The following is a 144,179-nucleotide window of genomic DNA, read 5'->3' on the forward strand; positions in this document are numbered from 1 at the left end:
TTTCATGTGCTGTATTGACAACACACATTCCCTCCATTATTGTAGAAAGACAATATTTTTGCTACACAAAATCAGATGCTGTTGTGGCGGTGTGTACATTGTGAAGATCTTGTTTTACGTGAGTGATTTTGTTTGTAGGTGCTCTCCTGATCGTATCATTCCAGTTCTATGATTCCACGGTAATCACACATAGTCGCAATGCCTCATCTATTTCTTTGACACTTTGATGTCAGCTCAGTTTAGTGATTTTGGCATTGCATTTAGAGTTATGCAGTTAAGACATTTCTCGGTAATGTTTTCCTCCCATCAAGAAGGGCTGGTGGCAAAGTTTGTTATCAAAGGTGGTCGACATTATTGAGCTTGTCTGGCTGGCACTCACCATGAAACTCGTACTCTTGTGGTTTACTCCAGTCGATGATGCGCTGTGGATTCTTAAACAAGGTTACCAGTGGCCTGTGATTGATTATTACTTCATTTGCATACAAGTAGAGATTAAAGTGTAGGATACACAATGTGATCGCGAATGGGATGCTGGCCTTCATAGCGAGGGGGATTGAATATAAAAGTAGGAGGGTCTTGCTGCAGCTGTATAGGGCATTGGTGAGGCCGCAGCTGGAGTACTGTGTGCAGTTTTGGTCGCCGCACTTACGCAAGGATATTTTGGCCTTGGAGGGAGTGCAGAGAAGGTTTACTAGGCTGATGCCGGAGTTGAGGGAGTTGAGCTATGAGGAGAGGCTGAATAAACTAGGCGTGTACTCGTTAGAGTTTAGAAGAATGAGGGGAGATCTCATTGAGACGTATAAGATGATGAATGGGATGGATAGGATAGAGGTGGAGAGACTCTTCCCGCTCAGAAAGGACAGTAGGACTAGGGGGCACAGCCTCAAGATAAAGGGGGGGCGGTTTAGAACGGAGTTGAGGAAGAACTTCTTCACTCAAAGGGTGGTGAATCTCTGGAATTCTCTGCCCGTTGAAGTGGTGGAGGCTGCCTCGCTAAATATTTTTAAGACGCGGGTTGATGGGTTTTTGATAAGAGAGGGGATTAAGGGTTATGGGGAGAGGGCGGGAATGTGGAACTGAGCCACGACAGATCAGCCATGATCTTATTGAATGGCGGGGCAGGCTCGAAGGGCCAGATGGCCTACTCCTGCTCCTATTTCTTATGTTCTGATGAGAGTATTTCTCCTGCTGTTTGCAGCTAATGTTGTTCTGTGGGTGATCTGCTTGCCATCACAATGAATGACGGGTTATCTGCTTCCTCTTTCTGTAAGAGGAACACACTTTAGACAAACGGCCTCCAGCTGGCTGAGTAATTTTCCGTAGGTTGAAATGGGCATTTGTGCAATTTGCTGACAGACATTGTTTGTTCCGGTGTACAGTTTGTTTGTGTATTTTAGTCCACTCCCACTTTTTTTATTCATTCATGGGACATGGGCGTCATTGGCTGGCCAGCATTTAGTCCCCACCCCTAATTGCCCGAGAGCTGTGGAGAGCCATCCACATTGCTGTGGCTCTGAAGCCATATGTAGGCCAGACCAGATAAGGATGGCAGATTTCCTTCTCCAAAGAACATTAGTAAACCAGGTAGGTTTTTCCAACAATCGACAATGGTTTCATGGTCATCAGTAGTTTCTTAATTCCAGATATTTTTTATTGAATTCAAATTCCACCACCTGCCATGGTGGGATTTGAGCCCAAGTCCCCAGAACATTCGCTGAGTTTCTGGATTAATAGTCTGGCAATAATATCACTGACCATCGCCTCATCTAGTCTCTTTTAGAACATAGAACATAGAACATAGAACATAGAACACTACAGCACAAACAGGCCCTTCGGCCCACAAGTTGCGCCGACCACATCACCTACCAACCTACAGACCTATCTATAACCCTCAATCTCATTAAACCCCATATACTCATCCGAATGATAAAAGCTTATAGGGGAATAGGTAACGTAGGAAAGCCAGTAATGAACCAATAGACAAATTGGGCCAAAGGATCTATTTCCATGCTAAAAACACCTGTGATTCTGTGGCTTTAACCAAGTCACATTTGTCAGATCCCCAGTATTTGTACGGGCGTCAACTTTCTATGGATCAGGTGATAGTCCTTCATTAATAAATGAAGAACAAAGAAAATTACACCATAGGAACAGGTCCTTCGGCCTCCAAACTGCCTTCTTGAACCGCTGCAGTCTGTGAGGTGTAGATACACCCATAGTGCGGTTGGGAAGGGAGCATCTGGATTTTGACCCAGTGATAGTGAAGGAACAGCGATGTATTTCCAATTCAGGATGGTGAGTAGCTTGGAGGGGAACTTGAGGGTGATGGTGTTTGCGTGCAGCTGCAACTCTTGTCCTTGGCAGTAGAAGTCATGGGTTTGGAAAATGCTATTGAAGGAACCTTGATGAGATGCTCCCTCCCTTCTGAAAGTTAAATGTAAGGCATCCCTGCTCCCCTTTCTAATCTGTAAACTGCCTGTGCTGTTATATGCTTTGTCTGAGGCCAGAACTCTCCATTCACTCGACGAAGGGGCAAACCCCAAAAGCTTGTGAGTTTACTATCAAATAAATTGGTTGGACTTAAACCTGGTGTTGTCAGACTTCTTACTGTGTTTACCCTCTTTTCCCCCCCCCCCACAGACTGACATCAGGACCTCCCCTCGGACATTGGGACTCCACCCATGGACACCAGGACCCCTCAGTGGATATGGGGAACATACCCCCAACACCCTCACGCAGAAAGGGAACCCTCCACAATGGAGGAGTGCAACCCCTGCCAATATTCTCAGTCATTGCCCCCTGACAGGGCACCATAAGAGTGTTAATTCATTGCTGCCAGATCTCATGAGTTTTTCATGCACTTTCTGTTTTTATTTCAGAGCTGCAACATCTGCAGTATTTTGCTTTCATGAACCCGTTGACATAAAAAACATGTGAATGGAAAGAGTTGACAGATAGGTCTTTCCAATGACTGGGGCGGTGACTCTTTCCACTGGCAGCTTGTTCAATTGTGAGATTGTCCTTGGGAAGAAAAATTGTTGATACTCTGGGCGGGAGTTTCCGTATGTACTCGCCCTAAAACCCCAAAACCGTAAATTCCCACTCGAGGCCAACAGAGATTTGCACAGTCCATGTCCGGCTTGCTACAATTCCCGTGGTGGGCAGGACATAAGAACATAAGAACATAAGAAATAGGAGCAGGAGTAGGCCATCTGGCCCTTTGAGCCTGCCCTGCCATTCAATAAGATCATGGCTGATCTGAAGTGGATCAGCTCCACTTTCCCACTTTCTCCCCATAACCCTTAATTCCCTTGTCTATCAGAAACCTATCTACCTGTGACTTAAATATATTTAGTGAGGTAGCCTCCACCACTTCAACGGGCAGAGAATTCCAGAGATTTACCACCCTTTGAGTGAAGAAGTTCCTCCTCAACTCTGATCTAAACTGCCCCCCCCCCCCTTATCTTGAGGCTGTGTCCTCTAGTCCTGCTGTCCTTTCTAAGCGGGAAGAATCTCTCTACCTCTACCCTATCCATCCCCTTTATTATCTTATACGTCTCTATAAGATCCCCCCTCATCCTTCTCAACTCTAATGAGTACAGACCCAGTCTACTCACTCACTCTTCATAGGCCAACCCCGTCATCTCCGGGACAGGAAAATTCTGTCTGCGGAAACAAGTAGTCTTTGTAGTTTAAACGGATGGCTGTCTGATTTGACTGGTCAGCCATGATCTGATTCAATGGTGCAGCAGGCTTGAGGGCCTGAATGGCCTCTAATCCTGTTCTTAGAATCATAGAATCTACAGTGCAGAAGGTGGCCATTTGGCCCATCGAGCCTGCACCAACAACAATCCCACCCAGGTCCTGTCCAATTCATATTTACCCTCCTAACCCCGTTGTCATTAAGGGGCAATTTATCCCAACCAATCAACCTAACCCGCACATTTTTGGACAGTGGGAGGAAACCGGAGAACCTGGACGAAATCCACGCAGACACGGGGAGGATGTGCAGGCTCCACCCGAGGCCGGTATTGAATTTGGGTCCCTGGCACTGTGAGGTATCAGTGCCGCTGAGCTGCCCTAAAACTCTCAGCTTCTCCAAATGCCTCACCCTATTTATTCAACAAGTCAAGGGAGTGGATTTTCTCTTTAATGAAGGCCGCTGCAAGTCATAAGAACATAAGAACATAAGAAATAGGAGCAGGAGTAGGCCATCTAGCCCTTCGAGCCTGCCCCGCCATTCAATAAGATCATGGCTGATCTGTTGTGGCTCAGTTCCACTTTCCCGCCCTCTCCCCATAACCCTTAATCCCCTCTCTTATCAAGAACCCATCAACCCGCTTCTTAAAAATATTTAGCGAGGCAGCCTCCACCACTTCAACGGGCAGAGAATTCCAGAGATTCACCACCCTTTGAGTGAAGAAGTTCCTCCTCAACTCCGTTCTAAACCGCCTCCCCTTTATCTTGAGGCTGTGCCCCCTAGTCCTACTGTCTTTTTTGAGCGGGAAGAGTCTCTCCACCTCTATCCTATCCATCCCATTCATCATCTTATACGTCTCAATGAGATCTCCCCTCATTCTTCTAAACTCTAACGAGTACAAGCCTAGTTTATTCAGCCTCTCCTCATAGCTCAATCCCCTCAACTCCGGTATCAGCCTAGTAAACCTCCTCTGCACTCCCTCCAGGGCCAAAATATCCTTGCGCAGGTGCGGCGCCCAAAACTGCACACAGTACTCCAGCTGCGGCCTCACCAATGCCCTATACAGCTGCAGCAAGACCTCCCTACTTTTATATTCAATCCCCCTCGCTATGAAGGCCAGCATCCCATTCGCCTTCCTGACCACCTGCTGCACCTGCAAGCTGTCATCAGTGTCTGAAGCTAAGTGGCACACACGCAGGAGCATCTTACACCCTCAGTATAAAATCTGCAGTGTAGCTTACAGGGCAATTGATTTAAACATCTCTTGCTGTATATTAATTTCAAGTAACAGTATATTTGTCCAATTCCAGCACCTAAATTATTCAGAAGAAGCAGCCTGCCGGAATAAAATTGGTGAGACTGGTTGTCTGAGGAGAGTCACAAGGCGAGGAATTCAATCAGAGGTTGGACAAAGGCTCAGGTTTAATTTCCCAACTGCCCCCTCAGTGGTGTCACTTCATTTGCTGCAACGTGTAATTTATAAAGATGTCGCATTTTAAAAGCGAACACCATCTTTGACTTTTTTTTATAAGATCACAAAGACTTAGGAGCTGATTTAGGCCACGCGGCCCATCGAGTCTGCCCTGCCATTCAATCGTGGCTGATACTTTTCTCATCCCCGTTCTCCTGCCTTTTTCCCCATAACCCCTGATACCCTTATTAATCATGAACCTACCTATCTCTGTCTTAAAGACACTCTATGACCTGGCCTCCACAGCCTTCTGCAGCAAAGAGTTCCACAGATTCACCACTCTCTGGCTGAAGAAATTCCTCTTCATCTTTGATTTAAAGGATTGTCCCTTCAGCCTGAAATTGTGCCCTCTGGTTCTAGTTTTTCCTACTAATGGAAACATCCTCTCTACATCCACTTTATCCAGGCCTTGCAGTATCCTGTAAGTTTCAATAAGATCCTCCCTCATCCTTCTAAGCTCCAACGAGTACAGACCCAGAGTCCTCAACTGTTCCTCATACGACAAGCTCTTCATTTCAGGGATCATTCTTGTGAATCTCCTCTGGACCCTTTCCAAGGCCATCTTATTCTTCTTTAGATATGCGGCCAAAAACTGCTCATAATACTCCAAATGGGTGGTACAGCCTCAGAAGTACATCCTTGCTCTTATATTCTAGCCCTCTCGACATGAATGCTAACATTGCATTCGTCTTTCTAACTATCGACTGAACCTGCACATTAAACTTAAGGGAATCTTAAACAATGACTCCCAAGTCCCTTTGTGTCTCTGATTTCCTAAGCATTTTTGTCTCTTACTGAATCAAATGTAGCCAGATTGTGAGGAGTGGCAGAGGGGCAATGAGGGATGGACAATAAATGCTGGACAGCCAGAGACCCCCATGTCCCACAAATTAATAAGAAAAAAAAGTTCAGGAGCAGTTGTTTTTAAAGGGATCACTGGAGCCCTCTTCCAGAAAGACACAGAGAGTGATCTTATCACCTGTTCATGCCAGGCTTCTGCTGCAGTGAGGTCGGAGAATCTGGAGCCCAGCCAAATCTCCATACAGTGCAACAAAAATTGGGATGGGGAGATCCCACCAGCATGAATGGTGGTAACATTCTGACCACTTTTTAACAATTTAAACTTTACAACAAATTAAATTCAGTGGAGCTGTCAGCTTGGTCAAAATATTGGCAGGAATTCTCCGGCTGTTCACACCCCGCTGCCATTGCCAACCAGAATGGAAAATTTGGCACTCAGCCAAATTTCCATTCACTGCAGTAGGACTGGAGAATCCCAGCCGGGGGCAAGGTTGGAGAATCCGGCCCATCACCTTTTACATCCACCAGTGAGGGCAGACGAGGCTTCGGCCTAGAGTTGTCAGCCTCTGGGGTGGTACAGTGATTTCACATCCTTTTCATTCAGAGGCACGGTGCGGGATTTTCCAGCTACACTCGGCACAAACCCGGAAAATCCTGCCCGAGGTCAACAGACCTTTACATGGTCTGCCCCTCACCCACTACGATTCCCATGGCAGGTGGGACAGGAAATCCACCCCCCCCCCCCCCCCCCGCCGGTGTGCTACTAATGGCATGGGCAACATGGTGGACAGCATGGTGGCACAGCAGTTAGCATTGCTGCCTCACAGCGCCAGGGACCTGCGTTCGATTCCTGGTTTGGGTCACTGCCTGAGTGGAGTTTTCCCTATGTCTGCACTGGGTTTCCTCCCACAGTCTGGCATTGTCCCGAAAAAGCGCCGGAGTGTGGCGACTAGGGGAATTTCACAGTAACTTCATTGCAGTGTTAATGTAAGCCTTATAAATAATAACTAATAAATAAACTTTAACTGAGCCACAGTTGACAATTAGAGTCCTGGGGTTTTAGCCATCCGATACACATTTCTGCTCACCCCTGGGCTGAGATTGCCCAACCTACATTCATATTGGTTGGAGCCAGTGTCTGAGTCCCAGGCCGAGAGGCCTCATAGCCCAGCGTCCCTGCTTATGTTGAAATATCTTTCCTTGTAGCTTTTCAGCAGCTAAAGGAATGAAGACAAAATTGCTTAAAACGAACTCATCACACACTAAACTCGGCAATAATTGAATCAGGCCTGAGTATATATATCACAAAACGCTCTTAACATGAAGTAGTGGTCCTTTTCTATTATTCACTTAAATATATAATGTGATATCGTAAGAAATTACTTTGTGACCCTGAAGTTTTATTTCATACAGGAGGCTGGTTGAAGCTGTTAAATATAACCCTTCTGACACATGTGCGATTGCAATTTCAGTCTGGCCGGTGTAATTAACCAGAATAATATATTGCAATTTGCCTGATCGTTTGTATCAAATGCAAAAGGTATATATTCCCTTCTCGTGCCCCAGTCAGGCTCCTGCGGAGGTATGTTGGCTTTGCCAGCCCCAGAGGCTGATTACATTGACCTGTCCTTGATTGTCTCAGGGCATCAATCGATCAAACGTGAAGGACGCCCCCACATGAAAATGATTGGACCTTGTCAGCCATCATAAAGGCTGTCTATCTGAGGACAAAAATGCAGCAGACAAACTACAGGACTGGAAGCTCCGGCTCTTCCTGTTTCAATGGCAATTGACACCTTTTTTACACAGAATCCCTTCAGTGCAGAAAGAGACCATTTGGCCCATCGAGTCTGCACCGGCCACAATCCCATTGAGGTCCTACTCCCGCAACCCCATGTATTTACCCTACTTGTCCCCCTGGCATTAAGTGACAATTTAGCATGGCCAATCAACCTAACCCACACATCTTTGGACTGTGGGGGGAAACCGGAACACCCAAAGGAAACCCACGCAGACATGGGGAGAGTGAGCAAACTCCACACAGACAGTCACCCAAGCCGGGAATCAAACCTGGATCCTTGGCGCTGTGAGGCAGCAGTGCTAACCATTGTGCCACTGTGCTGCCCCACAGAGACACTGGCATCGACTGAAAGGTGCTGTAGCCACCCCTCAACAGGAAAGCTGGGCTATGAAGCCTCTCGGCCTGGGATTCAGACACTGGCTCCAACCAGTATGAGTGTACATTGGGCAATCTCAGTCGGGAGATAGGGTTTTTTTTTCCCTTTGGGCTTTCAGTTTTGTTTTGTGTGCTGGATGCAGTTTAGCAGCAAGCTCAGAAGCAACCTCATTCTCTCCCTGTTCTTCTCTTTGTTTGATTCTGAAACTATGATTGCTCAGCTGAAGGGGGAGGGGGCTTATTGCCATCTCGTCTTAAAGAAGCTGTATTTTGGGAAACAGATTCGATTACAACCTCTTCTGAATTTCTTCACAAGGGATTTTCAGCATTCAACCCAGGAGGATGGATTTTTGTAACAAGTGGGCATTAACTTATGCTGTATTGTGCCTTTTTGGAGAATTTTGAGTATTGGATGTTAGCTTTGGCTGGAACACATTAGAGGTATCTCCTTAAGAGTTATACATTATCGTGGCTGTTGTGGTTCTTGTTTGCAATTGTTAAAAGTTCTTGCTAAGTGTCTTACTCTTCATGTCAACAATATTCTTAATTAGACTTTGTTTTTGATAAAAGCTCCTCGTGGGCCGATTGAATCACACCTGGAATGAAACGTCTCATGTTCACTATAGCCAGATTCAACGTAAACATTACAGGTCAAGCGAGCTTCATAGAACACTTGAAGTATCCAACCAAACTTGTAAAAACCTGCATGTTTTGTTCTCTTTGTATGAATATACCAGTTCCTAACGTCAACATCTACAGGTTTTATTCACCCTTTCAAAAAATATTTTGCTTTCCTGTACTTATGACCAAAGTGAATAAACACTCGCTTTCCTACATTATATTCCATCTACTATCTTGTTGTCCACTCACTTAATGTATCTCTCTACAGCCTCTGTGTCCTCCTCACAGTTTATATTTCCACCTAGCTTTGTGTCATCAGCAAACTTAGACACATGTTGCAGCTGGATAAAACCTTAGTTCGGCCACATTTGGAGTATCGTATGCAGTTCTGGTCGCCACACTACCAGAGGACTTGAAGGCTTTGGAGAGAGTGCAAAGAAGGTTCACCAGGATGTCGTCCTGAGGGCGTTGGCTATGAGGAGACGTTGAATAAACTAGGATTGCTTTCATTAGAAAGACGGAGGCTGAGCGGAGACCTGATCAATGTCTACAAAATTATGAGTGGCATAAACAGGGTGAACGGTCAAAGGCTTTTTCCCCAGGGTGAAAGTGTCAATTACAAGGGGGAAGTCTCACAAAAAGCCCAACAGGTTCATTTGATAGCAAACACTATTAGCTGTCGGGGCACTGCCTCTTCATCAGGTGAGTGGGGAGCTCTGATCACAAACAGGGCACATAAGATACAAATTCAGTTTACAGAATACTGATTAGAATGCAAGTCTTTACAGCTAATCAAGTCTCAAAGGTACAGACAATGTGAGTGGAGATAGAATTAAGCACAGGTTAAAGAGGTGTGCATTGTCTCCAGACAGGACAGTAAGTGAGATGTTGGAAGCCCAGGCAAGTCATGGGGGTTACAGATAGTGTGACATGAACCCAAGATCCCAGATGAGGCTTCCTCATGTGTGCGGAACTTAGCTATCAGTCTCTGCTCAGCAATTCTGTGCTGTCGCATGTCATGGAGGCTGCCTTGGAGAACGCTTACCCCAAGGTGGCCTTCATGACACACAACAGCGCAGAGTCGTTGAGCAGATATTGTTAGCCAAGTTCCACACATATGGAACGGCTTCAGCCGGGATCATGGGTTCATGTTGCACTATTTGTAACCCCCATGACTTGCCTGGGCTTGCAAAATCTCACTTACTGCCCTGTCTGGAGACAATACACATCTCTTTAACCTATGCTTAATGACATCTCCACTCACATTGTCTGTATCTTTAAGACTTGATTAGCTGTAAAGACTCACATTCTAATCAGTATTCTGTAAACTGAGTGTGTGTCTTTATATGCCCTGTTTGTGGTCAGAACTCCCCACTCACCTGGCAAAGGAGCAGAGCCCCAAAAGCCAGTGGCATTTGCTACCAAATAAACCTGTAGGACTTTAACCTGGCATTGTGAGACTCCTTACTGTGTTTACCCCAGTCCAACGCCGGCATCTCCACATCATAAATTCAAGGGGTCAGGAGTTCAAAGTGAGAGGGGAAAAGTTTAAGGGAGATGTGCGGGGGAACATTTTCATGCAGGGAGTGGTGGTGACCTGGAATGTGCTACCAGAGGAGGTGGTGGTGGAAGCTGGCACATTAGTAACATTTAAGAGGCAGTGTCCTGAAATCACTAATGCTGAAAGCAAAAAAAAACCAAATGCTCGCTGATTTAGTGATCTCTAAACAGCGTCCGTTAATTATTAACAGAGATGTAACCTGGTCGACATAAAAGATAGCCTGCTGCTAATTCAATGACTTTTGTAATTCAGCCACTGGGAATTGGCATCAAAGATTGGTTGAACATTGATGGATGAATACTGTGATGGGACTGTACATTTTTCATGGACTTTCCAGAACGCTTCATAATCGCTTTGGTTCATGACAGTCACTGGCGGTTTGCAAGCATTTTTAATTGAACGTTTGGGAATTTGCATTTGTTGGAATCCTGCCACTTGCACTGCTAATGGTCATGAATGTCAATAAAGCAAGAGGTGCTGCTTTTACATTCAAGGGTATTGCAGTGCACATGCTTCTTAACGTTGATGGATGTTTGTTGAGAAGGAGTACAGAGGCTTGCAAATTCCACAAGAACAGTTCATAATTATTTCAGCAAGGTCAGTTCCTTAACAGAGCAGTGCATTAATATCTATTAGGGATATTTGTAATAATTTTATTTTTCTTCCTCGGATGTGAGGAGTCCCGGATTTCAGATGCTAAAGGGTTGCTTTACTTGTGACGGAGTTTGTGCCATGCAATTTTATCACGTTCTTCCTTACCCTCCCTGACATCCCCTGTTCTCATGCTGTGTTAATTCATTTGCCACATGGACTGCGGCAGTTCAAAAAAGCAGCTCATCCATGCCTTCTCAAGGGCAATTAGGGATGTACAACAAACGCTGACCTGGCCAGCCAAGCCCACACTCTATGAATTAATAATAAGAGATCTGAAGTCAGACAACCAGGTCGGATAACAGATGCCAATCTTTTGCTTAATCTGAGGCTTATTTACAGAATGCAGAATTATGTATCTCTGCCTAGTTTCTCATCAAAAATCCAGTATCCCAGGAGTTTCTTATGTTCTCAAGCTACTTAATCAATAACTGCTCTTCATCTGCATTCTGGAGAATCAAATTTAGGTGTGAATTACACTGTAAATGGCAGAACTCTTGGGAACATTAAAGTACAGCGGGATCTGGGCATGCAGGTCTACAGTTCCCTAGAATTGGCAACACAAGTAGAAAAGCTGATTAAGAAAACCTATGGCATCTTGCCTTCATCAGCTGGGCCATTGTGTACGAGAGTTGGGAAATCATGTTGCAGCTATGTAAAACCTTGGTTAGATCGCATCTGGAGTATTACGTGCAGTTCTGGTCACTGCACTACCAGAAGGACATGGAACCTTTGGAGAGAGTGCAAATAAGATTGATCAGGATGTTGCCTGGTCTCAAGAATGTTCACTATGAGGAGAAGTTGAAAAAACTAAGATTGGTTTCAATGGAGGCTGAGGGGAGACCTGATAGTTATCGAGAAAAGTATGAGAGGCATAATCAGGGTGGATCGTCAGAGGCTTTTTCCAAGGGTGGAAATGTCAAGTACAAGGGGGCATAGGTTCAAGGTGAGAGGGGAAATGTTAAGGGAGATGTGTGGAGGAAATTTTTCTCACAAAGTAGTGGGTGCCTAGAACATGCTGTCAGTGGAGGTGGTGGAAGCAGGCACATTAGCAACATTTAAGAGGCATCTGGATGGGTACATGAATAGAGAGGGAATCAAGGGATACAGACCGAATAAGGGCAGAAAGTCTTTTTTAGTTTAGATAGGACATCATGATCAGCACAGGCTTGGAGAGCCAAAGGGCCTGTTCCTTTGATGTACTTTACTTTGTCCTTTGTTCTATATCTCTGTATCTAGTGGCATCCCCAGAGATCATTTCATTATGTTTATCAATGATCGGATGAAGGAATAGAAAACACATTAATAAATTCTGATGACACTAACCCTGAGAACACAATGCAGAGGGTAAATGGGAACAGAAAATTGTCGAAGGAACACTGCTGGATCAAGTGTGTTGGTAAAATGAGAACAGATGGAGTTTGTAGTGGGGAAGTGGAGGGCCGTTCACTTTGGACTGAAGAAAGAAAGGTCTTAGTATTTATGTTGAGTTGTGGAAAGTTCTTAAGTGAGGAAGTGCAGAAAGACTGGCTGCCAACACAAAGGCTGGAAAGTTAGCTACAGTCACATAATACTCCTGTTAAAGTACAACTGCAGCATTGCATTCAGTTCTGGGCACCACATCTCTGGAAAGCCCAGGAGAAGATATAGGTTCGCAAGAATGAAACAGGGGTTGAATGGATTAAGTTGTGAGGACAGGTGGCAGAATCTGGGGGTGGGATTTTCTGGCCACACTCTCTCCAAGGCTGGGAATTCCTGCCCGAGGTCAGCGGACCTCTGCATGGTCTGTGTTCTGCCCACTATGATTCCTGAGGCAGATGGGGTGGGAAAATCTTTCCTCAGGTCTGTGCGCATGTTAGCATGGAAGGTATAGGTATGATCGAATAAAGATCTTTGAGATGTGAGCCCTTTTCATTTGGCCAGGGAATCCAAAATCTGAGGAGGGGGGAGGGGGGCAACATAGCCTTAAAGTTAGAGTAGAACCATTCAAGGGTGATATCAGAGAACATTTCATCGCACAAATAGTGGTGGAAATCTGAAACTCTCTCCCTCCACAAAGATGTTGACTTGGTAACATCGTCAGTCTTACACCTCACTCAACATGTCGCTTTCAACCATTACCAGGAAAAATAGGTTTGATGACTCAATCATTGGTCAGTTGCGTTGCCTGTAAAATGGCTGTCATTTTTGTCATGCTAAGGTGTGATAACGATAAACCAGCAACCAGGGACCTCCTCCAAACCAGATCCCCCCATCCCACCCTTCCCCCTTGTGTCTCCCGCCCACTGGAACTCTAGGCACGGTTCTGCACAGTTTTCAGGCAATTTGAAACTGTACCAAGTTTTTCAAGACGTACACTTACATTTCATGAGAAACTAACACTGATTTTTTTTTTGCATGTTCATTCATTCGTTCCATTTTGTTTCATGGTACATATTATATTAAAAAAATCTGATTTCAGTAAGAAATTAGACATCGCTCTTGGGGTTAAAGGGATCAAGAGATATGCGGGGAAGGGTGGGATCAGGATATTGAATTCAGTGGTCAGCCATGATCAAGATGAATGGCGGAGCAGGCTCGAAGGGCCAAATGGCCTACTCCTGCTTTTAATTTCTATATACAGTAGGAGGGAGGATAGAGAGACGCGGAGGCTTTCACAGAATTTCGTAATGTACGAGGGTCCTTTAACCAAAGAAAAACGTTGAAAGGCACTGAGTTGGGCAAAAGTGTTCTTGACCATCAAACTCTGTGCAAATTTCATTTCAGAGAGAATGGAACAAACAAGCCTGCGTGTAGAATTTGTATATGGCATGACTAGCCTGTTCTATACACGATGCTAATGGGAGGAAAAAATCTGCCAACGCAGAGCTGTCACGTCACCGGGACACAAATAAATATCAGCACATATACAAACTACCAGGACAAAGACATAATCACAGTTCTTTGCAGGAAGGTGGAGTGATTGATTAAATAAAGGGCACCTTCAGAACAGAACAAATGTTAAATACGGCATCTCCTGCCTCGGTGGGGCAGTAAGCAAATCCTAAATAAGTGTGGGACAGGAATGACAGCCATAAACTTGCAAAATGATTTTTCGGAGTAACCAACCAGCAAATCTCAAAATACAGCAGCTAAATGTCAGGGGAATTGAGCTCAGGAGCAGAGGACTTCAGAATGTCAGCTCTCATTTTGACGCAGGAACTCTGACTGGGATAACTGTTTTCCTCTTAATATGCCTTGAAATTTTATGAGCAGATTACAGGCAGGAATGCCACACCTGTCACTTACAGAGGAACACAGTTTGATCTGTCAATGACACGGAGAGTTTCCAGTACAGAGCTGGCTTATTTAATTCCTGTTTTACATGGCATTTGCAGTGAAGAACCAGGCCCGTGGGCCCACCTCCTCCACGTCGGTGTTTACGCTCCGCGCGCAAGTCCGTTCGAGCAAACGGTAGAATTCAAGGGCTGAGTTTTACAGAAGGGCAGGCTGCTCTGAAGGAAAGTTCGCTAGCAGCTGACACATCGGAAAGAAATGGATTGAGGGGTGGGAATGGGATGGAGTTGGCGGGAATGGAGGCAAATGGAGGACCAGCTCTGGAGGGCATGTGACAAAAAACGAAAGGGGGTGACATCTTATGCAGATGGTTGGGGGGGGGGTCTTGCCCCTTGGTGCACTCCCCCCTTGAACGAGGAACCTCACTTACGTCCTTCAATCTCTCAATAACAATACAAATAACAGCCTGCCCATCCCAGCCCACCAGCTCGTGCCAACCATATTGTGGCTGTGGATTATATCAGTCAAAAGGCTTGCCAACTGTAATAAGTCTTTGGCGGCAGAAGTCCCTTCACCAAAACCCCTTTATTTACAATTCCAACAGCACTACACAGAGTGCTAACAGTCAGCAGTCTACCTTTAGGAGTGCCAGAGGAACTGACTGTCCTGATTAATTACAAGGAAAAAGCTCCCTCATTTGCACATCAATTGACTCCTTAATCAGAGTATTCATACTCCAGTAGGCCAATCTCAATGGCCTGATTGAAGTCATTATTCCAACAGACCTAATTGATCTTCACTTATTCATTTAAACATGGTGGGGGCATTGTGCCAATTATGGCACTGGCCCATGAGAATATCATGGGGGGTTGGCTCAGGGATGGGTGGCAAGGTGGGAGGCTAGATTTTACTTGCCCACAAACCTTTATCCCCAACTGAAAACATGGCGGTGGCAGAGGACTGTAAAATCCAGTCCACAGAATCTTGCAACACAGACAGTGACCATTTGGCCCATTATCTCTGCTAGCTCTTTGAAATAGCTATTGAATTAGTCCCATCCCTCTGCTTTCTCTCCACATCCTTGCAATTTTCTGTTGGCGATTCTTATCGAATCTGCTCCCAGCACCCAGTCAGATGGTATGTTCCAAAATACTCAGATTCCATCATGATAAATTTTGATTTCTTCCTATCTCATTGGCTGATCTAGCTTTGCCTTTTAAATGGATTTTCTTTCATTGTAACCTCATACCCAGAGGAAATCCACATAGACAGGAGGAGAACTTGCAGACTTCACGCAGCCACCCAAGGTGGGAATCGAACCCAGGTCCCTGGCTTGTGAGGCAGCAATGCTAACCATTGTTCCACCATACCGCCCACGGCCATTCTCTGGCCATTCACATTCCGCCGCCGCTGCTAGAAAGGACAGAGAATTTGACACTCAGCCAAACCTTCATTCACTGTGGTGAGACTAGAGAATCCCACTGATGTGAATAGCTGGAGAATCCCACCCATAGTTACAAGGTGACAATGGTTGGTAATTAAATATCCCAGGGGATGTAATATTTCAGCAAGATATTTCCAATGGCAAATGAGGAGGGGGGATCCTGATATTGAAAGGAAACAAGGACATTAGTGAGAAAGGATCTGGACTCAGAGGATGATGAAATGGAATCAGTATGGGTGGAGATTACGAATACCAAGAATCAAAAAATGCTGCTGAAAGTAGTTTATAGGTCCCCGAACAATGTTTATGATATTGGACATTTAACAGGAAATTATTGTAACTCAATCATTTGTGAAGAAAGCAACATGCTGTGGAAGCTTTGGCCAAAATTTTATAGGCACGTCCACTCGAGGTTCGTACGATCCCACGCTAGGTCAACAGAGAATGCTGTTCTCCGAGCCTCGCCCACCCCCGGATTCTGGGTGGGCATGCCAGTAAAATTCTGACCTTTTTGACTGCAGTCTCTGGGATAGATAGAAAAGTACCAAGTTTCAATGGGAGCAAATGTTCATACTGTCTGAGGAAAAGGTGCTAATTGGTTGACAGCCAATTCTGATTCCTCAAGGCATTGTCATTGAGAATTCACTTGGGAATTATTATCCTCTAATACTTTTGTTTAATTCAGGAAAGGCGCAATGCCTGGACATGTACCTTTTTCCAACAGTGGATAAAATCCTGCAACTGAATATATGTGGCTTCTAACAAATTTAAGGGAGCCGCATTGTGAGCCCAATAGACAATCTTAAATTGGTTGTTTTGCGGAATTTTTAGCACACTCGGGATTGTTCACCAAATGTTGCCCAGTCGTGGTATCACAGATAATGTTAAACATTGTGTTTTGAGTTCTTGCAAGCGCAGGCTTGTTGAGCACAGTTAATACTCTGCCTATCGTGAACACTCAAAGGGGAGTGCTGATTGATACTGGGATGCATGGCCAGCAGACCAGGCATTCCACTGATAATGAATTTCATTTACCAGATGAATCATTTGTGAGACCAGCAGAACTTTTTGGTTTGAAGGCAGCATCCAGTTAGTGGAGAATAGCTGTCCTTTTGCTTCTGCACTGTGGCAGTGTGAAACAACTAGCTCCACTTGTCTTTGTACTACCTCAACACTTCCAGGGTCCACCTCAAGCTTACCCTGGGTGATTAGAGGGGAACTAGGAGATGATCAAGTCCAGCTCCCATTTCTTGTGCTCTTGGATCTTTCTGTATTATTGGTGCCATGGTGAAGAGTATATTAATCAATTGCATCTACAACCAGGAGATGGAGCTTAATCATGGAGGTAATGCAAATAGTTCACTCAGTCCTGACTGACAGTTTGGCCAACGTGACATTTCAATGTTTGCTGTTCGGATAACTTCTGAATTACGTAGATAAAAATGACTTTGTAAGAGGTTTATTTTTAACATTATTTCAAACCTCATCCCAAACTTTGAGCTTTTGCTTTTCATTTCCAGTTTTACTTCAAGTCTCATTTCCTACTTCAACATGAGATCTTCGAACTCTCTCAGCCTCTTGTCATTTCTCCAAATATTTAAAACTCTCAATTTACCAGTTGTTGTTAGCTGTTAATTTTGTTAATTTACCCAATCTTTCCAATCTAATCTTTTCAACTCTATCGGAATTGGCCAATTTGCTTGGTACATTGCAGATCTCTCCCCAGCCCCCCAACACAGTAAGTCTTCCTATTTCATATGTTTAGCACTGGTTGGGTGACAACTACCATGGAGACCTTGATCCAGGATATCAATCCTGCACTGTTGCAGGTACTCCATCGCTGTCACCCTTGGTGGCATCCATCAGTGGCCATGTAAGAGCGGGGTGGGGCTCCTTGATCTCGATCTAGCTGCATTTTCTCCTCAAGGAGTCTACCAGGGACTCCGGGCACACATGGAGAAGGGAACCAGCAGCTGGACACCCCAGGGCCAACCAAGCAGGTGACTGTGGGACTCTCCAGCCAATCAAACTCTGTCTTCCTGAGACCAACGCTGCCCTCCTCCACCCCCCAGACATTGGCACTGCACTATCCTCCTCTCATGGTCAAATAGCTCACCTATGCTCACCAACTGGCCTGACACATGACAAAGACAGAATGATGTCCTGTGACCCACGCAGCTATGGTTCGGGAAGAAAAGCAGACTGGAACTTGGTGAAGAAATAATGGTGTATTAACAACAGACAAGGGCTAGAGTGGGGTCTAGCTTCAGTGGCAAGCGAGCAAGTGGGAGTGATTTACGTTTGGGGATGGAATTCGGACAGCTGACATTATGCGCTATCCCAGTGTTCAGCTTATTAAATATGTTCACTGATTCTCATGGAGGTGACAGGCATGAAATCACATTCCCTATCATTAGTTCATTGGGTCAAATGTCCGGGTGCAATATTTAAATGGTCAGCCTGCACTATCCCTTCCACCTGCTCCTGGCCACTGCACCACCCTTGCCCTTCCTTCCTCCCCCATTTCCTTCGCCATCCTCCACACACCTTGCACTGCCACCACCCAATCTGCAGCGTAGGCTGGCATTTACTGACACCACCCAAAGGGGACAATGTAGCAGCAACTCCCTGTAGAAGAAGTCATTCTTGACAGCTGTATGCCACTCGTGCCATTGTAGAACTGGCGGGCAATTAATTCTGGTGAGGCTTGCTTTTAATAAGCATGTATGATTTTGCTGACGCATGTAGAAGGACTTCCTAACCTTTCCATTGGGGAAATCAACCCACCTTTAAAGCCTCGATGAAGCTCATCCAACCGTGAGGGAACTGAGCTTCAGCCTCATGCCAAGTTAAGTTCTTGCCAAGCTTCCTGCTGCTGGCGGAACTGGAAGGTTCCACAACTAAAAGTTTAGCATATTAAAGGAAACTTGTGTGAGTCGTGAATCACCAGAGCTTTTTGGTCAATTTATGACCACCCACTACTGCTGCCTCACAGCGCCAGGGACCCAGGTTCGGTTCCTGACTTGGGTCAATGTCTGTGCGGAGTCTGCACGTTCTCCTCGTGTCTGCGTAGGTTTCCTCCCACAGTCTGAAAGACGTGCTGGTTAGGTACATTAGCCACTCTAAATTCTCCCTCAGTACCTGAACAAGCATCGGAGTGTGGTGACTAGGGGAATTTAGAACCATAGAACCCTACAGTGCAGAAAGAAGCCCTCCGGCCCATCGAGTCTGCACCGAACACAATCCCACCCAGGCCCTACCCCCTTATCCTTACATATTATACTCACTAATCCCTCTAACCTACACATCCCTAGACACTAAGGGGCAATTTCTTAGTGTGGCCAATCAACCTAACAAATTTCACAGTAACTTCATTGCAGTGTTAATGTGAGCCTACTTGTGACAGTAATAAATAAACCTTAACTTTTAACTTTAGAACTGCAGCTAAGTCACACCATAATTTTTTAAGGACTTTCTAGATTTGCACATTAATTGTCCATTAAACGTCCCATGGAAAGTTAAGTCTGATAATTAACAACATAATTACCCTTTTAGCTACATGATAATTGTTAATGCAATGCTAATCAAACTCTCTGGCTCAGTAAAAGAACAAGTCTTGCAAGCAGTCAGTTATTAGAGGTTTCTAAAAATTGATTTTTTTCTTATTTCGTTTTGTGTCCAATTTGCTTCTCCTCTCTTAATTTCTCTTTTGACTTGACTTTAATGTGCCCTATTTCCAATTCCTCTTGCTCTTCCTAAATCCTTAAATCCTCACACCTGTATAAACAGAGGTTCCCAATATCCATGTTCCCTCACTGCAGTTATAATTAATTTATTGGTGTCACAAGTTGGCTTACATTAACACTGCAATGAGGTTACTGTGAAAATCCCCTACTCGCCTGTTCAAGTACACTGGGAGAGAATTTAGCATGACTAATGCATCGAATCAGCACATTTTCAGACTGTGGGAGGAGCACCCAGAGGAAAGCCACACAGATATGGGGAGAACATGCAAACTCCACACAGACAGTGACCCGAGCCGGGACTCGAACCCGGGTCCCTGTTGCTGTGAGGCACTGTGCTAACCACTATGCCATCCTATGCCTTTCTCAGTCCACCCTTCCAGAAGGGTTAGACCGCAAGTTATATTCGAGCTGAAGTGTGCACACAAAATGCTTAGCAAAATGTATATTGCGAGATTCTCCACTCCATCAAGAACAGCCCCCAAAGTCTTGAGGAGAGGCTAAAAATAAGTTTAAGTGAAACAGTCCAACATTGGGATCCTTAGTGGTAATGACACTCATAAGGTTAGGACTGTGAACAGAGCTTTATAGCCAGATTGGAGGAAAGGTCAGGATAGTATTTGTTACAGTTTTGTGACAGTGGGACCATTAACAATTGAACTGAAAATATCCCCTCCAAGCAGGCTTTCCTACTATCAGCCCATTTAGTTTAAAGAGAATTCTATTACAATTGCAGTACAATAAATTCCCTTGTATAGTTTCTATTGATTCCAGTCCGAGAACAAAACCGCAACAAATAAAAATGTCGCCCCACTGTAGGGTTGGTAACTCAACACAGCCCTGCCTCTTTGCACCCCACCTTCCCCCAAAAGCCCCCACCCCCCCACTTCTTATAGACAAAACCAAAAATACTTGCTTTGGATGTTATCGAGTATACTAAGGCAATGCAAATCAATTCATCTGAGTGAAGAAAAACAAATTGATGAGATTAAAAGGGATTTCTTTGGCAAAGTATTTTTTGTGCTATTATACAGGCAGACTAAATAGGATAGTCACGGAGAAATAATGACTTTGTATTATTCTTCAGGAGATTTTACTTAAGAGCACAACTCGTTCTGACACAAACAAGCACAGTAATCCTCTCAGCCTGCATTAATCATTGGTAGGATAAGTGCATCTTAAGCAGGAGAGGGAACTGAAATGACTGTCTGCATTTCCATACAAAATGGAATAAATTTCTCCAAAAAGTCTCATGGATAATGAAATTACCACGAGGCGGATGAGAGGAGATACTTGCTTGATTATATTTTCTGAAGGAAGATAGGCTTGCTCTGCTCAATCTCTCCTTTTATCCAGGAATCAGTCAAGTGAACTTTATTGCAGTCTCCCTACAGAGAGTGCCATAACTATCCTTCCTTGGGGAAGGAGACCGAAACTGTACACAGTGCATCAGCAACACAAACTGAAAATGCTGGAAAGTCTCAGCAGGTCTGTGGAGAGAGGACAGGGCCAATGTTTCAGGTCAGGATGGGTCACTCACTGCCTTCCAAACCAGAAGAACGACTGCTCTTTTCAACTCTGACGAAGGACCATCCTGACTGGAATCATCTTCTCTCCCCACAGATACTGCCAGACCTGCTGAGGTTTTCCAGCATTTTCTCTCTTTGGGTTCTCCGCGTGGGCTCCCTGCGGGAGTTTCAGTTTCCTCCCACAGTCTGAAAGACGTGCTGGTTAGGTGCATCGGCCATGCTAAATTCTCCTCAGTGTACCCAAACAGGTGCCGCAGTGTGGCGACTCAGGGATTTTCACAGTCACTTCATTGCAGTGTTAATGTTAGCCTACTTGTGACAATAATAAATAAACTTTAATCTTCTAAGGGCGTGGATTCAAATCCCACCATAGTAGCTGGTAAAATTTAAATTCAATTCACAAAATAAGAACATAAGAAATAGGAGCAGGAGTAGGTCATCTAGCCCTTCGAGCCTGCCCCGCCATTCAATAAGATCATGGCTGATCTGTCGTGGCTCAGTTCCACTTTCCTGCCCTCTCCCCATAACCCTTAATCCCCTCTCTTATCAAAAACCCATCAACCCGCGTCTTAAAAATATTTAGCGAGGCAGCCTCCACCACTTCAACGGGCAGAGAATTCCAGAGATTCACCACCCTTTGAGTGAAGAAGTTCCTCCTCAACTCTGTTCTAAACCACCCCCCTTTATCTTGAGGCTGTGCCCCCTAGTCCTACTGTCCTTTCTGAGCGGGAAGAGCCTCTCCACCTCTATCCTATCCATCCCATTCATCATTTTATACATCTCAATGAGATCTCCCCTCATTCTTTTAAACTCTAACGAGTACAAGCCTAGTTTATTCAGCCTCTCCTCATAGCTCAAACCCCTCAACTCTGGTATCAGCCTAGTAAACCTCTTCTGCACTCCTTCCAAGGCCAAAATATCCTTACGTAAGTACGGCGACCAAAACTGCACACAGTACTCCAGCTGCGGCCTCACCAGTGCCCTATACAGCCGCAGCAAGACCTCCCTACTTTTATATTCAATCCCCCTCGCTATGAAGGCCAGCATTCCATTTGCCTTCCTGACCACCTGCTGCACCTGCAGGCTGGGTTTTTGTGACTCATGCACAAGGACCCCGAGGTCCCTCTGCACCGTCGCCTGCTGCAGTTTTTCGCCACATAAGTAATAGTCCTTCCTACCATTATTCCTACCAAAGTGGACCACCTCGCACTTGCCAACATTAAATTCCATTTGCCAGTTCCTGGCCCATTCGCCCAGCCTATCTAGATCCTTCTGCAGACTCTCCACACCCTCCGCGCAATTTGCCGTTCCACCAATCTTGGTGTCATCAGCAAATTTCGACACCATACACTCGGTTCCCTCCTCCAGATCATCTATATAAATGGTAAATAGCTGAGGCCCCAGCACCGACCCCTGGGGCACTCCACTAGTCACCAACCGCCAATCCAAATAGCACCCATTAACCCCCACTCTCTGCCTCCTATTTGACAACCAATCCTCTATCCACACTAACACCCTACCCCCAACTCCATGCCCCCTTACCTTCTGCAATAACCTCTTGTAAGGTACCTTGTCAAACGCCTTCTGAAAATCAAGAAAGACCACATCCACCGGCTCTCCTCTATCCACCGCCCTAGACACACCCTCATAGAACTCTAATAAATTTGTCAGGCACGACTTCCCCTTAACGAAACCGTGCTGCGTCTGCTCTATCAAGCAATTCCCCTCAAGATGCCTCGTTATTTCCTCCTTGATCACGGATTCTAACATTTTACTTACAACAGACGTTAAACTAACCGGCCTATAATTCCCTGCCTTTTGCCTGGCACCCTTCTTAAACAATGGCGCAACATTAGCCACTTTCCAATCTTCTGGCACTTCCCCGGAATCCAGCGACGTCTGGAAAATAACCACCAAGGCATCCACTATCACCTCCGCCATTTCTTTCAAATCCGGAGTTGAAACCTAGTCTTTGTGATGGTGATTGTGAAACGATCGTCATTATGAGCCTTTTGGTTCACTAGCATCTTTTAAGGAAGAAAATGTGCTGGCCTACATGTGACTCCAGATCCACAATAACGTGGTTGACTATTTAGTGAGCTCTGAAATGGCTTAGCAAGCCACTCAGTTCAAGGAAGATTACGGATTGGCAATGTGATGTATCTATATGTTAAGGTTTGGGATGTGGATGGCCCCTTTAAGAGTATAGGCTATTAGTTCCGCCTGGTGTGAGATTCTGTTGGGCCGTCCTAGACCTGACTGAGTGCACACCTGCAGTAAACAGCTCCCAGTAGTGAAGTTTTCAACCCTGATTCTTTATGCCCTTAGTCCACAGGGGCATACATAAGAACATAAGAACATAAGAAATAGGAGCAGGAGTAGGCCATCTAGCCCTTCGAGCCTGCCCCGCCATTCAATAAGATCATGGCTGATCTGTCGCTGCTCAGTTCCACTTTCCTGCTTTCTCCCCATAACCCTTAATCCCCTCTCTTATCAAAAACCCATCAACCCACGTCTTAAAAATATTTAGCGAGGCAGCCTCCACCACTTCAACGGGCAGAGAATTCCAGAGATTCACCACCCTTTGAGTGAAGAAGTTCCTCCTCAACTCCGTTCTAAACCACCCCCCTTTTATCTTGAGGCTGTGCCCCCTAGTCCTACTGTCTTTTTTGAGCGGGAAGAGTCTCTCCACCTCTATCCTATCCATCCCATTCATCATCTTAAACGTCTCAATGAGATCAACAAAGGCTGACCTTGTCAGCAAGGTGCACATCTCATGAAATAGTTAATAAATAAAGCTTTTTTATTTTTATGCTTGATGGGGTGGCACAGTGCTGAACAGTGCTGCCCCACAGTGCCAAGGACTTAGGCTGACTTGCGTCAATGTCTGTGTGGAGACTGCACATTCTCCCCGTATCTGCATGGGTTTCCTCTGGGTGCTCCTATTTCCTTCCACGATCTGAAAAATGCGGGTCAGGTGCTTTGGCCATGCTAAATTTCCCCTTGCTGTCCTGGGGTGCGTAGGTTGGAAAGATTAGCAGGGTAAATATGTGGGGTTAAATGGGTAAGACCTAGGTGGGATTGTTGTCAGTGCAGGCTCAATGGGTCAAGCCTCCTTCTTCTGTACTATAGGGATCCAATGGTTTTCTATGAATATTTCCGCAGGGAGAAACTCGGGTCAATGGGGATGATATTTCAACATCACTCCCTTTCAGAAAGCCTTCACTGACACTGTTTTATTTAATTCCTCACTTTCACTAAACCATTGGTTTCCCACTATTGTTGAAACATTTCTCAGCTTCTGCCTTGTAGGCACCCACACTCACTTTCATTAATCTTTTACTGTTTACACACTTGGAGAAGATTTTACCATACCTGTTTTCATGTCTGGAGCTAATTTAAAAAAATCTTGCTTTTCTCTTGCAGTTTTCCTGACCACCAAACATCACAAAGTGCTTTTCAGCCAATGGAGAAATTTTTGAAGTGTGGCCACTGTTGTATTGTAGGCAATGTAGCCACCAATAGGCACACAGCAAACTCCCACAAATAGCAACACAATAATGACTAGAGAATCTGTTTCATATGATTTTGATTGAGGGATAAATGTTGGTCAGAACATCGTAACACCATAAGTTGCAGGAGCAAAATCAGGCCATTCGGCCCATCAGGTCTGCTCCGCCATTCAATCATGGCTGATAATTTGTTCAACCCCATTCTTCTGCCTTTTTCCCATAACCTTTGATCCCCTTACCAATCTATCTCTTTCTTAAATGCACTAATAACCTGGTCTCCATAGCCTTCCGTGGCAGTGAATTCCACAGACTCACCACCCTCTGGCTGGAGAAATGTTTCCTTGTCGCAGTTCAAAAGGATTGTCCCCTTACTCTGAGGCTGTGCCCTTGGATCCTAGTCTCTCCTACTTCTGGAAACATTTTCCCCGCACCCACTCTATCCAGTCCTTTCAGTTTTCTATAAGCTTCAATGAGGTCCCCCCTCACCCTTCTAAATTTCATCCAGTACAGACGCAGAGTCCTCAAACACTCCTCATACATCAAGCTTTCCATTCCTAGGATCATTCTCATGAACCTCTCCAAGGCCAGCACATGCTTCTTCAGAGTTGGGCCCAGAATTGCTCACGCTACTCCACATGTGGTTTCACCAGAGCCTTATAAAGACTCAACAGTACATCCCTGATCTTGTATTTGTGAGATAGTTTTGATGCTCTTCCTCAAAATATTGAGATTTTTTACATCCATCTGAGCAGGCAGATGAGGCCTCAGTTTCATAACTTATCTGAAAGGCAGCTCCTCTGACAGTGCAGCATTCCCTCAGTACTGTAATGCCAGCCTTGATCTTTACGATGAATCCCTGGAATGATACTCGAAACTCATAACTGTGTTTCTGAGGTAAAAGTGCTACCACATGAACCATAATGGGTACTTTCATATTCTATTTTCTTGAATAGTTTTTTCTTGGTCATCATTTTCTGAATTTTAAAATCCTCCTAATGCTCAGGTTTTATTCCCTTTTTGGCAATGTTATAAAACTTTTACTTTAATCTTACTTTCTGACTCTTTAATTCATTCATGGGATGTGGGTGTCGCTGGCAGGGGCAGCACTTATTGCCCATCCCTGAGGGCATTTAAAAGTCAACATCATTGCTGTGGCTCTGGGGTCACCTGTAGGCCAGACCGGGTAAGGATGGCAGATTTCCTTCCCTAAAGGACATTAGTGAACCAGATGAGTTTTTCCAGACAACTGACAATGGTTCCATGATCATCTTAATTTCAGGCAAAAATTAAATACAAATTTTACCTTCTGTGGGATTTAAACGCAGGTCATCAGAGTATTACCCTGAGTCTCTGGATTACTAGTCTAGCAACAATACACTGCATCTCTGCCAGAGAAATGTCGACAAAATGTTGTGAAAATTGGAGATCTGAAATGAAAACAGAAAGTGCTGGAAATCTCAGCAGTTCTGGCAGTATCTGTGGAAAGAGAAATAGAATTAATGTTTTGAGTCCAAAATTATTCCTCGGAGTACTGCTTCTCGCTCCACAGTTGCTGCCAGACCCATTAAATTCTTCTAGCACCTTCTGTCTTCATACCATCAATTTTTCTTGTTAATTATATTTGGACCATTTTCTGCTTTTTTTTAAATTCTTTAAGGGAATGGATATTTGTTGCAAACCATGCATTGTTATTCAGAGGTCTTGTGGCACAACGGGTAGCACTCTAGCCTCTGAGTCAGAAGCTCTGGGTTTGATTCCTGCTTTGGGTCACTGTCTGTGTCAAATTTGCACATTCTTCCTGTGTCTGTGTGGGTTTCTTTTGGGTACTCAGGTTTTCTGCAATAGTCCCAAGATGAGCAAGTAGGTGGATTGGATAAGCTAAATTGTCCCTTAGTGGCAGGCGGGCTAGCTGCAGTAAATGCATGGGGTTATGAGGATAGGGCCTGGGTGGAATTGTGGTCAGTGCAGACTTGATGGGCCGAATGGCATCATTCTGCCCTGTTGGATTCTATGAATCCCACCCCATGATTTGATGGCCAAGGAAGGTGCATTCATAACGCGATCAAACAGATTTAGTGTATCAAACTGCAAAATCTTCCAAACATGCCAATGGCTGGCAGTAGGAGTGGAAGACACTCTGGTCAGCCATACTTGTTATGCAGTGGCGCCCGTCAAACTATATGCTCCTGGCAACAGACCCGCGACCTGTTTTACAGATTATTAGTTATGGAAACGGATAGAAGCCTGCCTTAGCTCACCACTAGGTGCGGGAAGAGGACTGTAATTGGAATGCAATTTTCTTGACCGTTTGACAGTAATGGTTGTATGAGCACAAGCCACACACTCAGGAATTCCTGACATGCGTTTCCGGCAGTTAAGACTTCCGAGAAATGTCTGGCTGGAAAATCACCTGCCACATCTCTTGGTGCAGCACTCTCACCTGGAGTAAAGTCAATAGGGTTAACCTAAACTTATCATTAGAATTGGGCCTCTCGGCCCATCGAGCCTGCTCCCCATTTAATCATGGCTGATATTTTTCTTATCCCCATTCTCCTGCTTTTTCCCCATAACCCCTGATCCCCTTATTAATCAAGAACCTATCTATCTCTGTCTTAAAGACACTCAATGACCGGGTCTCCACAGTCTTCTGCAGCAAGGAGTTCCACTGATCCTTCACTCTCTGGCTGAAGAAATTCCTCCTCATCTCTGTTTTAAAGGATCGCCCCTTTAGCCTGATGTTGTGCCCTCTGGTTCTAGTTTTTCCTACTGGTGGGAACATGCTCTCCACGTCCACTCTATCCAGGCCTCGTAGTATCCTGTAAGTTTCAATGAGATCCTCCCTCATCTCCTAAACTCCAACGAATACAGGCTCAGAGTCCTCAACCATTCCTCATATGACCTCTTCATTCCAGGGATCATTCTTGTGAACTTCCTCTCTAAAGCCAGCCCACCCTTTCTTGGATATGGGGCCCAAAACTGTTCAGAATACTCCAAATAGTGTCTGACCAGAGCCTTATACAGCCTCAGAAGTACATCGCTGCTCTTGTATCTGAGCCCTCTCGATGGTATTGGGGCAGGTAAGGCAAAGTATGAGTCTAGAGCTTGGACCAATGTCAACAGCAGCACATTTATCAGTGTCTAGGAAACACATTAGAACAGTTTGCCAAGTTAAAGGTACTACAGAAGTACAAGTTGTTGTTGCTCAGCTTAATTGCAAGAGAGGCCGTACCTATGCTACATCCTCAACTGTGGCAATCTTGCTCTATCTCTAGTCAACAATAGGATGAAGCTTTCACTAATCACGTGCATCCAATCATCATGTTACGGTTGGTAAGAGTAATCATGTGCAATTGTGATGTTAGTGTACCTTTAAGAAAGGCTTCTTTTTAATCATTATTTCTGCAGCTCTCATAGCTTCAGTGTTTTATTAGCTCACAGCCCTCGCCGATCTCAGCGATGCCGGGCAGGCAACCAGGTGCCTTTTTATTTCTCCTTAAGTGGCTTGGATGGGAGTTGTTCGTTTATAATTTGGGATTTTTTTATAACTCTGCATTGTTAGGAGGAAAAAAATTTGATTGGCAGGTCAGGTGACACAAGTTTTTTTTCATTTTCAAATCTGAGCGATTTTTTTTTAGAAGGGACAACAAACTAAAAAGAAGTGTTTTCCCTCTCTCCCTATTGTTTTGGAAATTCTGCTGGTTATCTGAAAGCTAGGTCTTGCCTTCCTGCAGTAAAGGTTCTGCTGGTGAGGGTGGCTTGACCAAAGAGTCTCTCTGTGGGATCCTGAGAAGCTGTTTTGACTTCAACTTGTTCTGAGTGAATCCAGAGGACTGTAGATTACAAGCAAAGGACTCCATTTCCAGTATCAGGTGAGCATTAGTCTTTGCAGTATTGGACTTGTTTAGAGGGATTTGTCAATGGAAGGTTTTAGTTTTGATTGGAACACATTAGGTATATTTGGTAAGGGTTATACATTATAGTAGTCATTTTGGCTTCTTGTTTGTAATTGATGAAAGTTCTTGCTAATTTTCTTACTATACATGTTAACTATATTCTTAAATAAACATTGTTTGACAAATGCTCCCTCGTGAGTCTTTTGAATCATACATGAATTGAAACATCTCATGCTTATCCTGACAAAACTCAAGATGCAAAACTTGTGATTCAGGTGGGCTCCCTAAAACACTTTGGAGTTTCTGACCTGAACCATAACAAAATAAATTCCCAGTTTAGAATCTAACCATCCAGGGGCCCGTGTTGGTAAAATGCAGGGAGAATTGTGTTACAATATTGCCACCCCTATGCAGGTGACATTCAAAGGGTTAAATGAGCCCCATCATCGATATAAGTGCAATAAGAGGCTTGAAAAAAAATCCCACTGATTGTTATGAAACACATCTGTTCCCTTGAAGTTTCTAATCACACGTTTAGAAAAAAAAAATGATACCCATTGACACGCTGAGCCTGGATCAATCAGATTTAAAGGATTACCCATCATAATTTCAGGTATTGGACATCAGCCACTCATTCTTTCTCCCGGCAAATCTAATTTACAGCCAAACCAGTCTGACAGGACAGCATGTCACCCTGGCCTTCAAGCTAACTACTTTTAGCAATCTCATCCTTTATAAATATCTTTGAAAGGATTCTACCCCTCCCCCATCTCACACCCGCTCCCCACACCAGTTCCGATGAAAGGCTCGATCTGAAACATTAACCTTTCCTTCAATGGTGACTGACACCTTCCGTCGTTCTGACCTTTGCTGCTTTATTTCGACATGTTCTGACCAGCTGAAGCTGGCCAGAGAAATGCACCGAGATAATAAACCACTGTTAAAGGAATGGAGTGTGTCGGGAAGGGGGGAGCTCCAAGAGGTTTTATGAAATTTCTCTAATGTGACAGAACCACTGGCACGGTGGCACAATAGTTAGCGTTGCTGCCTCACAGTGCCAGGGACCCAGGTGTGATTCCTGGCTTGGGTCACTGTCCGTGTGGAGCCTCCACATTCTCCTCGTGTCTGTATAGGTTTCCCCCCACTGTCCAAAAGAGCTGCTGGTTAGGTGTGTTGGCCATGCTAAATTCCCCCTCAGTCTACCTGAACAGGCATGGAGTGAAGTTAAAGTTTATTTATTAGTCACAAGTAAGGCTCACATTAACACTGCAATGAAGATACTGTGAAATTCCTCTTGTCACCACAATCTGACGCCTGTTTGGGTCAATGCAATTAATCAGCATGTCTTTCAGATTGCGGGAGTAAACCGGAGAATCTGGATGAAAGCCATGCAGAAACGGGGAGAACGTGCAGAGTCCAGCCGGACAGTGACCCAAGCTGGGAATGCGAACCCGGATCCTTGGCGCTGTGAAGCAGCAGCGCTAACCACTGTGCCACTGTACCTCCCCAGTGTGGCGTGGGATGTGGTGACTAGGGGGTTTTCACAGTAATTTCATTGCAGTGTGAATGTAAGCCTACTTGCGACAAATAAATAAACTTTCTTTCTTTGCTTTCTTAGCAAGTTTCCATTGGGAGTAATGATCAGACCCCAGGTCTACATCCATTCTATTTTGCAATTTGTACGCATCTAGGGTGCAGTGGAACCCGCAGCACTGATGCATTGGGGATTAACACTGAATTTGTCGAGTGTTAGTTTTTGAGGCTCTCTCTGGTGTATCACAGCTTGATCCTTAATCCTCCCAGCTTTCGTGACAAGGTACTTCTAACAGTTTATTACTGGAGTTAAGCTCAACATTGAAATAACAACTCGAGAGAAAACAAACAGTTGCATTGCTGGGACGATGAAGAAAATCTCATCTAGTTTAAAACTGTATTTTATTCATTTATTATTTAGGATGATGGCTGCCTGTTTTCCTCTGGCTATTACAGATGAGTCTAGAGTTGAAATCCATGTGGTATCCTATGTTAAAACAGAAAGAATTGATTTTATGCAGAACTGCATCGCATTTCAAAGCCCTTCCCTTAATGATTTACTTGAGGAGCGCTGCTGTTGTTATCTAGTCTGGCGGTCATTTTGCGCACAAAACTGCTGGTCTTGCAAATAGCGATAAAATATTATTTTCGATAGGCTGCATCGAGGGTAAGGTTTTGGTGAGGCGACCTAGTGGAATCCCTGCTTTTCCATAGCTTGCCCCATGGGTCCTTTTGTACTCATCTGACCAGGCAGGGGACCTTGGGTTGCTATCTGAAAAACAGCACCTTATTTAATACCGTACTTCCTTAGCACAGCACAAGTAATATCAGCCTGGATAATGAGTTCAAACCCTGAAAGTTGGGAGTTGTTTTTTGATTTGATTTGATTTTTATTGTTGTCACGTGGAGCAGCAAAGAACAAAGAACAGTACAGAACAGGAACAGGCCCTTCGGCCCTCCAAGCCTGCGTCAATCATGTTGTCCTGTCTAGACCAACTGCCTGTGTCCTTCTATTCCCCGTCTGATCATATGTCTGTCCAGATAAGTCTTAAATGTTGCTAACATGTCTGCCTCAACCACCTCACTTGGCAATGCATCCCAGTCCCCACCACTCTTCCCTCGCATATCTCCACTGAACCTTTCCCCCCTTACCTTGAACTTGTGTCTCCTTATAATTGACTTTTCTGCCTGAAGAAAAAAGCTTCCAATTGTTCACCCCATACCCATGAATTGGTTTACAGTGAAAAGATTTATTTTTTGCACGCTACACAGGCAAAGCATTCCATTCAGAGATTATAGAAGGGAGAAGAAAAGGAGAAGGTGCAGAATATAATGTTACAGTCATAGCTAGGGTGCAGAGAAAGATCAACTTAATATAAGGTAGGTCCATTCATAAGTTTGATGGCAGCAGGGAAGATGCTGCTCTTGAGTCGGTTGGTACGTGACCTCAGACTTTTGTATCTTTTCCCCGATGGAAGAAGGTAGAAGAGAGTGTGTCCGGGGTGTGTGGGGTCCTTGATTATGCTGATTGCTTTTCCGAGGCAGCGGTAACTGTAGACAGAGTTAGTGGATGGGAGGCTGGTTTACATGATGGGCTGGTTTATGTTCACATCTCTTTGTAGTTTCTTGCAGTCTTGGTCAGAGAAGGAGTGATACATCGAGAAAGGTTGCTTTCTATGGTGCACCTGTAGAAATTGGTGAAAGTCTAAGAGTATGACTAACTGAAATTGGGTGACATCTGTAAACTCCATGCATTGAGATGGTGTCAAACTGGTAATGTTTTTGGATTAGTGACCTGTGATATGTATGTATATACACGATATATATAGTATGTTGGGGTTTTGGGGTGCGAACTGCCTCTTTAAGAGTACAGGTCAAGTGACATCTGGGTTATTACCTCCAGATGTGGAGATGTCGGTGTTGGACTGGGGTAAACACAGTAAGAGGTCTCACACCACCTGGTTAAAGTCCAACAGGTTTATTTGGTAGCAAAAGCTACTAGCTTTCGGGCCTCTGACTCTTTGTCAGGTGAGTGGAGGGTTCTGATCACAAACAGGGGATGTAAAGACACACGCTCAGTTTACAGAATACTGATTAGAATGCAAGTTTTTACAGCTAATCAAGTCTGAAAGGTGCAGACAATGTGAATGGAGAGACCATTAAGCAAAGGTTAAAGAGATGTGTATTGTGTCCATCCAGGACAGTAAGTAAAATTTTGCAAGCCCGGGCAAGTAATGGGGATTACAGATAGTGTGGCATGAACCCAAGATCTTGGTTGAGGCCGTCCTCATGTGTGTGGAACTCGGCTATCAGTTTCTGCTTAGCGACTCTACGCTGTTGTGTGTCGTGAGGGCCGCCCCACTTACCCGAAGATCAAAGGCCAAATGTCCATGACCACTGAAGTGTTCGCCAACAGGTGGAGAACAGTCTCGCCTGGCGATTGTTGAGCAGTGTTCATTCATTCTGAATCTTCAGGTAAGCGTTCTCCAAGGCGGCCTTCACGACACACAACAGCGCAGAGTCCCTGAGCAGAAACTGATAGCCAAGTTCCGTACACATGAGGACAGCCTCAACCAGGACCTTGGATTCATGTCATACTACCTGTAACCCCCATGACTTGCCTGAAGAATCCAGGAGACTTGGCTAATACTCTGGGGATGTGGGTTTAAATTAGCCATAAAACCCTACAGTGCAGAAAGAGGCCCTTTGGCCCATCGAATGTGCACCAACCACAATCCCACGCAAACCCTACTCCCGTATCCCTACATATTAGGGATATAATTCAGTCATTTAATCTGAAATTGAGGCTAGTCTCGGTAATAGTGACAATGTATCGATTATTGGTTGTTGTAAAAACTCACATGGTTCACCACTGTCTTTCACCAAAGGAACCCTGCCATCCCATATGTGACTCCAGATCCACAGTAATGGCTTGACTCTTAACTGCTATCTGAAATGGCCAATCGAGCCACTCAGTTCAGGGGCAATTAGGGATCAGAAACAAACATTAACTTTGCCTGTGATACCTACATGGTTGTTGCAGGTTCCAGGGTTCAGATGTTTCCGTCAGAGCAGAGAAGAGGAGGAGGTGTGGCATTGTTAGTCAAGGACTGTATTACGGTGGCAGAAAGGACGTTTGATGTGGACCAGTCTTATTGAGGTAGTATGGGCTGAGATTAGAAACAAGAAAGGAGAGGTCACCCTGCTGGGAGTTTTTTATAGGCCTCCAAAAAGTTCCAGAGATGTAGAGGAAAGGATTGCAAAGATGATCCTGGATAGGTGTGAGAATAACAGCATAGTTGTTATGGGGGACTTTAACTTTCCAAATATCGATTGGAAAAGCTGTAGCTCAAGCACATTAGAGGGGTCAGTTTTTGTCCAATGTGTGCAGGAAGGTTTCCTGACACAGTATGTAGATAGGCCAACAAGAGGTGAAGCTACATTGGATTTGGTACTGGGTAATGAACTAGACCAGGTGTTAGACTTGGAAGTAGATGAGCACTTTGGTGATAGTGACCACAATTCGGTTACATTTACCTTAGTGATGGAAAGGGATAGATATATATCGAAGGGCAGAAGTTATAGCTGGGGAAATGAAATTCTGAGGCTATTAGGCGAGATTTAGGATGCGTAGGTTGGAGTAGGAAACTGCAGGGGCTGGGAACAACTGAAATGTGGAGCTTATTCAAGGAGCAGCTACTGCGAGTCCTTGATAAATATGTACCTGTCAGGCAGGGAAGAAGTGTTCAAGCGAAGGAACAGTGGTGTAATAAAGAAGTTGAATCTCCAGTGAAGAGGAAGAAAGAGGCCTATGTAAAAATGAGACATGAAGGCTTAGTTAGGGTACTGGAGAGTTACACATTAGCCAGGAAGGAGCAAAAGAGAGTGTTAAGAAGAGCTAGAAGAGGACATGAGAAGACTTTGGTGGATAGGATCAAGGAGAACCCTAAAGCTTTCTATAGGTGTGTCAAGAATAAAAGATTGGTTAGGGCAAGATTAGGGCCAGTCAGAGACAGTAGTAGGAAGTTGTGCGTGGAGCCTGAAGAGATAGGAGAGGCACTAAATGAATATTTTTCACGTAGTATTCACGCAGGAAAATGCCAATGTAGTCGGAGAGAAAACTGAGAAACAATCTTTTAGACTAGACAGGATTGAGGTACTTAAGGAGGAGGTCTTAGCAATTCTTGAGAGTATGAAAATAGATAAGTAACCTGGGCCAGATGGGATTTACCCTCCCTCTGGGAAGGCTAGGGAGGAGATTGCAGATCTTTGGCTTTGATCTTCATGTCGTCATTGGCTATAGGCATAGTGCCGGAAGACTGGAGGATAGCAAATGTTGTCCCCTTGTTCAAGAAGGGGAGTAGAGACCATCCTGGGAATTACAGACCAGTGAGCCTTACTTCTGTTGTCGGCAAAGTTTTGGAAAGAATGATAAGGGGTAGGATTTATAGTCACCTAGAAAGAAATAAATTGATTAGGGATAGTCAGCATGGTTTTGTGAAGGGTAGATCGTGCCTCACAAACCTTATCAAGTTTTTTGAAAAGATGACCAAAGAGATAAGGGTAAGGCAGTTGATGTGGTGTATATGGACTTCAGCAAAGCGTTTGATAAGGTTCCCCATGGTAGGCTACTACAGAAAATACAGATGCATGGGATTGAGGGTGATTTAGCAGTTTGGATCAGGAATTGGCCAGCTGATAGAAGACAGAGGGTGGTGGTTGATGGGAAATATTCAACATGGAGTTCAGTTACAAATGGTGTACCTCAGGGATCTGTTTTGGGGCCACTGCTGTTTGTCATTTTTGTAAATGACCGAGATGAGGGTGTAGAAGGATGGGTTAGTAAATTTGCTGACGACACCAAAGTCGGAGGAGTTGTAGACAGTGAGGATGGATGTTACAGTTTGCAGAGGGACATAGATAAGCTGCAGAGCTGGGCTGAGAGGTGACAAGTGGAGTTTAATGCGGAAAAGTGTGAGGTGATTGACTTTGCTAAGAGCAACAGGAGTACAGAATATAGGGCTAATAGAAGGACTCTTGGTAGCGTCGACGAGCAGAGAAATCTCGGGGTACATATGCTTAGGTCCCTGAAAGTTGGTACCCAGGTTAATAAGGTTGTTAAGAAGGCGTACTGTGTGTTTGCTTTTATTGGTAGAGGGATTGAATTTCAGAGCCGTGAGGTCATGTTGCAACTGTACAAAACTCTGGTGTGGCTGCACTTGGAGTATTGCATACAGTTCTGGTCGCCGCATTATAAGAAGGATGTGGAGGCATTGGAAAGGTTGCAGAAGAAGTTTACCAGGATGTTGCCTGGTATGGTGGGAAGGTCTTATGAGGAAAGGCTGAGGGACTTGAGGTTATTTTCATTAGAGAGAAGAAGGTTAAGAGGTGACCTAATTGAGGCATACAAGATGATCAGAGGGTTAGATAGGGTGGATAGTGAGAGCCTTTTTCCTCGGATGGTGATGGCTAACACGAGGGGACATAGCTGTAAATTAAGGGGTGGTAATTATACGACGGATGTCAGAGGTAGGTTCTTTACTCAGAGGGTAGTAAGGGCATGGAATGCCCTGCCTGCAGCAGTTGTGGACTCGCCAGCTTTAAGGGCGTACAAATGGTCAGTGGATAGGCATATGGATAACATTGGAATAGTTTAGGTTAGAGGGTCATTAGATTGGTTCCACTGGTCGGCGCAACACCGAGGGCCGAAGGGCCTGTACTGCGCTGTAATGTTCTATGTTCTATGTTCTACATCCTGCGAAAGCCCATGGGGGAAAGGGGGATCAGGATATTGAATTTGATGATCAACCATGATTGTAATGAATGGCAGGGCAAGCTCAAAGGGCTGAATGATCTGCTCCTGGTTTCTAATTTCGATGTTTCTATTTTATTTCTCTTGAGATCTAGTGGTAATATTGCTAGACTATTAATCCAGAAACTCAACGAATGTTCTGGGGACCTGGATTCAAATCCCACCACAGCAGATAGTTCAAACTTCAAGGGTTCTCTTGCTCCCAGCCCTGATTGTTATAATTTCCATTCCCCTTTGGCTCCAATATGACAGGGAAATATAACAAAGGCAACAAAAAGTGGGACATGTTTATTAAAGGTGGGGCATCAGGAGGAGGAGAGGGATTTTTGGATTTCATTTCATTTATTATTTTCAAATGTATTCGTATAAGTGAAAAGTATTGTTTTTTATGTGGTATTCAGACCAAGCATACCATTCATAGAGAGGGAAAGGAGAGAGTGCAGAATGTGATGTTGCTGTTATAGCTCAGTATTGAGAAAGATCAAGTTAATATGAACCAACAAAAAATATTGGAATTAAGAATTGACTGATGAACATGAAACCATTGTTGATTGTCGGAAAAACCCGTCTGATTTAATAAGGTCCTTTAGGGAAGGAAATCTGCCATCCTTACCTGGTTTGGCCCACATGCGTCTCCAGAGCCATCACAATGTGGTTGACTCTCAATTGCCACCCAAGGGCAACTGGGGATGGGCAATAAATGCTGGCCAGCCAGCGATGCCCAGGTCCCACAAATGAATTAAAACAAACACTAAGGTCAAAGGGTAAGGGAAAGGTTGCCAGGGTTTGTCATCCAGGGAGAATGGAAAAGTGAGTTAATGTCCCCCTTTAAATGATGGCATCTTAAGCAGCGCCAGCTGAACCATAAGTATGTTACCTTCATAACAATGGGTATAGCTGTCATTGGCATTTTACTGCATTCATTTCCGCTCCTGTCAAACTGGCATAATGAACAGAGACACTGAGTGTCAGACAATCAGTATAATTCCACCGACAAGAATTCTCCTTTATTAAATTATAAGCATATTACAGGTACTATAGTGCAGCATAGCGATCCACAACCGAGTCATGAATAATGGAATATATGTCACTTTAATGAAATTTATTTGGAACAAAATTAACCTGATACAATTATATGCATTCCATTTTAATTTGTGGAATTATTTGCCTTTGTCAATATAAAATGACCCCATCACAAGCAGAACAGGAGCATTATTCCGAGTCCATCAAAGCGTTTTTTTTTAATATATAGAGGGTAATATGAGACACAATGTTCAGTCAAGAAGGCAGAGCATTTTGGATTTTCCTCACTGAATCATGAAATCAAACAGGGAAAGTGTGGATAAGGCCTTTCTATGAAGGCTCAGGTTTGATACAAATGCTGTATTAAAACAATAAGTCTGAATATTCAGTTGTGAAGATGGGAATTCTCCCCCTCCTCCACCTCCCCACTGCCCTCATCCCACCTCCGTCCATCCCCACCGTATGCTGCCCTCTTTTTAAATCTCTAAGTTAATCCTAATTGCCCACATTTGGCCCATATCCCTCTATACCCATCTTATCCATGTAACTGTTCAAACGCATTTTAAAAGACAAAATTGTACCCACCTCTACTACGACCTCTGGCACCTTGTTCCAGATACTCACCGTCATCGGCGTTAAAAAATTGAACACTTTTGTATCTCTCCCCTCTCAATTTAGAACTATGCCCTCTAGTTTTAGCCTCCCCTAACTTTGGGAAAAGATATTGACTATCTAGCTGAACTATGTCCCTCATTTTATAGACCCCTATAAGATCACCCCTCAGCCTTTTGCACTCCAGAGAAAAAAATCCCAGTCTATCCAGCCTCTCCTTATAACTCAAACCACCGAGTCCCGGTAGCATCCTAGTAAATCTTTTCTGCACTCTTCCTAGTTTAATATTATCTTTTCTATTATATGACCAGAATTGTACACAATATTCCAATCCTTGCCTGCATGAGGCTTGTAAGATCCCACCCCCGATCAATGGAGAATGCCAACCTGTGATCCTCGCCCACCCCAATCCCAGGGCGGGCGTAACTTCTGTCAGAAAATTCTGGCAAAAGTGCCTGCCTTCTGTCAGTCAGAGGACTTGAAAGGGATCTTCTCACACTTGCAGCTTCCCAAAGTGAGAAAGGTGATACTGGAGTTGAGAGGGTTGAACTATGAGGAGAGGCTGAATAAACTAGGCTTGTACTCGTTAGAGTTTAGAAGAATGAGGGGCGATCTCATTGAGACATATAAGGTGATGAATGGGATGGATAGGATAGAGGTGGAGAGGCTCTTCCCGCTCAGAAAGGACAGTAGGACTAGAGGGCACAGCCTCAAGATAAGGGGGGGGAGAAGTTTAGAACGGAGTTGAGGAGGAACTTCTTCACTCAAAGGGTAGTGAATCTTTGGAATTCTCTGCCCGTTGAAGTGGTGGAGGCTGCCTCGTTAAATATATTTAAGATGCGGGTTGATGGGTTTTTGATAAGAGAGGGGATTAAGGGTTATGGGGAGAGGGCGGGAAAGTGGAACTGAGCCACGACAGATCAGCCATGATCTTATTGAATGGCGGGGCAGGCTTGAAGGGCTAGATGGCCTACTCCTGCTCCTATTTCTTATGTTCTTATGTTCTCCACCTCCAATAAACTTGTTCTGCCCTGTCTTGCCTTTGCAATATCTCCCCGTAATATTGAAGGCCAAGGAGAATTGAAATTATACCAACCAGAGCTGGGAGTAAGTGATCCAGGGAGAGCCCTTGAAATCTGAACCAATTCCTTTACAACATGCACCAGTTCCCCTTATAGATTTCACCATCTTTACCTTTGGGGATAAAGGCACAGCACTTTTACAAATTTGAATGGAGCCAGTAAAAAATCAACCCATCCAAAAATAATTGATGGTCCCTTTAAATAACAGTGACATGAGGTACCAGTATTTGACTGGCATCCCTACATCCTCATGACTCACCTGATGAAGGAGCAGCACTCTGAAAGCTCGTGATTCCAAATAAATCTGTTGGACTTTAACCTGAGGTTGTGAGACTTCTTACTGTACCTTTTAAATAGTGCTGTGGGATTCCTTTAATGTATGTTTATCCATAGTTGTTTAGGGGAGGACATTGGCTAGAGTGTTGAGGTCGAAAATGACACCACGGGGAATCAAATTGGCGTTACGCACTATCCACTGAAATGTGCCCGCTATTCATGCATTGAACACGTGTTTCTATCATGCGCTCCAACAGTATCACTGAAATGGCATCTGGCACAGGCCATATCCACAACAGATGGCACAGGCACTGTTTCCGACTGGAAAGATCAGCCATAAGGATGAAGAATGCATGTGCTCCAGAAACATTGATAATAGAAGCAAGAGTAGGCCATTCGGCCTTTCAAGCCTGTTTCATCATTCATTTTGATCATGGCTGATCATCAAATTCAATATCCTGATCCTGCTTTCCTTGCATATCCCTTGATCCCTCTAACCCTAAGACCAGTGGAGCCAAATCTTGAACCTTTGAAATCTTACAGCACACAAAGAATCATATTAGCCCATTCGGGTTGTCCCAACTCTTTGAGAAAGTTATCCAATTAATCCCACTCTCCTGCTCTTTCTCGAGAGTCCTGCAGTCTTTTCCTTTCCAAATATATTTCCAATTCTGTTATGAAAATTATTGTTGAATCTTGCTGTACCATTTCAGACAATACATTCCAGGTCACAAAAAAAATCACTACAAGAATACTTTTTCGTCTTCTCGCTGATCCATTTGCCAATTGATTTAAATCTGTGAGCCCTAGTTACCAGTGAAAAACTTTCTCCTTACTTACTCTATCAATAGTCCGCGTAGTTCCCTGTTCTAAAATAATCCCAGCTTCTCTATTCTCTCCATATAAATGAAATCTTATATCCCTGGCGCAATGCTAATAAATCTCCTTTGCAACCCCTCCATGGTTTTAACCTTCTTCTGAAAGTGGAACATGATAATCAAGTTAAGGCCTTGTTTGCTGTGTTTTATGCCTTGGAGATATGCAGAGATGACACACCAGTTTCCATGTCTAAACAAGAGCCAATTGCTTACAGTGCTTCTAAAATGTCTGCTCTCGTGCTTATAGTTTCTAGTTCAGTTTAGTTTCTCTTTCATTTCCTTCTCTGTGAACGGTATGCTTTGCCTATTTCGTGCACAACAAGCAATACTTCTCACTGTGTGCGAATACATGTGACAATAATAAATCAAATCAAATCAAATCAAATCAAATCAAATCAAATCCCTCACTGTAACCATGCCCAAGTTTGACTAACAGAACAAAGAACAGGCTAAATTCACACTTAGACACACTCAAATGCAAAACAATTGACCTGGGTTTGAATCTTGTCACAGCAGACGGTGGAAATTGAATTTAATAAAAGGTATCTGGAATTAAGAATCTACTGATGACCATGAAACCACTGCCAATTGTTGTAAAAACTCACCTGCTTCTCTAAGGTCCTTTAGGGAAGGAAATCTGTTGAACTTACCTGTTCTGGCCTACCTGTGACTCCAGAACCACAGCAATGTGGTTGACTCATAACTGCCCTCCAAATGCGACAAGGGATGGGTAATAAATGCTGGCCAGTCAGCGATGCCCATTACCCACAAATGAATAAAAAAAAGCCAGAAGCTTCAAAATGATTCAACATAGCCTCCTTACTTCTGGACTTTATTACTATATTAATGAAGCCAAGGATTTGATTTGTCTTTTTGACAATATTCCCAACTTGTTCTGCCATGTTCAATGATTTGTTTCCAATCTGTCCCTGGCTCTCTTTGTTCCGATGTCTCCTTTACCATTTAGATTATATTGTTGCTCCTCATGCTTCTTACCAAATATTTCTGTGCACATTTTTTTGCATTAAGTTTCATCCGTTGTGATCTGCACATTTCACCATTCTATCCATGTCATCTTGAAATCTGTTACTATCTTCCTCAATACTGTTGTGAGTTTTTTATTAATTTGTGGGACATGGGCGTCGCCAGTTAGGCCAGCATTTATTGCCCATCCCTAGTTGCCCTTGAGAAGGTGGTGGTGAGCTGAGTCCTTGAATCGCTGCAGTCCATGTTCTGTGAGTTGACCCACTGTGGCATTAGTGGGGAATTCCAGGATCTTGACCCAGCGACTGTGAAGGAATGATGATCTATTTCCAAGTCAGGATGGTGAGTAGCTTGGAGGGGAGCTTGCAGGGGATGGTGTTCCCATGCATCTCCTGTCCTTGTCCTTCTAGATGGAAGTGGGTGTGGATTTGGAAGGTGCTGTCTAAGGATCTTTGGTGAATTTATGCCAAACTTTGAAATTATGGTCTATATATATCCTTAAGTCTGGGTCCTTAAAGGATAACAAAATGAGCAGTGGCCCTAACACTAACCTTTGGAAGAAAACACTGTATACTTTCTTTGATCTGATACCTAATCAATGACTTCTCTATGCTTTATCCCGGCCAAAATCTTTGGAACTTAGGAATAAAGAGATTGAGGAACACTGGAACATGAGAACTCTGGAGTTTGAAAACATAGGAATGCAAGAATATAGCATCTTTGTAACATAGGATTATTGGGACATAGAACATAGGGGCATGGAAACATATTGACATGGAAACATAAAACACTGGGACATAGGAACATCGGAACATAGAAGACCAAAACATGGGGACATAGGGTCAGGAGAATATCGAGGCCCTTGAGTTTGTTACTTCATGGTTATTTCATATACTAACTCCACATTGTCTTTGAGAAGAGGGAAAGAAGGCGAAGTGTAGTCACTAGATACCATTTAGGAACAGTGACCCTGTTTGTTCCTCCCTTCTTTACAACAACAGCCAGTTCATTCGTTTGGATCGGCCTTCCTGCTGTCCCACAGGGTAATCGAGAAAGTGAACCTTTAACTTTATTGACCTGCAGAGCTAGGTTCCACAATGAGCAGACTATTTCATTAAGGAGCCGTTACAGTAATATCACAAAGTGTGCTTTGCAGGACCAGAGAAATCACAGCGCAAGAAGAGGGCTATTTGGCCCACCTCGGGGGCAATTCTCCCAGCCCACTGCATTGCTCGAGCAGCATACCAGACCAGGAGACATTGGCGGAAGCCGTTTCATGAGCTTCTCGTTGGACGCTACGGCCTCTGAGCATCTTGCAGCCAAAGACTTCCAGCGTCATCAGTTCTGTGCCGGAAATTTGCACAGAGCTATTAGAATATGGACATCTTCATTTCCATTTCATTAGCGGGCCAGGACTGAAATCTCTGGGCCCGCTAGTGCCTCCACACCCCCGTTGAGAATGGTTCACTCCAGCAGGGTTTACGACTGCTCCTTAAGAATGGGAAACAGGGGGCCAACCCAGCTGGAGAGAAGAGAGTCTATTGAGGTCCCCAAAGGAGTTTGGGATAAGGGGGGGTGTTGTCCCTTAGGCAATGCCAGCTTGGCATTCGCAGTCTGGCACCCTGGCGCTGCCCAAAGGTCTGCCCAAGGGGCAGCTTGGCAATGACAAGCAGATGGAGTCATAGGGGTGGGGTCTATTTGGTGGGCGATGGGAGGGGGAGTCCCATAGCCATGCTGCAATCAGGGAGGGAGGACGGCAATCGGGGTTAGCTACCTGGGTGGCATGCAGCAGGGGTGGGTGGTTGGGGCTTCGAGACTGCTGGGAGGAGGGTCAGGGAGATTAGGGTTGGACAGGGTGAAGGGGACATCGTGACTTGCCCACGAAAGTCCAGGAGGCCAGAGATCAGGGAGTGGGGGGTTGGAGGAGGGCCAGCAATGGGGGTTACAGGCTGGCCAACAATCGGCCTGGCCAGTGATCAGGAAACCAGCAATGCAGGGCCAGTGCACATGTAGCGACCTCATCTCTGAAAGGTTGGCAAATGCGCAATGGCCCACTCAGTGCTGTCTCCATGCCTCTCCAGCAAGATTAGACCTCGCCATCGGATTTTTATCTTTGATTTGATTTGATTTATTATTGTCACATGTATTAACATTCACTGAAAAGTATTGTTTCTTGCGTGCTATACAGGCAAAGCATACAGTTCATAGAGAAGGAAATGAAAAAGTGCAGAATGTAGTGTTACAGTCATAGCTAGGGTGCAGAGAAAGATCAACTTAATGTGAGGTATGTCCATTCAAAAGTCTGATGGCAGCAGGGAAGAAGCTGATCCTGAGTTGGGCGGTACGTGATCTCAGATTTTTGTATCTTTTTCCTGACAGAAGAAGGTGAAAGTGAGAATGTCCAGGGTGTGTGTGGTGCTTAATTATGCTAGATGCTTTGTCAAATCAGTGGGAAGTGTAGACAGAGTCAATGGATGGGAGACTGGTTTGTGTGATGAATTGGCCTACATTTACAACCTTCTGTAGTTTCTTGCAGTCTTGGGCAGAGCAGGAGCCATACCAAGCTGTGATACAACCAGAAAGAATGTTTTCTATGGTGCATCTGTAGAAGTTGATGAGAGTCATAGCAGACATGCCAAATTTCTTTAGATTCTTCACTTTCTCTCTGATCAGCTCAGGTCCATCTGTGTTAGTGACAGAATTTTAAAACATTCATTTAAATTTGTCTTTCACCACTAAACGTGGGATTCAAAGCACCTCCTTACCATTCAATGGTTTTATCTTTTGAGGAAGTAGTGAATTAAAATTGATCCGTTTAGCTTTAGATTCTTTGCTGTGACTGAGTGGGGAAAAAAAGAGTTCCTCAAATATATCATTTGCTTCTTCCCTAATGTGAGATGGAAACTGGTTTTCATTAAAATTCAGAAACTAGCCTTTGCTCGATGAAAATTAGATGCAAAGTGCATTCATTTTTGGTTGCAAAATAGCTCGCCAATTCAAATGCAAAATGTGAAACATTCCAATGGGGAGCTCGGTTGACACATGAGCCCAGACATCAGAACAAAATAAATTGGGAGACTTGGAAGGCACACTACAATGTCAGGGGTGTGTGGGGTCCTTAATCATGCTGGCTGCTTTACCGAGGCATTGGGAAATGTAGACACAGTCAATGGATGACTCAAGGATCAAGTAGTATCTTTGATACACTCGAGCTTCTCAATCTCAAGCTTGAAAAGGGTAGTACCAAACAAAATTTGAAACAGAGCTGTGACAGACAGCATTTGGACAACTTAGTAAGAAACTTTGGTCAAAAGGTTGGGTTTGAGGATTAAAAAAAGTGGCAGGTTAGCTTCAAAGGGAATTCCAGAGCTTTTCGCTCAGGCAGCCGTTAATGGTGCAGCAATGAAAATCAGGGTTATGCATAAAATGGAGGTATGCAAAGGTCTTGGAGTGTGATAAGAGCTGGAGGAGGCACCAGAGATGGGGTCACGGAGGACAAAGAACAAGAAAATTACAGCACAGGAGCAGGCCCTTTGACCCAAAACCTGCATCGGCCATTCTGCCCATCTGAACTAACATCCCCTACACTTCTGCAAACCATATCTCTCTATTCCCATCCTATTCATATATTTGTCAAGATGCCCCCTAAAACTCACTATTGTATCCACTTCCAGTACCTCCCCTGGCAACAAGTACCAGGCACCCAACACCCTCTGAGTAAAAAACTTGCCTCATACATCTCCTTTAAACCTTGCCCTTCGCACCTTAAACCTGTGCCCCCTAGTTATTGACTCTTCCACCCTGGGAAAAAGCTTCTGACTATCCACTCTGTCCGTGCCCCTCATAATCTTGTAGACTTCTATCAGGTCTCCCCTCAACCTCCATCATTCCAGTGAGAACTAACCAAGTTTCTCTAACCTCCCCTCATAGCTAATGCCCTCCATACCAGGCAACATCCTGGTAAATCTTTTCTGTACATTCTTCAAAGCTGAAAATGGGAAGGTAAATTTTAAAATTAATATAAATTTTATTTACTACTGTCACAAGTCAGCTTACTTTGACACTGCAATGAAGTTACTGTGAAAATCCCCTTCTCGCCACACTCTGGCACCTGTTCAGGTACACAGAGGGAGAATTTAGCACGGCCAATGCACCTAACCAGCACATAGAACCATAGAAACCATAGAAACTCCACAGTGCAGGAGAAGGCCATTTGGCCCATTGAGTCTGCACCGACAACAATCCCACCCAGGCCCTACCACTGAAACCCCCACATTTACCTTGCTAATCCCTCAAACCTATACATCCCGAGACACTAAGAGCCAATCAACCTGACCTGCACATCTTCAGACTGTGGGAGGAAATCGGAACACCCAGAGGAGGCCCACGCAGACATGGGGAGAATGTGCAGACTCCAAACAGAAAGTGACCCGGGTCCCTGGCATTGTGAGGCAGCACCACTAACCAATCTGCCACTGTGCTGTGACGCTCCGTTTAACCAGGAGCCAATGTAAAACAGGGGTGATGTGTGAATAGGACCTGGTGCAAGTTCAGATGTCAGCAGCAGAATTTTGGATGACCTCAAGTTTAAAAAGGGTGCAACGGATGAATAAAAATCTCAGCCACAGACGGACTGAGCTGGGCGTGGAGATTGGCAATGTTTGGGAGGTGGAGGTGGAATAGGTAATAATCTTAATTTTGGATCAAGTGGATTATCGGTATATGTTCACCATTTTACACAGAATTACATACAGCGTACAGCACATTTGACCCAATCGGTTCTTGTCAGCATTGATGCTGTCCTTGAACCTAATGTACAAACAGTTTGACACCATGTTCTTTATATTGAGCAGTTGTTGCAAAGGAACACATTTTTTCCTTGCTAATTTACATGTGAAGATACTTTGAATAATTTATTGCTGTTGTCTGGGTGACATGAATATTGGGTTATCAATTAAGCACTCAGCATCTTAAATCTTTCATTGGGCGTGCAGTAATTGTTATTTTGGTGATAAAATGAAGCCATTTGTTACAATAAACTGAAAATGTTTCTCTTTAATTAGTATTAAGTGAATCACCAAGATCATTCTTTTAGTCTTTGTACCATTCACAGTTTGACCAAATAATCTTTTTTGATTGATTTGATTTGATTTATTATTGTCACGTGTATTAACATAGAGTGAAAAGTATTGTTTCTTGCATGCTATACAAAGAAAGCATACTGTTTATGAAGAAGGGAACGAGAGAGTACAGAATGTAGTGTTACAGTCATAGCTAGAGTGTAGAGAAAAATCAACTTAATGCAAGGTAGGTCCATTCAAAAGCCACAGAGAAAAAGCTGTTCTTGAGTCAATTGGTACGTGACCTCAGGCCAAATGTTATACTTGGGCCTTGAAAGAAAAGTAATTTTTTAAAACCATATTTCAGCTTTCATCACCTTAGGACATACCGAGATGGTTTACAACCAATTGATTCGCGTTGTAAAATGCAGCAACCAATTATGTGCACAGCAAGCTCCCAGCAAGCGATAGTAACCCAACAATCCTTTCGGTGATGCTTTATAAGAACATAAGAAATAGGAGCAGGAGTAGGCCATCCAGCCCTTCGAGCCTGCCCCGCCATTCAATAAGATCATGGCTGATCTGTCGCTGCTCAGTTCCACTTTCCCGCCCTCTCCCCATAACCCTTAATCCCCTCTCCTATCAAAAACCCATCAACCCATGTCTTAAAAATATTTAGCGAGGCAGCCTCCACCACTTCAACGGGCAGATAATTCCAGAGATTCACCACCCTTTGAGTGAAGAAGTTCCTCCTCAACTCCGTTCTAAACTCCGTTTATGGGGGGCTAAGGATGGCCAGGAAATCAGGGAGAATATCCCGCTCTCAAAATAGTGGTCATGGGACTTCCTACATCCCCAAAAGGACAATCGCGGTCCTTGTTTTAATGTCACATCTCCTGACAGTGCAGCACTCTAACAGTTTGGTTCTCTTCCCACACCTCGTGGCGCATGAGGCAAACTTTCATCTGTTCCCACAGTGAGGTTGTATTTTCCTGCAGCAGGTTACCAGTCTGTTGACAGGGGCTGCACTTTGCATCAAGCATGACTGACCAGGAGTCTCTCCCACTTTTACTGCCAGCCATTGGAAGCATGTTTGGAAGGATTTTACAAGTTGACACCCAACCTCTTTAGCCACCTTATGAAGGCACTTTCCTTATACATCAAGTCTGAGGGGGTGGAATTCGAACACAGAGTGTCTTGCTCAAAGACAGGGATGCTATCAACTGTGCCACAAGGCCCCCTGCACTCCAACGGCGCTGCCTTGAAACCATGGAATCATGGAATCAAGCAGTGGAGAAGGAGGCCATTCCGCCCATCAAGTCTGCACTGACCATAATCCCACCTGGCCCTATCCCCATAGCCCCAAGCATTTACCTAGCTAGTCCCTCTGACAGTAAGGGAAGGGTCAACTTAGCATGGCAAATCAACCTGACCTGCACACCCTTGGAGCGTGGGAGGAAACTGGAGCGCCAGAGGAAACCCACTCAGACATGGGGAGAATGCGCAGACACCACACAGACAGTTACCCCAGGCCGGAATCGAACCTGGGTCCCTGGCGCTGATGAGGCAGCATTGCTAACCACTGTGCCACCGTGCCAACCCCAAAAAGTGAAATGTCAGCTTTGATATTTTGGCGTTCAAATCCCTGGAATGGGAGCATGAACGCGTAAAGCCTCTAACTTAGAAGCCAGATTGTTGTCCATGAGTTATGGCTTTACAGCAACAAAAACAAGAGCTTATGTTTATAGATTGCTTCTAGCATCGTGAGACATTTCAGGACATTTCGCAGGGAAGTTACCAAAATAAGTTGACAAGAGGTATTTGTGAGATAAAATTTAAAGTCGATGCGACTGTAATTATCTTGTGAGGCCCTGGTATAAAATGTGTGAATGCTTCCTGATTTGTCTTGATTTATCATGGAATTGTATTGCTTAGAAGGAAGCCATTTGACCCATCACCCCACATTATCTCTCTGAAAGAGCTATCCACTTCAAAATTTTCTCCTTCAAATATTTATGTGTTTCTGTTTTAAAAGCTGGTATTGATTTTGCTACCAGCGTTACTTCTGCTCTGTTATTCCATGCTCTAAAACCAGACTTGATTTGAAATCAGAATTTCCCAACTTCTCCCTCAGCGATCATATTAAATGTGTGGCTCGAGTTACGGATTCACGAAAAATGGGATTAGTTTCTTTAAATTTATTGACCTCATCAAAATCCTTTAAGATTTCAACGCCCCCGTCAGGTCTCCTCTTGATGTTTTCAGGGACAGCTGAAAACGCACGGCAGTTTATTTTTTCGAGTCTTACTGTGCCCGTTAACCAACAGTGCAACAGCGCATTTTCACACCTCGCTGTCCTCATTCTCAGGATGGATTTTATTACCCAGCCATTTCAGCTGCTTATCGTCAATGACCTTTTCTCCATCGTGAGATCAATTCACTGATGGTTGCGCAGTGCCCCTGTTCCATTTACTGCTCCACAGGAAATAAAGCCGTGTGTGCCTGCTGTAAGACCAACACTTAGGCTTGGACTGAAAAGTCCAAGCATTCTCACCACTCAAAGCACGCCAAGCAATGGCCACCTCCATCAAGAATGTCACCATCTCCTCTTGTTATTCAACGGCATTACAGTTGTGGGATATTCTGACAGGAAGAACAGGCCGGAGAGCCAGGGAATTTTATGACCTCCTAACTCCTCAAAGCCTTTCTGCCATCTTCAAGGCAGGTCAGGAGTTGGGGAGGGGGGCGGCTGATGGAATATTCTTCATTTGGCTGGATGAATGCAGCTCAAACAACAAGTGTGAGGTAATGCATTTTGGTAGGCCGAATAGAGATGAGACACATACACTAAATGGCAGTGCATGAGTATTGATAGGCAGAGGAATGTGGGTATAAAGGTACACAGGTCACTGAAAGTGGCAACACAGGTGGAGAAGGTAGTCAAGAAGGCACACGGCGTGCTTGCCTTCATCGGCCAGGGCATTGCGTTTTAAAATTGGCACGTCATGTTGCAGTTGTATAGAAGTTTTAGGCCGCACTTGGAATATAGTGTTCAATTCTGGTCACCACACTACCAGACGGATGTGGAGGCTTTGGAGAGGGTACAGAAAAGATTTACCAGGGTGTTGCCTGTATGGAGGCCATTATAAGGAGAGATTGGAGAAACTTGGTTTGTTCTCACTGGAATGATGGAGATTGAGAGGCGAACTGATAGAAGTCCACATGATTATGAGGGACATGGGCAGAGTGGATAGTCAGAAAATTTTCCCTAGGATAGAAGGGTCAATTACTAGGGGGTACAGCTTTAAGGTACGAGGGGGAAAGTTTAAAGGAGATGTACGAAGCAAGCTTTTTACACAGAGGGTGTTGGGTGCCTGGAACTCGTTGCCAGGGAGGTAGTAGAAGTAGGTACAAGAGTAACTTTTAAGGGGCGTCTTGACAATTATATGAATAGGATGGGAATAGAGGGATATGATCCCCAGAAGGGTAGGGGTTTTAGTTCAGATGGGCAGCATGGTCGGTGCAGACTTTGGATCAAAGAGCCTGTTCATGTGCTGTCATCTTCTTTGTTCTTTGAGGCACTGCATGGCCTCATGCAGCCCCATCTCTGGGACCTCCTCCAGCTCTTACAACACTTCCAAAATCTTTGTGTACCTCCATTTTGTGCACAACTCTGATTTACATTGCTGCACATTTGACAGCTGCCTGGGCCATAAGTTCTGGATAAGAGGTTTTAGTTCAGTTGGCTGGCATGGTTGGTGCAGGCTTGCAGGGCGAAGGGCCTGTTCCTGATTTTATTCCTTCTTTGTTCTAACACTCAAGAAGCTTGACAACATTCAGGATGAATAAGCCCTATTGATTGAATCATAGAATTGTTACAAGTGCAGAAGGAGGCCATTCAGTCCATTGTTTCTGCACCAGTCCTCCAAATGACCATTATGACTTGGCGCCATTCCCCTGCCTTTTCATGAGAATGTGCAGACTGCACACAGACAGTGACCCAAACCGGCAATCGAACCCGGGTCCCTGGCGCTGTGGGGCAGCAATGCTAACCACTGTGCTACCATGCTGCCCAAAACTTTTCAGATGAGACGTTAACCCACAGTCGAGGAAGCTCTCCCAGGTGTCCGTTCACGATTGCCTGAGACTATTGTGAAGAAGAGCAGTAGTAGTTCTCCCTGGTGTTCTGACAAATGTTTATCCTTGAATCAATATGACTGAAACCAGGTTATCCAGTCATCATCACACTGTTGTTTGTGGGAGTTTGTTGAGCATAAATTGGCTGCTATGTTCCCTGCATTACAACAATCACCACTGTTCAAATGGTATTTCATTGCCTGTAAAGTATTTTGGGGTAGAGTGATACTGTTAAAGAAGCTGTATAAATGCAAACCTCTTTCCTTTTCTCACAAATAGCAATACAATCATTAACAGTGCATGAGAAGTTTAATTACCATTTTAAAATATTTTATACTTCTATAAGCTGCAGGATTTTGGAATAAAATTGTTTATTGTTGGCAGAAATATTGTTCATAAATGTGATAATAGAATAGAATCACAGAATCCCTACATTGCAGAGAGAGGCCATTTGGCCCATCAAGTCTACACCGACAACAATTCCACCCTGCCCAATCCCCATAATCCCACATATTTACCCTGATAATTCTCCTGAGACTAAAGGTCAATTTAACAAAAAAGAACAAAGAACAAAGAACAACCCAGCACGGGAAACAGGCCGTTCGGCCCAACGAGCCCGTGCCGCCGCATCACCCTACACCTATTTTACCCTGCATGTCTACGAATGGGACCCTACTCAGTCAGATTCAGGGAAGAAATAGTGTCAATTTGGTGGAAACCGATTAGCCTAAGAGCACATCTTTGGGGTGTGGGAGGAAACCGGAGCGCCCGGAGGAAACCCACGCAACCACAGGGAGAATGCGCAAACCCCCACAGACACAGGCCCAAATCCATGTATCTGCACAGCTAGCAGTGCTAGTCACTGAGCTGTTGCGGCGCCCGTCTATCGGTCCAGGATCAAGCACACACACCGACATGAAGTACTAGGCCACTCCTGGACTTCCAAGAGCAGCCCACGCACGACCCGCCGTGTGCATGCCCCTCGCTTGACACGAGGTGGACCTCCACCTGTGGAATAAAGACAAAAAATATTAATCATACAGCCTGCCCTTCCGGTGTCTCCCGAGGTTTAAACCTATTTAATAGCCCCTACCATATCCCTCCATTCTTGTTTCACTCATGTGCCTATCTAACTGCATCTTAAACGAGTCCAACGTTCCTGCCTCCACCACCCTACTCGGTAGCGCATTCCAGACCCCCACAACTCTCTGCGTAAAGAACCTTCCTCTTACCTCCAAATTATACCTCCCCCCCCTCACCCTTAAGTGATGACCTCTCGTGTTCGTACCCAGTCTAGGGAGCAGTCTCTCACTATTAACTCTATCTATTCCCTTCAGTATCTTATATACCTCTATCATGTCCCCTCTCAATCTCCGTCTTTCCAAGGAGAATAGCCCCAGTCTCTTCAATCTCTCCTCGTAACCCAGTCCCCCCATGCCAGGCAACATCCTGGTAAACCTCCTCTGCACCCTTTCCAGAGACTCCACGTTCTTCCGGTAATAAGGTGACCAGAACTGGACGCAGTACTCCAAATGCGGTCTAACCAACGTTCTGTATAACTGAAGCATTAGACGGCAGCTTTTATACTCTAAGCCCCTTCCTATAAAGGCTAACATCCCATAAGCCTTCCTAACAACGTTCTCCACTTGTGACGCAACCTTCATGGATTTGTGAACCTGCACTCCCAGGTCCCTCTGTACGTCTATACTCCTAATCGGCCTACCTTTTATCACATAGCTCCTCTCTGCATTATTCCGTCCAAAATGCATCACCTCGCATTTGTCAGGATTAAATGCCATCTGCCACCTATCTGCCCACTGCACCAACCTATCTATATCCTGTTGTATCACCTGACAATCCAGTTCCGTACCCGCCAACCCTGCCATCTTGGTGTCATCAGCAAACTTGCTGATCACACCACCTACGCCCTCTTCTAAGTCATTTATGTAGACTACAAAGAGGAGAGGTCCCAGTACCGAGCCCTGCGGCACACCACTGGTCACTGGCCTCCAGCCCGACAAGGTACCCTCCACAACTACCCTCTGTCTCCTATTTCCCAGCCAGTTCTCAATCCACCTAGCTACCTGGCCTCGTATCCCATGCGCCTTAACCTTTTCTACCAGCCTACCGTGAGGGACTTTGTCAAACGCCTTACTGAAATCCATATAGATGACATCAACGGCTCTCCCATCGTCAACCGTTTTTGTCACCTCCTCAAAGAATTCCACCAGATTCGTAAGGCAAGACCTCCCTCTAACAAAGCCATGTTGCGTATCCCTAATCAGATCGCAACGCTCCAAATGCTCATACATCCTACCCCTAAGTATTTTTTCCATTAATTTCCCTACCACCGACGTCAAACTCACCGGCCTATAATTCCCAGGGTTATCCCTACTACCTTTTTTGAACAATGGGACCACATTTGCTACCCTCCAGTCTTCTGGGACCTCACCTGTGTCCAAAGAAGAGACAAAGATGTGCGCCAGAGGCCCAGCAATTTCATCTTTTGCCTCCCTAAGCAGCCTGGGATAAATACCATCAGGCCCCGGAGCTTTATCCGTCCTTACGCTACCTAAAAGCCCTAGCACTTCCTCTCTCGTAATAACTATATCCTGCAACTGAACCTCCGCTCCCTCCAAGAGACCGCACGATTCCGAACCCCTCTCCTTCGTGAATACCGACGCAAAGTATTCATTCAGGAGCTCCCCCATTCCCTCCGACTCAATACACAACTCTCCACTCTTGTCCCTAAGAGGACCAATTTTCCCTCTAACTACTCTCTTGCCTCTAATATAGGAATAAAATGCCTTAGGATTATCCTTAATCCTACCAGCCAAAGCCATCTCATGCCCTCTCTTCGCCCTTCTAATTCCCCTTTTTAGCTCCCTCCTACTCTCTCTATATTCCTCCAGCGCACACTCTGTACCCATTTGTTTTGACCTAACATACCGAACATAATTTAGCATCCACCTAACCCGCACATCTTCGGAGTGTGGGAGGAAACAAAAGCCAACACAAGGAGAACGTGCAAACTCCACACAAATAGACACCTGAGGACAGAATTGAACCCGAATCCCTCCCGCTCTCAGGCAGCAGGGCGAACCACTGTGCAACCGTGCCACCCTAAAACAATGTAGCCACAGGGTGGTACAGTGGTTAGCCCTGCTGCCTCACAGCACCAGGGGCAGGTTCGAATCCCAGCTTGGGGCCACTGTCTGTGTGGAATCTGTACGTTCTCCTCGTGTCTGCGTGGGTTTTTTCCAGGTGCTCCAGTTTCCTCCCACAGTCTGAAAGACGTGCTGGTTAGGTGCATTGGCCATGCTAAATTCTCCCTCAGTGTACCCAAACAGGTGCCGGAGTGTGGCGACTAGGGGATTTTCACAGTAACTTCATTGCATTGTTAATGCAAGCCTACTTGTGACTAATTCTTTAACTTTTGGATTTTCATTCGGAACTACAACTGGTTAAATAAGTTGTGATTTATGAGAATTTATTCATTTTACAGGGATAAAATCAACGGTCAACTGATCCTATAAGTAATGATTTGATCTATCGATGCCCAGTTATGTCTTTCCCCCAACGCTTTTTCTCAATGGTTCAGCAATCTTAGGAATTATATTTATCTGCTTAACAGTCTGCTGATAGTTTGAAAGAATTTGTCAGCGTCAGCAAGTAACTTTACTTTAAATTAATGAGTTCCTGAAGAGTAATAAGCACAAAGAAATTAAGCTTATCTTCGCCAGATGTTTTACATCAAATGTGCTGATAGGTCTAACTAGTTCCTTGTGTTGCTGATCGTGTTCATCCAGGTATATGACACATGCAGTATGCCATCCCTACTGACAGGTCCAACCACAGAGAGGATGGCAACAGTCTCCTGCAGCTGATTTTGAAGTGAAGTGTTCATGCATTGGTGAGTCGGACTTCAGGGGTACCCTGTATTGCAACTGCTTTTGATTTGATTTGATTTATTATTGTCACATGTATTAACATGCAGGTACTCACAGACACCTTCAACCTCTCGTTACAACAATCTGAGGTCCCTACCTAGTTCAAGAAGACGACCATCATCCCGGTACCTAAGAAAAACCAAGCAGCGTGCCTTAATGACTCTCAGTCGATAACTCTGACATCCACCATTAAGAAGTGCTGAGAAAGGTTAACCATGGCATGAATCAATTCCAGACTCCCAAACTACCTGGATCCACTACAGTTAGCCTCCTGCTGCAATAGGCCCACAGCAGACTCCATTTCCCTGGCCCTACACTCAATTCTGGAACACCAAAATAACAAGGACACCTATGTCAGACTCCTACTTATTGACTACAGCTCAGCCTTCAACACTATTTTTTCCTAGTAACTCATCTCCAAACTCCGTGGCCTGGGCCTTGGCACCTTCCTCTGTGGCTCGAGCCTGAACTTCCTAACTCACAGGCCATAATCAGTCAGGATAGGGATTAACACCTCCTCCATGATCATTCTCAACACCACTGCCCCAAAAGCCTGTGTCCTCAGCCCCCTACTATACTACTTATACACCTATGATTGTGTGGCCAAATTCCCTTCCAATTCGATTTTCAAGTTTGCTGACGACACCACTGTAGTGGGTCAGATCTCAAACAATGATGAGATAGAGAACAGGAGTGAGATAGGGAAGCTGGTGAATTGGTGTGGCTACCTCTCCCTCAATGTCAACAAAATGAAGGAGGTTGTCATCAACTTCAGGAAGCATAGGGAGAACATGCCCCTGTCTACATCAATGGGGGTGAAGTAGAAAGGGTCGAGAGCTTCAAGTTTTTCAGTGTCCAGATCACCAGCAACCTGTCTTGATCCCCCCATGCTGACACTATGGTTAAGAAAGCCCACCAGTGCCTCTACTTTCTCAGACAGTCAGCTATGACTCTCAACAACTTTTATACTTGTACCATAGAAAGCATTTTTTCTGGTTGTATCACAGCTTGGTATGGCTCCTGTTCTGCCCAAGACCACAAGGAACTACAGAAGGTTGTGAATGTAGCCCAATCCATCATGTAAACCAGCCTCCCATCCATTGACTCTGTCTACACTCCCCACTGCTTCGGCAAATCAGCCAGCATAATTAAGGATCCCATGCACCTCGGACATTCTCTCTTCCACCTTCTTCCAGCAGGAAAAAGATACAAAAGTCTGAGATCACGTACCAATTGGCTCAAGAACAGCTTCTTCACTGCTGCTGTCAGGCTTTCTAATGGATTTACCTTGCATTAAGTTGATCTTTCTCTGCACCCTAGCTATGACTGTAACACTACGTTCTGCACTCTCTCATTTCCTTCCCTATGGATGCTATGCTTTATCTGTGTAATATGCAAAAAACAATACTTTTCACTGAATACAAATACATGTGCCAATAATAAATCAAATCAAATCTAATTTAATGACATATCTTTGCACACAAAGGGACAACTTAGCATGGTCAATCCACCTAACACGCTCGTCTTTGGACTGTGGTAGGAAATTGGAGCATCCAAACGAAACCCATGCAGACATGGGGAGAATGTGCAAACTCCGTACAAACAGTGACCCAAGGCCGGAATTGAACCTGTGTCCCTGGCACCGTGATGCAGCAGTGCTAATCACTGTGCTGCTATGCTGCCCCACACTTAATTATTAATCCTTATTCTTTTTAATACCTTACATTAAGTTGATCTTTCTCTACACCATAGTTATTACTATAACACTACATTCCGCACTTTCTCCTTTTTTCTCTCTGAACTGTATGCTTTGCGTGCAAGAAACAATTCTTTTCACGGTATGTTGAAACATGTGACAATAATAAATCAAATCAAATCAAATAATGCTTTACAAAACCTTTCTTTATGACCAAGCATTTGGTCATCTACCCTGTTACCTCCTTCTGTGGCTGGGTGTCACGGTCGTATTTGATAACTCTCCAGTGAGAAGCCTTGGCAAGTTAAACTGCATTCAAGGCGCAATATAAATGAAAGTTACTGCTGCTAACACCATTGATGTGATGAATGGGCAATTGAATTGGGAGGAGTTGAAACAAATCTTTCCAATGAAAGAATTGGAAAGGCTCCATCGCTGCTCAAGGTTAAACAGCCTGCTGACCTTTTATTGTCTGGACTCACTCATTACGACTACCCACTGAGTAAAGGTCATTGCTATCCAATGAACAGTTCTCCAGCAGGAAAAAGTATGCAGAGAGATATGAAAAAAAAGCCCTTTGGATAAATTACCAATCAAGAATAGATGGTAAACAGGTGGATGAGCATTCTAAACACAAGATTGCTCCAAATTATAATTATATAATTCAAATGATACCAATTACATTAATCAGAGGATCCATATTACATCAACACTGTGGTATAATTATGTTGCTTACTGAAGCCAGGCATTTATAAATAAACTAGTCAATCTCTTGCTGTGTTGCACACAAAGGAATCAAGATATAGCCTTCAAGAGAGGTTTGGTCAGAGGCTTAGCAATAAATGAGCCATTTTGAAGTTGTACATTCCATCCTTATTTTTGTATTTACTTTATACGCTCCTGGTCCGCATTTAAAATTAATTTATGCAACAAAATTGTGCTGTAATCGCAGCCTCCGCAAATGGTGGCATTGCATCATCACAGTGTGACCAAGTTTACATCGGCTGGTACCATTATAAATGTGGGTGTAGGAAATTTGGACAGAAAAAGTTCACAGGGAGTGATGCACCTTTTTTTTCTGCTTAATTTATAGCCACATATTGAAAAAGCCAATATCCACAGCATACACATTTTACTGCATCTGTCATGTCTCAGTGGGTAGTAAGAACACTTGTGAACCAAAATGATTTGATTTGATTTATTATTGCCACAAGTATTAGTATACAGTGAAAAGCATTGTTTCTTGCGTGTTATACAGACAAACGGTCATGGGTTTGAGCTGCACTTCAGCATAAAATATCAGTTGTCATTCCCAACGCAACAGCCCGGTGGTATTATAAACTATTCATCCAGAAACTCAGCTAATGTTCTGGGGATCCGGATTCGAATCCTCATCACGGCAGTTGGTGGAATCTGAATTCAATAAAAAAATGTCTGGAATTAAGAATCTACTGATGACCATGAAACCATTGCCGATTATTGGAAAAATCCACCTTTTCCGGTGGGTGAAATGTCCTTTGGGGAAGGAAATCTGCCATTCTTACCTGGTCTAGCCTACATGTGATTCCAGAGCCACAGCAATATGGTTGATTGACAACTGCCCTCTGAACAAGGGCATCCAGAGGTGGGCAATAAATTCTGGCCAGCCAGCAATGTAAGAAGTCCCACAACACCAGGTTAAAGTCCAACAGGTTTATTTGGTAGTGTTTACTACCAAATAAACCGGTTGGACTTTAACCTGGTGTTGTGAGACTTCTTACTGTGTTTACCCCAGTCCAACACCGGCATCTCCACATCATGTCAGCCAGCAATGCCCATGTCCCATGAATGAATAACCAGAAAAACATTGTTCATATGTTCTATCATTCTGATGTGTTGCTAATCCAAGGCCTCAGTGCCCTTACCTTAAGGTGAAGACCCCATATCACCTTTCAAAGAAGATAAAGGGAGTACCACCCAATCTCTTGGTTAATATACATACGTAGGCAACACAACTGAAGGAAACTGATCCGTTACTTATTTAGCTACTGCTTGAGGGAGATTGCAAATTGGATTCTGCATTTCCTACATCATAGCAGTGACTATACTTCAAGGGCACCCATTGACTGAAAAGTACTTTAGGACATACTGAGTTTGGGAAAGAGATTATACAAATATATTCTTTCTTTCTATCTTCCTTTCATGATGTCAAAGAAGGGGAAGGTCCCTCTCAACATAAGCCAAGGGCGGTATCTTTGAAGATCAAAAGCTTGTAACAAGGAAAGACTGATATTCAATTTAGATCATGTTGCAGTAACATTAATGATTGGCACACAAGGAGAGCAGAGGATATTCTCAGGAGGTCCAGCTGCTTTATCACAGGCAGAAGGGCCATTTGACACTTCCTATCACTATTTTTTTATTATTAGCCATGGGTCTGTTAAGCACACGGACTTCCCATAATGGTTTACAATTTACCTGGATTGAACATTCTGACCTCATTCAGCTCAAGTGATCTGGCAACCAGAACATCTAACACATATAATCAATGTTACCAGCTATTCATCTTCTTAGGCCAAGAAACTATTTCACAGCTGGGTATTGTAGCCATATAGTTCAGCAGATGCAAGCAAAGCAGTGGGGTTCATTTACAGAGGAACAGAATTGATAAACAGAGGAGTGATGTTAAACTTGTATAAAACCATGGTTAGACCACACTTGGAGTAGTCTATAGAACTCCGGGGTGGGAATTTCCAGCTGCACTTGTCCCAAGGTTGGAAAATTGCACCTGAGGTCAATGGACCTTTTTATGGTCCATATCTCACCCGCTACGATTCTTGTGGTGGGCGGGATGAGAAGATTCCACCCTTGGTCTCCAGGCAGGATAGAGGTACCAGAGACTGCTGAAACCAGATTTATAACGAAGACACCAGGATTGAGAGAAAACTCTGAGAAAAGATTGAACATACCGGACTTTCTTCTCCATAAAAGAAAAGGTTGAGAGGTGACTTAATGGAATCCATGAAATGATGAGGGTTTGATAGGTTAATCATCAAGAAGATATTTCAAAAGCTCAGGATAGTCACTAATAAAAGGAAAGCTAAATAAAGGTAAAGTCGCTATTGTCTCAGTTGACCATAGGCTGCTCTCCCCTTTGACAGACAGAGCTGACTGATGGTGGTCTAACCTGAGGATCACTGCACTTCAGGCAAGGAGCAAGGTTGAGCCTCCATGAATAACCTCAGCCGGTATGGGACTTGAACCCACGCTCTTTTTATCATTGTGCATCACCAACCAGCTGTCCAGCCAAATGAGCTAAGCCAGCTAAACAAGAACATGAAGGCGAAAGGAATAAGATGATATGTTGATTGGGTTAAAAGAAGTAGATTGGGAGAAGGTTCACGTGGGGATATAAGCAATGGTATTTGGACTGTTTGGGCCACACGTAGAATCCTACAGTGCAGGAAGAGGTCATTCGGCTCACCGAGTCTGCACTGACCACAATCGCACCCAGGCCCTCTCCCCATAACCTCACACATTTACCCTAGCTAGTCCCCCCAACACGAAGGGCAATTTAGCTTGGCCAATCCACCTAACCTGCACATCTTTGGACTGTGGGAGGAAACTGGGACACCTGGAGGAAACCCATGAAGATACGGGAAGAAGTGCAGACTCGACACAGACAGTAACCCAAGCCGGGAATCGAACCCAGGTCCCTGGAACTGTGGGATGCTAACCACTGTGCCGTACAACGATCTTCTGTGCTGTAATTCCTGAGTAGCCCCATGCAATACACATGTATATATGGTAGTCACTTGTGCACCTGTCTCCCTTCATAACACACGGAATTCTTTGCTAATTTGGCAAGTTTGTGGGGAGGGGAACAAATTGCATCTGTCAGTGGCTTCAGACCGTAAGAATTATTTGTTCCTTTGGCCTGTCATCCCTCACAGATAGTTTTGGTAAATGAAACATGATACAGAATTGAACTCACTTTCTCTCCCTCCTAATTAGCTGCTGAACATTAATTCACTTTGTGACTGTGATATCGTTAACCATCCTGTAAAAATTGTCCTGTTTAGTAGTTGAAGGGTTTAAGCACAGACTATAATTAGATTCTAATGGAAACTTGTGTGCTCTAGCGTAAGGCAGCATTAATTACAAAAAGTAATGTTAACCTCACGAGGATTCCTTTGCACTTCTCCTGCTCATTAGTTATCTGTTTCTCGGAGAGTGACTGATTACAAAGGGAATAAGTAATTGCTTAGAACCTGTGAATGCAGCTGTTTTTCCTTGTCATATTGTTTAACTGAATGAGCAGCGGAATGTTTTACATCCTCCCTGTAAATGAGATTAAGTAGGTGTTCTTGTTCGAGAAATGACACTTCAAATGAGTCGGGTGCCTGGCAGTCAGAGAGGGGTTGGGGGAAGGGATGTGTTGGTAGATGAACGGCAAGCAGTTCTGTCACCGAAGTCTTGAGTCTAATGGGGGAACCCATTCCTCTTGTGCTGTACGGTTTCAGCTGCCCACATCCCGAGGCTCTGAAAGGCGCCATAGATCGGAGAAACAAAATACTACGATGCTCAAAATCTAGAAATAGCAACAGGGAGTGTTGAAACTACTCAAAAGGACTGGCAGCACAGTGGAGGGAGAAAAGGGTCAGGCCCATGATCTCCCAACAGACTGGAAAAGGTTAGAGAGATGGAACAACATGGTGGCACAATGGTTCGCACTGCTGCCTCCCAGCGCCAGGGACACAGGTTCAACTCTGGCCTCGGGTCACTGTCTGTGTGGAGTTTGCATGTTCTCCCCGTGTCATGTGTGGGATTCCTCTGGCTGCTCCGGTTTCCTCCCACAATCCAAAGATGTACAAGCTAGGTTGATTGGCCATGCTAAATTGACCCCAGCGTCAGGGGGATCAGCAGGGTATATATGTGGGGTTTTGGAATTCGGGCCTGGGTGGGATTGTGGTTGGTGCAGCCTCAATGGGCCGAATGGCCTCCTTCTGCACTGTAGGGATTCTATGAGATGTAACCAGTTTTAAGCACAGACAAAAGCATAAAAAGGAGAGAGCAAGAAAATGAAACCGGAGGGAAGGCCAACACAAGCACTAGTACGTGATAAAAGATCCGATGATACATGGTAAGAGAAGATGGCAATGGAAAGCAATGAAACAAGAAATAGATTTGGAAGTGTAATAAATGGTAATAGTTGAATCCTTTCAAATATGTTTTCATGATTAATCATCAAATGCAAAAGTAAGATTCTGGCCCAGATCATTCAGTCACCAGGTTGTTGGAAACCAGACATGTTCCCCAGTGTATGAGATGTTACCCTTCCCAACTCCCAACTCACCGTCCCTGTTCCCTGGAACACTTGGAGAAAGTCTCCAGCTCTGAATTGGAGACTTCAAATGGTTCAATGTCATTCCGTGACCAGATGACAAATGTTAGACAGAAAAATCCCAGTCTTATTCGTGGGCAATTCCACAACAGACCCTCAATCGCTCATACTGACCAACCAGACTCCCCTCCCCACCCCCTGATGTCCAACCCCCTAACATCACCGTAACACCTAATTTCCTACCCCCACCCAGGACACCCTGATTACCCTCTGACCTCCCTCTGACCAAACCTTCCCCAATCTCACCCATTCTTACTATCTCGCTGACCACTCACCCCCTTCCCCGACCCACCGATTTCCCCCACAAGGTGCCCAGGTCCGATCTCACTCCATGAACCCTCCGACCTGACCTGACCTCACCGCTTGACTCCCCTCGACTCGCCCCAGTCCATCCTAATCTGACCTCACCCCTCCCTACCCATCTGCCATCCTGGCACCCTGCCAACCAGCCACCAACAACCTCACCCACCTGCCTCCCATCCACTCTTACCCACCTCCCTCACCCACCAGACCGACTTACCCACCTACACATTCACCCACTCACTCACCCATTCACTCACACTAACGCACTGAAAATCTGTTTTGATATCCTACTTTCCAGTGTGTTAAAAGTTTATTTTTTAGTCACAAGTCGGCTTACATTAACATTACAAAGAAGCTACTGTGAAAATCCCCAAGTCACACACTCTGGCTCCTGTTCGGGTACACTGATGGAAACTTTAGCATAGCCAATGATCCTAACCAGTATGCCATTCAGGAAGAAACCAGAGCACCCGGAGGAAACCCACACAGAGACGGGGAGAATGTGCAAACTCCACACAGCCTGAGGCCAGAATTGAACCCGGGTCAGTGGTGCTGTGAGGCAGCAGTGCTAACCACTGTGCTATCGTGCTGCCCCTGATTGACACAGCTAGTTCCATAAAAGGCAAAGTAGAAAGTTTCGAGAGCTTCAAGTTTTTAGGTGTCCAGATCACCAACAACCTGCCCTGATCCTCCCCATCTCAGCACTATAGTTAAGGGAGCCCACCAATGCCTCTAATTCTCCAGAAGGCTAAGGAAATTTGGCATGTCAGCTACGACTCTCAACAATTTTTACAGATGCACCATAGGAAGCATTCTTTCTGGTTGTATCACAGCTTGGTATGGGCTCCGCAAGAAATTACAAAGGGTCGTGAATATAGCCCAGTCCATCACGCAAACCAGCCTCCCATCCATTGACTCTGTCTACACTTCCCACTGCCTTGGCAAAGCAGACAGTATAATTGGACATTCTCTCTTCCACCTTCTTCCTTCGGGAAAAAGATACAAAAGTCTGAGGTCGTGTACCAACCGACTCAAGAACAGCTTCTTCCCTGCTGCTGTCAGACTTTTGAATGGACTTACCTCGCATTAAGTTGATCTTTCTCTACACCCTAGCTATGACTGTAACACTACATTCTGCACTCTTTTGTTTCCTTCTCCATGGACAGTATGCTTTGTCTGTATAGCGCGTAAGAAACAATACTTTTCACTGTATACTAATACATGTGACAATAATAAATCAAATCAATCAATAAAAGGGAAGCTGATCTTTGATCAAAACTGGTAAAAGTTAGAGATGGACCAGGTTTTCAACACATACAGAGGCAGGGAAAAGGAGTGGGCTGGGGGAGTTGAAATTACAAAAGAAAGGGAAAACAAAAGGAAGACAAACGATAAATTGTAGAAGGCAAAAAGGGGACTGGTGATGAAACAAGTAAATGAACTCCCAGGAGAGGTTTAACTGACAATAGTAGAGATATCACCAGCAGTTCCCAACTGCAAAATGAGGGCAGAGATTAGGATCTCCGGCGACACGGTGGCACAGTGGTTAGCACTGCTGCCTCACACTCCAGAGATCTGAGTTCAATTCCAGCCTCAGGAGACTGTCTTTGTGGAGTTTTCACATGCTCCCCATGTCTGCATGGGTTTGCTCCCACAGTCCAAAGATATGTGGGTTAGCTGTATTGGTCATGCTAAGTTGTCCTTTAGTGTCCCAAGATGTGTAGATTTTGAGATTAATGGGTTAAATATTTTGGGTTATGGGGAACAGGACTGGGTGGAATTGTTGTCAGTGCAGACTGGATAGATGAATGGTTCCTTCTGCACTGTAGAGAATCTCTGATTCTACCTGAAATTGGTGAGCCCAATGTTGGGTCCAGAAGGTTAGGTGGATTGGCCATGCTAAATTGTCCCTTAGTGTCCCAAGATGTGTAGGTTAGAAGCGTAGTGGGGTAAATACTTTGGATTACATGGAACAGGCCTGGGTGGGGTTGCCCCTTAGTGTCAGGGGCATTATGTGGAGTTACAAGAATAGGGCCTGGGTGGGATTTGTTAGAAGGCAACCGGTGACAACTTTGTATTGATTGTGATGTGACGAATGGGAACAAGATGAAAAAGTCAGTTGACCCAGTAAACCATGGGACCAATTGCAGAGTGATGTGATAGTCAGCTGACCAGCTGATTCACCATAAATCAGAAACCATGTAGAGAGTTTAGAGTGGCCCGAGGAGAGGCCTCAAGTTTGGAGTGATGATGTTTCTTTATTCAACCCTTTCTTTGATTCATAAGTTGGAGTAAGTTTTGTTGTATTTTTGTATTGGCATTTTGAACAGTTTGTTCTGAGGAAGGAGGATTGTTGTCTGTGCAAACTCGATGGGCCAAATGGCACCCTTTGCACTGTAGGGATTCTACAATTCGAATTGAAGGGTCATCGTAAGAGAATCGTGTGTAACAGATGGTAATCATAATCGTAATCGTAAGAGAAGCTGCTGTTTCTTAAACATCCCTTGAGTTTCATTGGAACAGCATCGGAGGCTGAGGATGGTGAGAGAGTGGGAGGGTTGTGGAGAATTAAGATGCCAGGTGAGTGCAAAGTCAGGTCACACTTGTAGACCGAATGGAGCATCCTGCATTGTGATCATCCAATTTGCAGCTGGTATCTCCAGCATAGAGGAGACAGTGGGCACAGCGCAGTCACTCTAATCAAACTCCCCTTGTGCATACAACACTCGGTTTTCTCATTTAATTTCCAGCAAGGATTGTAAGCCTATCCAGGGTTCTGAGATGATCCTTTTATCTTGAACCCATGGCACTTGGTTCTTAGACAGACATAATTTGGTACCTGTTTAACACTCGCTTATTTGTCGTACATCTAAACAAGTCACACGACAGACATAAGCAAATCACTGCATTTACGGGAATCTGAAACTAAAACAGAAAATGCTGGAAATCTCAGCAGGTCTGACAGCATCTGTGGAGAGAGAATGGAGCCAGCATTCTGAGTCTGGATGACCTTTTGTCAGAGTAGACAAGTTGCTCCTCAGGATGGTATGCTAACCTTTCTCCCGCTATAGAGAGAGGCTAACACATGACAGATTGCTAAGAGTGATATATCACCATTTGAGGCATACATGAGCAGATCCCATCTGTTATCCCTATATGCTGTGGCCAGTGTTTTGTGTACACAAGCCTGGACTGTCTTGGTTCCTCATTTCTTTCTTGGCTTCTAAAATGGGGCAGCATAGTGGTTACTATGTGGTTAGCACTGCTGCTTCACCAGTACCAGGGACCCGGGTTCGATTCCTGACCTGGGTCACTGCCTGTGCAGACTTTGCACGTTCTCCCCGTGTCTGCATGTGTTTCCTCCAGATGCTCCAGTTTCCTCCCACATTTTGAAAAACTTGCTGGTACGGTGCATTGGCCATGCTAAATTCTCCCTCAGTGTACCCGAACAAGCACCGGAGTGTGGCGACTGGGGGATTTTTCACAGTATCTTCATTGCAGTGTTAATAGAGGCACACTTATGACACTAATAAAGGAACTCTAAAATAAAATAAACAATTAAAGATTAGAGAAGATAAAGGAAGACTGCTCAGTCGTTCTCGAACTGTGGGGCAGCCAGTTGTACCTCATGATGTTTTTTTTGCTCCTGTCCATTTCTCCGATTCCCAACGTTCTGCCATGACATCATTGAAAGCATGTGATGTGTTTAAATGTTTATTAATGTGTAACTGGAGCTGTTTAACTTCTGTTGAAACACTCAAAGCAACCACTTCCATCTAAAGAATGAAACCTTTGAAGTTTGATTTATGCCTATTAATGATGTTTTTCCCCGCAATTTGCAAGGACATTAATTCTTAAAACTGTCTTTAATTATGAAGACTTTGAACGATCGATATTAGAATTCCGTTTTAGCCCAGATCTGATTTTACTAAAAAAAACATCAGCTCTGCTTAAACAGTCCTTTTTCCTTTCCTCTCTACAATGCACTCACAGATTAGAATCATCCTTTCATTTTCTTTTCCCCTCTCCACTCAGAAATGTTAATTGGTTTCTATAGTAATCAACTGGCAACGTGTGATCTCTCTCTGGTCTGTGCATTTTTTGATCTAAACACGAGAGGGCCTCCTGATGAGTGTTAAGCAAGTTGTCGAAATGTCCCTTCTCCTTTATCTCTTAGTTGATGGAAATCCGAGAGAGGCCGAAAACAAAACCAGCTTGTTATTGTGAGTAGTTGCTTAGACATGGCAGGGAGCAGCTTATTATTTGTGTTGGGTAGGATAAGTTTCTTGAGTTTGTTCACGGCTTCTCACGCAATAAAAAGACTTACATTTACATCGCACTTTTCATAGCAACCGGATATCTCTAAGCGCTTCAGGACCAATGAGGAGGCGCTTTTGAACTATTAACATTGATGTAGAAAATGCAGCAGCTAACTTGCAAAGTCAGCAATGTGATAATGGCCACTCACCTTCCTGTTTCTTTGTAATCATTCATGGGACATGGACATCACTGGCTGGGCTAGCATTTATTGCCCATCCCATAGTTGCCCTTGGAAGGCAATTGAGGGTCAACCACATTGCTGGCTCTGGAATCACACGTAGGCCAGATCAGGTAAGGACAGCAGATCTCTTTCACAAAAGGTGAGTTGAGAGACTTGGAAATACATCGGCCGTTCCTTCACTGTGGCTGGACCAAAATCCTGGAGCTCCCTCCCTAACAGCATTGTTGATGAACCTACACCTCAGGGACTGCAGCAGTTCAAGTAGGCAGCTCACCACCATCTTCTGAAAGGCACAAAGAGGGATGGTCAACAAACACTGGTCTGGCTGGCTATGACCACATTCTGCAAATTAATTTTAAAAACTGGGATCTTTTACAATCAAAAGCAGCAGGGTCTTAGTTTTAATATCTCCGGTGCTCCCGGAATAGTGCGCTGGGAGTGTCGGGTTTGATGTTTTTTTGCTGAAGTAATTTTGATGGCAACTTGCAGTGAGCTTGCCTCTTCCATCTGGTGGCACAGTGGTTAGCACTGCTGCCTCACAGTGCCAGGGACCAGGGTTCAAATCCGGCCTTGGATCACTGTCTGTGTGGAGTTTGCACATTCTCCCCGCGACTGCGTGGGTTTCCTCCAGGTGCTCCGGTTTCCAAAGATGTGCGGGATAAGGGGATTGGCCATACTAATCTGCCCCTAAGTGTCAGGGGGTTAGCAGGGTATATACGTGGAGATAGGGGGATAGGGCTTGGCTGAGATTGTGGGTTGGTGCGAGTTCAATGGGCCAAATGGCCTCCTTGTGCACCGTAGGTATTCTATGATTCTTTGACCCCACTGTCACGTTGATAGGAACTGTTGGCCTTGCAGTATCGCCCACAGTTCACAATCAGATTCATAAAAAGCCAGCATCATCCTCCACTTCCTCTGTAAGGGTATATCTTTGATGGGTATCAACTTGTGTGTTTGAGTTGGCAATTCTTGACACTGTCAGTTCTTGCTGGTTTCTCAGGCTAGCAGATACCGGGACTGAAGGAGGGTAAGTATTGCTCATGTTAAAGAAAGGGGCAATAAGAATCTTCCCAAAGATAAAATCAGAATTCAGATGTGAGGAACAAGGATAAAGGCTAAATAATCATTTCTGCAGAAACGGAGAAAAGATCCGTTATTAGTCAAATAAAGATCTTAAAATTCACCCGTTGTCCCTCAGAAATCTCAATAATTTTGCTTTTCATGCCTGAATGTACATTCACAGATGATATCAGCTGACTGTTGTTGCTGTAGGGAGAACAGGTGAAGGGCAATGGGCAGTATGTAGATGAGCAATAAAATGGAGCCAAGGATACATATATTTGGGAGCCTCTAAAGGTAATTCAGTGTTTAATTTATTCATTTGGTGTCACATGTAAGCTTCCATTAACACTGCAATGAAGTTACTGTGAAAATCCCCTAGTTGCCACTCTTTGGCGCCTGTTTGGGAGAATTTGGCATGGCCAATATGCCTAACCAGCACATCCTTCAGACTGTGGGAGGAAGGCGGAGCACCTGGAGGAAACCCATGCAGACACGGGAAGCGCACACAGGCTCCGCACAGACAGAGACCCCCGCTGTGAGGCATCAGCGCAAACCACAGTGCCACCGTGCCACAGTGGGAATGAGAAGAGAAACAAGTCCAGAGAGGTTAAGTTGATTGGTCATGCTAAGTTGACCCTTTGGGTAGAATTTCATGGCATGTTCGCCTGAGGTTCCTACAATCCTTCCCAAGGCCAATGGAAAATGCTGTTCTCTGAGCCTTGCCTGCCCCGGAATTGGGACGGGTGTGCTGGTAAAATTCCGGCCTTAGTGTCAGGGATATTAGCAAAGTAAATATGTGGAGTTAGTGGGATAGGGTTTAGGTGGGATTGTAATCGCTGCAGGCCCAATGGACTGAATGGCCTCCTTCCGCACTGTAGGTATTATACTTTCCAACCTCCCAAACATAACTGGGGAAATAAAAAGAAACTTGCATATCGATATCCACCTTCAGTAGGTTCAGAATATGATTGCTACAACATGTACTAACCTGTCCAATGCTCAGTAACAGTCACAGAGAGCCAAGTGTCATCTGCAAATTATCATGGTGGAAAATATCTGCATTCCACACAACATTGCTACTAGTACAGGCATAATGATATATAGGAACATGAGTTTTATATGAATTCTGTAAAATGAACCAGGATCCAAACAAAATGGAAGCCTTCGACTGAGTTGGTTCTTGCAATGACACTCTTCCTGCTGCAGGTACGTCCATGCAAGCGGCCCATACCAGTGGCAAGAGAGACAGCGCTAATACTTCATGAGTGACCCTCTGCAATGCTAGCAGCAGCAGGATGAGCAGTAGCCTCTTCACGCCCCTTTCAAGGTCAGCATGAGTCAACAAGATCATCCTTACCGGCCTCTGGCCCTGTCTGACTGTCCATGGGAAGAAAGGGGGGGAAGGGCACACACAGCTGGCAACGTGAGAAATTCTATCTACTCAAACTCACTTTCAGAGCTATTGAAAGAAAATGAAGCATTGCTTTGTGGAGATTCAACAGCTTTCTCAATAACAAAGAGTAAAATGGTACAACTGTAATATAAGGTCTGTTCTCAGTATATAATTAACCGTAGTATCATCTGCACAAGTTTCTCTGGAAAAAGGTTAACAATTGCATCGAAGGGGCATTATCTTCGCTGTTGATGTTTTAAACTGTGCAAAATGTAACTCATTTTCTGACTGCTTGGAGATGATTCAATGATAGCATTCCAATACAATATTATAATACGTGAACTTTGAATTTGTTTCTCTTCTTGGTGCCAAACTGGACAGGTTGTGCAAAATTGGAAGCAGTCTCTGCTATTTTGGTACTGCTGTATGGTTACTCTCAGCCCTCTGTTTCATCACCATCATCAATAACGATGATCCATAGAGTGGAATCCCTACCATGCAGAAGGAGGCCATTTGGCCCATCGAGTCTGCACTGACCACAATCTCACCCCAGCCCTATCCCCATGACCGCACTCTTTTTCCCTGGCTAGCTCCCCTGAAACTAAGGGGCAACTTATCATTAGCAATCCACCTAACCCACACATCTTTGGACAGTGGGAGAATACCGGAGCATCTGTAAGAAACCCATAAAGACATAAGGAGAATGTGCAAATTTCACACAGGCAGTGGGCCCAAGCCAAGAATTGAACCTGTGTCTCTGGCGCTGTGAAGCAGCAGTGCTAACCACTGTGCCCCCATGCCACCCCATGATGACTTTTGTACCTCTAGAATGCTTAGAAAATATTCCAAACACTCAACAGTTGCATTCTGTGCCGGTTAGAGCAAGGTAATGTTCATAAAATGCAAAAATAGTCAAAACATTGCCATTAATATTGTGTCTAAGATTAACACATATCTATTGTAACATGGAGCTGAATTTAACTAATGCTGCTTAACAATAGCAGCAGAAATAATGTCCTCAAAATGGGATTAGTGGCATTTATTTTTGATTCATTCAGGGATAAGACCATCACTGGGAAGACCAGCATTTATTGCCCACCCCTAATTGCCCTTGAGAAGATGGGCCGCCTTCTTGAACCGTTGCAGTCCATGTGCTTGGTACATTCACAGTGCTGTTAGGATGGGGTTCCGGAATTTCACCCTAATATCAGTGAAGGAAGAGAGTTATTGTTCTAATTCAAGGTGGTATCTGTCTTGGAGGAAAGTTGGTCGTCTTCCAGTTTTTCTTCTAAGTGCGAGAGGTCGCAGGTTAAAAGGTGCTGTTGAAGTGAGGCTTGGTAGGTTGTGACAGTGCATCTTGTAGATGGTATCACACTGCTACTGCTGTGTGCCAGTGGTGGAAGGAATAAATGGTTAAGATGGTTGGTTGGTGCCAGTCAAGGGGGCTGCTTTGACCTTGATGGTGCTGAGTTTCTTGAGTGTGGCTGAAGTTGCACTCGTCCAGGCAAGTGGAGAGTATCCCATCACACTCCTGACTTAGATGGTGGACAGGCTTTGGGGAGTCAAGAGGTAAGTTCCTTGCTGCAGAATTCCCTGCCTCTGACCTGCTCTCGTATGCATATGTGTGTGCAGTTTGCACATTCCCCCACTGTCTGCGTGGGTTTCCTCTGGGTGCTAATGGTTCCTCCCACAGTCCAAAGATGTGTGGGTTAGTTTGATTGGCCATGCTAAATTGCCCCTTGGTATCCAAAGATGTGTAGGTTCGATGAATTTGACATGGTAAAGGTGTGGGGTTATGGGGATAGAGGTGGAAGACGGCCGAGGTAAGATACTGGTCACTATATCAGTCAGGTTCAATGCAGATGGGAGAGGCTATGGCCTCCTTCTACACTGTGGGGATTCTATGAAACTTCTATTTTATGCTATCCTTGGGACCTGATGCAGAACCCATCATCCATTATCTGCCACTCCTGCTGCTGCCAGTCGAGAGTGGGCAGACATTGGCCAGCCAGTAGGCAATGATATAGCCTATTTAATAGGCACAGCTCATCGAGACAGGCATGAATGAAGCTGGAGACTCCAGAACCATCCTTTTTCCTTCAACACGAATGTGGGCTATTCTCCCGCACACTCCATCTGACAGTCAGTGGTCAAGAATCAAAATCGACAGCGATACTGGTTAATATGAAGTATTTTTCACGTTTCTTTGATAGATGAAGCGAATTAAATGTTGTTGGCCTCTCACGGCTCTGTCAAAGACTGCAAGAAACTTGTTCAATTCTAGCAACATCAATTTATGCCTGAACACTATTTGATTAAAGCTGTGACAGGCAGTTAGCTGTGGAATGACAGCTCTAAATAGAGAGTAAAAGAGTTTTCAATGTCACGATTCTTGGAGTGGTTTAGAAGAATGCTAAACAAGGAAAGAATGGTTATTCATTATTTCCAGTATCTGCAATTTATAGAGCACCTGTAAAGTGGTAGATTTCCCAAAGCAGATAAGCATCCTTTCCGGATGTGTCACAGATTGGTACAGCTCCTGCTCTGACCAAGACCGCAAAGGGTTGTGAATGTTGCCCAATCCATCGGGCAAAGCAGCCTCCCATCCACTGACTCCATCTACATGGCCCACTGCCTCGGAAAAGCAGCCAGCATAATCAAAAACCCCACACACCACGGGCATACTCTCTTCCACGCTCTTCCATCGGGAAAATGGTATAAAAGCCTGAGGTCATGTACTGACCAACTCAAGAACAGCTTCTTCCCAATCTTTTGACTGGACCAATCTTGCACTAAGTTGATCTTTCTCTACACCCTAGCTCTGATTGTAACACTACATTCTACACTCTCTCCTTTCCTTCTCGATGAACAGCATGTACTGTTTGTATAGCGTGCAAGAAACAATACTTTCCACGGTATACCAATATATGCAACAATAATAAATCAAATCAAATAAACAGAGTGGGAATAATGAACATACCACCTCCAGCTTGTTTGTAATATCAGATTGTGGGATGAGGGAGGAGCAGCATTTGAGAAGGTGCATAAGAAATTTTACATATTTTACAATGTCAGTGTAGCTATCCCATATGGTGTATGAGGCCAGAATCCGCAGAACTGCTGTGCATATTGGAGTCAACCAAACCAGGTAAAGCATGGTTCAAGTATTGCCATCCAGAACTGTTCCAGCAAAGTTGGTTCCCATCTATTCCGTTGGGCCATCCCACTCCAGTCCTCTGCTGCTTGTTCCTGTATGTATGATCCTGACCTGCAGTAGAGAGGAGAGAATGCCATTGGACACTTCTCCAAATGTACGTGTGGGTCCAAAAGAGAAAATGACGGAAAATCTCAACAGGTCGGGCAGCGTCTGTAAGGAGAGAAAAAAGCTGACGTTTTGAGATCAGATGACTCTTTGTCAAAGCTAAGAAAGTGGGAGATTTCTATATTGCAGGGTGAGGGAATGAAAGATGAGTCATAGCCACAAAAACAAGGAGAAAGGCTGCTAATGGCAGTCCATAGAAGGTGTGAATGGCCAAACAGCAGAGAAGCTGAAATCAGAGGGTAAGCTGTGACAGATGAAGATGAGGGGGAGGCGGGTGGGAGAGAGGTTAAATTGAGAAAAGGTGGGGGGGAGGAGAAGCAATGGGAGGGAAAAGACCTGCTGAGATTTTCCAGCATTTTCTCTTTTGGTTTCAGATTCCAGCATCCGCAATAATTTGCTTTTATTATAAGGTTATGTGGGTTATGTGTTAACCATGGTCAATTAGCTGAATATATGTAGAAGCTGTGAGATTTGGAGGCTTACAGCGGTGATAAGTATGTGAGGGTGAGGTGAATGATAGGGTTTGAGTGCTAATTACTGAGTAAGTGATGGAAGTAATTCGTAGAAACCCTACAGTACAGAAAAAGGCCATTCGGCCGATTGAGTCTGCACCGACCACAATCCCACCCAGGCCCTACCCCCATATCCCTACATATTTTACCCACTAATCCCTCTAATCTACACACCTCAGGACACTAAGGGTATTTTTGTTTTAGCATGGCCAATCAACTTAACCTACACACCTTTGGACTGTGGGAGAAAACCAGAGCACCTGGAGGAAACCCACACAGACACGAGGAGAATGTGCAACCGCCACACAGACAGTGACCCAAACCGGGAATCGAACCCAGTTATGATGCATTGAATTTTTAAAATATTATTCGTGGGACATGGGCATTGCTAAACGGCCAGCATTTATTGCCCATCTCTAGTTTTCCACGGAGGGCAGTTGAGAGTTAACCACATTGCTGTGGTTCTGGAGTCACATGTAGGCCAGACCAGGTAAGGACAGCAGATTTCCTTCCCTGAAGGACATTAGTGAACCAGATGGGTTTTTCCGACAATTGGAGTGGGCAAGGGGCAGACAACGGAACTGTCCGCGGGCCTCGGGATGGGAACTTCCAGTCTTGCTCAAGCAAGGCCATAACATCCCACCGATTAACTCAGTTTCTCTCTTCACAGAAGCTGCCCAACCTGCTGAGTTATTCCAGCACTTCCAGTTTTCATTTCAGTTTGATTAAGATTAACACAACCTGGTCCTCAAAGACACTGGATTTGTCCTGTTGGAAACCATAACCATGCAGAAACTGGGTCTTACTCCAGTACAATCTCATGAATGAATAACTTTTACTTTTCTTAAAATAAAATGCCAAAAATTGATCACACTGCAACAGAAGCTAATTAAAAAGATCATGCATATAAAGGAAGGTGCAGGAGAAGATATCAGGAGAGTATGCGTGGCTTTGCTGTATGGTAACACGATGCTTAATATCAATACACTCTTCCTAAGAGACTGAGAGAGATGGTAATTGCATTCCCTAAGGAAAGTATCAATGCCCATTATTGAAGAAATAGATTCTGTTCTGTAGACAACATTCATGAAATTCCCTAAATATATTGTTAATATCCTTTGCATTTCCTGAAATTGATCCTTCATGTTTGCTTATTTCAGCTGCTATATTATCCACCCTTATTCATTGGATTTAATAGCAGATTCTCCACATCAGCAAAAAAACAGAAAGCTGTCCTGAAGGCTGAGTGATATATTAGTCAATGTGTAGGTGAGACGTGGAGAGGAGAAAGGTTCAAAGCCTGACTGTCAAACTATACAGAGTTAGCTGGGCTTATCAAGGGTGGTGGGAAGGGCACCCACACTGTTGACTAGTGATCTAACTGGGCAAGGAGAGCGGGGGTTTGCAGGCAAGGGGGGGTCAGTCAATTTATCTCATTTCTGTAATAGATTGTATGCCCATTGTTGATATGTATTGTGTAGGTCACAACCTTAATGTCTCAAAGTGTTTTACTGCTAATAAAATACTTTGTGAAGTGTAGTCACTCATGAAAACACTTTAACCAATTTCCACATGAAACCTTCCCACGCACAGCAAAGGAATAATGTCCAGATAATCTGTTGATTGAGAAGCAAATATCAGACACTGGGGAGAACTCCACCTCTCTTCAATGAGTAGCACTTGACAAAATTGAGGGCAAACATTGATTCAGAATCTGCTCCTAGCTGAGAGGGCATGCTTCAGGAGGGTCATATGACCCCATCACCCAATGAAGAACGAGCCGGGGATCTCGGTGCAGAGCATTGGCTTTTGCAACCAGAGTGGATCCTGGAGTTGGAAGTGTTAACATTGTGAAAGTTCTCAGTACATGCATCTGCTTGTAAGTAAACCAATATTATTTGTTATACCCAGTGGTGGATGTCAATCCTTGCAATTACTGCACCTCCAAAGGTCAATATGGTTTACAGCGCTCACCTGTCAATATTCCATCAACATTGAGTAGTTTTCTTTCCAAAATCTCATGAGTAGAAAAGGAAATTTATACAGCTGTAGTGTTACGCTTACTGTTCCATCTCAAACTGTAGAAAACTTCTGTGGGACTTTGTGAATGAAGCTGTCACGCTAGCTATGCTGAAATATGCACAGCAGTGATGATCACTCGAGTGAGGAGAAGGGATATTTGGCTGGACTGATGGCTGAGGAAGAATTCTTCAGGATAAGGGAGAACAAAACTGATGAGAAAGGAGATTCCAACTGTATGATTTAACTTGTCATTTATGGTTATCTAGTTTATTCAATATTCTGCGTACTGCCTACAAGACACATTGCAGTAATTCACCAAAGATACTTAGACAGCACCTTCCAAACCCATGACTACTTCCGTCTAGAAGGACAAGGGCAGCAGCCACATGGGAACACCATCACCTGCAAATTCCCTTCCTAACTTGGAAACATATCGCCGTTCCTTCACAGTCGCTGGATCAAAATTGTGGAATTCCCTCCCTAACGGCATTGTGGGTCAACCCACAGCACGTGGACTGTAGCGATTCAAGAAGGCAGCTCACCACCACCTTCTCAAGGGTAACTCGGGATGGGCAATAAATGTTGGCCAGCCAGCGATGCCCATGTCTCATGAATGAATTTAAAAAATGGGCTAACAATCGCAGGCAGAGCTTTGACTCCATGCTCAAGGAATTTTCTTCTTATCTTTCTCAGAGCTAGTGAGCTCTATTTGGATGAGAAAGCCCCCTTAGCCCATTTGACTGCACAAGTCATACAATAACACTCCTATCTTCCTATCTCAACATTACCTTATATCTGAATCTGGGACCTCAATTCAACATCTGATCTGTTGGACAATATGGCAATCTTCTCAGCACCATAATCATATTTCAGCTTGTCCTTTTCATGGGACATGGGCATCACTGGCTGGGTGAACACTTTTACTGCACAACCCTAATTGTCCTTGAGAAGGTGGTAGTGAGCCATCTTCTTAAACTGCTGCAGTCCATGTGGTGTAGGTACACCCACAGTGCTGTTAGAGAGGGAGTTCTGGGATTTTGGCCAAGCGACATTGAAGGAATGTTGTAAGGTGATGAAGAAAAGTGCAGTACAGTTGCACAGCAGTTAGTATAGCTGGTTCACAGCTCCAGGGGCCCGTGCTCAATTCCAGCTTTGGGTCACTTACTATCTGTGTGGAGTTTGACGTTCTTCCCGTGCCTGTGTGGATCTCCTCCGGGTGCTCCAGTTTCCTCCCACAGTCCAAAGATTGCAGGTTAAGTGGATTGGCCATGCTAAATTGCCCCTTAGTATCCCAAGATGCATAGGTTAGATGGATTAGCCATGGGAAATGTGTGGGGTTACTGGGATAGGGCAATGGAGAGGCCACGGTAAAATACTCTGTCAGAACAACAGTGCACGTGAGATGGGTCAAATGGCCTCTTCTGCACTTGGGGATTCTGTGACTCTATGATTCTATATATTTCCAAATCAGCATGGTGTATGCCTTGACGGGGAACTTACAGGCGGTTCACTTTCATCTGTTGCGCTTGTCCTTTTCGACCATAGAGATTGTAGGTTTGGACGATGCACTCAAAGGAGGCTTGGTAAGTTGCTGTGGTGAACCTTGTGTTTTTTTTAAATATTAATTTGTTGGGCATGGGCTTCGTTGAGTGGCCAGCATTTATTGCCCATCCCTAGTTTGCCCTTGTTCAGAGGGCAGTTGGGAATCAACAACATTACTGTTGGTCTGGAATCACATGTAGGCCAGTCTGGGTAAGAACTACAGATTTCCTTCCTTAAAGGACATTGGTACATACTGCTGGCGCAGTGCTGGAGGGAGCGGATGTTGGAAGTGGTGGACAGGGTGCCAATCAAGCAGGTTGGGTTGTCCTGGATGTTGCCAAAATTCTTGAATATTGTTGGAGCAGCACTCATCCAGGCAATTGCAGAGTAGTTAAATCACAGTCCTGACTTGTGCCTAGTAAGTGGTGGTAGGCTTTGAGGAGTTAGGAACTGAGTTACTCTCTTCAGAATTCCCAAACTCTGACTTGCTCTTGTACCAGAGTTATGAATTTGGGTTAGGGGTGAGGTTAGATCAGGCTTGCTCTTCGATCCAGTCAGTAAAGCAGAGAAAATATTTGCACTCAACTGATTCTCCAACACGCATGAGTTTTATCATTGTAATGTCACATTGACAGTTAGTTAATTACAGTTTTCCATATCAAATGACACATGAGACATTTCATTTCTTGCAAGTACCGTTTGTTGAGAACAAGTTATTTGACTCCAATTGTAATTCCCCAAACTTGATAGTTGTATTTGCAAATCTGTCAACAGACTCGTCTTGTCTTGAGGTCCCTTCTGTAACACAACAAGTGGACGGAACACAAACACGATTAGTAAATCCTTTATCAGGAATATTGGTTTGCTGGCCTATAGTTCAGCTCACATCTTCTAAGGAAAGGATAGATGCATGGTCATCTGACCATAATCTATTTAAGTCCATCTCAACACTCAATGTGGTGCATTAGTCTGTAGTGATTGTGGTGTCTGTCTCTTTAAGAGGGTCACCAGGCTTGAGGGACCAATGGGAACCAAGAGTGAGTGGTCACCCCAGAGTGTAGAATCTTCTCCTGGGTAGAATATGTCTTGAAGCCATGTGGTAAGCATGTAAGGACTGAAACAGCCAGAGGGGACTGCTGCCCAAGGCAGCCTGGGGTGACAAACCTTTCATAGGATCATAGAATCCTTACCGTACAGAAGGAAACCATTCAGTCCATCGAGTCTGTACCAACAACAATCCCACCCAAGCCCTATTTCCTCTGTATATAGTTTTTCTTTATCAACAAAAAGCTTTTGTTACAATCAAAACCTGAAGCCTGTGTGGAGTTCGCACGTTCTCCCTGTGTCTGCGTGGGCTTCCTCCAGGTGCTCCGGTTTCCTCCCACAGTCTGAAACATGTGCTGGTTAAGTGCATTGGCCGTGCTAAATTCTCCTTCAGTGGATCCAAATGGGTTTCGGAATGTGGCAACTAGGAGATTTTCACAATAACTTTATTGCAATATTAATTCCACTTGTGACATGAATAAATGAGTTTAAGCTTTTGGCTTCACTTGATGATGCCTGGGCTGCCATGGCATAATATTGCCCAAGGTTGTTTGCACTTCAGTTGCCTGGAACATTGTCCTGTATAACATGAGGAGACCTTGAATTATAAGGCTTCAATGTATTTATTCCTACCATGAGGTTCTCAAATGCTTAGTTACCAATGTGCAAGTGTAATACTTACTTCCTTCACTAAATCAAGCTTTTGAAACTCATTCTTGCCTTCACCGAACTAATAATCTATTGAATTCATTTTTCCTCCTACTCTTTCGGTCATTTCTTCGACTTTGAATTCTTTTCCTTTGCTTCTCAATAAAATCTTTGAAAATGATTCCTTTTCATGCCATCTAATCAGTGAGTAGAATCCTATAGTACAGAAGGAGGCCATTCAAACCATTAAATCTGCACCAACAACAATCCCACCTTATCCCCGTAACCCCACATATTTATCCTACTAATATCCCTGATATTAAGGGTGAATTTAGCACAGCCAATCGACCTAACCCATGCGTCTTTGGAGTGGGAGAAAACTGGAGAACCTGGCAGAAACCCACACAGACACAGGGAGAATGTGCAAACTCCACACAGACAGTGATCCAAGCCGAGAATTGAACCCAGGTCCCTGGTGTGTGAGTCAGCAATGCTAACCACTGTGACACCGTACCACCCAAATTGTTGCCAAAGAAGTGATACCAACAATTCACACAAAGAAATGAAACTTTGACCTCGTGCATACAATGAGATAGAAATCACACGCCTTGTGATTCATTCAGACAAGGCAATATGTTCTATCGGCCAGTCTCCAACCCTCGCATGCAGAATATCTAGTTCCCCATTTCTTTCAGGAAACGTAGTTACCGAGTAAGCTAAAAGCAAAATACTGTGGATGCAGGAATCCAAAGTCTAGATGATCCTTCATCAGAACTTGCAAGGAAGGTCACCTAGACTCGAAACATTGACTCTATTCTCTCCCCACAGATGCTGCCAGACCTGTGGAGATTTTCCAGCATTTTCTGTTTTTTGTTTTGTGTGTGCGTGTGAGAGAGAGAGGCAAATTACTGGGTGGGAAGGGGGTGTATGTGTTATGATTTACAAAGCATTGCAGCTGTGTGTGACTGGCTGGATGGACCACAGCATTACAAGAAATTGAAGCAGGAGTAGGCCACCAGGTCTGCTGCCATGATGCCAGCCTCAACTCCTTTTCTGTGCCATTTCCCCATAGCCTTCTAGTCCTTGACCTATCAAATATTTATTCACCTCCACTTTAAATACTTCAAATGATCCAGCTTCAACTACCCTTTGGGCAGGAAATTCCAGAGAATCACCACTCGCTGTGAGAAGAACTTTCAATGTATCTCAGTTTTAAATGACTGGTCCTTTTCCTGTCACCCATTGTGCTTACATTAGAACCAGGCCTGAACAGGTTACTGCACAGCATGATGCTAGTGTGCTTTCAAAAGATTTTTTTAAAATCAAACTCACATCCTTAGGTGATGTCATTGTTGGAAGGAGAAAAAAAAAGCTGTGCAGGTCAGGTGACAAGGATTATTTTTAGTTGCAGTTTGGAGCTGCAAATAGGAGATGAGTTTTAGAAGAGGCAGCAAGCTAAAAATAAGTGTTTTCCCTCTCTCCCTGTTGTTTTGAAAATTCTGTTGGTTTCCTGAAAGGTGAAAACCTGTTGTTATTGGGGGGCTGGACCAGTGTCTCTCTGGTGTTTTGGGAAGTTGCCTTATCTTCAAACTGTTCCCAGTCTCAAGATCATTGGACTGCAGAATTCAGCTAATGATCTCGATCCTAGCATCAAGTGAGCATCGTGTTTAATCTGTGAAAAGGGTGTTTGTTGTCTATGGGGTTTTGGTTTGAATTAGAACAAATTAGAGTTATTCATTAAGAGTTATATATTATAGTGGTTGCTTTGCTTCTTGTTTGTAATTGATAGAAGTTCTTGCTAATTTTCTTACTATACTTGTTAACTATGTTCTCAATTAAACTTTCTTTGATAAAAGCTCCCCCGTGGGTCTTTTGAATCATACCTGAAGTAAAACCTACCATGCTTATCCTAGCCAAAATCAAGATGCAAAACTTATGATTCAGGCGAGATCCATAAAATAGTTTCTAACCTGAAACTGACAACAGATGCTTGTACAAGGCAGCTGAAACTGTGGACATTATGGATCCTTCTCGCTGCTTTAAAATTCTTTATTTTATTTTGGCACTGTCTTAAGTTTATGTTTATGTTTGTCTCCACTGGATATGTGTTAGATCGGTTGTAAAACGTTCATAGTATTTAATGTATTCAATCACAAAATGAATCTTCCTAAGCCTACATTCATAAACCTTTCCTTGATGTCAGCTCTCAATCGTCCGAGTCTATCAATTGTCCCCGCGATCATTAGCCTTTCATTTTACGATGATACAATTAGATGGGATAAAATGAGGCTGCTATCAGAAGATAAGATGAATGATGAATTCTGTGTTTAATCCAAAAGCAATTTAACTTCAAGCAGGCATATATAAATTAAATGAGGCATTGAATTTGCTGTAAAACTGAGCATAAATCTCATTAAGCAACGAATAGTTGAACCTCTACATCACCAAATGACCCAGTAACTTCAAAGTCTTACAGTGGGTTATTTAATGCTTGTATCACAGTATATTAAAATGCTTCAGTTTCATTCAGTGTATTTTTTCCCTCGCAAAGCACATTGGAAAACACAGCAATCCAAAATACGCTTGCGTTTATGAGGAACAATTGCTAATCAGGTGCACAGATTGAAGATTCCTGGTCTTCGTAAATAAAAGAAGCTGCAATTTGCTTTAAAAAGGCCATTAAAAGAGCAGCTGAAAACTACGGTGATCTGTTTGCAAGGAGCTTAAATTGATTAAAAGTGCGGTTCGCCATCAGCTGTGTCAACCTTGCTCTGACGAGGGGGTTTATGGAATTTAAACAATTGGCATTGGATGGAAAATGTATCAGCCTCCTGCAGCAGTTAACAACCTGACTCCCTGCACAGGAATTGATGGGGTGTGAGACTCAGGCGGGAACTCTCCCCCCACCGTCTGCTCCAATTGCGTGATGGGCAAGAGTCCGATAACGGAAATCTCCATTGATGGGCGGGAGTTTTCGGTCTTGCCCAAGCGAGGTCAGAGTTTAAAATCTATTTATTAATCACAAGTAAGGTTTACATTACACTGTGATGAAGTGAAATTGCCCCAGTCGCCACACTCCGGTGCCTGTTTGGGTGCACTGAGGGAAAATTTAGCATGGCCAATGCACCTAACCAGCACGTCCTTCAGGCGGTGGAAGGAAACTGAAGCACCCAGATGAAACCCGTGCAGACACGGGGAAAACATGGAAACTCCACACAGACAGTGACCCAAGGTAGGAATCGAATCCAGGTCCCTGGCGCTGTGAGGCAGCAGTGCTAACCTCTGTGCCACTGACGAGTTGACTGTTGCTTTGGCTGCGCCAGGGTGTGGGATGAGAGGGGAAGTCACCCATTTGTAGGAATATTTGATGCTTAGCATCCAAACCATATCGCAATGGTGGGGAGGGTGAAAGAAGCTGACGCCTATTGCTTGCATTTCACTCATCTCCTCAACTCTATGACTTCTCGCCCTCAGAGTAGCTCTGACAAACAGTCAGCCAGATTTGAAATCTTGACTCTATTCTCTCTCCACAGATGCTATCAGACCTGCAGAGATTTTCCAACATTTTCTGCTTTTGTTTCAGATTCCAGCATCTGCAATATTTTGCTTTTATCTTAATGTTCTGGGGACCCAGATTCCATGGCAGATGGTGGAATTTGAATTCAATTAAAAAAAACTGAAATTAAGAATCTACTGATGACGGAACCGCACACATGAGGACGGCCTCACCTGGGATCTGGGGTTCATGTCGCACTATCTGTAACCCCCATGACTTGCCTGGGCTTGTAAAATCTCACTTACTGTCCTGTCTGGAGACAATACACGTCTCTTTAACCAGTGCTAATGCTATCTCCACTCACATTGTCTGCATCTTTAAGACTTGAATATCAGGTTAGCTGCAAAGACTTGCATTCGAATCAATATTCTGTAAACTGTGTGTGTCTTTATATGCCTTTCTATGATCAGAACCTTGCATGCACCTGATGAAGGAACACCGTTTCCGAAAGCTTGTGGGATTACTATCAAATAAATCAGTTGGACTTAAACCTGGTGTTGTCAGACTTTTTACTGTGTTTACCCCAGTCCAATGCCAGCATCTCTACATCATTGTTTGAAGAAACATTGGATAGCCAGTATCCTGGCCAATGTGTATCCCCCAGTACTATAGACATTATTTTCTGTTATTATTACTATTTGCAGAACTTGTCATAACTCAGGGAGCCCAACTGGAAAGGAACATAGTTTATTACAGAATGCAAAATAAAACCACTGCTGTGTATATACACACACGAGTCCCTGCCTGGGGCAAGTAGCTCAGCAGGCCCAGTCCTGTGCCTGCCTTATGAAAGAGTTAGGTAATGAGTTCCAGTTGGGCAAGACATTGCCCGTTACCAGGGGAACTCATATTCAATGAACCCTACTGGGAGATCAGTCAGTGATTTCCCCATGGATCTCATAGGGCTTACGGCAGTGAAAGAATTGAGCATGGCCAATGCATCTAACTTTGGCTATTAAACTTGGCTATTAAATTTCCCACTTAAACATAAGAGACTACACTTCAAAAATAATTCACTGACTGTGGTGGAGGTGATGGCCTAGTGATATTATTGCTAGGCTATTAGTCTAGAAACTCAGCTTATGTTCTAGAGACCCAGCTTCAAATCCCACCATGGCAGATGGTGGAATTTAAATGCAATAACTAAAACCTGGAATTAAGAATCTACTGATGGCCATGAAACCATTGTTGTTTGTCGAAAAAAAAAACATTTGGTTCACTAATATCCTTTAGGAAAGGAAATCTGCCTTGCTTACCTGGTCTGGCTTGCGTGTAAGTCCAGAGCCACAGCAATGTGGTTAACTCGGGGTGGGCAATAAATGCTGGCCAGCCAGCGATGCCCCTATTCCAAGAATGAATAAAAGAAAAATACCTCAGTCATGAGGTTATCAGTGAAAGCCTGCCTGTATTTTTCTTCTTTCAAGCCCCAGTTTCACTGAATTCATGCTTATTAGCTATAACTTGCTTTGGGAAATCCTGAAGACATCTCTATTTAAGTGCACACCCATCTATCTTTATTTCTCTCCTTTTAAACACATGATGATGAAATCACACTATGGTCTTTGTGTGGAGTCAATGATGAGAAGTGAAGTGTATTTCTACATTTCTGGGTGGCACGATGGCACAGTGGTTAGCACTGTTGCCTCACAGTGGCCAGGGTTCAATTCCTGACTTTGGTGGCTGTCTGTGTGGAATTCGCACATCCCCCCCATGTCTGTGTGGGTTTCCGCTGGGTGTTCCAGTTTCTTCCCACACTCCAAAAATGTGCGGGTTAGGTGGATTGACCATGGTAAGTTGACCCTTAGTGTCAGAAGGATTAGCAGGGTAAATACGTGGGCTTACAGGGATAGAGCCTGGGTGGGATTGCCGTCAGTGTAGGCTCAATGGGCCAAATGGCTTCCTTCTGCACTGTAGGGATGCTATGATTCTTCCCTTTGCATTTTCAGGTGAGGTTCTGTGCTATCTAGATGCTGAGGAAAGTTAATGTGACCACCTTTTACAAAGTTTTAATCCAATGTGAGTCAGTAGTTTCAGGAGATGAGGGAAAAAAACCTGATCAATGACGTTCCTTAGGCAGTGAAATGATTAACCTTACCGTTTGAAGTTAATAATGTGTGTTTCGTTATTTTGCCATTCAGTTATGAGTAGACATTCCTCATGTGTTAGCTGACACAGTGAGGTGGCTTGGGTCAAAGTCTATCCCCAGATGATGGTGAGCTCCTTCAGCTGATCGGGACGGTTTGATACTCTTATGGGTTCTCACTCAGATGAGATCAGCTAACTTCGCAAAGCTTGAGCTTCAAGACCAAGCGACACAGTGGCACAGCAGTTAGCACTACTGCCTCGCAGCATCGTGGACCCAGGTTCAATTCCCGGCTGGGGTGACTGCCTGTGTGGAGTTTGCACATTCTCAGTGTGTCTGCGTGGGTTTCCTCCGGGTGCTCCTGTTTCCTCCCACAGTCCAAAGATGTGCAGCTTAGGTTGATTGGCCAGGCTAAATTGATTCCAGTATCAGGGGATTGGCAGGGTTAACATGAAGGATTATGGGAATAGGGCTTGGGTGGGATTGTTGTCAGTGTAGACTTGATGGGCCGAATGGCCTTCTTCTGCACTGTAGGGATCCTATGGTCACTCCAGCACACCCTGACGCAATGGGGATGATCATATCAAAAATATTCTAGGTGCTAAATGAGGGTGAAATTGGGAGAAACTTGTGTTTTTTTGGGGCAAGTTAAAAATAGAATTTCACCTCATTCTATCAAAAAATTAAGCCAAATCTTGTTTTCCATCGGGGTGGCATGGGCAAGTTGGGCCGAAACACCTGTAAACCTCTATGACACCAGCCAGGGGAGGGGTGGGTCCTACTGGTGGGGCCATCACATCAGGTCCCTGTTGATGGGGACCATAGGTGATCCACACCGGGGAAAACCTTCACTGCAAAAATCACCTATGGTTGCAGAGGCAAGTGAGCCCAGACGATTGTGTCCCAGCTCACTTGTAAGATTTAAATCCACATTACATTGGATTTAAACGTTCCAATCAATCTCGCGCACGAGGCTGATCTCACTGGATATCCGGTAAGATGGAGAGAGGAGCAAAATCTGATTTCTTGACTCTCTCGTGATCTTACTGGCTCACCCCACCCATCGGTCAGCAGGACAAAAAGGCAAGGTTGTGGCCAGCGTGTTTACTGGTGTGCGACCAGGGTTGAGGAAGAGAAGGATGACCGGTGATTAAAATCATGAATTGTGTTGGTGGAGTTAATAAAGAGAAATTGCCTTAGGTGTAAGAAAAGGTTGGTAATCAAAGGATACAGATTTACAGCGACTGGGATTTTCCAGTCCCGCTGATGGTGGATAAAGTTGAGGGCTGAAAGGGAATTTTTGGACAGTGGTCAAGAGTCAACTGTTGACTCTCCAAGTGTTCCCGTCCAGCCAGTGATAATGCCCCATCCCCCACTCTGGTGAGACCGGATAATCCCAATGAGCAAAATGACCAGTGGCAACATGAAGAAATATTCTCTTGTACAGTGGGCTGTTGTGATCTGGAATGTGCTGTCTGAAAGGACAATGGAAGCAGATTAAATCATCACTTTCAAAATGATATTGGATAAAGACTGGATATCGTGGGCGGCACGGTAGCACAGTGGTTAGCACTGCTGCTTCACAGCTCCAGGGTCCTGGGTTCAATTCCTGGCTTGGGTCACTGGCTGTGTGGAGTTTGCACATTCTCCTTGTGCCTGTGTGGGTTTCCTCCGGGTACTCAGGTTTCCTCCCACAGTCCAAAGATGTGCGGGTTAGGTTGATTGGCCTTGCTAAGAAATTGCCCCTTAGTGCCCAGGGATGTGTAGGTTAGAGAGATTAGTGGGTATAATGTGTAGGGATATGGGGATCGGACCTGGGTGGGAATGTGTTCGGTGCAGACTCGATGGGCCGAAGGGCCTCTTTCTGCACTGTAGGGTTCTATGATCTATGATCTAAGATTGTTAGAGGAAAATAATTACAGGATAATGGGGAAAGGAAAGGGAAATGGAATTCCTTGGATAACTTCACCAAAGGTGGGACAAATGGCTGCCTTCTATGTTGTATCATTCTCAGAATTCTCCGAACAACTCATTTATATAGATAAAACATTGTCAGTAATACAATGGTCTGGCCTCACCGTATACATGGGGGTGGTATGGTGACTCAGTGGTTAACATTGCTGCCTCACAGTGCCAGAGACCCGAATTCAAGTCCGGCCTCGGGTGAGTGCTTGTGTGGAGTCTGCAATTTCTCCCTGCATCTGTGTGGGTTTCTCCGGGTGCTCCGGATTCCTCCCCGACTCCAAAAGGTGTGCAGGTTAGGCAGATTGGCCATGTTAAATTGCCCCTGAGTGTTCCAAGATGTGTGGGTGAGGGGGATTAGCTGGATAAAATAGTGGGTTCGCAGGCATAGGGCCTGGGTGGGATTGTTGTTGATGCAGATGCAATGACCTCCTTCTGCACCGTAGGGATTCTATGATTCTATGATGCTGTGAATCTACGACACTGCACACTCATGCCCAAATCTCACAGGAGCCATTTGGGATTGGACAATCAAAGCGGAGTGGACATTAGCATATTCAGTGTTGCTGAGAATCTCTTTGGGATTCTCTCAGCCCCAATATAATCTGGTTCACACCCAGTGAGGGTGGGAAACAGATTAGCATATTTAAATAGACAGTAAAATATTCTAAATCAGTTTCAAGGAGAATTTTCCCTGCTCCCGGGATTCTCCAAGTCTCAGGGGCAGTAAAAACCACTGCTGGTTTCAAAAATCAAAACCTGCTGTGATGGCCGCATCAGGGAACACGGAGGCCATTGAAGCCCTCGGGGTGTTTGGGGGCATGGCAGGGTGGTACCCACCTAGCAGGGCCAACCTGGTGGGCAGCGATGGGCTAGTGCCAAGGGGGCGGAGTCTGAAAGGGGAGGAGCCTGGAATGGGGCAGGGCCTGAAGAACAGGGGCCTGAAGGGGGACACATTGGGTAGGACTCCGTGCCCTGAAGCTGGCGATCTATCTTTGGAGGGGTGGTGAGGGAGGTCAGGCTGGTGAGCTATGTTTGGGGGAGGGAGGGGGGCAAATATGCCATCAATGAGATGCCCCAATCTCTGTGGCAGCACCTCAATCTCTGTAAAGTCAGGCTTTCCAGCCTGTTTATGTCCCACCTCCCTCCAAACCGGTGTAAAGCTCTCCCTCTTCCCAAGATCGTGATTAGATTATCGGCATTGCACTGGTTTCCTCATCCGAAAATAATGCTGTGGTCACCAGGTCAAGATTCTTCACTTTAAAAGGAGCAACAACAGAAGGGTCACATGCAAACATATCAGCACAATGTATTTAGTTAATTAATTCCTTCCTCCAGGACATTAATGAACCGGACAGGCTTTTACAATAATCAATGATAGTTTCATGGTCTCCATGACTGCAGCTTATTTATTATCTGCACCACGTGGGCTGCAACAGTTCAAGAAGACAGCTCACCACCACCTTCTCAAGGGCAATTCAGAATGGGCTATGAATACTGGCCTATTCTATGAAGACCACATCCTTTGAATGATTAAAAAAGAATATAAAATCACTGATTTATTCACTGATTTCGAATTCCATCAGCTGTCATGTTGGGATTTGAAGCTGAGTTCTCAGAGTATTCGCCCAGTGACATGAGGAAAACCATTTTCATGCAATGAGTTGTTACTGCCTGAAAGGTTGGTGGAAGTGAATTTATTCTTTCTAAAGGGGAGCGCGTAGATGCTTGAGCAGAAATAACAATTACAAGGAAATTGTTAAATCGATTGGCTGTGCTAAATTGTACCTTAGTGCCCAAAGATCTGCAGTTGCAGTGAATTGGCTGTGCTAAATTCTTCCTTATTGTCTAAAGATCTGCAGGTTCGGTGGATTTTCCATACTAAATTCTTCCTTAGTACCCAAAGATGTGCAGCTTCTGTGGATTAGCCATGCTAAATTGTGCCTTGGCATCCAAAGGTGTGTAAATTCAATAGATTGGCCATTCTAAATTGTCCCTTAGTGCCTAATGACGTGTAGGTTCGGTGGATTAGGCACAGTGAATGAACGGGGTTACGGGATAGGGTGGAGGTAGGCTGTGGCGCTGGGTAGGATGCACTTTCCAAGAGTTGGTGCAGAATCAGTGGGCTGAATGGCCTCCTTCTTCACTGTTGGTATTCTGTAGTCCATGGTTCTGTGAAAGATCAGGTGAGTGAGACTAATTTGGATAGCCTCAGAGCTAGCATAATGGTTCAAATGGCCCCCTTCTCTGCTTAATGATTCTCATATAGTAGAAACATCTAGGTGGAACCTAGGGCCTAGTTAATCTGTTTCACAATCTTGCACCAAGCATTAAATCCACCAAGTGAGTCAACAAGGGTGCGCAGCATGGCATCTGTTTAATTTTTGCAGTCTGCACCATAATCCCAGATGTGTCCAGATGTTAAAAAGTTACAGCCTGTGCAAATGAGTGAAAAAAGCTGCAGTGTAAACAGTGATATATATTAATGTCAACCAGCAGAGGCGTTTGCACAAATCTAAATATAGCGCCGCACCAGAGGAAGGGACTGGCTAAGTGCTCGGTAAACATTGACGCATACTCAAAGAGCAACTCAGTTCATTATTATCTAATGAGCAGCCATAATTAATAATCAACTCGAGAGGGATAAGAATGTGCACATACGAACCACAAATCAAGTAACACAATGTCAAGATGCACTGAGCAAACAAGCTGATTACACAATATAACCTTTTAATGGCACGTAGCCCTCTACTTAGCTTTCCTGTAATTGCATTTAAAACACTTTAACCAGACTCCATGTATAATCAACTCTGTTCCTCTAACCAAATTACCGCATTATAAAGAACACAAAGTAATATTGCCCATTGCCAATGTAATATTGAATAATTTTGAATAAGACAATAATATTTTACAGCCTGTAATTCCCTTCTTTTTTCAACTGGACAATTGCCCTTATGCTGGCAATTGACAAAATATGCATCTTTTATTCACGGGTAACAAGCTCGCTGCACCTACATTCAGCCCCAGCCCATCCTTACCCAATAAGGGCAAAGGGACTCTAATTGTCACATTCCAGATCTTGCTGAAATAAAAAAAAACAAAAAAAATCCATTTTTATAAGACCATAAGACATAGGAGCACAATTAGGCCACTCGGCCCATCAAGTTTGCTCCGCCATTCAATCATGGCTGATTTTTTTCTCATCTCCATTCTCCAGTCTTTTCCCCACAACCCCTGATCCCCTTATTAATCAAGAAGCTATCTATCTTAAAGACACGCAGTGACGTGGCCTCCACAGCCTTCTGCGGCAAAGCCTTCCACAGATCCACCACTCTCTGGCTGAAGAAATTCCTCCTCTTCTCTGTTTTAAAGGATTGTCCCTTTAGCCTGAGATTGCACCCACTAGTAGGTTTTCCCACTAGTGAACACATCCTCTCCACGTCCGTTCTAGTATCATAGTATCCCGTGAATTTCAATAAGGTCTCCCCTCATCCTTCTAAACTCCAATGAGTACAGACCCAGAATTCTCAACTGTTTCTCATACGACAAGTTCTTCATTCCAGGGATCATTCTTGATTTCCTTAGATAACAATTTCCTCAGATAATACTCAACTTGCTCCTCCCTTCAATTCAAATAGACATTCTAAGGGCAGAATTGTACCATCCTGCTTGCCACGGGAATTATAACAGGCGGAACACAGACCATGAAAAGATCCATTGCCCTCGGGTGGGATTTTCCAGCCTTGGGGTGAGCCCTTATAAGCTAGCGAGAGCAGGTACTAGGCATTTGATCCAATTGTTAGGAGTAAGGGTATCACATCCATATCGCCTTCTGGTCGCCATGACCCACACTGCAAGGGGTGGGGGGGTGGTCTTGAGGGGGCGGTGCATGGTGAGTTCGTTACAAGATAGCATTCAGGAGTGTGGGGTCTCACCACTTTCTCCAGGAGTTTAATTTAACAAATGTGCTGTCTGACGACTCTGGGAATGCATTGCTTTCTGACTGCGTGATTCACTGAGAAATTTCAGCTTTGTATGGCTCCTGCTCTGCCCAAGACTGCAAAGAGCTGCAAAAGTCAAATCAAATCAGATTAATTTGAAGGGTAAAAGTGCCTGTGGCCTTCCCAGAGAGTTCATTCCCCATGATATTTTCCTGAGGTTTCAACTCAGCCTCTGTGGATTTTATGCTGAGCAATATGAGAGCGGCTCCTTAGAAATGGTGGTGGGAATGGTGATGGGAATGATGGTGGGAATGGTGGTGGGAATAATGGTGGGAATGGTGGTGGGAATGGTGATGGGAATGATGGTGGGAATGGTGGTGGGAATGGTGGTGGGAATAACGGTGGGAATGGTGGTGGAAATGGTGGTGGGAATGATGGTGGGAATGGTGGTGGGAATGGTGGTGGGAATAATGGTGGGAATGGTGGTGGGAATGTTTGGGACCGGTGATTTTTTTGAGGTGGGTAATCTTCTTCCCATTCTGTTCCTTTGAAGTCAGAAGAAACAATGGAATTTATTTTGACCAAAAAATGAAAAAGAAACACTTGATGGGCAAAGTGCTCAGAAGCCACAAGTTTTGGAAATCTGGATTTAGCTCACAATTGCATTGTAACCTAATTTGAATGCATCTGGAGCTGCCAAACCAGGGGAAGGCGATGGCCTAGTGGTGTTATCGCTCAACGATTAATCCAGAAACTCAACTAATGCTCTGGAGATTTGGCTTCAAATCCTGTAACAGCAGTTGGTGGAATTTGAATTCCATGAAAAATATCTGCAATTAAGATCTCCGGACAGCCATTGTTGGTTGTTAGGAAAACTTATCTGGTTCACTAACGTCCTTTTGGGAAGGAAATCTGTTGCCCTTACCTGGTCAGGCTTACACGTGAGTCCAGAGCCACAGCAATGTGGGTGACTGTCAACTGCTCTCCAAGGGCAACTAGGGATGGACAATAAATGTTGGCCAGTCAGCGATACCCGTGTCCCACAAAATAATTTTTAAAAAAGTAGGCTTACTGCAATAAAGTTACAGTGAAAAATATATTTTAAGTGGAGTAATTCTTGTAAAGTTGAAAGTTTAGCATTTGATGTTCACACAGTGAGTTACCACAACCAGCAATGTGATAATGGCCAAATGATTGTTTTCAAATGAGTAAAAAAAACAGAAAACGGTGTTCACATTAAAACACTGAATAGCACAATTTCCATGAAACAGTCTATATGAGGGCTCCTCACTGCTGTTTCCACTTGAAGGTATGGAGTGCAGTGGCTGATTCATAGCAGCAAGTGTCAGGAGTGCTAAGTGACTGAGGGAAAGGGTAGACCGGTTGTCAGATGCAGCACCAGAGCTCCTCATGGTTGACAGGTACTTTATGCCGGCAGGTCTCCTGTTGAATCCTGAGGCATTGTACACTGGGGACACCATGCAGACGCTACGACAACGGATGAATGAACACTGCACGACAATCACCGGGCAAGACTGTTCTCTTCCTGTTGACGAACACTTCAGCAGTTACGAGCATTCGGCCTCTGATCATCGGGTAAGTGTTCTCCAAGACGGCCTTCACAACACATAACAATGCAGAGCCGCTGAGCAGAGACTGATAGCCAAGTTCCGCACACGCATGAGGACAGCCTCAACCGGGATCTTGGGTTCATGTCACACTATTTGTAACCCCCGTGACTTGCTTGGGATTGCACCATCTCAGGTACTGCCCTGTCTGGGGACAATACACATCTTTTTAACCAATGCTTAATGCTCTCTCCACTCACATTGTCTGCACCTTTAAGACGGATTAGCTGTAAAGACTCACATTTTAATCAGTATTCTGTAAATTGAGTGTCACCTTTATATATCCTGTTTGTGATCAGAACTCCCCACTCACCCTGACGAAGGACCAGCCCTCCAAAAGCTAGTGGTGTTTGCTACTAAATAAACCTATTGGATTTTAACCTGGTGTTGTGAGACTTCTTACTGTGAGACTTAAACCCAGAGCTTCTGGTTCAGAAGTAGAAATGCTACACACTGTGCTACAAGACCTCCAAGCAATAGTACTGAAAACAAGTAATCTAGTGATTTACCTCATTGCTACTTTTGGGGAGCTTGCTAAGTCCAAATTGCTAAATACATTTTCCAACATTAGAACAGAGACGACACTTCAAAAGAACTTTATTGACTGCCAAGCACTTTGAGATGCCCTGAGATTGTGGAAGACATTGTGCAAATGCAAGTTGTCTAAAGTTCTTTAGGGAAGGAAACCTGCCGTCCTGACCTTGTCTGGAATGCATGTGACTCCAGACTCACAGCAATGTGGCTGACGCTTAGAACATAGATCATAGAACATTACAGCGCAGAACAGGCCCTTCGGCCCACAATGTTGCGCTGACCAGTTAAAAAGCAATGACCCACTAACCTAAACCAATCCCTTTCCATCCATAAACCTATCCACGGATCTCTTAAACGCCCCCAAACTAGGTGCATTTACAACTGCAGCAGGCAGGGCATTCCAATCCCTCACCACCCTCTGGGTAAAGAACCTACCCCTGACATCCGTCCTATAACTACCACCCCTTAATTTAAAGCTATGCCCCCTCGTGCTAGCTTTCTCCATCCGAGGAAAAAGGCTATCACTGTCCACCCTGTCTAAACCTCTAATCATCTTATATGTTTCAATAAGATCCCCTCTTAGCCGCCTTCTTTCTAACGAAAACAACCTCAAATCCCTCAGTCTCTCCTCATAGGACCTCCCCTCCATACCAGGCAACATCCTGGTAAACCTCCTCTGCACCCTTTCCAAAGCCTCCACATCCTTCCTATAATGTGGGGACCAGAACTGCACACAATACTCCAAGTGCAGCCGCACCAGAGTTGTGTACAGTTGCAACATGACACTGCGGCTCCTAAATTCAATCCCCCTACCAATAAACGCCAAGACACCGTATGCCTTCCTAACAACCCTATCTACTTGATTCCCAACTTTCAGGGATCTATGTACATATACACCTAGATCTCTCTGTTCATCCACACTATTCAGAGTCCTACCGTTAGCCCTATACTCAACACATCTGTTATTCCTGCCAAAGTGAATTACCTCACACTTTTCCGCATTAAACTCCACCCGCCACCTCTCGGCCCAGATCTGCAACTTGTCCAAGTCTCCCTGTAAACTATGACACCCTTCCTCACTATCTACCACACCTCTGACTTTGGTGTCATCGGCAAATTTACTAATCCACCCAACTATACCCTCATCCAGATCATTTATAAAAATTACAAACAGCAGTGGCCCCAAAACAGACCCCTGAGGCACACCACTCGTAACTGAACTCCATGACGAATACTTACCATCAACCACCACCCTCTGTCTCCTATCTCCTATTCATCTTATCTGGCTTCTGAAATAGTACAACAAGCCACTCAGTTACAGGGACATTAAGACATAATTAAGGACTCCACACACCCCGGACATTCTCTCTTCCACTTCCTCCTCGAGAAAAATAAACAAAAGTCTGAGGTCATGTACCAACCGACTCAAGAACAGCTTCTTCCCTGGTGCTGTCAGGTTTTTGAATGGCCTTAACTTGCATTAAGGTGACTTTTCTCTACATCCTAGGTATGACTGTAACACTACATTTTGCACTCTCTGCTTTCCTTCTCTATGAACGGTATGTTTTGTCTGTATAGCGCGCAAGAAACAATACTTTTCACTGTATGTTAATACATGTGACAATAATAAATCAAATCAAACCAAATCAAATTAGGGTCTTGCCAACAATACCAACATCCCATGAAAGAATAAAGAAAAAAAAAGCCTTGTTTTTGAATTACCTCTTTTGGAAGTGGTTAAGTGTGGGGCATCGATTTCACATATTTATACTGAATTATTCATAAGTTCATTAGGTATAAGAGCAGAATTAAGCCATTCGTCCCATCAAGTCGGCAAAGTAATGTCCTACTCATTATGCCACATTATGGGCAGCACAGTAGCACAGTGGTTAGCACTGCTGCTTCACAGCTCCAGGGTCCTGGGTTCGATTTCCGGCTCGGGTCACTGTCTGTGTGGAGTTTGCACATTCTCCTCGTGTCTGAGTGGGTTTCCTCCGGGTGCTCCGGTTTCCTCCCACGCTCCAAAGATGCGCGGGTTAGGCTGATTGGCCGTGCTAAGAGTTGCCCCTTAGTGTCCAGGAATGTGTAGGTTAGAGGGATGAGTGGGTATGATATGTAGGGATATTGGGGTAGAGCCTGGGTGGGATTGTGTTCGGTGCAGACTCGATGGGCCAAAGGGCCTCTTTCTGCACTGTAGAGTTCAATGGAGTCTGCTCCACCATTCGATCATGGCTGATATGCTCCTCATCCCAATATTCCTGCCTTTTCCTCATAACCTTTCAACCCATTACCAATTAAAAATCTGCCTAACTCCTCCTTAAATTTACCCACTGCCCCAGCATCCACCGCACTTTGGGGTAGTGAATTAAACAGCTAATACAGAGTGCCTGGGCTCACAGAAGAAGAAGGACATCACAGATGGTTACAAATAAAAAAAAACTGATTTTCTGCTTAGATCCAGCAGATTAAAATTCACAAATCTTGGCCTACATGTACGATCTGAATTCAGAATAAAAAAGTTCCACAAGGCACAAATAAGCTTCAGATTGCAAGGGGAAAGAAAATGCAAAATAGAAAATATATTTTTGCTGAATGCACAAAGTTTGAGCTAAAAACTTATTATCCCTTTTTTTTCACAATGAGATGAATGAAGATCTGATACGGTGGAAACATTACGAGGGCCTATGGGATTTCATTCAGCTCCCAGGAGTGTCCTGACCCAATAAATCATCAGTGACAGAGTTGAGATTGAGTTATGGTCAGCGTGATGAGTGGAACATTAATCACACCCCATGGGTCCCTTGAATGTAGTTGGCTGATACCATGCACTAAAATTTCAATGGGCAAAGAATTAGGTGTAGTTAATAAGATAACAGAGACAGGTGTAACGATGCTTTCGGTCCATTGCAGATTGCAGCCGGAGAGCCTGCGAGTCAGTTGTTGCCTGGCGCAGACTGAGGGCATTTACAACACAAACACAGGAGCCCACGAGAACCTAGGAGGTAATCAGCTGGGATGGAGCCCAAATCCATTGGGTTACCACCATATTGAAAACTCTGCATAAAACTGTACTTGAATGATAAGCAATTCTTTTTTCTACCTGCACCTACCCCCCCGCCGTTTCCCCACTATATCAGCAATACACCTTACAATCATAAAATGCCTCCAGTGCTGAACAGGCCATTTCACCCATTGAGTCTCACCGATTCTCCAAAAGAACATCCCACCCAGACCCTGTAATTCCTCACATTTGCCCCACTAGACCCCCTAATTTACGCACCTTGCGGCACTGAGGAACAATTCGGCATGGCCAATCCCCATAGCCTGCACAGGTTGAGATACTATGGGGCATAGCCAATTCATCTAACTTGCAGACCTTTGGACCACTATCCAATCAACCTAGAAATTGAAGCAGCGCTCCATTAGCCTACTACAGCAAACCTCAGTTGAGGTGTCCTACTCTGGACCATCTGTGAACCCGACCGTAAAAATTCCCAAATCTTTATGGTTCACCTCAGCAGTGACAATCGAGGAAGTTAATCGACTGACCAGGGTGACACCAGTTTAGAGCTTTGGCCATCCCTGCCGCTGTAGATTTGACGTAGAGATGCCGGCATTGGACTGGACTAAACACCAGTTGAAACCTTCCACACACCTGACGAAGGAACACCATTTCCAAAAGCTTGTGGGATTACTATCAAATAAACTAGTTGGACTTAAACCTGGTGTTGTGAGACTTCTTACTGGCTCTAGATTTGACCATGTTTGAGTCTCCACCCACTCCCCTGTTTGAGGGGAGAAAGACCCCCCAAGATTACATAGAGCCAGTGAGGTTCTGCGATCAGGCACCATGGCTGGGGGTAGATGGTGGGCAAGAGCACCTTCTCTTGTCTAAATACCACCAAATGTTCTTTTAGCTCCATCTGATCAAGCAGATAACTCACAGGAAAGACGGCACCTTTGGAAACACAGAACAGTGTGCCATGATCAACTGTCTACTTATCAGAGAGAGAAATCATTCCTGGTAACAGTTTATCATCAAGTGAAGTCTGGGGCATTTTTTGAAGCATAAAATTGGTGCTCAGCTTTTAAAAGAGGATGCTTCTTAATATCCAAGAAACACAAAAAGACAGAACTAGTCCCTAATGAAAGTGTGAGCTTGTACTTAGTGTGGTACCAAGACCAATCGATCTGGAAGGGGTTGGGTTCTGACTCTGGTCTCTGCTGATATCAGTCAGGTGACAGTCAACAAGTACTGGGTCCTAGTGGGTGCAGGCGAGGAGGGGTAAAAGAAGCAGTTTAACAGTATACAATCTACCAGTGATGGAGTGGCAAAGCACAGGCTTGGGTTGAAGTTGTCCTGCCCTCCCTTCGTCACAAATTCGTTCATTGTCCAGGTTTACATATGAAGAGTTTCCTTGGGTCAGGTGAGAAGTACTCAGCCTGTTTCTATAATCTCACCTTCACCTGCCACAATCAATCAAATCCATTCCCAAGACTTGTGGAGTGTGATTAATGCCCCACTAATCACACTGACCATAGTTCACAGTAGTTAGCACTGCTGCCTCACAGCACCAGGGACCTGGGCTCCATTCGGGGTTTGGGTCACTGTCTGTGCAGAGTCTGCACGTTCTCCCCATGTCTGCATGGGTTTCCTCCAGATGCTCCGGTTTCCTCTCACGATCTGAAAGCTGTGTTGATTAGGCGTATTGGCCATGCTAAATTCTCCCTCAGTGTAGTCAAACAGGTGCCGGATGTGGCGACTAGAGGATTTTCACAGCAACTTCATTACAGTGTTAATTTAAGTCTACTTGTAAACATTAAACTCAATCTCAGTTCTGTATTTGGGTCACTTTTCAGATATGTGCGAAATCCCAGTGGCGGTTTGTTAGACCGGTGACTGTGGAGTTATTTGCTGATATAGTTATAATCTTCAGGACGCAATGAAATATAAGGATTAAAAGTAATGCAAAACAAAAATCCTCTTACGCGTCATCTTGTCAGCTAAGCTTTTAGGTATTTTCTTTGACTGCAATGTAGATCCAAATCTTAAAGGGTCCCGATATGCAGTGATGGAAGAGTTAAGAATCATAAAGAGTGACTGAGGGGGTGAATTTGATCTTGATTTGATTTATTATTGCCATTTATCTCCATTCCCCAGACTGCTTTCATGTGCAGGCTCCTTGACGCATGCTTTCTGTCGCTCCCTTAAAATGGACCACTGTCACCAAGAGCTGCTGGCAGGAAGGCACTCAGAATCTGGACATGGAAAGGTTCACTCCTCTCTGAATTTCAAGGCCAAACACGCTTCACCAGCCCACATCTAGCACTTTGATCTCTCCATAGTTCTGTCACACACAGGGGGGAAATCAAGCCTATTATTCATGACCATTAAGGACTTCAAAGAACACAAGATGGCACAAAGGGAAGAAATATTGTCAGAAGTCCAATATCCAGTTAACAAAGCCAGCCGAATGCCTTCCTTCATCAGAGACGAGCAGATTACTTACTGTCTGCCGCTGCCATGTAATTGGCTCCAGACTGAGAGACAATTACACTCTGTCATCCCAAATAAATACATCTGAACTCAAGCAAGACAAATCAGCGCAGGAGATTCTCCTTCTCTTGGCTGTGTGCTATGCATTTTCTTTTAACAATAGGCTCACAGAATATGAAATAAAGTTGCTGAAGAAAGAATGGCATTAACAGCCGCAGTGATTCCTTGCAATGCTTTGTGTCGGCAGATAGATTATTCAACACAATTTGTGAAGCTATAAGTTACTTTTAAGAGATAGGATTGTTTACCAGTGGGCCTCCATGTCAGTCACTGTGTTAGTATGGTATTCACTATACCTGAACATCTTGTGATACATTCCTGGTAATATTCTCTCACGGGTGGCAGGATATGGAACGGTGAGATTATTACGTTACGAACCAGGTTACTATTTATTCAAATCCAATTTTATTATTTGAAACCAATATCTTCATTATTAGGAACTTATCTTGGGAGTTAAAAACCCAGGAAATTGGACACAGCATAGAAAGATGACAAGGTCCTGGAATCATGGGAAAATTATGTCAAAATTTAAAATACCTCACGGCATCAAAAGGGTGGCACGGTGGCACAGTGGTTAGCACTGGTGCCTCACAGTGTCAGGAACCCGGGTTCGATTCCCAGCTTGACTCACTGTCTGTGTGGATTCTGCACATTCTCCTCATGTCTGCATGGGTTTCCTTTGGGTGCTTCGGATTCCTCCCATAATCCAAAGATGTACGGGTTAGGTGGATTGGCCTTGCTAAGCTGCCACTTAGTGCCAGGGAGACAAGCGAGGGTAAGTCTGTGGGGTTGTGGGGCTAGGACCCGGGTGGGATTGTGGTCAGTGCAGACTCAGTAGGCCGAATGGCCTCCTTCTGCATTCTATGAAAAAGCTGACAGCTTTGAAAAACAGCTTGTTTTCAAACTTTATTTATTTGTATCACAAGTAGGTTTACACTGCAAGGAAGTTATTGTGAAAATCCCCAAGTTGCCATTCCCCAGCGCCTGTTCGGGTACACTGAGGGAGAATTAAGCATGGCCAATGTTCCTAACCAGCACGTCTTTCAGACTGTGGGAGGAAGCCAGAGCACCCGGAGGAAACCCACACAGACACGGGGAGAATGTGCAAACTCTGTACAGACAGTCACCCAAGCTGGGAATCAAGCCTGGGTCCCTGTGCTCTGAGGCAGCAGTGCTAACCATTGTTCCACCATGTTATCCTCTTGGGTCAGAATGGGACGTAGATGTTTCCCAATCTCTGAGATTAGAACTCAAGGGCACTGAGTGACATTGGCACATACAAAGGGCATTACTTACACAAATGTATAAGATTTCCAACAACCATATAAACTAGCCCTGGTTGGTCAAAGCATGCTTAAGCATAGAACTAAAAATGATTGGGGAATGAAAGGAGTTAATTGGGTAAGAGCCGGGTGCCTGGATATCTTGCTGTACATTGACAAATTCTAGGAAACAGAACAAGAACAAACACATCTGGAGACAAGATTGTGTGTGTGTGAGAGAGTGGAATTTTCCATTTTTGAAACTTATGCCTTGTCCTGCCCATTGTTTGATGAGGAGATGTGGTAAGATTGAATGAGAGGAGAAACATTGGGTTCACACCGGTTTGTCAACTCACTTGGCCCTGTTTTGTCAGTGAAATCAGCAAAGTTGATTTCAATATTAATGACATGTTTAGCATGTCATTTGTGAGTCCTAGACACTATTGTCCAGGCTCACTTAGACTTACCTCCTTGCCGGTTGAGCATCACACCAGCGAGAATCATTGTTAGTTTCCTTCAGCGGATGCCAGACTTGATGGCATTGCCGGGGGCAGCTGGAGAGGGGGTGGTGGGGGTGTGGATAGGAGGCCATTGAAGTCCCTGGGTGGTCGGGGGCAGAGGCGAGATGGTGTCCTTGGAGAAGTGCCAATCTGGCAGTGCTCTCCTGGAATCCTGGTACAGCCTACCAGATACCCTGGCACTGTCCACTGGGCAGCATAACTGGACAAGGGCAGTTCCAAGGGGGTGGAGCCTGAATGGAGAGACTCTAATTGCTGAGTCTGAAAGAGGCAGGAAAACATTCATCCAAAACCAAACAAATGGTTAACTTGAAGTGCGTACAAGGATCAAAGAGAGACACCCAGGTGAGAAGGAAGAGACAGAGGCTGCCGAGATTTTATCATTTTTGCGAAAAGCAAACAGGTTTGCGACTCGACCCAGGGCAGGTCAGCAACAGCGAGGCACAAAGTGATGGAAGCCACCATGAGGTGAGTGAGGGCAGCCTTCGAGGGGAGCAGCAGGTGAGGTGAGCAGCCAACTCAACCCAGGGCTGGGGGCAGGCCAGCAACAGTGAGGTGTGAGGTGCTAAAATCAAACCGTTTCTCCCTCTATCGAAGGATCACCCCTTTGCAGTGGCTGGTTGTGAAGGACATCAAACAAAAATGATGCAAGAGGGCCTATCTGGGGCGTATTGAAATTATCCACTTCTCTATTCCATCCCCTCTCATTCATCCCAGTGGCATCCCACCTAATCCCCTTGTTATCAGCGTTCTAGCTTCCCTTACTGGGGTTCAGCTTGCCACACCGCGTTTGCCCTTCTGCCTGCCATTGTTTCCCCCTTCCCCCAACCTCTAACAATGCCATCCTACCAATTGCCCACCAGTGTGTGGCCATTCTCCTTTGTCCCTCACCCTCCCTCTCGAAACGTTGATCTTTGTTTGGGTGCGCAGCCTTACCTGATTACCACTGCACAGAGAAGGCGATCAGGACTATAGAGGAAGCCAGCAGGAAGAGACAATGTTACAAACCCCTGTAAGTGAAGCATTCCACAGGCATTTCAGTACATGCAGCACTGTAGCAAGTAGGCTATGAATGTTGCACTCACCTGAAAGTCAGGAGTGAAGTGACAGAGAGCTGCCTGCCGTTCCTTATGGGCAGAACAGTGGCACAGTGGTTAGCACTGCTGCCTCACAGCACAATAAGAAGTCTCACAATACCAGGTTAAAATCCAACGGGTTGGAAAGCACAAGCTTTCGGAGAGTTGCGCCTTCTTCAGATGAGTGAAGAGTTGTGTTCACAAACAGGGCATATGTTGACACAAACACTAATTTATAAAATAATGGTTGGAATGCGAGTCTCACGGCGCCAGGGACCTGCGTTCAATTCCTAGCTTGGGCCACTCTCTATGTGGAGTTTGCGCATTCTCACCATGTCTGCGTGGGCTTCCTCCGGGTGCTCCAGTTTCCTCCCACAGTCTGAAAGATGTGTTGGTTAGGTGTATTGACCCAAACAGGCATCGGATTGTGGCGACTGGGAGATTTTCACAGTAACTTCATTGCAGTGTTAATGTAAGCTGATTTGTGACTAATTAAAATAAAATTTTAGAAAGTTTTTATCAAATTAACATGATATCCCACTGGTGTGATGCGTAGATTCATAGAATCCCTCCAGTGCAGAAGGAGGCCATTCAGCCCATTGAATCAACACTGACCAGGCCCTATCCCCATAACTCCTTATTTACCTTGCTAACACATTGACACTAAGGGCCAATTTAGGATGGTCAATCAACCTAACCTAGACGTCTTTGGACTGTGGGAGGAAATCGGAGCACCCAGAGGAAACCCATGCAGACATGGAGAGAATGTGCAAACTATACACAGTTATCTGAGGCCAGAATTGCACTCAGGTCCCTGGCGCTGTGAGGCAGCAGTGCTAACCACTGTGCCACTGTGCTACATAACTCCAGTGAGAGGGATACTGAATGATGAATGAAAGTGACGTTCATGTCATTAGCCTGTGGTGGCTTTAATCCACCGTCAGCAGAATTTCAACGCGTTTTCACGCTGGCGGGAATCTAATTTTTTTTTGGCTCCCACGAGATTCTCCGCTCCCACCCATCACATAACTCGCAGTAGGCAGAATGTGAAAATTCCACGAGTTATTAAACAGCTACTGTTCAACCCTGCGAACCTCTAGAGATTTTCATAAGACAATGTACAAGCGCACAATCAGCTCTGGGGACTGGGGGAAGGTAAACGTTTCTGCCGTGGTGAACCCCTGACTCTGCTGCCAGGAGTTGGCTCCCTTTCACCGACCAATCTCCAAGCCATTTGCTGGCAGCTGGTAAATTCAGTTCCAACCCAGCCCGCTTGAATGAAAGCAAGTGCTGGACATCTGAAATAAAAGCAGAAAATGAAAGGAAAATTCAGAGCTTTGAAGAATCGTTCAGTGCTGAAAAGGCCCTTCAGCCCATCGAGTCTGCACTGACAATAGTTACCACTAAAGATGCAATAACCCCATTTTGAAGAACTTGTCCCAGATCCTCGTATGTTATGATATTTCAAGCGTTCACCCAAATGAACTACAAAGAAACTGCAAAGGATCGTGAATGTAGCCCAGCCCATTACTCAAACCAGCCTCCCATCCATTTACACTGTCTACACTTCTTGCTGTCTCAGAAAAGTAGCCAAGGACTCCAGGCATCCCAGATATTCTCCCTCCCATCTTCTTCTATTTGGAAAGAGATACAAAAGTCTGAGATCATGCACCAACCAACTTGAGAATAGCTTCTTCCCTGCTGCCACCAGACTTTTGAATGGACCTACCTCACACTAAGTTGATCTTTTTCTATACCCTACACATTGTAACACTATATTCCGCACACTCTTCTTCCCTTCTATAGGAACGGTATGCTTTGTTGTACTGCACGCCAGAAATGATACTTTTCACTGTATGTTAATACATGTGACAATAATAAATCAAGTTAAATCAAATATATTTTAAAACTTGTCAGGTTTCCAGCTTCCACTACCTTCCCAGGCAGAGCATTTCAGATCATCCTCTGAGTGATTTCTTTCTTCTCAAATCCTCTCTGAATCTCCTGCCCTCACCCAAAAACTTTACCCCCTCGTGATCAACTCCTCAACCAAGGTGATCAGCTGCTTCCAATGAAAGTCAAAAGAACTTGAACTGTTCAGTCTATTTTCTCTCTTCACAGATGCTGCCAGACTTGCTGTGTTTTTTCAGCATTTTCGGGTAGGATTTTCGGACCTCGCTGACACCAAAACTGGAAAATTCCGCCCAGAGTCCACCCCCTCACCTATTCCGATTCCCATGGCGGGCAGGATGGTGACATTAACCTCTTCATGTTTTTTCTTTAATTTAGCCTATTTGAAGATGGTGCAGAGGTGGGGACATAAACCAGCACATACCAGGTGACAATAGGAAATCCCTGGATCACCCACCTCTGTTTCCATCCTACAGATCACTGAAAATCCAGCTCAATATCTCCACACCCTTTTTGTAGCAACTGCAAATTATTTTTAAGAAGATATAATTGACACAAGGATGACAGCACAGTTAATAAAATAAGCCATTAGCATTTCCTTGATATTCCCATTTGTTTCATGGTCATAATTTATATTAATCATGAGTTATGAATTTTTGCAAAGCACATTGCAAATTCCTTTGTTAATGCTTTTCATGATATTTGTTGCATCTGCAGTGACTTTTATTTTTAATTAACTCTGTTACTGATCTGACACAATAAAGACATGAGAAAACTAACACAAGTGTTAATTTCTGTTTACTGTATACATCTAACTGTTAATTTGGAGGTAGATTTACCTTTGTGTCTAGAACTAGTTGCCAGAGGCAGTAGTGTGGGTGGGTACAATGTTGTCTTTTAAAAAGCATTTAGACAATTACATGGGCAAGATGGGTATAGGGGGATATGGGCCAAACATGGGCAATTGGGACTAGCTTAGTGATAAAAGCTGGGCAGCATGGACAATTTGGGCTAAAGGGCTTGTTTCCATGATGTAAACATCTCTGATTCTATGTTTTTTTTACTTCTGGACTCAACAATACCAATTCTTCCTGGCTGGCTGTCCATTTTGAATTCTCTATGAAATTGTACTGATGCAAAATTTTGCTGGTCTTATGTCCTGTCAAACCTTTACCTTTGCTTGCTGGCCTACATTCACTCCCTGTCCAGCAACAGCTAATTTTTAAAAACTCCCCCCCGACCTCGGTTTTCCAAATTCCTCCATGGCCTAACTCTTCCTTGTCTTTGTAATCTCATCCAGCTGCACTTCCGTTTGAGATCTCTGCTTTCTTCAATTTTGGCCTCTTGCCCATCCCCGATTTCCGTCAGTCCACCACCGTGCAGCTGCCTCAAACCGAAGCTCTGGAATTCCCTTCTTACACCTCTCTACATCTTTACCTCTCTTTACCTTCTTTCAGACCCAACTTAAAATCTACCTCTTTGAGCAAGCCATTGCTCGAATGTCTGAAAACCTCCTTACAGGCTGCATGGTGACACAAAGTAAAGATAATTTATTAGTGTCACAAATAGGCCTACATTAATCACTGCAATGAAGTTACTGTGAAAATCCCCTAGATGCCACTCACCAATGTCTGTTCGGGTACACTGAGGGACAATTTAACATGGCCAATTCACTTAACCTGCACATCTTTGGACTCTGGGAGGAAACCAAAGCATCCAGAGCAATTAGCAATGCTGCCTTATTGCGCCAGGGACCCACATTCAATTCCCAGCTTGGGTCACTGTCTGTGCAGAGTCTTCACGTTCTCTCTGTGTCTGCGTGGGTTTCCTCCAGGTGCTCCAGTTTCCTACCACAGTCCAAATGATGTGCTGGTTGCATGGCCTACTCCTGCTCCTATTTCTTATGTTCTTATGTTCTTATGCATTGGCCATGCTAAATTCTCCCTCAGTGTACCCAAACAGGCACTGGAGTGTGGCGACTTGAGGATTCTCACAGTAACTTTAACAGTAGTGTTTAATGTAAGCCTACTTGTGAGACTAATAAATAAGCTTTAAACATAAACTTTAAGTGGCCTGATATCATTGTGACGTGATTTGGGACACATTACTAGAATGAATGTGTTCTGGAAATGTGAGTTGTCATTGTTGTTGCGCGAGTTTTGCTCGTTCATTCCAAATTTGAAACACTGTATTGAAGTCAAGACTCGTGGGCCTATCAAGTGTATGATTCTTGTTCTCCACCACTTTCCTTGCTCTCACTGCAGCGCAGTTCTACAAATGTTGGGTGCACTCCTGCTCTCTTGCATAATTGACCATTCTTTTTGTGTGAGGCTCAGCATTGAGTATCAGTTCACATGATGGACATCATTTTAAAAATACAAGCCTTTCAATAAATTCATTCATGGTAATTGGGAGTGAGTGGGAAGCCTTGTTGAACTTACCCACTACTCAATAATGGTAACTTGCTTCAATTAAATTCATCCTTGCTTGAAAGCCAAAATGTATTGCCCATTGGTATTTGCCCTGAATGCAACAGAGCAATTTGTTTGGTCACTTTCAGTAGCAGTTCAGCGTCAACCATGTTTCTGTTCGACTGAGGTCACATGTTGACCAGACTAGATAAGAATGGAATGTTTTCTTTCCTAAACTGGATTATTAATTTAGTCAGTCTTGATTGCATTGAAACAGTTAGTTTCATGGTTGCTTTTATTTTATTAGAATTTCTTTTTGAATGCAAATAGTGGCACGGTGGCACAGTGGTTATCACTGCCATCTCACAGTGCCAGGTACCCAGGTTCAATCCTGGATCTGGGTGACTGTCTGTGTGGAGTTTACAGCTTCTCCCTGTGGGTTTCCTCCGGGTGCTCCGGTTTCCTCCCACACTCCAAAGATGTGCAGATTAGGTTGATTGGCCATGCTAAACTGCCCCTTAGTGTCAGGGGGACTAACAAGGGTAAATGCGAGGAGTTATGGGGATAGGGCCTGGATGGGATTGTTGTCGGGGCAAGCTTGATGGGTTGAATGGTCTCCTTGTGCACTGTAGAGTTTTTATGATTCACATGAGGCAGACTGGACATGAAACCCAAGAATTTCATGGCTCCTTTCAACCAACTGTCCCAGCAGGAAAACTTTATGTGTCCGAGATGTGGCCATTCTCCCCATCAAATTTGTCTCAGCTGTTTACCAAACCCTGTCGCTGTTAATGTACAATATTCTGCTTCTGGGCTATAGGTCAAATTATCTGATTCCTGGGTTACTTCCACCACTTTGTAGAACTTCTCCACTTCGAGAAACATTTATTACTTCAAATAGCATTTTTGACTCAGCCAATGCCTCCATCCATTGCATTTTATTGACTCTTAATGTTAAATCTATTCAATGAGTTTCCTATGAGACACCTTATTGAATGCCTTCTGAAAATCCATATTTACTATTTCAATTGTATTCCTTTGATCTGTCCAACTGCACAATTGTCTAATTAAAATGTGTCAATAAATTATAAAGAACATGTTTATAAAAATAGGATGAATGTACATGTCTTTTGCTGCTGTATTGAGGTTTGTTTGGCTTGACTTAAGCGTCCAGTGGCTCCTTGCTTGTATTCACACAACCAAGCAACTAAAATCAGTTAGAAAACCTAATGAGAAGAAAGCGGGAGTATGGTATTGAGTTAGAGGATCAACCGTGATCACACTCAATGGAGGCACAGGTTTGATGGACTGAATGGTCTATTCCAACTCCTACTTTTCATTTTTTTTTGAATCCTCATGCAATTGGTTTCTCCTTTATGGGTGGAGTTCATTTTGCCAAAGATGCAAGAGGCTGAGTTCCAGCACATATCCCTTTAGGAACAGGTTAGGAGGTGGAAAGACTGGCAAAATGGTGCAGAAGGTGATGGGTGCTGCACACATTAGCCATTGAATGAAGTTACGGGGTTAGGGCAGAGGGGAGGGCTTGGGTGAGTTGATCTGTTAGAGAGTCAATGCAGACTTGATGGGCCAAATGGCCTCCTCTGCACCCTTAGGGATTCTCTGGTTCCAAAGAAACTCCATATCACAGGTTAAGTGAACTTTAGTGCAGCTCCAACAACACTCAAGAATCTTAATAGTATCCAGGAGAAAATAACCCATTTGATCAACACCCCAGTCACCACCTCAAATATTTATTCTGTCCACCAGCTGTGCACAGAGGCACCAACTACATAATAGCCCACAGTAATTGGTTAATGAGTATAAGGCAACAACAGTGGTCAGATGACAGAGAGGTGCCGAGAGAGCTAGGTGTCCTGAATACCAGGCACTTGCCCTGAGATTTTTGTAACTATTTCCTCATAAATTGTTTGAAGTTAACCCATTAGAACCATCAAGAGGATAGAAACGCAGGGGAGCCTAGGTGTGCAAGTCCACAAATCCTTGAAGGTGGTAGCACAGGTGGAGAAGGTGATGAAGAAGGCATATGGTGTGTTTGCCTTTAGAGGAAGGGGTATAGAGTATAAAAGCTGGAGCCTGATGTTGCAGCTGTATAGGACGCTGGTTAGGCCACATCTGGAGTACTGAGTCCAGTTCTGGTCACCGCACTACCGGAAGGACGTGGAGGCTTTAGAGAGAGTGCAGAGGAGGTTTACCAGGATGTTGCCTGGTATGGAGGGTCTTAGCTATGAGGAGAGATTGGGTAAACTGGGGTTGTTCTCCCTGGAAAGACGGAGAATGAGGGGAGACCTAATAGAAGTGTACAAAATTATGAAGGGTATAGATAGGGTGAACAGTGGGAAGCTTTTTCCCAGGTCAGAGATGACGATCACGAGGGGTCATGGGCTCAAGGTGAGAGGGGCGAGGTATAACTCCGATATCAGAGGGATGTTTTTTACACAGAGGGTGGTGGGGGCCCGGAATGCACTGCCAAGGTGGGTGGTGGAGGCAGACACACTGGCATCGTTTAAGAATTACCTGGATAGTCACATGAGCAGACTGGGAATGGAGGGATACAAATAAATGGTCTAGCTGGACCAATGAGCGGCACAGGCTTGGAGGGCTGAAGGGCCTGTTTCCTGTGCTGTACAGTTCTTTGTCCTTTGGTTCTTTGTTCTGTGCCCGCTATCTCAAATCTATCGCGGCTTTTGTAAAATCTCACTCAGCAACGACATCAAAACATCTGAAAGTTATAACTTTGGCACCGGTGGTTAATCATTTATTCATGTTGGTTTGAAAGGTTTCTATCGCACTATAAACCCAACATGTTGCAGTGAGGCACCCTCGAAGTAGAACACTCTCCGTGTTTAGTCATTTCACAGTTTAATGGGGTGTCTACCAAGCTCAAGAAGAAGAAACCTCAGGATGATAAGGAACTAACCGTGCATAATGAATCTCATTACGCAGCAATCATTGCTGAAAAGCTTACTCCTTCTGTACTTCATGGTGCTGCACAATATATTTCTGTACAGCGCTCCTTACTGGACTTCAATATCACCCAATTGCACCAGCAGGGTAATGCTCTCAGGTCCGACCGTAACATTTCAGTTAGTGAAGGTTTGAGCTTTGACAAGGAGCGAGCTATTACTGTTTGACATCAGTTTACAGCTGGGTAATGGGACTGTGAGGGATGTGATAACCTGACATGCAAAAGGCTATGTGACCACACCAAACAGAGGCTGCAATCCAAACCTCTATTAAAAATCATGTAGGAATACTACAGGGGTAATCATTTAATAAGAGCGACCTTTCAATTGATTCTCCAAAAAGAGTTCAAAATGTGAAAATGTAGGTTCGATTTTGAGGTGAATTCAATTTTTTCTTTCAGCTTTATTGCACTGCGAAAATAATAAATGGCGCATTCTTAGGAAGTTAATGAAACGTTAAACAATTTGGTGTGTGTAACAGAATTGCACAGCGGCACAGTGGTTAGCACTGCTGCCTCACAGCGCCAGGGACCCGGGTTCGATTCCTGGCTTGGATCGCTGATCGTGTGGAGTTTGCACTTTCTCCCCGTGTCTGCGTGGGTTTCCTCCAGGTGCTCCGGTTTCCTCCCACAGTCCAAAGACGCGCAGGATCGATCGATTGGCCATGCTAAATTACCCCTTAGTGTCAGGGGGATTAACAGAGTAAACATGTGGGGCTATGAGGATAGGGCCTGGGTGGGATTGTTGTCGGTGCGGACCCAAAGGGCTGAATGGCCTCTTTCTGCAAAAGGATCACTTTGAGAGCATTTTCTGAGGCTGAGGGTTGCTAAAGGCTGCACTCTGGCAACAGGAAGAGAAAACTAGGCACTGTCACGGGAAGCCAAGCCATCTGAAAGCGCCTGCATAGCTAGATTAGCACTGATGTCCTCCTCCACATCCTGCGATTGAATAATCTGCTGATATTCACTTCAAAGCTTACAGATGAATAAGGGCTACTTGGCCAATACAGTGAAGAATGTTAATGCTTATATAAGCAAGCAGTAAATGGATTGTGTGTGAGGGGCTGGGTGTGGGGGGTATGGGACGGGCAGGGAAGTGGGGAGGGGGGATTTGCATAGAATTGCTGGAACTTAATGAAAAGATAAAATTACCCAGTCTTCAAAGTGCTCATTCAGGAAGTTAAAAAAGATAGTTTTTTTTTGTTATTATTTTGTCCATTATCATCACGGATATCTCAATAGTGCAGAAAGAGGCCATTTGGCCCATTGAGTCTGCACTAACTCCCTGATAGACCATTTCTGCCCACCCTCCCACCTTATCCCCATAATCTCGCTTGTTTAGCCCTGTAGACTACCTAGCCTGCATATCTTTAAGTGTAGGAGGAAACCAGAGCACCCGGGGGAAACCCACCCAGACTGGGGAGAACGTGCAAACTCCACACAGCCAATGAGCTGAGGCTGCAGTTGGGCCCTGGTCCCTGACGATGTGTGGCAGCAGTGTAAACATTATGCCACCTTGTTGCTCCATTACATTAGTGGTGAAGTGCACAGCCCTCATTTCGGGCTCCTCCATTACTTTTAACTTGTAAACTGAATGGTAAATGTCTGATTTTAAAAATTCAAGTCTATTTGCTTTCGTGACTCAGGTGGCTTGCAATGATTTTCCAGTGAAAAATTTCAGAGAGTTCGCCCTCCCCTTTGCCTAGTTCCTGTCCTGTATTTTGTTCATCTCCTGGACTGAGCAAAAATGTCAAAGCCCAGAAAAGTTTCATTCAAAAGGCTTTCCCCTTGTAAAGGATTAATTACATATCTAAGGCTGGATACATTGCTTCATTGTTTTGCTGGTCATGGCTGGGTCAACGAACATAATAGATATAATTTGGCTGTCATTGATGGAAGATTAATTCATCAGTTGATCCTAAAATTGGACATTTCAACTGGGAAGAGGAAGTTCGGAGATTATAACAAATGCATGACTGGATCCATTGTCGGTGGGTCAGGATTCTGGAACTCTCCGTCAAACAACGTACCTAAACCACGTGGCCTGCAGGGATTTAAGCAGAAAGCTCATCTTCAAGGGCAATTAGGGATGGGCAATGAAAGTTGGTCTAGCCAATGGCATCCGTCCCATGAAAGAATAAGTAAAAATTGTTTGAGTGTTGCCTGTATTCATTGGTTTAATTTCACACTTTGAAGGGACGGCACGCTGGCACAATGGTTAGCACTGATGCCCTCACAGTGCCAGGGACCCGGGTTTGATTCCCAGCTTGGGTCACTGTCTGTGTGGTGTTTGCACATTCCCCCCACGTCTGCGTGGCACGCTGGTTAGGTACATTGACCTGAACAGGCGCCACAGTGTTGCCACTAGGGGAAATTTCACAGTACTTTATTGCAGTGTTAATGTAAGCCTTACTTGTGACTAATAAATAAATAAACTTTGAAAAGAACAATAGAGTTGGCACATCCAAATGTACAGTGGAACTTTGTATGCTCATGCCTTTTCAGAGGTATCATACAGCAGACAGATAGATTACTGCTTTAGAAGAGAATTATGCCATGTGCACTCACTCTTGACAGTACCATCAGGAGAAACCTGCAGTATTTTCAAGCACACAGAATCATAAAATTCTCATATTGCAGAAGAGGCCATTTGGCCCATCAAGTCTGCACCAACTCTCTGGCCGAGTGTCTTACCCAGACTCTATCTCTTGGGCCATCCATGTAACCCCATACATTACCATGGCTAATCCCATTAGCCTAGACATCTTAGGGCACTAAGATGCAATTTACCATGGCCAATATGCCTAACTGGCGCATCTTTCAGACTGTGAGAAGAAACTGGAGCACCCAGAGGAAACCCATGCAGGCATGGGGAGAATGTGCAAACTCCGCACAGTCATCCAAGGCCGGAATCGAACCCAGGTCCCTGGCACTGTGAGGCAGCGGTGCTAACCCACTGTACCACCGTGCCACCCTGAGGTCATCATTTTTGGGTGTTTACTCCTCTGGTGGAAGCTGATTAAAGAGTAAATTTAAAAAGAATTTCATTCTATATTCGAAAAGGGAAACAAAATTTCATAACCAGAAAAAGGCATAGTAGAGCAAATAGTGGCCTCCAGTATGTTTACAATTCTCCTTAAGGGACCCACTGTCACCATTAAGCATTCTGGAGGTAGATTGACTCCACTGTGATAATGATATTCCTTTAAATCAAATTCCTCAAAACACTTGGCATGTCATAACGTTTAAGGCTGTGGGCCAAGAGATGGTGAATGGGTTAGGTGGAAGGTCAGGTATTCCTCGCGTGTCAGTGCGGACTTGATGGGCTGAAGGGCCTCCTCTGCATTCTATCCCATTAGGCACAGTGCTCTGAAAGCTTGGGGCTTGTGCAACCAAATAAACCTGCTGGAAGTTAACCTGGCTTGTGAGATTTCTTATTATGGGAGGAAGACAGAGCACCTAGAGGAAACCCACGCCGACTCAAGGAGAATGTCCAAACTCCACACGAACAGTCACCCAAGGCCAGAATTGAACCCGGGTCCCGGCACTGTGAGGCAGCGGTGCCAATGTGTCATGTGCATATCCATATCAGGACTAAGGCTCTGATGAGGTCTGGAGCCAAGTGGTTCTGGCAGATTCAAGTTAAGTAAGTGTTATTTAATAGCATGCCAATGACCTCTTCTATCACTTTGTTGACCCTGAGTACGTGTTGCAACTTGCCCATGATAGGGCAGGAGAAAAATAAACAGTAAATCATTGTGAATGAGGACTGTGTACCATTGCCGCCTTTACTACACATCCGAGACCTTTCACCTTTCCATTCCCCTGGGTTCGCATCCTCTGTCATTATCATTCTCATGGATCTTTTGGCAAAAACTCAGACTAACTATTTTTCATTAGAGAAATCATATAATCGTAAAAAAACCATAGAGTGCAGTAGGAGGCCACTTGGCCCATCAAGTCTGCACTGACCACAATCCCACCCAGGCCCTTTCTCCGTTACACCACATATTTACTCGGCTAATCCCTCTAACCTACGCACCCTGGGATATTAAGGGAAATTTAGCATGGCCAATCATCCTAACCTGCACATCTCTGGACTGTGGGAGGAAACTGGAGTACCCGGAGAAAACGTTTGCGGACACGGGAGAATGTGCAAACTCCACACAAATGGTGATCCAAACAAGAATCGAACCCGGGTCCCTGGCGCTGTGAGGCAGCTGTGCTAACCACTCTGCCGCCATGCCACCCCAGGCTGTTTTATTATAAATAATATAAATTATCATTTATGAGACAGCCTAGCCTGCTGCAATCTGAAATCATTGCATCAGCAGATTTGTTATTTTAAGAAGTTGGCTGATTGAGCTGTAAGTCAGGACATTGAATGAGCAGTTAACAGTCAAAAAAAAACATCGATGTCTACAGACTGAAGGTAATCCATTCCTGAAGATTACTGAAAACCTGACGAATTGCAGAAATTCAAATGAATGAGTTGTCTAAGGGATGACAGAAGAATAATACATTTTTAAAGATTGACTGGAAGAAATAATGAAAGGCAACAGGAGAGAAAATAGTGAAGTCAGCCAGGCATGTCATTGAGGTAGAGTTGGACAAGCTTGTGAGAAGCTGGACCCCCCCCTTAACAAGGGAAGAAAGAGCCAGTCAAAGGCAGAACGCTTAATGTCTGGAGGCACTGTACCCTTTGATCAGCAAGGCACATTGCACAGATCCTATGAGGTAGACAGTGGAAAATTTTCATGTTGAATGGGCAGTAAATTCATTACAGCAGGCTTTTTACTCCATTTAGTTACAAAAGTGAAGTGTGACATTGGAATTTTTTTCCCTGTTGCAAACATCATTTCTGTGCAGCCAGGTTCACTCTAGGCAAATTGGCTTTGGCTGTCAATCTGTAAAAGTGCTACTTTTATATTAGTCTCCAACACTGCTTCTCAAAAACGCAGTCGAAAAATAAACTACCACCTTGGTCCATCAAATCAATGACATCTCTTTCTTAGAGCTGCACTTTGCTCGTTTTTGCTACCTGTTCTATTTACCCCGAGACGGAGATGAAGCTTTCAAATCACTTGTGATGCCGCAAGATATTGGTTCTGCTATTTTCCATTTCTAGAAGGGGGAGATAGCTGCCGTGGATAAGAGTAGTCGCCTGGAAGAATAACTTACTGCGAACAAGGGTCTTAACATGTTCGATCTGCAAAATCTTAGATGTAAAGAATTGAATCACATGTGACGTGCAATGACTCAAATCACATTGGCCAGCAGTCTGCTTTGTTAAAAAAAAGATATCGGACGGTTTCCACTCCTGAATTTGCTGTGTGACAGAATTTCATGGAAATATTGATGCTTTCATTGTACATGTTTAGCTCCAAAAGACCAACCTTGTGCCTGTTTTTGTGAAAAATTTCATTAAATATCCTCAGGCAAGTTTACTTAATACCCATATTCACAGTGTATTCAGAAAGTGTGGGAATGTCTGCTAGTTTAAATTATTGTAGAGTGCCAGAGGTAGCACTGCCCTTCTATCAAAGAGGCAAAAGAGTGCGTGCAGCCATCTAACACATAAACCTTTCATGTGTGGGGGAGTAAGATCTCACCCTGTGTATTTTATAAAATATATATTTGATGTTTAGAATGCATAGGCGGAGAGTGTTTTTCCCAGGGTAGAAATGTCAATTACTAAAGGATGTAGGTTTAAGGCAAAAGAGGAAATGTTTAAAAGAGATGTGAGAGGCCGGGTTTTTTTACACAGAGGATAGTAAGTGCCTAGACCGCGCTGCCGGGCAGGGTGGTTGAAGCAGATACAATAACAACGCTTAAGAGGCAGCTTGACATATACAAGAATAGGCAGTGAATAGAGGGATATGGACTGTGTAGAGGCAAAAACTCTTGAGTTTAGAAAGATGCCATGTGTGTCAGCACAGGCTTGGTGGGCCAAAGGGCCTGTTGCTGTGCTGTACTGTTTTTTGCTCTTTGCTCTCTGTTCTCGGTATCTTCATTGCTACTTCAGATTTTTAAAAACTGAACAAGATTTTTAAAATGTCTGAAAGTTTGTCAGTCTGTGACCAATCCCCCATCTCCTCAACCTCCCCCACATCACCCCCCCCCAACCTCATCCCCCCCTCCCCTCCCCTCCCTACCCTCTCAGACAAAAGAAGCCACATTGTAGTTTCAGGGGAACTCACTCCTTATTACCTCAGAGGAGCCATTAATGACTACCTGTGGACCGCACAGGCCAATTTCAAAGCTAGCTATATAAAAACCATCTGCAATTAACAATCCAGGCTGGCCAGAAGAAGACTGATGACTGCCCCCACTCCCCCCACCCCCACCCTCCACCACCCTCTCCACCAGCCTTTCTTTCAATTCACCATGGCTGAGACATTTAGCAATCTTTTAACCCCAGTTGCATTCCAATCATTGGATTCTTTGCTGGAGAGCAGATGAAGAAGTGGGGGCCATGTGATATAGGTCTCTGGCTGGCTAAAGCGAGTTAACGTTGCTTGGCTAAGTTGAGTAGCTCAGTCTGCTCTTTATACTCTGACTAGCAGCCTCACGGACAAGGTGCTCTGTCCAAGTGGAATGCCTGGCCCTACTGACATTGCCACTGCTGGAAATTGTGAGTCATTGCCTGCAAGACTGGTCCAATTCTGCATACCTTTCTCGTCTTGTGATGTTAGTGTGATTGGAAAAGTGAATTATACAACATCGGTTTTCAAGGTTGTAGCCTCCCTGAAGGAATATCTCATTGGACCTTGATTCTGGACTCTGGAGGAAAAGGCATCCAGAGAGAATTCAAGGGCGTGGACACTGCTGGCTGAAGGAATGGCTGCCAACTACAGAAACAGTGGAGGGAGTGGACAGAGTCAGAGAAACAATAGGCTCACAACCCTCTAACTTCTCAAATTTAAAATCCTCATCCTCGTCCCTGTATCCAATGATGTTCTCACCCCCATCCTATCTCTGTAATGTTCTCCACCCTTAGAACCACCCTGTTTCACATGGAATGACTGTTTGGGAGCTATCGATAGTGAAAAGGGAGGAGGTAAAAGGGTGCATAACCCTCCAGAACCCTTTCTTCTTCTTCCTTGACCATCTTAAGAACCCATCTTTTTGATCAAGGTTTTGGTTTCCCTAAATCCATAGTATCATAGAATCTTCACAGTGCAGAATGAGGCCATTTGGCCCACCAAGTCTGCACTGACTCTCTGAAAGAGCATCCACACAGGCTCTCTCCCCTACCCTATCACCGCAAGCCCCACATTTACCATATCTAATTCGCCTAACCTGTGTATCTTTGGACAGTGGAAGGAAGCTGGAGCACGTAGAGGAAAACCCATGAAGACAAGGAGAGGCATGGGCAGCCCACTGGTGTAACAGTTAGCAGTGCTTCTTCACAGCACCAGGGACCCGGGTTCAATTCCCAGCTTGGATCACTGTCTGAGCAGAGTCTGTATGTTCTCCCCGTGTATGCATGGGTTTCTACTGGGCGCTCCAGTTTCTTCCGACAGTCCGAAAGACGTGCTGATTAGGTGCGTTGGCCATGCTAAATTCTTCCTCCGTGTACCCGAACAGATGCCAAAGTGTGGTGGCTAGGGGATTTTCACAGTATCTTCATTGCAGCCTTGATGGAAGCTTACTTGTGACACTAACAAATAAACTTTAATTCGGAAACTCCGCACAGATAGTCATCCAAGGTCAGAATTGAACCCGAGTTCTGCCTCTTCTTCAGTTCTGTCTCCATTGTTCAGGTTTCTGTCAAGTGCAATTAACTTTTCTTCACTTTGAAGATGTTCTATAATTAGGAAATTTAACACTGGCACCTCTTGGGACCATTGCGCAACATAGTAACATCTGATTGTCTTTTGTTTGGTTTACATTGCATCTATATGTATCCTGCGGCAAACCAAACATTACGTTTTAGAGATTTTTCAGACGGTGACACTTTCTTTGCCCTGAGGTGTTTGAGGATTACATTGACCAAAGCTTGTACATCATACACTTTGTCAGTTCAAACTTGAGATTTCATTAACATCTGCAGGAAGCAACTCATCTGATGCAGACATCAATAAACCCACTGATTCATCAATGACTTCTTTCTGCTTTGCAAATATTAACAGCATGGATCCTGAGGCCCTGTATCTCCAATCCATTTTGGCCGCTTGTTATTAATAATAACCATCCCCTGTGCATTGGCATCGCGGGTTCATGTACAGTGCACCATGTTTCCTCTGGAAGATGTTTGCGTTTGACATTAAATTATAGACCTCCTTTAAAGCTCTCGATTGCTGTTTTCTCTGCCTGGCCCAATGTGAAAGTCATTACGCAGCATGGGAAAGTTGTGATGAAAGCTTTCTGGCTGAATCTTGCTCTGATCCTGTAATTTCAGGAGAAGCTGGAAGTTCATTGCAAATGTGTTTTTGCAATGGCTGAGCCTCAGCTTCGATCTGTCAGAATCTCAGCCTGGTTTTAGCGAGCAGCAGCTTTCTCTGTCGGCCTCTGCTATACTTCCTCTAGTTAAAATGCATGACATTTTTACCCATAGCCTTCTCTCAGTCCTGCACTTTATTGAATAATGTGCTGCACTGTCTGCAGTGTAGTTCTACATACCCCACCTGCACCTCCCTCCCCCCTCCCCTCTCCCCAAGGTTACTTAACAACCCTGGCACAATCACGTTTGCTTCCAAGTTCTGCTTCCTTTGGGGTTAACAAAGAACAACAAAGAACAAAAAACATTACAGCACAGGAACAGGCCCTCTGGCCCACCAAACCTGTGCTGACCACATTATCCTATCTTGACCAATGTTTGACACATGCCTCCTACATTTTTTGTCTTCTTCCCTAACTGGGAACTTTGTTTTTAACTTCTCCCTGTCTTCTCGCCAGTTTTTTTTAACTTTCTCTGTCTGTCCCTCTTTCTCCCAGGGTTTTTGTGCCCTTTCTGAGTTTTCGCTTGTTGTGAGGGCGTGTTGGGGCTTTGTCTTCAACTCCAAGTCCCATTGGTGACACGCATGGGCCTGACCAACATAAAAAATCCAAGACACGCGTGTGCGTCTCTTTCCGAGCCACCACCACACATGTGGGAGGCCCAAGATTCATTGGGTCTTGGGGGTGTGGACCACAGAGTTGAAGACACATCCAGGTCCCTGGTGCTGTGAAGAAGCAGTGCTAACTATTACACCAGTGGGCTGCCCACGCCTCTCCTTGTCTTCATGGGTTTTCCTCTATGTGCTCCAGCTTCCTTCCACTGTCCAAAGATACGCAGGTTAAGTGAATTAGATATGGTAAATGTGGGGCTTGCGGTGATAGGGTAGGGGAGAGAGCCTGTGTGGATGCTCTTTCCTATCTTGACCAATCTATACCTCTATATGTGGGTGGCACGGTAGCACAGTGGTGAGCACTGCTGCTTCACAGCACCAGGGTCCCGGGATCGATTTCAGACTCAGGTCACGGTTTGGAGTTTGCACGTTGTCCCCGTGTCTGCATGGGTTTCCTCTGTGTGCTCCGGTTTCCTCCCACAGTCTGAAAGCCATGCTGGTTAGATGCATTGATTTGAGCAGATGCCAGACTGTGATGACTAGAGGGATTTCACAGTAACTTCATTGCAGCGTGAATGTAAGCCTTACTTGTGACTAATAAATAATAAATAAACCTATACCTGCCTGACTTGATTTATAATTGTCGGATGTATTAGCATTCAGTGACAACTATTGTTTCTTGCACACAGTACAGCCAGAACATACCGTTCACAGAGAAGGAAACTTGAGAGTGCAGAGTGTAGTATTATAGTAATAGCTAGGGTGTAGAGAAAGATCAATTTACTCAAGGTAGGTCCATTCAAAAGTATGATGGCAGCAGGGAAGAAGCTGTTCTTGAGTCGGTTGATACGTGACATCAGACTTTTATACCTTTTCTAGACAGAAGAAGGTGGAAAAGAGAATGTCTGGTATGCAAGGGGTCCTTTCATTACGCTGGTTGCTTTGCCAAGGCAGCGGGAAGTGTAGATAGAGTCAATGGATGGGAGGTTAGATTGCGTGATGGTTTGAGCTACATTCATAACCTTTCATAGTTTCTTGTGGTCTTGGGCAGAGCAGGAGCCATACCAAGCTGTGATATAACCAAAAAGAATGCTTTTGATAGTGCATTTGTAAAAATTGGTGAGAGTCATAAAAGCCTATTCATGTGCCTACCCAGATATGTCTTAAATGTCACACATATATCTGTCTCTACCACCTCACTTGGCAGAGCATTCCCAGCCCCCCACACCTTCTGTGTAAAAAATACTTCCCTTGTACATCTCTACCGAACTTTTCCCCCCTTACCTTGAACTTGCGTCCCCTTGTGCTTGTCATTTCTGCCCCCAGAAAAAGCTTCCAACTTTTCACCTTATTTATGCTCCTCATAATTTTATAAACATCTATCAGGTCGCCCCCTCAGCTTCCATCTTTCCAGGGAGAACAATCCCAGTTTACTCACTCTCTCACCACTCATGATGTAAGACAGGATCCAGTGGAGGAGTCAGATGGATCATTCATTGGAGTGGTTCCTAATGTTATTTTATAAGCCATGACACACCCCTACGCTATAGAGAATGTTTGAGGCATGCCTCCTACAATTTCTGTCTTCTTCCCTAATTGGGGACTTCGTTTTTAGCTTCTCCCTGTCTTCTCGCCTTTTTTTTTACCTTTCTCTGTCTGTCCCTCTTTCTCCCAGGGTTTTTGTGCCCTTTCTGAGTTTTTGCTTTTTGTGAGGGTGTGTGGGGGCTTTGTCTTCAGCTCCAAGTCCCATTGGTGACACGCATGGGCCTGACCAACATAAAAAATCCAAGACACGCGTGTGTGGCTCTTTCCCAGCCACCACCACACGCGTGGGAGGCCCAAGATTCATTGGGTCTTGGAGGTGTGGACCACAGAGTTGAAGACACAGATTAATCTTAATTTAGTTACATGAATTTTGAATCACTTTTTATTGCAGCATACCTTGGTGGGGTGGGAGGAGGTCTTTGGGGATGGTTTAGCTCAGTCCATTGGACAAGTGGTTACTGATGCAGAGCAATGCCAACAGCATGGGTACAATTCCCATACCAGCTGAGGTTACTCATGAAGCCTCCACCTTCTCAACTTTGTCCCTTGCCTGAAGTGTGGTGACCCTCAGGTTAATTCGCCACCAGTCAGCTCTCCCTGTCAAAGGAGAGAGCAGCCTACGGGTCATCTGGGACAATGGCAATTTTACTTTTTATGTCTTTTAGATGAGACGTTAAACTGACGGGCCCTCTGCTCTCTGAGGTGAACATGGGAAATACCATGGCACAAATTGAAAATGAACTAGGTGATGCCCTGATATCCTGGCCAATATTTATCCCTTGACCAACATATAGAATGCCAGATCAGTATCACATTGCTGTTTAGAGAACATGCTTTGTATAAATTGTATACACTGTCTGCATTACAAACACTGAACTGAACCCTATATTGTTATTTGACTACAAAGCTCCTGCTCCTATTTCTTATGTTCTTATGTTCTTATGTAATGTTCCGAGCTCAAAGAAAGTGCCTTAAATTTGCCTTCTTCTCTTTTGTTTCTTCTTTCCGAGTGCTTTTAAGAAATTATCTACTTTTTGGCACGTTTTGTTCTGCGAAGGCATCAATTCCTTGGAGGTCAAACATTACATAGCTCCTCAGAAAGCTATCACACTGGTTGCTTATTTGCTGTTGACTTGCGTAAGTGTCAATAACTCACCTCGCTCCGCTGCCAAGGACTCGCAATAAACGACAATCAAAGTAACACATTGAAGATAAATTTGTAACACCTGGTGCCTCAGCCACTTTAAGAAATCTCAGGGTGAAAAGAAAGAAGTTATTGAAAAGGAATAATGCATGCTCCCGCAGCATTTAGCCAGTTGGGTTCTGATGCTTCAAGGAGCAGCAACAACGGCACAACAAAAGAGTTTTGATTCGAAACTTCAGGCTCCGGCACGCTAATGCAAAAACATTTCTTTTGTGACTGGGTTTAGCCATTTGAGTGTTTAACTCTCCTGGGACTGCCATCTCAGTTTAACAATGCTGTACAATAATAAGAAAAATACAACATGCAGCGCATTAGAAATATCATTCAGCCTGCAATGTTTCGAAACAATCCTAAACTCCAAGATCCCCCAGCATAAATATAATCCAACACCTAGCATTGATGCAAGTCCCATTGTTCTCGCCGGGCATTTGCACTTGTATAAGACAAGTGGAAACAGAAACCCAGCACAATCATTGTGTGAGGATTAGATTTTTAAACGCTCTGCAAGCGTTGTTAATGCAAAGGCTGCTGCAAAGCTTCCGCAGCTGTGGCAGTCCTCGATTGCACTTGATTCCTTATGGCAATTGTTTAAGATATTTCATATTCTTACAGTCTCCCTGTCCAAAGATATGACCATTAAGCTGAGTGCTCACCTTCAGGATACTGGCACCGATCTAAGTGGCGCAAATGGGTATAAATGTCTTCTCTTGTCTCACCACTGGTGGTTCTGCAAGTTGGAGACCATGTACACTCTCATAGTAAAAAGTCTGACAACACCAGGTTTTAATCCAACCGATTTATTTGATAATAGACTCAATAATAGAATAATAGATAATAATAATAAATAATAAATAATAGATAATAGAATCAAATAAATCGGTTGGACTAAAACTTGGTGTTGTCAGAATTTTTACTTTTGTTTACGCCAGTCCAACGCCGGCATGCCCACATCACTCTCATAGTAACATAGAAACTAAAAGCAGGAGTTGGCCCTTCAGCTGTTCGAACCTGCTCTGCCATTCATTTTGATCATGGCTGATCATCGAATTCAGTATCCTGATCCCCCTCCCCCCTTCCTCCCATATCCCTTGATAGAACATAAGAACATAAGAAATAGGAGCAGGAGTAGGCCATCTAGCCCTTCGAGCCTGCCCCGCCATTCAATAAGATCATGGCTGATCTGTCGTGGCTCAGTTCCACATTCCCGCCCTCTCCCCATAACCCTTAATCCCCTCGCTTATCAAAAACCCATCAACCCGCGTCTTAAAAATATTTAGCGAGGTAGCCTCCACCACTTCAACGGGCAGAGAATTCCAGAGATTCACCACCCTTTGAGTGAAGAAGTTCCTCCTCAACTCCGTTCTAAACCGCCCCCCCTTTATCTTGAGGCTGTGCCCCCTAGTCCTACTATCCTTTCTGTGAGGGAAGAGTCTCTCCACCTCTATCCTATCCATCCCATTCATCATCTTATACGTCTCAATGAGATCTCCCCTCATTCTTCTAAACTCTAACGAGTACTAGCCTAATTTATTCAGCCTCTCCTCATAGCTCAACCCCCTCAACTCCGGCATCAGCCTAGTAAACCTCCTCTGCACTGCCTCCAAGGCCAAAATATCCTTGCGTAAGTACGGCGCCCAAAACTGTACACAGTACTCCAGCTGCGGCCTCACCAATGCCCTATACAGCCGCAGCAAGACCTCCCTACTTTTATATTCAATCCCCCTCGCTACGAAGGCCAGCATCCCATTCGCCTTCCTGACCACCTGCTGCACCTGCAGGCTGGGTTTTTGCGACTCATGCACAAGGGCCCCGAGGTCCCTCTGCACCGTCGCCTGCTGCAGTTTTTCGCCACTTAAGTAATAGTCCTTCCTACCATTATTCCTACCAAAGTGGACCACCTCACACTTGCCAACATTAAATTCCATTTGCCATTTCCTGGCCCATTCGCCCAGCCTATCTAGATCCTTCTGCAGACTCTCCACACCCTCCGCACAATTTGCCGTTCCACCAATCTTGGTGTCATCAGCAAATTTCGACACCCTACACTCGGTTCCCTCCTCCAGATCATCTATATAAATGGTAAATAGCTGAGGCCCCAGCACCGACCCCTGGGACACTCCACTAGTCACCATCCGCCAATCTGAATAGTACCCATTGATCCCCACTCTCTGCCTCCTATTTGACAACCAGTCCTCTATTCACGCTAACACTCTACCCCCAACTGCATGTCCCCTGACCTTCTGCAATAACCTCTTGTGAGGTACCTTGTCAAACGCCTTCTGAAAATCAAGAAAGACCACATCCACCGGCTCTCCTCTATCCACCGCCCTAGACACATCCTCATAGAACTCCAGTAAATTTGTCAGACACGACTTCCCTTTAATGAAACCGTGCTGCGTCTGCTCTATCAAGCACTTTCTCTCAAGATGCCTCGCTATTTCCTCCTTGATGACGGATTCTAACATTTTACCTACAACAGACGTTAAACTAACCGGCCTATAATTCCCTGCCTTTTGCCTGGCACCCTTCTTAAACAATGGCGTAACATTAGCCGTTTTCCAATCTTCCGGCACTTCCCCGGAATCCAGCGACGTCTGGAAAATAACCACCAAGGCATCCACTATCACCTCCGCCATTTCTTTCAGAACCCTCGGATGCATTCCATCCGGTCCTGGGGACTTATCCACAATCAGCCCCTCCAGTCTGTCGAGCACCGCCTTTCTAGTAACAGTAATGTCATTAAGACCCTCCAGTCCTACCACCTTTCCATCTCTAACAAGGATCATCCTGACTCAAAACGTTGACTCTATTCTCTCTCCGCAGATGCTGTCAAACTTGCTGACATTTTCCAACATTTTCTGTATTTGTTTTAGATTCCAGCAGCTGCATATTTTGCCTTTATCTTGTGTTTATTGATGCGTTTAACACAGAGAAATGTTTCTAGGCTCTTGACAGGAGCATAATCAGACAGAATTGGGTGTCAAGCACATGCAAAGGATTTTAAAACCTGTTCAAAGAATTGGTTCCGGAGGAAAGCTTATCGGAAGGAAACTGAAGTGGATGCTGATTGGTCAGGACAGGTGCAGTAGCTGCTGACACAGAAGTGAGTGAACGGCAAAAACACAAAGGAACTTAAGAGAGAAAGAAGAAGCACGGGGGAGAGGAAAGGGGGAACAAGAAAGTGAGAGAGGGGAGAGGAATGTGAAACCGAGAAAGAGAGGAACAAGCAATAAAGTCAGAGGGAGGAGCATAGAAAAGAGCAGAGAGGAACACAAGATGGCAAGTGAGACAAAAAGGGAAGCATGCGACAAGGAGGAAGTATGGAGCATGGAGAGAGAGAGAGACCGAGAAAAGGGGAAACGAAAGAAAGAGAAAGAGAGGACAGAACGCAAGATGGAAACGGTGTCTGAGAAAAAAAGGGGGAATGTGAGAGAAAATATTTTTTATTTGAAAAAGATGCAGTGCTCTTTTGAAACCGTGCACATTTCAACATGTTTGTGGTAATACCGCGATATCAATGGCAATCAAATCATATTGAACATTCAGATGAATCTATTGGTAAAATGATGTCTTTCTAGTGCCATTTATCACTAAGATTTCAGATGTTGCAGTGAATGTCAATGTCAGTTAAAGAAAAAATCTAAAGTTTAGCTATAAAAGTTCAATTTCAGGCTCTGGTAAAGACATTTCTCCTGATCTTCCTGACTAGATTTAAAAATAGTCATTAGCAGGACTCTTGCTGATAAGACCACCTTTATTTCCTCTTCCTAATTTTCCTTGAGAAGGTGATGGTGAACTTTCTTACTGAGCCACAGTTGTTATGTTTTGCAAGTTCATCCGCAGGAAGGAGCTCCCAGCAATGCTTGGGCAATGTGGGCAGCACAGTGGAATAGTGGTTAGTGCTGCTGCCTCACAGATTCCCGACTTGGGTCACTCCCTGTATAGAGTTTGAACATTCTCCTCATGTCTGAGTGGGTTTCCTCCGTTTGCTCCGGTTTCCTCCCACAGTTCAAAGGGTTAGGGGGATTGGCCATGCTATCTTGGGTAAATGCATGGGGTTATGGGGATAGCGACTTGGTGGGGTTGTTGTCAGTGCAGACTTGATGGGTCGAATGACCTCGTTCTGCACTGTAGGATTCTATGATTCTAATGGCAATGTAGTTCTTGGTTAGGATGGTGTGTCGCTTGGAGAGGGACTTACACATGTTGGTGTTCCCATGCATCTGCTGCCCTTGTTCATTTCTGCAGAGTGCCAAACTCTGACCTGTTCTTGTAGTCGTTGTACTGATGTGACGGTTTGTATGGTTATGATACTGGCCAGTGGTGACCCCCAGGATATCAATGGCATGGGATTAATGCCAATGAACTTCAAAGGAAGATGGTCGAATGCCCACTTAGAATCATAGAATTCCTGCCGTTCAGAAGGAGGCCATTTGACCCATCAAGTCTACACTGACTTTCTTTGACAGTACTTACCCAGACCCTGTAACCCTACACATTTCCTGTGGCTAATACATCCAACCTATACATCTTGGGACACTAAAGGTCAATTTAACATGGTCAGTCTACCCAACCTACATATCTTTGGACTATGGGAAGAAACAGGAGTATCCAGAGATAACCCACGCAGATATGGGGAGAATGTGCAAACTCCAAATAGACAGTCACTTGAGGCCAGAATCAAATCTGTGTTCCTACTGTCTTGCTTCCTGCGAAACAGCAGCGTTAACCACTGGAGATAGTCACTGCCTGTGGCACTTGTGTGGCATGAATACACCCTGTCATTTAGCAACCCAAGCCTGACTATTGCCTAGGCTTTTCTGCATATGGGCATCAACATCTTTGGCACATGAAGTTTTGCAAATTGAACTGCATATTGTGGGCTCATTTGTTTTTAGTTGTTCGCAGGATGTGTATGCCGTTGGCTCGGCCAGTCCTTTTCCGAATTGCCCTTGAGAAAGCAGTGGTGATATTCATCAGTGCACCTTTTCACTTTTACCCTGATGACGGAGGGAAAGTGAAGCAGCTGAAGATTGGCTGGGTTAAGGACGTTACCCTGAGGAACCTCAACATTAATGTCCTTGGGTTAAGGTGACTGACTCCCAACGAGCATAACCACCCTCCTTTATCCTAGGTTCCATTCCATTGAGGAGCTTTCCCCTCATTCCTATTGATTTTGATTTATTGGTGACTACCTTAAGTTCTTTACTCCTGACAAATGAAAACATCTTCCCCGCACTGACCATACTGAACGCCTTCACTATTTAAAAAAAACCCAATGGGCGGGATTTCACAGCCTCGCTCGTCCCGAAACCATAAAATCCTGCATGAGGTCAACGGACCTTCCCATGCTCCACCCTTCGCTCACTCCAAAGCCCGTGGTGAACGGGCTGGTAAAATTCTGGTCAATAAGTCACCCTTTCAGTCTTCTCTCTCTTTAAGGAAAAGAATCCCCTCTGTTCAGTCTTTCCTGGTAAACTCTAACCTCTTGTCTTTATGAATATTTGTTTATGCACCTTTGCTTGTGTTTTATTATGCTTTTACAATGCACAGATCCTGAAATCTGAACTTGATGTGGAGATGCCGGCATTGGACTGGGGTGGGCACGTAGAATTCCTGCAGTTCAGAAGGAGGCCATTTGACCCATCAAGCCTATACTGACTTTCTTCCTCAATACTTACCCAGAAGTCTTACAACATTGGGTTAAAGTCCAACAGGTTTATTTGGGCTTTCAGAGCACTGCTCCTTCATCAGGTGAGTGGAGAGTTGAGTTTCACAAACACAGCATGTGTAGACAAAGACACAATTGCAAGATAATGGTTGGATTGTGAGTCTTTACAAGTAACCAAGTCTTTACAGGTACAGACAGTGCGAGTGGAGGGAGGGATAAACAAAGGTTAAAGAGGTGTGAATTGTCTCAAGCCAGGACAGTTAGTAAGATTTTGCAAGCCCAGGTCAAATGTCGCACGTAGTGTGACATGAATCCAAGATCCCAGTTGAGGCTATCTTCATACGTGCAGAACGTGGCTATCAAGATCTGAGCTGTGAGCAGCACGCCAAATGTGGTTTAACGATAATTCTATACTTGTTAAACATAACTTCCTATTCTTTGATAAATGAATCTCGGTGTTCTGTTTGTGTTCATTTTAAGTTACTGCAAGAGATTCAAGTGGAAATACTACTCCTTGCCTCCATCCCCCCATTTCAGAAGGAACAGAATTGTTCTACCAGTGCCCAAGATGACATTTCTCTCTCAATCGATGCCTTAATAAATGGGCCAGTCAATCATCTTCTTTCTGTTACTAGAATCAGATGTGTAAAAAATAAAATCGCTGCTACATTTACCAAGCTCATAATCAAATTCATAGGAAGCACTTTGAGATGCTTCGGAGAGAAGAGGTGATAAAGATGAACAATTCTCTACTTCCTTATTTGTGTTCAGAACATCTATTCATATTTTTGAATTTCCTCCAGCTGATAATTGTACTGGCATAGGCAGCATAAAATCCCTACAGTGTAGAAGGAGGCCATTCAGCCCATCAAGTCTGCACCGACAACAAACCCACCCAAGCTCTTCTCCGTAACAGCAACCATTTACCCTGCTGATGCCTCTAACCATCTAAGAAGTATTTTAATATGGCCAATTAATCTAACACACACATCTGGGAGGAAACCGGAGCACCTGGCAGAAACCCACGCGGACATGGGGAAAATGACAGTGACCTAAGGCTGGAATTGAACCCAAGTCCCTGGAGTTGTGAGACAGCTGTGTTAACCACTGAGCTACTGTGCTGCACAACAGACCTTTTTGCTTTACTTTCTGTTTTTACCCCTTTAACCCATTCTACTGCTTTCTTCTGGATTCAGTGACACGCCAGTCCTCGCAATTTTTCTTTACTTCTTCTTCCATTATTCTTCTCTCTTTTTGACCATTGTTAGATTAAAATCCATTTTAAAATATTGTTAAAAGAAGTCAAGCTCCTCCCAGTTTGTTTTCCTCCAGAATTCTAACCCTGGTGCAATGTTTTTATTTTCATTTGAGTTATTATTGTCACGTGCAGTGGGATACAGTGAAAGGGATTGTTTGTTGCGCTATAAAGTTTATTTGTTAGTCACAAGTGATACTGCAATGCTGTTAGTACTGCAATGAAGTTACTGTGAAATTCCCTGAGTTGCTACATTCTGGCACCTGTTCGGGTCAATACATTCTCACCAGTATGTCTTTCACACTGTGGGAGGAAACCGGAGAACCCGGAGAAATCCCACGCAGACACGAGGAGAATGTGCAGACTCCACACAGACAGCGACCCAAGCCGGCAATCGAACCCGGTCCATGGAGTTGTGAGGCAGCAGTGTTAACCACTGTGCCACTCTGCTGCCCATATACAGACAAAACATACCATTCATAGAGTACATAAGCGAGAAGGGAAGGAGAGAGTGCAGAATATAGCATTACAGTCAAAGCTAGGGTGGAGAGAAAGATCAACTTAATATGAGGTCGGTCCCAAAAGACTTTCTGTTTCAGATTTCAGCATCAGAGCATTGCAACACACCCCTCCCCAAGGGTAGGAATATTGAGAATACAATGGCTTGATTTTGATTTGATTTACTATTGTCGCATGTGTTGGTATACAATGAAAAGTATTGCATCTTGCACGCTATACAGACAAAGCATACTGTTCATAGAGAAGGAAAGAAGAGGGTGCAGAATGTAGTGTTACTTTCATAGCTAGGGTGGACAGAATGATCAACTTAATTGTGCCTTTCAAAAGTCTGATGGCAGCAGGGAAGAAGCTGTTCTTAAGTCAGTTGGTACGTGACCTCAGATTTTATTATCTTTTTCCTGATGGAAGAAGGTGGAAGCGAGAATGTCCAGGGTGCGCGGGGCAGTGAAGGAGCTGGTTGTGGATGTTGAGCCAAATCCTCCGAGGATTGGTAATCACCAGTGGATTACCACTTCACTTCTATTTGTTTACCTTCTACGGGAGTTCTGCATTTCGTGCTCAGATCTCCTCAGGAAGACGGAACGTATCAGTTCTGGGACGCCGTCCCCGCAGTTCAGGGTGAGTAGCCAAGTTACATCTTCTTTATTCTGGTGCTAGCCGCTGTATTTCAGTGACTTCCAATATCCCAAATTCATTTTGAGAAGCTACGGAGAAGACGGTGAGCCTGTACGGGAAGTGTCTGAAGGGATTAGAGCAGCAGATGTAGGCAGGTAAGGGGGAAGGGAAGAGGCAAGTAAATGGGTGAGGGGGAAGAGTGACCAGTGTGCGGGGGGGGGAGGCGGTGAGGGGGTAAGGGGGCAGGTAAATAGGTGAGGGGTGTAGGGTCTCAGTTGGTGACAGGACAGCATTGGTTGGGTTCAGGGGAGGTAGTCAGTTGTGGGGTTGGGATTAACTGTGTGATTGGGGATACTGGGTCAGGAGGGTCGAGTGATCAGGTACAAGAATGATCCCAGGAATGAAGAGCTTTTCGCGTGGGGAACAGTTGAGAACTCTGGGTTTATACTCATTGGAGTTGAGAAGGATGAGAGAGAATCTTATTGAAACTTACAGGATACTACAAGACCTGGATAGAGTTGGTGTGGGGAGGATGTTTCCACTGGTAGGAAAAACTAGAATCAGAGGGCACAACCTCAGGCTAAAGGGACAATCCTTTAAAGCAGAGATGAGGGGGAATTTCTTCAGCCAGAGAGTGGTGAATCTGTGGAACTCTTTGCAGTAGAAGGCTGTGGGGTCCAGGTCATTGAGTGTCTTTAAGACAGAGATAGATAGGTCCGTGATTAATAAGGGGATCAGGGGTTATGGGGAAAAGACAGGAGAATGGCGATGAGGAAAATATCAGCCGTGATTGAATGGGGGAGCAGATTCGATGGGCTGAGTGGCCTAATTCTGCTCCTATGTCTTATGGTCTTATGGAAACTCGGGTGGGTGGGATTTGTGCCAACAGGGTCCACTGTGGATGGGATTCTCTGGCCCTTCACACCAGCGGGAATCTCTGGTCCCACTTCAGTGAAGAGAGATTTGGCTAAGCGCCAAATTCTCCATCCTTGCTGGCAGCAGCAGAGGGGAGTAAATGTCTGGAAAATTCTGACGAGAGTGTTTCTTCAGCCAAAACTGGTTTTGACCTTTCTAATCTCTCCTGGGTAGATATCCTGGTAAGCGAGTCGCAACATTCTAACTTAAACTCAGGAGTTTCGGAAGATTCCAGAAGCAGGGGGATTGTCCATCAGAAGTCAAATCTTCCTCAGGAGTTCCCACACATTCAGAGTGTGGACAACTCTGAGGGGCTCCCCAGTACATCTTGTAGGGTACCTCTGGAGTATGACCATCCAGAAATCGGAAGTTAAGGCAGTGGCATTTTCACTGAACGAGTAATGCAGAGACCTAAGGTAATGCTTTGGAGACCTGGGTTCAAATCCCACCATAGCAGATAGTGAAATTTGACTTCGATAAAAACTTGTAGTAAAAGTATAATGATGATTGTAAAAAGCCACCTGTTTCACTTTAGGAAAGGAAATCTACCACCCTCACTCGGTCTGGCCTACACGTGACTCCAGATACACAGCAATGTGGTTGACTCTTAAATGCCGCCTCAATCTGATTTAGACAATAAATACTGGCCAGCCACATCTCATGAAATGTTAAAAAAACATGTTCTGGCCGATTGAATTTTGTTGTTGTGTGAGCAAAAAAAAGACTTGGAAATTGAAAGGTGGAGATTGCTGAGATTGCAGAGTAATAATAAACACCCAGGTCAAGAGAGAGCCCAAAACCAGATTAGGGATAGTTGCTGGGGACTCACATAAGCAGAGAACGTAGTCTCATGTGCAGCATTTGAAGGCACTTTGCACGACCATAAATAAGTCAAAGGACAAAGAACAATACAGCGCGGGAAACAGTCCCTTCGGCCCAACGAGCCCGCGCCGCCATTTTAACGTTATGAGTGCCCTCCTCTACCTGTGACCTTTGTCTACACCTATTGGGGAAGATTGAGGGAAGACTAATTTAGTCGGACTCTCTGATAACATGTAATGATGATGTGGAGATGCCGGCATTGGACTGGGGTAAACAAAGTAAGAAGTCTGACAACACCAGCACCTCGAAAGCTTGTGAGTTTACTATCAAATAAATGGGTTGGACTTAAACCTGGTATTGTCAGACTTCTTACTGTATCAACCTGTAATGAAGCAGACCTTTACGGCGAAGGGGAGAATAAATGAGAAGAGAAAGGTGAAGATCGAGGAGATTAGATATCGATAGCTAACATATCAATTTTGTGGGATAGGAAGAAAGATGCTGTTTATGAATAAGTAGAGCCCAAGATATCCAAACAAAAAGTTAGAGGTCTCTGATTTGTGGAGGAAACATACTCTGTTAATACTCATTATTTAATGTTGGACAGTGGACAATTCTGCTGTTAGTCAACGTGCTTCAGAGCTTGTTGCTTTAAGCCACCCTGTCACTGCGCTGAGACTAACAATGCTGTGTTGCGACCATTTCAGCAACATATTCCTTTAATTCATTCACTATTCCCAAAGGCAATCTGCCTCCTGAAGTTTATCTCCCAGCAGATACGCTCGGCTCATCTCCCTGCACGCTGCGATAAAATGAGAGGCCTTGATCCACCTTGTACTAGGACAAGACCTCAATTTCTCACTCTCTCAATTTCAATCAGATCCTTATCTCCCCACCAACCCCCGCCACCGCCACGCTCTCCCACTCCGAGAAACCACCAACAAGAAAGGAAATAAGAAATTTCCCCCGCCAAAGGGTTAAATTATTTTTTTTTCTCTGAGGAGCACACAAATTCAGCCTCTGACACGTTAGACCCACTGCACCCTCTGTCAAGCAAATTAATTCTGACTTTTAATTTATTTCTCAAGGAAATGGAAGGGTACAGTGTGACAACAGTCAATAGGTGATAAGCAACAGAGGTTTAATCACGTTGTTCCTGCATTTGTAGGCCTCTTTCCTGTCTGGTTTAATAGGCCGTCAGACCACACAATTTGTAGACTGCCTGACAGGTGCTTTTTTTTTAATGCTGCAGTATCTCGTGTTGAGGTGGTCCGGTTAAAAGCTGCAGAAAATGACAACTGATTTTTTTCTTTCGCCCACAGCAGATTAAGTACATTCCCTCTTTCTCTTTTTTCTCTCTCTCATGTTTGACTCTCCGTTATCTCCAGCGTTTGGAGAACAGACGAGCGAGAGAGAGAAAAAATCAGAATGCACGGGAGACGTTCATAGAAACTGGCAGACTCTGAAAAGGGGGGGTTCAAACACCAGCTGGAAGTGTTAACTGATAGTAAATGTTGTCCCAACCAATATTTATCTTTCAACCCATTCCTTAAACAGAAACAGGAAAGAACGAGGAAACTCGTCATTTATCTCATGGCCGTTTCTGGAAATGTGTCAACCAATTTGAGCCCAGCGAGGTTCCACAAACAATAAGCAATGTGATAGTGATCAGGTAATCTGTTCTCAGTGATGTTATCTGAGGGATCAATATTGGCCACAGCACCAGGGCAAACTTCTCTGCTCTTCTTCAAGATGATATCAGAGAGAGGATCCTGGTAGATATGGTCTCATCCAATAAACAGTCCCTCTGACAGTGTTTTAAAGTTTCAAGTTTAGTTATTAATGCCACAAGTAGCCTTACATTAACACTGCAATGAAGTTACTGTGAAAATCCCCCAGTCACTGCACGCCGGCACCTGTTCGGGTACACTGACGGAGAATATAGCAAGGCCAATGCACCTAATCAATACATCTTTTGGACGATGGGAGGAAACCGGAGCACCCGGAGGAAACCCACATTTCCACAGGAAAATGTGCAGACTACTACACTGAGTGAGAATTTAGCATGGTCAATGCACCTAACCTGGGTGGTATGTTAGCACAGTGGTTAGCACTGCTGCTTCACAGCTCCAGGGACCTGGGTTTGATTCCCAGCTTGGGTCACTGTCTGTGTGGAGTTTGCACATTCTCCTCGTGTCTGTGTGGGTTTCCCCCAGGTGCTCTGGTTTCCTCCCACAGTCCAAAAATATGCTGGTTAGGTTAATTGGCTATGCTAAAATTGCCCATAGTGTCCTGAGATGCATAGGTTAGAGGGATTAGTGGGTAAAATATGGAGGGATATCGAGGTAGAGATTGAGTGGGATTGTGGTTGGTGCAGACTCGATGGGCCGAATGGCCTCTTTCTGTACTGTAGGGGTTCTATGGTTAGAACTGTGACATTACTGCAGTACTGCACTACAAGTGTTCGTAAGATTCTAATTTGATTTATTATTGTCACATGTATTGGTGTACATAGAGTACATTGGGGAGAAAGAAAGGAGGGGGTGCAGAATATAGGGTGTGGAGAAAGATCAGTTTAATATATGTTAAGTTCATTAAAAAAGTCTGATGACAGCAGGGAAGAAGCTAATCTTGAGTTGGTTGGTTCATGACCTCAGACTTTTGTGTCTTGTTCCCGAAATAGGAGGTAGATGATGGTGTGTGGGGTTCTTGATTATGCTGGCTGTTTGCCCAAGGCAGTGGGAAGTGCAGACGGAGCCAATGGATGGGAGGTTGGTTTGCCTGATAGAGTGCTCCCTGGAGAGCAACTTTAAGACCTACAACCTTCTGATTCTAAGACAAGTGCACCACCCACTGAGTACTGCTAAGGATCATCACATTCTCAATGTAAATTTTACTCGACTGAATGAAGCCTTGTGGATGTGAATGTGCTTGTCACCTCTTTCACATTACTTGTAGAAAATGTTTATGACACTTTACCATATAAAGACAAACCTGAACCTGAGAGTTTCTGGGCAGCATGGTGGCACAGTAGTTAGCACAGCTGCTCACAGCACCGGGGACCTGGGTTCGATTCCCGGTTTGGGCCACTGTCTGTGTGGATTTTGGACATTCTCCCCACATCTGCATAGGTTTCCTCCAGGTGCTCCAGTTTCCTCCCAAAGACACACAGGTTAGGTGGATTGGGCATGTTAAACTGTCCCTTAGTATCCCAGGATGCATGGTTAGAGGGATTAGTGAGGTAAATGTAAGAATTAGTGAGGAAGGATGTGGAAGCTATTGAGAGGGTGCAGAGGAGATTTACAAGGGTGTTGCCTGGATTGGGAGGCATGCCTTATGAAGATAAGTTGAGGGAGCTGGGACTCTTCTCCCTGGAGAGACGAAGGTTGAGAGGCGACCTGATAGAGGTTTATAAGATGTTGAGAGGAATAGATAGGGTGGATTCTCAGAGGCTATTTCCCAGGGCTGAAATGGTCGCCACAAGAGGACACAGGTTTAAGGTGCTGGGAAGCAAGCACAGAGGAGATGTCAGGGGAAAGTTTTTCACTCAGAGGGTGGTGAGTGAGTGGAATCGGTAGCCATCGGTGGTGGTAGAGGCGAACTCGCTGGGGTCTTTTAAAAGACTTCTGGATGAGTATATGGGATCTAATGGCATTGGAAGTTACAGATAGTTCTATGGCATGGTAGGTATCGATGTGATCGGCGCAACTTGTGGGCCGAAGGGCCTGTTTGTGCTGTAGTGTTCTATGTTCTATTTAAATATATAGGGTTCAAGAGGATAGGGTCTGGGTGGGATTGTGGTCAGTACAGACTCAAAGAGCTGAATGGCCTCCTTCTGCACTGTAGACATTCTATGATTCTATGATAAAAGTTGATAAAGAAAGGAAGGATAGACTATGAATCTAGGCTAGTGCTAAATATAAAAAAGGATAGTAAGAGTTTTTATAAGTATATAAAACGGAGGAGGCTGGCTAGGGTGAACGTTGGACCCTTAAAGGATGAGAGGGGGGATTTAGTGGTGGGGATGAGGAAATGGCTGGGGCCTTGAATAACTTTTTTGCTTCGGTCTTCGCGGAGGAGGACGCGAATAGTTTGCCGGGTGTTAACGATGGAAAGATGGTAGGAGTGGAGGGCCTGAATGAGATCGTTGTTACTAGAGAGGCAGTGCTAGACAGACTAGAGGGACTGATGGTCGACAAGTCCCCAGGACCAGATGGAATGCATCCAAGGGTTCTGAAGGACATGGCGGAGGTGATAGCGGATGCCTTGGTGATCATTTTCCAAACCTCGCTGGATTCCAGGGAAGTGCCGGAAGATTGGAAAACGACTAATGTTACGCCGCTGTTTAAAAAGGGTAGCAGGCAAAAGGCAGGGAATTATAGGCCGGTTAGTTTAACGTCTGTTGTAGGAAAAATGCTTGAATCCGTAATCAAGGAGAAAATAGCGAGGCATCTTGAGAAGAATTGTTTAATAGAGCAGACGCAGCACGGATTCGTTAAGGGGAAGTTGTGTCTGACGTATTGGAATTCTATGAGGATGTGTCTAGTGCGGTGGATAGAGGGGAACCGGTGAATGTGGTGTTTCTCGATTTTCAGAAGGCGTTTGATAAGGTGCCGCACAAAAGTTTGTTACAGAAGGTTAGGGGGCGTGGATTTGGGGGTAAGGTATTAGCGTGGGTAAGGGATTGGCTGTCAAATAGGAGGCAGAGAGTGGGTGTCAATGGGTGCTCTTCGGATTGGCGGATGGTGACTAGTGGAGTGCCCCAGGGGTCGGTGCTGGGCCCTCAGCTATTTACCATTTATATAGATGATCTGGAGGAGGGAGCCGAGTGTAAGGTGTCGAAATTTGCCGATGACACAAAGATAAGTGGAACGGCAAATTGTGCGGAGGGTGTGGAAAGTCTGCAGAGGGATCTAGATAGGCTGGGCGAATGGGCCAGGACCTGGCAGATGGAATACAATGTTGGCAAGTGTGAGGTTATCTACTTTGGTAGGAATAATAGTAGGAAGGACCACTACTTACAGAGTGAAAAGCTGCAGCATGCTATGGTGCAGAGGGACCTCGGGGTCCTTGTGCATGAGTCGCAAAAACCCAGCCGACAGGTGCAGCAGGTGGTCAGGAAGGCAAATGGGATGCTGGCCTTCATAGTGAGGGGGATTGAATATAAAAGTAGGGAGGTCTTGCTGCAACTGTACAGGGCACTGGTGAGGCTGCAGCTGGAGTACTGTGTGCGGTTTTGGTTGCCTCACTTGCGCAAGGATATTTTGGCCTTGGAGGGAGTGCAGAGGAGGTTCACTGGGCTGATACCGGAGTTGAGGGGGTTGAGCTATGAGGAGAGGCTGAATAGACTGGGCTTGTACTCATTAGAGTTTAGAAGAATGAGGGGGGATCTCGTTGAGACGTATAAGATGACGAAAGGGATGGATAGGGTAGAGGTGGAGAGGCTCTTCCCGCTCAGAAAGGACAGCAGGACTAGAGGGCACAGCCTCAAGATGAGTGGGGGGCAGTTCAGAACAGAGTTGAGGAGGAACTTCTTCACTCAAAGGGTGGTGAATCTCTGGAATTCTCTGCCCGTTGAAGTGGTGGAGGCTGCCTCGCTAAATATTTTTAAGACGCGGGTAGATAGATTTTTGATAGGCAAGGGGATTAAGGGTTATGGGGAGAGGGCGGGAAAGTGGAACTGAGCCACGACAGATCAGCCATGATCTTATTGAATGGCGGGGCAGGCTCGAAGGGCTAGATGGCCTACTCCTGCTCCTATTCCTTATGTTCTTATGATGTGTGTCTTAAGGAGAATGTCACATGGCCAAATTAGTCAAAGCCTTTGAAAGGCCAAGCAACTATAAGACGATGAAGCAACCTGACAGAAAATATCTTTAAAAAGCAATCTTGTCCTGAAGCCATACATAATTTGATCCAGACAGTCTCCTTCAGGAGCAGACAGAATCACAGGCATCTTTTGCTGAACTCGTGTGAGTCTCCAGCTTCCAGGTTCGAAAAGAAAATCTTGGCTTTCTAATGCCAGGATTTTGCAGACTGCCTGAGGTTGAGAATGATTAGCTTTCGTCCCTTGCGTCCTGATTTTTTGTTGATTGTGCTTCTGTGACACATCTTTGAATATTTATCTTAAGTTTAAAGGTGCTACATGAATATGGTATGTATTAATGGGTCTTTGCAAACAAGCTAAGATAATAAAATACTTCAACATTTCTTTAAGTGTTTAATACTGTTGATTTATAAGTTGGTCTATTTTAACACTGCAATGAAGTTACTATGAAAATCCCCTGGTCGGCACACTCTGGCGCCTGGTCGGGTACACCCAAGGGAAAATTTAGCATGGCCAATGCACTTAACCAGCATATCTTTCAGACTGTGGGAGGAAACTAGAGCATCCAGAGGAAACCCACGCAGACACGGGGATAACGTGCAAACTCCACATAGACAGTGATCCAAGCTGGGACTCGAACTTGGGTCCCTGGTGCTGTGAGACAACAGTGCTGACCACTGAGCCACTATGAAATCCTGGCGTTTTGACCACAATATTAAAAAAAAGATTATATACATAAAGTATTGTGCAACTTAGTCTTGAGTGTTCATAATTATAGATAAAGAAAGAAGAGGAGGGAGACACTTGTAACATAATCAGATTAAAAGGGTGTCTCATATGCAGAAATGAATATCAGCTCTATGGCTACAACTAATTAGAAAGGATTTCATTAATCGCAGACAATGGACAGCAGCATTCACAACACACCACAATGCACAGGCAGAAGTCAGGATCAGAGGGGTTGTTGAAGCAGGTCACATACACTGAACAATCCTTGGAAGAAAGAATGAGCTTGCTTTTACTTGGCGTCTTATCAGAGTTTCCACACTTACCCAAATATTACAAAAGTGGATTACTCTCATCATTCAGTTTATGCTATTATAGAGCTAAATACAGTTTGTGTGCCGCAAATTGACACAAGCAGCAATGAATGGATAAATGTTCAGATAGCCTTTTCCATGTCATCTTGAAGGAGGGATTTTGGCCCAGAGACTTTCCCAGCAATTTGTCAATTAAAAGCTTCGATTGCTTTCATATCCGTCTCGGCTGACGGATGAAAGTAAACGGATAGTTTAATGTCCCAACCAAAAATATAGGACATCCAATAACGCAGCACTCCCAATCAAAAATACACTGAAGTTTCAGGCTGGAATGTGTGAAAATCCTGTATATAAAAATAAAGGTAAATCATAACAGAGGACTATATGTACTTATACGTTACATTATATGTACTTCTATGTATATGTACTTCTATGTACATTATATGTTCGAGCATTATATGTACTTCTTTTATTTGTTCGTGGGACATGGTCCTTGCTGATGTGGAGATGTCACCTCATGATGTCATCTCAGCGATTCACTGTACCACAAGCCCACAGATAACCTCACAGTGCTCCATTTCTCCAGCTTCCACCCTAAACACGTTAAAGAAGTCATCGCCTACGGACAAGCCCTCCGTATACACAGGATCTGCTCAGATGAGGAGGATCGCAACAGACACCTCCAGACACTGAAAGATGCCCTCATAAGAACAGGATATGACGCTCGACTCATAGATCGACAGTTTCGATGCGTCACAGAGAAAAACCGCACTGACCTCCTCAGAAGACAAACACGGGACATGGCGGACAGAGTACCCTTCGTCGTCCAGTACTTCCCTGGAGCAGAGGAGCTACGACATCTTCTCCTGAGCCTTCAACACGTCATTGATGAAGATGGGTATCTCACCAATGCCATCCCCACACCCCCACTTCTTGCCTTCAAACAACCGCACAACCTCAAACAATCATCGGCAGCAAACTGCCGAGCCATCAGGAGAACAGTGACCATGACACTATCAACACTGCCACAGCAACCTATGCAAGATGTGCCTGATCATCAACACGGATGCCATCATCTCACATGAGAATACCATCCACCAGGTACACAGTTCACACACTTGCAACTTGGCCAACGTTGCCTACCTGATATGCTGCAGGAAAGGATGTCCCGAAGCACGGTACATTGGGAGGCCATGCAGGCGCTACAACAATGGATGAATGAACACTGCTCAATAATCACCAGGGAGCACTGTTCTCTTCCTGTTGGGGAACACTTCAGCGGTCACAGGCATTCGGCCTCTGATCTTTGGATAAGTGTTCTCCAAGGTGGCCTTCACAACACACAAAGCAGAGTCGCTGAGCAGAGACTGATAGTCAAGTTCCATACACATGAGGACGGTCTCAATCGGGATTCATGTCACACTATCTGTAACCCCCATGACTTGCCTGGACTTGCATTCCATTATGATCATGGCTGATCCTCCAACTCAATAAATTAGCACAATAATTAAATAATTTCCCTCTCAGCCACCACACAGGAGCCATCAAACAGTGATGGTGCCCGCGCCCATGTCTCCTGGACCATTCAGTGAGGTGAGTGTGGGCAATTGAGTGGACGAGCTCAGTCACCTGTTTCCCGCATTGCAGACCATATATCTGAGCACTGACCATCCTGGGACACCTCCTCCCAGGCAGGGTTGGTCTGATGGTTCAGCCTCCTCTTTCCATCCCCTTGGGCGAGGCCCCGAGTGCAGTGAGCAGCACTTTGAGGGATGCATCAGGCAATCTGAGGACCGAAGCTTCCTGTGATCAATGGGCCACGTCCTCCTTCAGTGAAGGGTAATATGATGTCTGGTTGCCTTTTATACATGGTGCCTGAACATGAGAGCAGGACATGCTCCATTCATCCCACCCTACCGCACAAAACGCAGGGAATGATTCCTGGGATGGCAGGTGTCACGTATGAGGAGAGATTGAGTTAGTTAGGTTTGTATTCACTGGAGAAGAATGAAGGGGGAATCTAACAGAAACCTTTTTGATTTGATTTGATTTATTATCGTCATGTGTATTAGTATACAATGGAAAGTGTTGTTTCTTGCAAGCTATACAGACAAAGCATATCATACACAGAGAAGAAAAGGAGAGATTGCCGAATATATTTAATTAAAGCATTGTTTGAGAGTTTAAAAGAGTTAGAATGAAGTTTTAGAAGCATGGAACAAGAGTAAAAGATGGAATTAGAAGATAGGAAGGACTATTACTTACATGGCGAAAAACTGCAGCAGGCGACGGTGCAGAGGGACCTCGGGGTCCTTGTGCATGAGTCGCAAAAACCCAGCTTGCAGGTGCAGCAGGTGGTCAGGAAGGCGAATGGGATGCTGGCCTTCATAGCGAGGGGGATTGAATATAAAAGTAGGGAGGTCTTGCTGCGGCTGTATAGGGCATTGGTGAGGCCGCAGCTGGAGTACTGTGTGCAGTTTTGGGCGCCGTACTTACGCAAGGATATTTTGGCCTTGGAGGGAGTGCAGAGGAGGTTTACTAGGCTGATACTGGAGTTGAGGGGGTTGAGCTATGAGGAGAGGCTGAATAAACTAGGCTTGTACTCGTTAGAGTTTAGAAGAATGAGGGGAGATCTCATTGAGACGTATAAGATGATGAATGGGATGGATAGGATAGAGGTGGAGAGACTCTTCCCGCTCAGAAAGGACAGTAGGACTAGGGGGCACAGCCTCAAGATAAAGGCGGGGGGCGGTTTAGAACGGAGTTGAGGAGGAACTTCTTCACTCAAAGGGTGGTGAATCTCTGGAATTCTCTGCCCGTTGAGGTGGTGGAGGCTGCCTCACTAAATATTTTTAAGACGGGGGTTGATGGGTTTTTGATAAGAGAGGGGATTAAGGGTTATGGGGAGAGGGCAGGAATGTGGAACTGAGCCACGACAGATCAGCCATGATCTTATTGAATGGCGGGGCAGGCTCGAAGGGCTAGATGGCCTACTCCTGCTCCTATTTCTTATGTTCTTATGTTCTTATGTTCTTATGTTCTTATGTTCTTATATGCTGGGCACAGCTTGCAAGAAGTTGCCTTGCTCCAACACCATTTTGAAAATCGCTATAAAATTCTTTCAGGACTAGACAGGTTAGATGTTGATTCATTTTTTGCTGGTTTTGGGATGTGAGCATCATAGGCAAGGTCAGCATTTACTGCTCTTGTGATGGTGACCTGCCTTCTTTTAACGGCCAGTGTGGAGTATTTTGTAACTGTGCGCAGGGTTTATTTTTCCCCTTAGCAACTTGACACAGCTGAGAGAGTTGTTACAGCATTACAGAAAACAGCTAAAACTCAATCACATTGCTGTGGATCTGGAGTCAGCCGGCAAGGGGTGGTGGGGTTGGGGTGGGGCAGTGTCATGGATGAGGGAATCAGATGGGGTTTTAACAGCAGACCAGTGGTTTCATGATCATTGTTGTCATTGTGTGTTTGCATGACTCAGTTCACAACGCTCGCGTCTCCAAGATACAAGGGGCGGGATTTTCCAGCCTCATTCACCCCGAAACTGGAAAATCCCGCCCAAGGTCGATGGGCCTTTCCATGGTTTGCCTGTCGCCTGCTTCAATTCCCCTGGTGGGGCGAACGGGAAAATCGCCCCAAAGTTCTAACTTCAACGCCCAGTCCAGGGACTTCTTGTTAAAGTTGTACAAGATATTGGTGAGATCACACTTGGAATACTGCGTACAGTTCTGGCCACCCGATGATGGATTATACATCTGGACCCTTTTGTATCTCTCCCCCTCTCACCTTAAACCTATGCCTTATGTTTTAGACTGCCCCACCTGCAGTCCCAATGTATTCCAGCCTCTACTTATGACTCAAAACATCAAGTCCTGGTAGCATCCTAGTCAATCCTTTCTGCACCCTTTTTAGTTTAATAATATCCTTCCTGTAATAGGGTGATTAGAACAGTACACAGTATTCCAAGTGTGGCCTTACCAATGTCTTGTACAATTTCAACTCCAATATTGAATGCAGGAGTTGGGAAGTCACAATGAACACACCAATAAAACTCACTGCGGATGTTCCAGTGTTTGTGTTGCCAGAGGTGCAATCTTTAGGTGGGGAGTGAAACAGAGTCCCCATCTGTCTCCTGAGGTGGATGTAAATGATCGTAAGGCACTATTTTGAAGAGAGCAGACTTATTAACTTGAGCTGACCAATACTTATACAACCAAATCAACCAAAAAACCAGCAATGTTCTGGTCATTATCACATTGCTGTTTGCGGAAGCTTGCTGTGTAAGCATCAAATGCGATACTTTCTACCTTACAAAAATGAATCCACTTAAAATATATATTTTACACAGTAACTTCATCGCAGTGTTAATGTAGCCCTACTCTTTTTTTATTCATTCGTGAGACAAGAGTGTCGCTGGCTGGCCAACATTTATTGCCCATCCTTTGGAGGGCAGTTGAGAGTCAACCACATTGCTGTGGCTCTGAAGTCACAAGTAGGCCAGACCAGGTAAGGATGGCAGATTTCCTTCCCTAAAGGACATTGGTGAACCAGAAGGGTTTTTCCTGACAATTGACAATGGTTTCACGGTCATCAGTGAATTCTTAATTCCAGATATTTTTTATTGAATTTAAATTCCACCATCTGCCGTGGTGGGATTTGAACTCGGGTCCCCAGAACATTTGCTGAATTTCTGGATTAATCATCTAGAAATTATACCACTAAGCCATCATCTCCCCCTAGTTGTGACTCTAATAAATAACCTTTAAAAACTTATATTTCGTTGGATGTAAAAGTGCCTTGGGACATCTAGGAGCCAGCCGTAAAAGGCGCCATATAAACTCAAGTGTTTCTTTCTTTCAAACTTCAGTTAAGCAGAATCTAAACGTTCTTTTGAAAGGGAATTAGATGGTTGTTTAAACGGGATCGGTTTCTCTTCTGGAACATTCCACAATCATGTTACAATAAATTTGTTAAAGGATGGGGAAAAAAAATCTAAATTTCTTTCCAATACAATAATCAGTATTTGAGCTTTACTTTGCAATGTTGCAAAGGCCACCGCATGAATAATTTAAAGGCAGAAAACCGATAGTAGCAGGTGATTGGAAGACATTTGTGCAATGGTCACTTTCAGCCGCTCCGAGTTGGAGAGTCAGCCTGCTGAGAAATTAGGAAGAGTTTTAATATTTAATGAGCTGGGAGCATTTCTGAAATGAATCAGTGTATTTATTCCATGTCATGATCAACCTCCTGCAATGCGATTTCCTGAGAGCACAAAGCAATTGTGTTACACTTACTTCATTTATATCGAGCACTGTGTAATTGGAGAATTGAACAGGCAAGTGGCGAAGTCACTTTGCACTTAATGGAGACTCTCCATCCAACTCCAGCCAAAGTTAACTCCAAAGTTACAAGTTTGCAGTTAGGCTCAGAAATGACCAGAGAAATATAGAGACATAGAGGTTTACAACATGGAAACAGACCCTTTGGCCCAAGTTGTCCATGCTGCCCAGTTTTTACCACTAAGCTATTCCCAAATGCTCACTTTTGGCCCATATCCCTCGATACCCATCTTACCCATGTAATTGCCTAAATGCTTTTTAAAAGACAACATTGTACCCGCCTCTGCTACTGCCTCTGGCAGCTTGTTCCATTCACCATCTTCTGTCTTAAAAGATTGTCCCTCTGGACGCATTTGTATCCCTCCCCTCTCACCATAAACCTATGCCCTCTAGTTGTAGACTCCCCTACATCCGGGAAAAGATGTTGACTATCTACCTTAACTATATCCCTCATTATTTTATAGACCTCTATAAGGTCACCCCTCAGCCTCCTACGCTCCAAGGAATAAAGTCCCAGTCTGTGAAGCCTCTCCTTATAACTCAATCCATCAAGTCCCGGGAGCATCCTAGTAAATCTTTCCTGCACTCTTTCGAATTTAATAATCTCCTTTCTTAGGGTGACCAGAACTGTACACAGTATTCCAAGTGTGGCCTTGCCAATGCTTTGTACGACTTCAATAAGACATCTCAACTCTTGTATACAATGTTCTGACAAATGAAACCAAGCATGACCAATGCCTTCTTCACCACCTTGTCCAGCTATGAAGCTGTATCCCTAGATCTCTTTGTTCTATAATTGTCCTCAATGCCCTACCACTAACTGAGGTTTGATCTCCCAAAATGTATCACCTTGCATTTATCTAAATTAAACTCCATCTGCCATTTACCCTCCCACTGGCCCAATTGATCAAGATCCCGCTGCAATCCCAGATAAACTTCTTCACTGTCCACTATGCCACCAAACTTGGTTTCACCTACAAACTTATTAACTATGCCTCATCCAGTTCATAAATTCTCATCCAAATCATTGATATAAATGACAAATAATAATGGATCCAGCACTGATCTCTGAGACATACCACTGGTCACAGGCCTCCAGTTTGAAAAACAACCCTCTACAACCACCCTCTGTCTTTTGTTGGAAAGCCAATTTTGTATCCAATTGGCTACCTCACCTTGGATCTCATGAGATTTAACCTTATGCAACAACCTACCATGCGGTATCTTGTCAAAGGCCTTACTAAAGTCCATGTAGACACCATCAACTGCATCGCCCTCATCTACCCTCTTGGTTACCCCTTCAAAAAAATTAATCAAATTCGTGAGAAATGATTTTCCACTCACAAAGCTGTGCTGACTCTACCTAATCAATTCTTGCCTCTCTAACTGCCTGTAGATTCTGTCTGTCAGAGTAATTTGAATAACTTACCCACAACAGACATTAGGCTCACTGTCCTGCCGTTCTCAGACTTTTCCCTGCAGTCCTTCTTAAACAAAGGCATTTGCCACTCTCCAATCTTCAGGCACCTCACCTGTGGCTGTCGATGATTCAAGTATCACGGTTAGGGCGACCTGCAATTTCCTCCTGAGCCTCCCACAACATCATGGGATACACTTCATCAGATCCTGGGGATTTAGCTACCTTGATGCGCTTTAAGACTTCCAGCACCTCCTTATCATTTGCATGTACATTCCTCGAAGACATCACTATTTATTTCCCCAAGTTCCCTAACATCCGTGCCTTTCTCAACAACTGATGAGGGATATTCATTTAGGACCTCACCCATCTCTTGTGGATCCATGCATCGATGACCTTGTTGATCCTTAAGAGACCCGACCCTTTCCCTTGTTATTCTTTTGCCCTTTATGTAGAAAATTGGAGTAGGATCATTTCCATCTAGAAGGGCAAGGGCATCAGGTAAATGGCAATACCACCACTTGCATGTTCCTCGCCAAGCCACTCACCATCCTGACTTGGAAATGTATCGCCGTTCCTTCGCAGTTGCTGGGTTAAAATCATGGAAATCCCACACTAACGGCGTTGTGGGTGAACCTACGGCAGGTGTATTACAATGGTGCAAGAAGGCAGATCACCTCTACCATTTCAAGGGAAACTAGGGATGAGCAATAAATACAGGTCAGCCAGTGACTGTGATGATTAGGGGAATTTTGTATAAACTTCATTGCAGTGTTAACGTAAGCCTTACTTAAGACTAATAAATACCCATTAACTTGAAACTTTATTGAACTGCTTCTTGCAAACATTCAATGTTTTGGCCTCAACAACTTTCTGTGGTAGTGAATTCCACAGGCTGACTATTCTCTGGGTGAAGAAATTTCTCCTCATCTCTGTCCTAAATGGTCTAACTCCCATACCCTCAGTCTGTGACCCCGATTCTGAATACCCCCACCATCGGCAACGTCCTTCTTCCATCCACCCTGTCTAGTCTTGGTGGAGTTCTATGACATCTCCCTGCAATCTCCTGAACTCCAGTGAATACAATCATCATTAATTCAATCTCTCCTCATATGTCAGACCTGCCTCCTGGGAATCATTCCCTGTGTTTTGTGCGGTGGGGTGGGATGAATGGAGTATGACCTGCTGGCATGTTCAGGCACCATATTTAAAACGCAGCCAGACATCATATTACCCATCGGTGAAGGAGGAGGTGGCCTACCAATCATAGGGAGCTCCGGCCTGACACATCCCTCAAAGTGCTGCTCACTGCAATGGGAGCCTTGCTGCGGAGGGTGAGAAAAGGAAGTGGAACCATCAGGCCAGCCCTGGCTGGAGGAGGTCCCCAGGGTGGTCAGTGCCCAGAGAACTGGTCTGCAATACGGAAAACAGGTGAGTGATCCTGTCCCCTCAACTGCCCACACTCACCTCATTGAATGGACCAGGACACACAGACATGGGCAGCATCAGTGTTTGATATATGGTGGCTGAGAGGAGAAAAGCAGACCAATATCTACAACCCACCACCGACCTCCCTCTCCAGCAATCCAAAGACTAAATGACTCAGTGACCATCCTGCTTAGAGGAGAGTATGAGCTAGAATCATAGAATCACACAGTGCAGAAGGAGGCCATTTGGCCCATCGAATCTGCACCAACTACAATCCCACCCAGGCCTTAACCCCATAACCCTATGTATTTACCCTAGCTAGTTCCCCTGACACTAAAGGTTAAATTAGCATGGCCAATCAACATAACCCACACATTTTTGGACTGTGGGAGGAAACCAGAACATCTGGAGGAAACCAACACACACACGGGGAGAATGTGCAAACTCCACACAGACAGTGACCCAAGCCAGGAATTGAACCTGGGTCCCTGGTGCTGTGAAGCAGCAGTGCTAACCACTGTGGCACCGTGTTGCCCTGAAGGAAGGAATTAGTGAACCGGATGGGTTTTCCTGACAAACTACAATGATTTCATGGTCATTAGTAGGTTCTTAATTCCAGATTTCTTTTATTGAATTCAATTTCCACCATCTGCCGTGGTGGGATTCGAACCTGGATCCCCAGAACATGAGCTGAGTTACTGGATTAATAGTCTAGCAGTAATACCACTAGGCCATCACCTCCCCCATGGCTGTGGTTTAATTGTTAGAGGTATTGCTTTTGAGTTTCACAATCAACACCTAAAAGCTGTCCATTATCACAATGCTGATTGTGGGATCTTGCTGTGTGAAAACTGGCTGCTACTGTACCTATATTATAATAACATCCACATTTTAACAGTTCCATTGCCTGTAAAATGCTTTAGAATGTTGTAAGATTGTGAATGG

Source organism: Carcharhinus amblyrhynchos, chromosome 4 (genome assembly GCF_965287045.1).
Source record: "Carcharhinus amblyrhynchos chromosome 4, sCarAmb.v2.hapA, whole genome shotgun sequence".
NCBI classification, from domain to species: Eukaryota; Metazoa; Chordata; class Chondrichthyes; order Carcharhiniformes; family Carcharhinidae; genus Carcharhinus; species Carcharhinus amblyrhynchos.